The sequence below is a fragment of the Cyprinodon tularosa genome, unplaced genomic scaffold, assembly GCF_016077235.1.
Source record: "Cyprinodon tularosa strain WSP-4 unplaced genomic scaffold, ASM1607723v1 ctg50, whole genome shotgun sequence".
Classification (NCBI taxonomy): domain Eukaryota; kingdom Metazoa; phylum Chordata; class Actinopteri; order Cyprinodontiformes; family Cyprinodontidae; genus Cyprinodon; species Cyprinodon tularosa.
Window position 1 is genome coordinate 11,064 of NW_024039230.1, and position 144,179 is coordinate 155,242.

The window sequence follows — 144,179 nt, forward strand, 5'->3', positions numbered from 1 at the left end:
AAACAGGAGAAACAGCATGTTCTTACTGAAGCTAAATTCAAAGTCATCTGCATGCAAACATGAAGCTGGGCTTTGAGGTTTAAGTCTCTGCATGACTTCTTTTACACATGCAATTGATATTCTCTCTGTATCCATCATTGTTTCAAAGCTCAGTCTGGCTGGGGGAAAAAAAGCATCATAAAAGGCATGGTGGTAACATCATTCAACCAATCATGGAATCCTCTGATTTACTCTTAGCTGTGTTTTGAATGGAAGATAAGACATGTGCTCGAGGGGTTAACTTTGTAGAAAATGGCTGCTTTAAAATTATGCAGTTAGCTAATAGTGATATTTTTCTAGAATGCCCTCCTGCATGTTTTATTTCTGTTTGATACTCATCCTCTTTTTCCTCCTGCACTTTCTAAGGCAGTCTAAAATTATTTATCTTTGCATTATCTGTTTCATGTCGTCTGAGGTAAAAGATTGGTGTTACAATGACTAGGCTCTGCTTGTCATAATAGAAGCTAAAGAACCATGTATATGGTAGATATTTTTGCCTTGTCTTATAGGTAATCAGATTTATATTAATGCCAACTGAAAACAACTACCTTGTAAACTAACCCTGCCAGTGCACATTCAATCCTTTCACAGTCAGCAAGGTTGAGTAGGAACTTAAAGCGTGTCCTATGACACACTAGTTTCCTAAGGTAACTAAGGGAGCTCATAGTTAGAATGAATGAGATTTGAATAGAGCGTTCATTAGCACAAATTGCTTAAAGGCTTTTTCCCAGCAGGGGTGTGACACTTTGATAATATTTTTTCGACACATATTACTTAAACAAATGCAACACTCCACAAAACTTGTACTTTAAAGATCAGGAGCTCAAATCTGTTTGATAAGGATAATATATATACCCTTATATTTGGAAAAAGCTGTTTAAAGACATTTTTGTTAAAAAGTCCTTTTAATATCAACCTGTTTTAAACAGGATTCTACTCATTATTTCCTCTTGTCTTCTCACACTTGCTTTTTTGTGTATGTGTGTTGGTATTTCTCCTACAGGGAAGAAAAACTCCATTCTTCAACACAAGGTACAACATGATCTAAGCTCTGGGGTACTCAACTACCAAGAGAATGAGATCATCCAGCAGATTGTCCAACATGACAGGGACATGGCCCACTGCGCCCACCTTATGCAGAACGTACCTCCACAGACGCCCCCATCACCAACGCCTGTCATCTGGGCCCCTCTCATCCAGGCTCCCCTCCAGGCTGCTGCTGCCACCACCTCAGTAGCCATCGCACTGACACACCATCCTCACCTCCCTCCAACCCTTTTCAGACCTCCAGTCTCAGTTCTCAGTTCCCTAAAGGACCCCTCCAGACTAAGAAAGTTCCAACCATTTGTTTCTTCCTCCACAGCACCCGGGTCTTCTGGTGACTCTCTGTCTAGCACACCCTCTAAGCTACGCTCTGGGATGGACATGCCTTTGCTTGCATCCTTTCAGGCTCAGCATATGACAGCTGGTTCTGGGTCAATTGGTTCAACACGACAAGGCCCAGGCTTAGGAGGTCGACCTAATGCGGCTGGGTCTCAGTCCAGTGAACGGGGTACCACTGTCTTTCCTTTTGGTCTACAGTCATCCTCAGGTTCTCCCTCTTCTAGTATGGCACAACTTCATCCACAACCACAGTCTCAACAACCGTTTCGATCCACCACCCCACCCCTTTCAAATCTCTTTCACCAAACACCTGTAAGTGGAAGCACTGGATCAGGACTAGGTGGGGGTGCTGCTGGAGCATGTGAGGGTGCTACCGGATGGGCTTCAGGAGATGCAGCTGGAGGTTCTGTGGAAGGAGCCTCTGGTGGAGACACCTTTTGGGCTGGGGAGGACTTCACAACAGGGGTGACAGACATTACTTCTAGGGGCTACTTTGACTTAAAACAAGCAAATGACGGATTAATACATGGCAAGTCAGAGGACATAGTTGGTGGAAAATCAGAAGGCTTAATGGGAGCTGCTTGTCTTAGGTTCACAGGGGGAGCCTCTGGTGCATCAGGTCCAGGTGTCACATGTGGTTTAATACAGGACAAAACTAAGAGAACTCTTGGAGAGGCCTCCAAAGGGTCAGCTGAAAGAGCTTCCAGGGGATCAATAAGTGGGACTTCACAAGAATCACCTTTACTTATAAATTCAAGGCGATTATCAGGAAAGTTTGGTGAGGGATCATTGGGATCTGTTTTTGATGGGGCCTGTGGGGAAACATTTGGGGGACTTTCTGTCGAAATGGCAGTGGGGAATTCATCAGCATTGTTAGGGAGATCTTCCACTGGTACAGTGACCAGCCATATAGGACGAGCCTCAAATGAGCCAGGAGAAACTGCTACTCTAGGACAAACTGGGAAACGTATAGGAAGTTTAGTAGGAACTCAGGTGACAGAATCTACAACTTCATCTGGTTATTCTTCAAGTGGAATTACTGCAGGACTTGGAGGGTCCTCTTTTTGTCAGAGTCCTTTATCTAGCAGTCCATCCAACCTTATGTCTTGTCAGATTCTCCCAAATCAAGCACATCCCAAAACTTTGCAGCAGTTTGCTGGAGGAGGTAGGACTACCAGTGGAATAAACCTCTTCCAGTCACCCTCACAAGGGTCACCATCTTGTGTTAGAGGACAGAAAATTCAACAGCCTGCTGCTGGTTCCCCACCTTCCATGAGTCACTTTAGCTTGGCAGGCCTTCAGTCTGGTTGTTTGCCTCACCAGATGTCCCTGGAAAGGTCAGCATTAGCTTCCTTGGCTCAGTATGGGTCAGCGAACGCCTCTCCTTGCCTTACCCCAGTTGCACGCAGTCCAACAGTACAAAGTCCAGTGGCAGGCAGGACCTTTCAATATAGTGACCCTTCAAGTGTTGCAGGATCCCACAGTTCTTTGCTCATGCCTCAATCTCCTCTCCTTTCACAGCTTACCAGTCTGCCACAAACAACAGGGAGAGATTCTCCTCTAACTCAGTTTTCTGAGGACCTGAAATGTTTATCAAGCTCACACCCATCTTTACCACAGGAGGTGGCCCTCAGCCACCAAACTCCTTGCTCCTCCATGGAATTTTACCCCTCTCCATTTTCCTCACCAACTCTTGTACCCAAACCTTGTGGCTCAATACCAGGGCATATGACTCCTCCAAAACAGGAGTCTCCAGTAAACCTTCACCAGACTCAGTCACCTAGATCTTCTCCGGCACCTCCTTCACAGAGGGGCTCTGGTGCCTACTTGTCAGATCTAGAACCTCAAACTGCTATTTCTAAATTTCCTTCCAATTTGTGAGGATGGATCACACCCTCCTGTGCTCCCCTGAAATGAAACACACAACTATTGGTACTCATACAATTCTTTTATGTTGTCAGACTTCATTGTGTTCCACCTCTCATTTTACTAGGATTTTAAAACTTACTGTGAATCCAAAATATTTTACCAGGGAACTCAGAACTGTAAGGTACTACTTATTTGTTCAATACATTGTTGTTTTTATTTATATATGCTGTATATAGGAAGAAATATATTAAAATTAACAGGTTTTATTAAGGGACTGGGAGGGTGTGAAAGTGATCTCCGGACATTCAATTTATTTTGCTTTCTAAGACTATGCCAAATTTATCTCATTCTGTTTGGGAAGGGAATCAGTGGAATACATAAAATTGTTTTTATTGCAGGAACCTATGCACTACTACTGCATGTATTAAGGCTTTTGTGTGTTTTAAGATGACTATCAAAATCCTTTTTTAGCTTAAAAGACATAATCTGACACACATTGACTCTTGTATCTTTTGATTTAGGATCACATATTGTTGATCCTTTAATGTATTTATTAGATTGTACTTATTTATCCTCTGTATAAAGTTTTCAAAACCTTGAAAGATGAAAATGAGATTTTAGGATACCAAAAAGACTTTTACTGTGGAATAACTGTTCACCTCTCTAGCACCCAACAATTTCGCTTTTATACCATTTTATTGTAACCGTGCTGGTATTTGAGGCAAAGGGAGAGGGGTTTGTTGAGCGACCCTCTGTCTCAGTTTCTCTACATGAGTATGACATGGACAATTTTTTGCAGTCCTCAACCATATTCTTACAAGCTCACCTTGTCTTCCAAGCTCTTGACACTTAAGTGTATTAAGTTTGTATTGTTTCTCTTCCAGGCCGTTCTTAACTGTTAGCAGTTAAGTGTAGCAGCAAGTGTTATAACATTAAATGCAAGGGAAGAGTTTAGCCAGACAGATTAAAATTGAAATAGCCTTTTCTAAACAAAAACTAGGACTTCCAAATACCATTTTGTGTGATGCATTACATAGCCCTCAGATTATAAGGAAATACTTCTTTGTTTGATAGTAATAAAGCCTATTGGGAAAGTAATAAAGATTATAATGATTTTTTTTCTCTCCCTATGGGGATTCTGAGTTGCAATCCAACATATTGAAACAACACATACATTTTTACATACATACAACAGAAATGTTGGAAAAATGTTATCTACTTGAGACTATAGTTTATCTGTTTAAGCATTACTTCCTCTGTTGTAGCTGCTTAATGGTTAACATGACTGTGCCTCCTTAGTAAAGTCTAGTGCTGAGTTTGTGATATTGAATGTATGCATGATGATTTCAATGAGGGCTGTAGCTATGATTGGTGCACTGCAGGAGAACTAGCCCTCAAGAAGTTAAGAAACTGTTCTGAAACTATAAAAGTAACTGATTGCATATCTATATATTAACAGCAAGCATTTCGGTATCTGCGGTGTGTTTAAATAAGGCACACAAGCAATGGGTGAGTAGTTGATAAGATAAACTAAAAAAGTTACTTGTAAGATGCCTGAAACAACACTTTGTTTAGTCCCACACTGAACAATGGGTTGAAGAGATGTCCAATTTCAGTTATTCTTATGTCTCTTGACTATTTAATTAGGTTTTAAAGAAGTGTCCAATCATATTTACAATAGTGCAAACAAAGGAGCTGATAAATAGCTTCAGTAGTAAAACCATCCATTTTATTCAGCCCAACCCGTCCATTCTTTCAACATTTGCTTGATTGCTGCCAAGTCATTATCATGGTCAGTTATAATTGTCAGCTATCACAGACTTTTTAAGCAATGGCAAATTTGATGCAGGACAACAAATTATTGTCCCATCTGCCTAAAGTAAACTGTTGCTGCACATAATATTTCAAGTTCTTCCTCTCTAAAAAGGCGTTAAAATATAAAAACATGCACAGAAATCTGACAGAAATCAGATGAATACCAAAGTAGTGTAAATCATCTAAAATTGTACTTGATTTTTATGTGTACGGTACTGCTTATTAAAAAAAAAACAGGTTCAAAGAGTTCCCTGCAATATCAGGAATTGTTGGTTTTAATTGTTTTTTTTTTTTTAAGTCAGTTATGTTTGTCTTGTTTCTCATGATAGTTTTAGTTATTTTAGTGTCAGAATTCAAGAATTATATGAACAAAAAGAAACAATGAGTAGAAGGAAGCCATGAGTGAACTGAAATCTCCCAACAAGTCATTATGTAATATTTGAGAGGCCAAATTTGGATATTAGTAAAAAACAGAAGCAGTGATAGGAATGTCTGCATCAAAATTTGAGTTCAAAAAGGGAAGATGTATTAGAACATTTTCTGACTGGTTATTCCAGTGAGGAGTAAGAAATCAGCAAAGCCAGCAAAAAAAAAAAAAAAATGTAATTGGAACAGCAACTTGGAGACGTATTAAACCAGCGTCCTACGGAGGAGATTATAAGCACTAACTCAGTCTGCCTGTAATATTTCACAAAGGTAAACTACTGTTTCTGATGAAAAGACACTCTAATCACCATGAGGCCATCTGCAGTTAGTTTACATAAAACATATCTTTGCTCTAAGAAGTTTTTAGCTGGAAAGCAGGGTAACATTTGTACAGGATGCAAGCCTTTTGCAAGGCAATGTGGGGGAACACTGGACACACCACCATGCATGCATAGAGACACACAATAGCCTACACCTATTCTGATTAACCAGTTAGGTTTCTGGAGTGGGAGAAAGTCAGGGTACCTGGGAATAGGCCAGTCCTGCAAAGGCAGAACGTGAAAAATCCTAGATATCATTGGGCATATTTCCTTTAAAAAATGTTATCTTTCAAATAAAAACAAAAACAATTTTTTCGTTTACAGATGTAGGCATTATTAGAAGAATACAAACACTGTCTGAAAATAGAAGTTCTTAGATTACTCAAACAGCTGTTTTTATGCTAGATGTTTGCAGTTTAAAATCACTGATTCACTTTATAATATATATGAAAAGAAAGCTGATTTTGATTTGTTTTTGGTTCAAATTAAACATGACCAAATTATGATTATTAGAGTTTGAAAAATACAGTATAAAGTATCTCTTAGATGTTTGTAAAATTTTAAAAATCTGCACCATAATATTCCTACCTGGGCACTTATTGATGTTAAAAAGCTGTCAGATCTTTTTTGGTTAAGCCATATGGATTCGGAATGATGAATAAAGATAGCAGAAACTCAAGTAGGAAAAGAAATCCACCTTCTAAATACTTGATTTATCCCTTCTGAGCTATCAGGTCTGTTTCAAGGTTGAACAAGGATATATTTGGAAGCTCTGCTTCAATTTTAAAATTTTTAACCTGAACAAGGAGTGTCTTATTCCTTTAATTACTTCTTGAAAGGTAGTGCATTCTGTTAATTTTATCCTTAAGTGGTTTATATGAGCTACGTCAGCAGGCACATAGAGATGATCAAATAATTTCTTGATAGTATACTGTATGTCTGGTACAGTTTTCACACAACTTAACACACTTTTCCACTATACATGATTAAAGACAATCATACCATGAAGATGTTTTCCTTAAAACCTTTGGTAGTGTACAGTACAGCCCTTTAAATGTACGACCATAAAAAGTCTTTCAAGAAGCTTTTCATTGGTCAGGAAAGTGTGTACACAGCGGACGGAGGCATCACTAAAGTCCCAAAGGAGCCATGCCGTGATATGATCTTCATGTTTGACTGTAGCTCATCACAAAGACAGACACAGGTTCCACTTAGACAGCTGAGTCCCACTTTCAGTCACAGTACTCAGTCGCAGGAGCCTAATTTAACAAGACATATTTGTAATCCCTTGACCCCCACAAGCTATCACAGACTTCCACATAGAGGTGGCCATGCTGGCCTCTCATTACAACTCTGTGAAGTTCTTTTAATGAGGTGCTCCAATGCTTGAAATGACAGTTTGTTTGCAGACAGGCATATGGATGCCAGCTCTCAAACTGCTCACTTCCATACTAACTGTAGGAAAATAATAATAGAAAGAAAATATACATGTGATGTTCTCTAAACATGCATAAGTGCTTCTTTCACTGGCAAATCTATGGCCAACTGATTATCCACATTGCAAACCCAGTAATCCAACACCCAATTTTTTCTTGAAAAGGCTTCTTTTATTTAAAGCATTAAAAAAAAAAGTAACAGTTATAGGTAAACCATCAGCTCAAATTACTAAAAAGACAAGTTTCTATGAAATCTATCAGTAGTAACTGTGTCCCTTTTATCTGTATTTGCTATCAGTTGCTCAACATTTTCTCAGCAAAGCAGTAAAACAACCGTGTAACATCTCCATTCCTAGCTGCACCTGAAGTCTCTTTGTTCTGACCTTTTATAAGCCATTAATTGAAGTTTAGAATATCAGTGTCTGATGTATCACACAGGATCTAATCATGTAACATCTCATAGATTTAAAATTTAGCATTGTTTTATTCCCCTACACATATTCGATCGCTGAAAAAAGGTGTTTCACTAACAGCTCCTGAATGTAACACCTGTATATGTAAAAAGCAGCGCATGGCAGACTATTTCCTGAAAGCCACAAGAAGTGATAACACTCTGCATCAGAGAAGAAACAATCAAATAACTATGACATTCACAGCTCATATGACAGGCTCCAAAGCCTTAAATAGATTTATTCCGTCTTCTCATCAGATGATGATACTGACATGTTGAAGGAATAATGTAGCAGAACTTTTGGCAGCAGGAAGAGCGGCTACTCAGGAAGATATATTCCATGTAGTACTTGTACTGATAGGTGTCCTTCCACATGCTGTGTTGCTCTTTGTGATTGTCCCTGAGTGCATCCAAAGAGGTGGATATAGGTTGCTGCTGATTGGAACGATTTGAGGTTGGCCTATGTTCATCCGCATGTAGCAATTGGTCAGTGTTTGGGATGTTGCTGACTATTAGTCAAGCTCCTGGGTTCAGGTTATTTTAAAGTTGGACAGAAGAGCGGACAAGTGACAGCTTAACATTGAACCAGATAAATGAAGACAAGATATCCTGGATATAGTCTGGTGAATTCTTACAAACACTGGCTTGTAAAAGTATTCATATGCCTTGAATTTGCATCTTCTTTCCACATCACAACCACAAAATTTTGTGTGTTATTGTATAGATTTTATGTTAGAATCCAATATAATTAAATTAAATTAGTGAAGTAACTGTTTTTTTTTTTTTTTATAATAATATATGAATAGTGTAAGTAATTTGGATTCATCCCCTTCATAACAAGAAAGAAGCCCAGTAAAAGCAATGGCTTCACAAGTCACATTAATTGGAGGTGTAGTTAACCTGTGAGTACTATCATAACGAATGAAGCTGTTTGGCGAAGGCCTCAAAGCTTTTTAAACTGAGGACATGATTTTTGACTGATTTAGCCTCCATTTTTCAGTTAGGGAAAGGCTGTGTCAGTCTGTACTAGTTCAAGCCAGATAACGGTGGCACAGAAATAGATGGAATAAAGATAGGAGTCTGTATCCTATCTTTTTGAGAAGGAAAACAACCCACAATCATTTTCAGTCACATACAAATGTTTGCAAACACACTTTTCTCACATCAATTGAAAAATAGAAGCTGGGACATGACATTGACTGAGAGCTGTTTTGTTACTTCCTTAGAAACTATTTCTGCAGCTTTCGTATACAACATCAAAAAATAAGCAACCATAAATGCGAAACAGCCGTAGGTATAATGCAGGCCATCTACTAAATAATTGCTATGAAATGGTGATGAAAAACAAGAGGGTTATAATAAATTCACCGCATAATGAAGGACCTTACTAAAATGAACCAAAGCATTTTTACAAAAAAGGTTACAAAAATTAAATTATTTATATTTCTGATTATTTTACCTCAATGGGCATTTTATCATTGATTCTTAATTTTAATGCACCAGATCAACCCAAACATGTAAATGTCTGTTAAGATAGGAAAAAAAGGAAAATGTTTTGGACAAAACTTCATTCAAAAACTCACAAACATCCTCAAAAACTTTAATGTTCCAACCTCCTAATGAGACTTTGGCGAAAACATAAAAAAATAAATTCACTCAAGGTTAAACCTCCTATTTTAAATAGCTTTCTTTACAATTTAATGGGAAGTGGAAATAGATCAAACTAAATATTTTGTTGCCATCACTTGAAACTATGACTGTTCATTCAATCTGTTTCCCTTGTAAAAGTTTCCACATGACATGCTCATTTGGTTTTAGTTGCTTTGACCAGTCCGGCAATGTTTGATCCCTTAGCAGCTACCATTGCAAAGTATGTGAACGTCAATCTATCGAAAACTATTCTCATAATATCAATTTTTTATGAAAATCTTTTCATAGTCATGAAGATTAAGGAATACAGAAACCTTTTCTTGTTGCATCCACAAATCCTTTTAACTGAACAACTGAAGTTTTGTTTTAGACCTTTTTTACATAGTATGAGGGAGAATTATCCTTTTCTTAAGCAGGGTCAGAGAAGCAGATCAGGTAGAGTTTCTCCTTTCAGTGGGATGGCAACCCTAAACATGCACCCAGAATCATAACAGAGCATTTTAGATCGAAGCAGATTAAAGTGCCCCAAAGAAAATTCAGAACTTAGATAAAACAAGTCTATGGCAAACCCTAAAAAATATCTCCACCTATATACAGTACCCTCCAAACGACCATACTGACAAGACACCATTTTGTTTAGAAGAATCAATAGCAATAATATTAGTCTATAGATAGAGCTGTTGGAGATATACACTGTAAGACTCATAAATGTACTGAACGATACAACTGATTCAGAGAAGCTGAATATATTCTGTATGCACATCACATTTTTTTTAATAAAAAAAAAACAAACAATTGATTATTTCTCTTACAGTTAAATTTTATTACCAATTTTTAGTTTAGCTTTCACATAAAATACCAGTGAAATACATTAAAGTTTGTGGTTATAACAAATGTAAAGATTTTTAAAGTGGTCTGAATACTTTTGCAAGGCCCTGTTGATTCTCTTGTAAAAGGATGGATAAAACATGGTATCAGTTAAGTCTGTCATCATCAGAGAATTGATCCAAGCTGTATGATAGTCATTGGATTTCATTCCTGCTTGTTTGCAAACATCCCTGCCTTGGCATTTTGAAGAAATGTGGAAAAACTATTCTGATTGATAGCCATGAAATCCTTGATTTTCTTAACTGGAAATATAAAGGGGTTTTATTATCCTCAAGGTCACGGACTGCTTTCAACTCACAGTAGACCATGTAATCCTTTTCTACAAGTAAAGACTTGAAAATAGCTGAAATTGGAATAACAAGATTTTCACCTGACAGAAATGTTCACTCTTCAGGCAGATTCTCCTATCTCCATCCTCTCACATTTTTTCCCACAGCCGCATCTGTAGCATCATGTAGCATGGAGAAGGCACTTTTCCGGGGAATCAGTTGGGAATTAGATAAGCTTTGAAACTTTGTGTCTTTTGTGAACGGCGAATAAAAAAAATCTACGATGACTCACTTTCTCATGCGGAGAAGTATTTTCATTACATTTGCCTGTGACACCCAGACGAATATTGGAGGAAGACCGATGTTTGAGATCAGAAGGGAAGACAGCAGTGAAGGGTAGCTGAAAGATCATGCCTATCACCGTTCTGTCCAAATTCCTCCCAATGAAACAGTGCCTTAGAAGCTTGTTTTGAGCCTTTGAAAGATTTTTTAAAATGTTAATGCCATGCATTAATAAACATCTGTTACTCCTATTAAAGTATGTCCAATCTAGGTCAGGAATATCCATCCTTTAGAGCAGAAATAGCATAAATGAGTTCCATTTTAACCTAGTGAAGGCATTAAGGGTGCTGGTTTTGGTCTAACATAATAAAAAAAATTTCAGCAGAGTTAAGGACATAACTACTCTGCAGCATTTACTGGTGTTTAATGCAGAAGGTCCAAATTCAGCTTTTATTATTGTATACTGCTACGAGTTTGAAAAGGACAAAAAATATATATATATAACGCTAAATGTAACCCAGTTAAAAATTAAAATATTTTAACATGTTTCAAATGTAATTAGATTTCCAATGTCCTAGTTTTGTGATGCCCCACTTGCTCATAAATAGGTTAGTGAAAACAACAACTTGCATTAAAGAGGGTATTGTTGAGGCAGTAGATTCAAAACTGCAAAATTTAGGAACTTTCTTCCCTTCGTTATTATTTTGTCATCCTAGATTCCTCCAACTTTACCAAAAAAAAAAAATTTTTAACCAATTTCTTGAAGGTGGTGTTAACTGCAGGTGAGATGAAAAGTAATCTCCTCTGATTAAAGGTTTAACTGAACGCAGGATGTGTTGTAGGGCCATGTTCTTTTACCCAAATGAGTTTAAACAGGCATAATTTCTCTGTTTTCATCACATAAAAAACTATTAAATACGTTTCCAAATTTAACAAATACATGTATGATTACAATTTAGGTTGTAAATAATGAATCCAACAGTTGGGATTTTTTTCAGGAAATTAGAGTGAAGGGGAACATGTCTACTTTATGGACAAATAAAGGTTTAAATAAAAAGCAAAAAAAAAAAAAAAAACTTCCTCTCTGAGCTGTCTTTCGTTTGTTGAAGTACATAATATAATTCCACTTAATCTGATGTTGAGGGCATAATGACAAAAATCTTCTCACCTATACTGGTTTTTATTACAAAGGACCTATTTATGTTTATGTTAGACTATCTTGAGGACAAATATCTCCACCCCATTGCATAATGATAAGCAATGAACACCAAATTGTATGTATGTACAGAGTTTTATCTTAAAGAAATGAAGTAAAATACTGGAACTGAAAGGAAGAGGATCTCCTCCACAGACAGACTTTTTTTTCTATCTTGAAAGCATTGACTGGTTCAACACTTCTAATGAGGACTTGCACCTTTCTGAGGAGGACAGCATTTTGATCGCTTTGCTATTGATCATTGGATATCTATTTTTACCATTGAAACTATGGGGGAAAAAGCAATAAAGGCGCTATGCGGCTACAGTGTGATGTGATGGGACTTTGCACCGACCCACACGGCGTTTATGGATGCTCTGCATCAGTGGTTAGTCGTGCGTGTGGAGGTGAAAATGGGCTGAAATGTCCATAAGCACACATACTGGATAAAATAAAATGGTATAGAATAAAATATAAGGAACACCTGCCTGGGCTACTTTGTGTTTCTTTCACAAATACAACACATTTCCGACTGCAAGTCATGCTCTGTGTGAGAGCAACATACAATAACCCTTTGTGCTAAAACAACACCTATAGGAGTAAAGTGTTGCTTCTTTTGTTTCTAACAATTTAGAAAACTGTAGATTTTATATTTGCTCTTTTCTTTCACAGCTTGTGAGAGCTTATTTTTTGTCTATTTTCGAGAGTCAGGTCCGCACAAAGAGCTGTAGAGAGGCAGGTGAAGCTGAAAATGTTGGCAGACTGTAAAGAAGGAGGACAGTCTGTGTCTGCCCTTGTGAGCACTCAGCCATCTGCTTCATTAGAATTCCCCCTTGAGGTAACCTTCCCTTCTCCAAGAGGAACTCATTGTAAGTGAAGGGCTTTGTTTTAGATTGTCTATTGTAATTACACATTATTCTCTTCCACTGATGCCTCCCTGCTGAGAGAGGAGCTGGCTTTCAGCCGGCTGCTTGTCACCTGACGCTAACCGGGGGGGGGGGGTACAGGAGCCTCTTATTTTACCTATTTGTGGTTTTTGCTCTGCAACCTACATCAGAGAGGTTAGGTTAAAATCCCAACAGCTGAGGTGGCAGCAATAGAGGGACAAGCTCTAAAGCCCTTTCTGCAGCATCTGGGATAATCTGTTCTACTTCTTCTTGGGTCACACTCAGCAGTAATTAATCCAACCATTACCCTACAGGCATTAGGGTTAAAGCCCTGCATATGTCTGTGTCTTAGGGTTTGTTTTTTGCTAGATAACTTGACATTTATGCTAGAATATAGAAAAGGTGTGTGTTAACTTTTACATAAATAACAGCATTTTAATATTAACCATCTCAGAAGGACATGGAAATTAGGAGCATATATTTGTTTGTCAGAGGGAGCAAACTTAAATAAAAAGATCTGTAGGGCAGCAAACAACAACAACAAAAAAAAGTGAAATATCTTTGTCCCATAAACTTGTTTTGTATTTTCAATTATTTATATCAAAATCTTTAAATGCTTGTTGCATGTAGACATGCGTCAATATTTTTTGGCAGCCAAGACCCTAAAGCACTCAGAAACATTCAGTAACTACAACATATCCGCATTAGTTGTTTTTTTTTTTCTATCCTTCTAAAATCCTAGCATCAAAGCCCTTTGACATGTGCCAGTTTGGTCGCAAATATTGTGTGAATGCCAGATTTGCAATGTTTTATTTGTGTGTGTCAGTATGCATGTGTGTGCCTGTGACTATAAGTGACTTCGTATTACCATGCTGATGTGTGTTTCGAAGGGGATTAAGTTCATGAAAGCATACGCAGAACTGATGGCCGCAATTTGTTGATCGGATGTTAAATGTTTATGTAATCAGAAATATGCCCTGACTTTTGACCGACTGCAGGATGGAAATTATAGTATCTCATATAAAAAGGTGATAATATGGAGTCTGCAGCCAAGATAATGTGCTCTATCATCCGCTGGAGACGTGTGAAATGTGATGAGCACAGTGGATAATGAAAGTCTGTCAAAATGGATTTTCTTTTGTGTTATTAACTCTGCTGATGGGCAAAAAGATTTATAGAGGGTTCTAAAGTACTTCCGCATTTGTCTTTTTTTTTTACAAAAATGACTATTTCTGCTATATATTTTTAAGGATTTTATGTTATGACGAGAATGTTGGAAATTAAATTGTCATACTTAAGAGATCTGAGGTTAAATTGTAAGATCACAAGCTCATCCAGGTGGTCAAGGGCTAACAATGCTTTAATGCAGAAAAATCAATATGAGCTGAGCAAGGTTACTGATGTGGAAATGGAGAAGGGTTGCACGCAAAAACAATAAATTGAACTGTGAAACACAAAGTGTCGAGGTTCAATAGGGTGAAATGTTGTAACTGATCACCCACTTGTGCAAGGGAAGCAAAAACAGCAATAAACTGAGAGGAGAGTATGTAGATAATGTGTCCAATAGGAAACCAGATTCAAAAAAGGATTCAGAAAATAAAAATGACATTTTGTGAGATTAGCATAAAAGTCTGAGCAATAATATTACAATTTATAATGATCATATGTTGTGTCAATAAAATCTGAAAATTGTGGCTTCTATGTATTTAACCCTGAAGCCAATAATTTCAACAACCACCAATGCTGTAACGATGGTTACAGATACTAAACCTTTGGGTCTGTATATGCCAGCTTTGCACGGTGAGAGAATCAAAGGGCAAGACATTTTCCTATTTTGGTCTGCAAATTAACCCAGGTTCAGCCATGCTGGAGGGAAGATTTGAAAACGTGCCACATTTTTTAGAGTAAGGCCTGAACTTTTATGAAACCATTATGCTTTGTTCTAAACCTCCATTCATCCCCTCCTTCAACTTTGACCAGGCTTCCTGCCAGTGGTGAAGAACAACATCTCCACAGCATGACACTGTCACCACCATGTTTGGGGGAAGGTGTGTGAATTGACTATTTGTACAAAACTGAAATTCAAAAATCAATAAACTGAAGACTTGAAGAAAGGTGAATTTAACTCAAACAGTCACCCGATGCACCGTGGATTATGGTTTACGCAGTCCAAAATATCAAAAAAGGTCAAAATGCAGTTACTGCTACTGATCTTACTCTGATTCCTGCACCTCTTCTTTGACTGATTGACTGGCAGACTGACAAATGATGACTAATGACAAACTGGGTGACTGGGACTGTTAAAAAACAAAATGACCATCCACGTGAATAATGAGCTACCTAAAACCTTCCTATTTATATTGTAAGCCCTCTTCCCAAACTAAAATTAATTAACTAATTAAGTGAATCACTAACCAAAACCTCATCTAAAAATCAAACAAAAATTCCAATTAAAAATCAGCTAGAAGTTAAGCACACAAAAAAAACAAATAAACTAAATTATCTAAATTCGAAGATATTACAGAAAATGGAGAAATAAATCCTAAACAGTGTAAACTGTTTTAGTTTTTCACTGAAAATATTTTCCAGTGTATGTGAAACAAAATTATTTTCAGTCTAATCAGATCAGAGCAGCTTCTTCCATGTGTTGGTTTTGTCTATTAGAGTAAATACTTATAGCAAAATGTAAATGGTATTTTTATGTTAAACAACCATTTCTTTCTTACCACTTTTCCATAAAGTCCAGATTTGTGGAGAGCATAGCCAATAGTTGCCCTCTCCACAGATGTCTACTATTTTCTGCCATTTCTTTACTAGTATTCTACAATTAAAATGTACAGATATGGGGTAAATAACCCAATGATCAAAATAATAGAATGAAATAGAATAAGACAATAGCTTAACATACATTAAATTGATTGGCCAGAACATCAAAGCTTACATTTCTTAAATGAATTCATGTTATTTAGTCCTTTTTATTTGTTCTTGCATCAACTACAAATTAAGGATTAGTCCAGCAACACTAGCAAAAAGACTGATCTATAGCTGTTAACACAGTAATCAACATAATTCATAATTCTATTATTAAGTCATAATTACACTTCTATTTCTACAGAGGCCAGTTTTTTAAAATGTACAACTAAATGCATATTGTCTATATTATAATTTAAGTAGATTTTCATGGGATCTGGACATTTCCGGATCATTGGATGGGTGCTAATCAATACGCAGACAGACTTTGATGTGATGCCTTGAGCTGCGACCTCCCTCCTGCGATATGTCAACACAGGAATCAGCAGCTCAACTTGTCACCCTGCCATCTGCTAACAGTCCCTCCTAAATATCCGTCTCCAGTCATGACCTCTCTTACCCCATCTCTTCCCCTCTGCAAATTCTCAAAACCCGATTCCATCAGAAGCCATTTTTTATTTACTTTTGGAAAGGCTTAAAACTATCTTAAAATGATCACGAAATGTTTAAACACCATGCATTGAGTCAATGCTTCAAATTGAATTGCAGAGATTAATGCTAAATGTGATAACTCCCCTGCCCAAAATGTGACCCCTATTCTGTTTCACAGACTGGGTACAGGTCAGGAAATCATTTCAGAAAGTGTTTGTTGGGTTTATTATTTTTTTTTTTTTGTAAAAAGGGATCTTTGGTGCTGCTTTTTGGCAAAGGCAATCTATGAATAGAAAATTTTATCAAAACATGAAAAGTAACAGAAGATATCAGCGTGTTATACAGCTGAGAGGATTTCTTGTGTGTTTCATGAGATCCTTTCTCCTCTAAAAATAAATCAAATCCAAGGGAAACAACTAAAAGAGAGAATTTTCTTATATTTAGCAGCTGTAATTCTCCATTAGTGGTGATCCCTGTGGTAATCCCTACATTTCATCTGCTTCTTTCTCCCAGTAAAAACAGATAGAGAAAAATCCTTCTGGTCATTGTCTTTTTTGTTACCCTCCTGCTCTTCTCTCTAGATGGTGCATCCCTGTCCTTGCCACTGCTTGGCTCTGACAGGCTGAGGGTACGCTGTATTGAGTAAAAGCACCTCCTCCTTCTTCATTGTTTCCTCTTTATCGAGTTACCCCTTTGCCCTTGAGCATTTTGCTGCCAGATATGGCCTTTGAACTGAGGATAGAAAGCAGATCAGGGTGGACATACCATAAATCATGTGGCTGTATATCCTGAAGGCAACAAACCCTCGGAAGAGTTGTCAAAGAGAATAGTCTTGATAGACTCCCTTTGATGGCTTGAATTTCTGCTACGTCTTTTTTGCCAGCCTTGAGAAATATTGGGACAAGTCAGGCCTCTCTCTGGTATAGGCACTAAAATGAAACAACATTAGTGTGAGATTCAGGCAAGAACAGCTGTGGGAGCCATGATTAAATTATCGTTCCCCATAAGGGGTTAATTACTTCAGTATTACTCTATTGTTCAGAATGAATTGGGTAATTCAGGGTTTGGTTACTCAGTCTCATAATTATTATTTTCCTGAAGAATCACTCTGTTGAGCAGATTTACTCCTGGTAGGAAACCCATGAAAGGGGCAGGTTAGCCAGCCAAAGCTCTGTATGTCACTCAGACCCAAATGGCCTCCAAGCTCCACAGAACCAGCAAGTAAATTCCATTGCTGGGATCCTATTGTATGAAACTGATTGCAAAAAATAAAGACCCTTTCAGATAATTAAGTAAAACCAACCTGTTCAGATGTAACAACATGATGTACCTAGAAGCGAGGTAGAGAACAAAGGGTTTAAAGTTGTGGGCTTTGCAGGGTTTGATCGGCATCAGACCTGTTTAACAAAGGCATATATTTGGCCTGTCGGGATATAAGGTTGATGCTGACTGCGATTTCATATTTTAATTACAGCAAATTGAAATCGAAAGTTTCAACACCACTGTTTTAGACCACCCCTACCTTCTTTATAAGGAGTAATCAGGCTCTTTATACAGTATACCTTCCCTGTTTTTTACTCATTTTCTCTCCATTCTTTATTTCTAACCATGACTGGCTAGAAAAGTATTTATGCCCTTTGAACTTACCCATATTTTGTCCTCCTACGGTCTTTAAATGATTGTAGTTCATTTTAATTTCACTGTGTTAACAATCAAATTTAATTCAGTTCATTTATATGGCGCCAATTCACAATATGTCATCACAAAGCACTAACCCAGATCACACAGATTAGTTCAAAGTTTTCTAAGAAAAAACAGCTAATTCATAAACTGATTCACATGGACTCTGTCAGGTTTATTCAATGATGATTATAAAATTAACTCAACTCAACTCAACTTTATTGTCAAATGTGCTACATGTAAACATACAACACAGATGAAATTTCCATCCCCTCAACCCCACGGTGCATAATAAAATATAAATATATATATATATATATATATATATATATAAAACTATATATAATGTGTGCTTATGAAACATTTTTGCAAGGGGATTCTCCACTCCTGTCTTATGATTCAGTCAGGAGACCATCCTGCCTTGTCATTCTGATGGAGCATCTTGTCTTTATGAATTGATCAATTGTTCTGTCAGAACAAATACTGTTTTGTAACCATGTGTTATGTTCTGTTAATAAAACGCGGCTGCAGGGGGGGATTCGGAGAAGGAAAGCTTGAAGTTGGGTTGGGCTTTTCCTTCCGCTCCTGCAGAAGCTGCTTGAATCTCTTTCCTGTGTAGACTCAATTTCTATTTATTTGCAAACCTACATTTTCTGAATCCAACAGACTCATTGACTCGACAGCGATCCCTCACATCAAGAATGCTTGTAGCGAGAGTGGAGAGAAAATCTCACTTTTAACAGGAAGAAACCTCCAGCAGAACCAGGCTCAGCTCAAAGAGGATGCACATTTGTTTATTTATTTTTTTGGAAAAATTACAATATTAACAGTGTGGGCCCATGGTAATTCTGGAGGCATTGCAGAGAAACAATGTCAAAAAGTAATGTCTGTTGGCAAAAAGATAGTGTTATAAAAAGAAAGCCAAATGGAAGTAAAATTTGCAGTTTGCCTCATTAAAAATTTGCAGTTTGCCTTATTAAGGAAGCTCAAAAAACAAAAAATGTGGAAGGTGTTCTGGTAAGGCCAGACCAAATTAATAACGATATATTACCAAGAACAAATCATCTTTATGGGAATAAAATATCATGCTGCAATTTTCTTTAACAGTGAGAGAGTACAGCTACCTGAATTGAAGTATGAAGAGGTTGAAGAGTTGATTGTGTAAAATTTTAACTTCAGGGGGCTGAATAAAAGTGGAGACATCTCTCAGGTATTCAAAGGACAATAAAATGAAAATATGTTTATTTTTTAAATATTTCTTTAATGGAATATGGATAAAATCTGTCTTATTCATGGCGTGTTTGAAACAAAGGGCTTAAATATACTGGTTTAGTTTGGTTCTTCTTAAAGTTGCCTCATATTTGTTTAGACAACTCTGATTAACAGCTGAAATAAGAGTGTTAGTGCCAGACATATTCATAGTGTTAAGCGGCCAAAAAACCCTTTTAAAGAAAGAGAAGAATAAGTTCAAAATATGTAGGCAAAGTGAACATTTTAAGAAATTTAGAAAGAAACCAGATTACATACCAGATGATCGAGGATTTAAACTATTTTCTGACCTTTACATATGTATTTTTCTGATTTCCTAATATTTTTCTTTGGGTGCAACCATAGAAGAGATAGAAAGCAGATAATGAAGGTAAAATGGGTAAAATCTTTATGTCGAGTGGCCTATAATGTTAGGATGTTGATCCGGGGAAAGCTGTATGTGCAGCAATTCAAAGTGAAATCAGAATCAGTAATGACTGATAGACCTCTCTACAATGCAATCCTAAAAGGCAGCTTTATTTTTGCTTTTTTCATTATGTAACATAAAAAAATCCATCTATTTCTAGTGTGTTAAGGGTTACTGTAGAATAGGTTTTATCATAAGACAAGAGGACTCAATCAGCAGTACATTCAGAAAAGGATGCATCCAGAGAGGAAGAAAATACCCCGGGAGGAAGGAGCAAAGAGGAAATAATGAGCCCTGAGCCAAAAAGGAAACCTTGAGCAAAGTTAATTAAGCTGAACACAGTGTCTACATAGTGTAAAATGATAGAATAGCTACAGTATGTATGGACTGACATTCTGTATTGACTAGGTCTGGACTTTCTCTGACTGACATTTGTGGCAAGCTCTTTGAAATGATTTCTGGGCTTTTTCCAATACGGCTTTACAGAGAATAAAATCACCTGCTGCTTTGGGAGATGCCCAAATCATTCAGAAATTTGGTAATTCTTTTCCTTCTGCCTGTAAGCTTTGCAAAGTTGTACATTTTATGTCAGTCTCTTGTCTCCTTGCACTGCTGTAATAAATCAGCACTGCAAAGGTGATTTTTTTTGTCATCCCACACAGGTTTGTCCACTTAAAGCAGAAAAATTATTTGATTTACTTTACAGTAGGATGTTATACCTGTTATTCTGTCACTTGGGGGCAGTAGAAACAAACTACATTAACCAGTACAATAGCGTCACATATAGAGAACCTGCTTTGACAAAATTAAATTCAGTCTTTTTAATTTTTTTTTATAAAACCTAAATGAAAACCACCGTAAGCGGTTTGTGAGATGCAACAGAAGATGAAACACGAGGCGACAAAGTTGGGATCCCCTCCAACCATCTAAGCAGCAGGATTTAGAAAACCTGAGACAGAAAAATAGTCTCGGCAGAACATGAAGGAAGAAAATTGTACTTAAGTAAAGGGGAGTTTGTTTCCATTAGAATAGATCCTTCAGAGTATCTTTGATGTTTTTACCCAAGGTGATTCATAGTGAATTGTGTTGATGTGCAAAGTCAGCGAGACTCATATTGTATGCAAGTGTCTGTGTCAGCAAGTAGTCAGAGCTCATGGGGAGTTCAGCCTTTATGCCACACAGCCAACATCTCTGTATTTTGATCAGCTAAGCTCCCTGTCATATTTTCTTTTAATCATATTTTTTATTATATGTTTATTTTTGCTTGTTGCCTATGCTGCTCAAACAAATTGCCCATGGTGGGATTAATAAAGGGGTCTAAATCTAAAACAGGAAAAGATGGAGAGATGGATCATTTGAGCATTTATATAATGTAAATAACATCAAAAAGGACATTTTATTAATTAAAAATTGCTCAGTTGAAGATGAAATCTTGACTGTTATGGTTTCAGGAAAGCCATTCCAGCCTGACAAGATCTGTATTGATTTATTTCATTTTTTTTATTTTACCTTTATTTTACCAGGAACATTCCCATCAAGATTAAAAAGCTCATTTCAAGAGAGTCCTGGCCAATGCTCCATAGACTTGTTGGGGTTTAAAGCCAGTTACTTAGCCTATACTGTGGTCCTGCATGAGGTTAGATGGCTTCTGCCAGCAAGATCAGCTGGCAAGTCTCACTGAAAAATAAAACCACCTTCATCTACACAGAGCTTTTCACCAGAGGAAGTTGCTAATTGTGAAAACTTCAGAGCGGAATTCCAGCACTTTGAATCACGTGTTTCTCCACTATTTCTCCAGACTGTGAAATCTTGACCTAGATTTATATGTAAAATTTACACACTGTCCTTTTTATCTCAGGTTATCTTCTTATGGTTATCCATTTACTAAAATGAGAAGTTGGACCCCTTCAATATCCAGTTTCCATCTGTTTGCGGGCCCCTCTTTAGGCACCAACTCTAACATAGTGCATGTATGTTGATTCTCCACAGAGCTTTATAAATGTATTTTTTTTGACAATCCTAGAAAGTTTGTGGTCAAGCCTTCTTCTTTCCCTACCACTCATCTTTCTGTTACAAAGCTTTGATATTAAACTGATACTTAACTATGATATTTAACCCAGCTTGCAGTTACAATTTGTGGCCAGTTATCGATAACTGCCTCTGGACGACTATCAATACTTATGTAAAACCAGATCTGATGTAATAGGATTATTGGGGAAGCTGAGTTCGGTATTTTATTTAGCTATAAACTACATTCATTATTTATTTATTATTCAGTATTATGTTTTGTTATTGAAAAAAGATGTCAACAAAATTTTAGATTTTGATTATGCATCTGTCCTTTTGCCACAGGTCAGTGCTGTGTTTTTTTTTCAGCTTGAAGAGGTGAAACGGTGTGAACAGGGGGAGCCTGAACAGAGGTATATTAAGGAGAAGACAAGGATAAGTGGGGGAGTGATTAATGCAGTGTGTTTGTAAACTGGGTCTACATACTGTGTCTGTTTGTCTTAGAGATGAAGAGACAAAAAAGGAAAGTGTTTTTCTTATTATCCACTCATCTGGTCACTTAAGACTAGAAGAAACAGTCTAACATTGATTTTTCATTCTTTTACTCAAGTTAATCAAGTGTAATCAAATGTGCCTTTTATGTTATGTGATTAATAACTGTTTACTCACTGTGATAATATGTAATGCCTGATCAAACTTTACTTACTGCGGGGTCTTCTGTATGGATTAAATGGATATAGTTGTCTCTACCCCATTTACTTTATAAAGAGTTATCCCCATTATGTAGAATATCAACACTTGAGTATGCAGCAATGGCAATATCGGCAAACATAATTTGTCTTGCTTGTCACCTCTTAATGTTTAATGTAACATCAATACTCTATTTGAAAAAGGTTCTGGTTGCGCTGATTGTAGCACTTTATTTATTGTAGTGCCAGATATGGCAGTTATATTCTTCCTGGAAACAGCTTCAGCAGACGTGCACTTTGCTCCTCATTACAATGATAAAATTTATATGGTAAGCACATCCAGCCTTAGAAGGTCTTGTACAGGGCAGTTGGCTCATATGTTTTCTAGGGAAATCCCTTCTCTAGCTACTATGGTCATCTTTGGGGATGTATGTTATAATAATTTAGCTAAGAAATAATTTATGTCCTTTTAAAATTAAATGGTTGGAATTTTCCTTTAATTTTGCTTCCTATACAAATTTATATTGGGATAATATTTGGTGCCCAAATATGGTAGAACCAGGACATAACTGGCTATGTTATGTCCAAATATAGCTTAATGAAGTTTAAAGTGATGCAACATAAGATCTAAAGAACTAAGTTAAATAAAACCATAAAAATGGTGACATTGTATGCCATTAAAAATGCAGTCAGGCATATTTGAGATCAAGAGCAGATCATAATTTCATTTCCTGCTGTTTCACAACTTATAGCCTCTTTCTGCTTCATCAGCTGAATGGAGAAAATTAAATCCATCCACTGGATAAAATGCAGCTGCAGCAGACTCTGTAAATGATTGACTGGGTTTAAGCTACCTTGTTTGAAAGCACTGAGATTGTTAAAGGCATTCAGAAACACTCAAATCAGTTACAATTTGTGAATCCAAAGTATTTTTCCAGATCTATGCTTCCCCTTTGTGACTGTGACTAAATGGCCGATGACTATCCTGAATGACCAGAGTGAAGTGAGCTGCAAAGTGAAATTTATAATTCCCACATAAGACGGAGCTTGTGCTGAAAGAGAGATCCCAGCAAAGCGAAATCCACCTTCTAATCCCCTGCCAAAATCTCAGCTTGGAAAATAAGAGGGCAGTTCTTCCCCTGGGTTTTTGCTGGGGGGTAGTGAGAAAACCAAAACTTCAAAGATCCTCTATATCTCTCTGTGCCCCCAACTGGAAACTTCCGTCCTTCCCCAACTGCAAAAATCTTGAATACTGTAGATATGGTTGTTGAGAAGCACACATTAAATTAATCTAACATCCAACAGAGAAGTGTTTGCAAAGTAGTGTATTTGTAATGCAGCTCCATGTAACACAGAGTAGTCCATCACTGCAAAGCTTTAAGAAAGGATTTTTTAAATGTTTTACAAATTTGAAAAAGAAAGATAGATATTAAAAGGGCATTGAGCATATGCATCAAGCCCACTTTACTCATGACAAACTGATGATGACACATCAAAGTCACTCCATATTTAGCCATGGATATTGTGTGCCATGTTACGGCTGAAGGGATGGGTCATATAAATTGATATGCAGGTGCACTGAAGCACGGGTTTTCCTGCAGCATGTAGGCAGCTCTCTTGTCAGAGGTCTACTGAGGCATGACATGTAAACACACACACACATCCTCTTTTAGCTATATATAGTGAGGACCATCCATTGACTAGCATTGTTTTTGGATCATTTTCAACCCTTTCTACATCCTAACCCTGAAAACCTAACCGTTACCAACATAAACTTAACCCTAACCTGTGCCTAAACTTAATTCAAACATTGATACTAAAGCTAATTATAAGGAAAAAAAGAAAACAAGGAGTAGCAAAATGTCCTCACTTTGTTACAAACTGCTTTATAATTTGAAGGTGAAGACAGAAAAAAAGGTCCTGATTCTGATGCTAAGACAGCAGCATCAAGAGAAAACACTCACACTCAGCAGCACACACAGCATCTCCCTTCTCGGCAGCCAGCTACCACATGACGGCTGATAAAAATATCACAGGCCTATCAGGCAATTAAACAGGGAAACACAGCAGAGTGTGCTGGCTCTTTAATGGCTTCAACCTACCGTAGAGAAGTCACTGTGACTGGCCAATGAGGGGATTCAGGCCACTGATGGATTGGGAATTAAAAAGAGGGGAAAAGCCCTTGTATCAGCCACAGTGAACAATTTGTCTGTCATGCTAGAAAAGTCTCCTCCAGACAATTATTTAGAGGGAAAAAAATATCTAAGAATAAACTCAATTTGATTTTTTTTTTTTTTTATTTAAAGAAGGCTACTATTTCCTCAAATAGTCATGCATATTTTCATATGTATCAATTGATGGTAAATAATTTGAAATTAGCAGAATATAGAGTTGAGCAAGAGCTCAATCATTAAAATGCACATTAACTATTTGCAAATGGGTCTTTAAATCAGTGACATAGGAACCAATGTTTAAGAAAATGGCGCATTACCAAAGCAATTACCTCACAAACACATAAAGATCTGAAACAGGACATTACATACAATATGCCAATGGAATGAGTATTTTTACTCTTTATATAAGATAATTCAATAGAATGCGCTCAAAATAAGAAAGCACAATTGCATTCTCTTGTTTCAAGTGTAAATTGTCTTTTTCCATTGGCAAAGTGTCTCTTACCTCTTCAATCCAAGAACAAATGCACTTATTTTAAGAAAAAATTACTTATCTAGATTTGGATTTTTTCCCGTGAGTAACATACAATTTCTATGAAGAATGTCAAAATAATTGTACTATTTTAAAAAGGTTAAAAAGATACTACAACTTCTAAAACCTATATTCTACATGTATGTTGTAGTGTAAATACTCTATAAAAATGTTATCATTACGTAACTTTTTTTAATGTTCCTGATATCAAGGGAAATAGGTTCATTGCATGTTTATAACATACAGTATATTTCATTGGCTTTAAAATAAGAAAACTAAAGCAGAACAGTTACTGTTGATCCGATTTCAGACAATATCACCTTTGTTAAGACACTGTGTTGCTGATTCTGGGGCTCTTTAATCAACAACAATTTCAGTGTTGTGTCACAGTCACTACCAAACTTGGTTTCCCAGTAACAAACAAAGTTCTAATCGGATTCCACAGGGACTATCATTGTAGAGGTGACAGATCTACGGTCTATAATGGACATTCCTGGAGCCTAAATGGGCATTATCAGCCTGTTGATAGAAGTTGGTATCAGCTCCATGTCTAAGCCCCTGCCATGACCACCCCTCTCACCTCAGCGGGGGTCTTTGATGAACTCCATATCACCTCACACAATCATAGCGATACAAGGTGGCACCATTCTGGACATGAGCAGAGACATGACTGTGTGTTGGTTTTGTGTGCTGCAGATATTGTTGTAAACCTGCGAGATACAAAAATAGAGGCGGAAAATAAATCAAAGAGATGGAGAAAAATAAAAAAGTGAACGTTTGTGTGTTTGTTCAATGTCCCCTCGGTTAAGGCTGCAGCTAATGGACTAAGATAGTACCTTCTCCATTACAGTAGCTGTGCTGATGACCCAAATGGACATAAACATTCTCCATGGAGGTAGAGAGCATATTGTGGAGTCAGTTATTTGCTAGATGGAAAACCCTTCCTCAAAAGACATATGAGCATTAGAAAGAAAAGAGAGATGTTGTTCATGTTTAATCATGAATTCTGACCTCTCAAATAAAATAGTGTTGTTTAATTCTTGGACAGAATTCTGATTTATTAAAACAGTACAATGGTAAACTAATGCTCAGTTTAAATTATGTTATTATGTCGGGTAATCATAGAGCAGAAGAATTAGAAGATTGTATACGTGACACATTTTACAACAGAGTAACACTGTGAGGAAAATAAATTGGGGAGGAATTGTTCTCCCCTCCTCTTCACTAAGTCACTAAAGTTAAATTGTTGAGAATAAAGTGAAAATATAGCATTGAGAATAAAGTCTGTTAATACAAAGCTCGCTTTCAGAGGCTGTAGGCTTATAAACTTTGCTGAACAGCATGCGATTCAGCTTATGTCTGTCGTTATTAACACCCCCTGAAGTTTTTATCTCCTTTTTCTTGATACCATTTTGAAATTTTTATTTATTGAACGTTTGACTTTATTCTCAATACTATTTTTCAATTTTATTCTTAACATTCCAACTTTACTGACATAGGTGAAGAAATACTTCACCTATGTTTTTTTTTTTTCCCTCACTCTGACCCTAATAATGACATTATATTTGCATTTATATGCAGAAACATCTGTATATTAACTTTTTCTATTCCGTAAAAATTCTATGATTGTTAAGGGATGGTCGTTAAGGAGGTATTGTTCACCGGCAATCATAGACAGGTTTCAGGTATTACAGGAGACAATCCCCCCCTTAATGGCAATCCCCCCCTTTAACGACCGACCCCTAGAATCATAGACAGGTTCAGATATTACAGGCTAACGATGAAACTAAACGACCCATTCATCGGTTACCATTGCATGTTTCCAAGCAATACAAGGCCTTGTCCATATAAGACTCAAACTCACTGCGGATCCAGACATTTGAATTGAGAAAACTTCCTGGAGAGGTGGCGAAACGTCTTCAAATCTTGAAACCAAGTCCAGTGGATATTTTTTGAATTTTTACGGAATGACTATGACCTGGATGACTGAGAACCTTCATCAGCATATTTACTTTTTCTACATTTTTATTTGGATAGTTTGAAAAATATTAACAGATCTTAGCTGTTAACTGTGAAACAGGCTACTACCAAAATAGAGAACATGATTTGTAAGTTTGTCAAGGTGAAAAAAGTTTGCTATGTGATTTTCTTTAGTTGAATGTTATAATTCTCTAATCTTAAATATCCCATTGTATGTTTAGGATTGATGTCATACTGAAAAAATTAACCTTAGAGAAAAGTTTTTTTTTTTTTTTATTTATACGCATTTTTTTTTTTTTTGCAAGTCTAACAGCCTGTTGGCATTATTTGACCTGATCATGTACCGCCACATGTTTTGCTCCCTACATGCCATCCATCACTGTTTGAATGCACTACTTCTGTCTTTCTATCAGCTGTGGCTTTCCTCTAGACACACCTAATTAAAAGATAACATGACTGTGGTAAGCAGGACCAATACTCTCAAAACCTGAATTTTAGATCTCCACTGCTCTTCTGGAGTGACCACTGGGCTAAGGTTTAGGTAAACACCCAGGTCTTGGTAGTTCTGCAGGTCTGTCATAATCTCTCTATTTTTGGGGTAGTGGCTTTTACAGTGCCAACCTTATTTTGCATATCCACAACTGTTTGCCAGACCAGTTTCTTTCTTTGTTGCCTTCATAGAAGACCTGTTTTTTTAATTACCGGTAATTCTTTAGGCAACTGTTTGCACTTTATTTCATTTAAGGGTGGTGCAAAGGCTGAAAAAACATGCATAACATTTTTTTTAATAACACAATTCTGCAATACTTTGTAGAAAGCAAAATGTATATAGATCCAGCTGAGTGTGTTGAACTTGTCAGAGACATAATAAAAGAGGCTGTTTGTTAGTATAGATGTCAAATTGAGGGAATGAGAATTAAGGGAATTAAGGGAATGAGATAAAGCAGAAATTACACACAGAACTTGAACCCCAATGGAGAAAATTGTTTTTATGTAATAGTGTCTGTGTCTACACGCCTATTGGCACTAACATTGAGAGAAAGAGCTGCCAAAGTCAGTTTTGGTTCTGCCTGCTCTTCCCCCCACAGCTCAGCCTCCCAGTGTGTGCGTGCTGCAGACAAAGATATGGCTCTCAAAGGGGCCTGCACAGAGCAGCTCAAAGGCTCCCATTTCTGCTTGCTCCTCTCAGTTTCCCTCAATCACATTTTTGATGGGAAAAAAAATCTAGTGAACACATTTCAACATGGTGTGGCAGTGACAAAATGACTCATTACGCAATGCTTCACACTTCCCTCTCCCCCTCCGCAGGTTCTTCAAAATGGCTGGCACCTCCTTTTGCTGGTTTAGCCCATCACCCTGCCTTTGCAATGACCTTGAAACAGAAATGAAGGTTTAATGTTGCTTCCATTACCAGTGTCATATAATTTCTTTCCCCTTTTTAACAAACATCCACAGAGCAAAAAATGTATCCAATTTACAGTGACAGCTGGGGGAAGGGTGGAAATCACCCTCTACATAACTACAGTACAATCAATCACAATAGGATTAGGGTGCCTCTCTCTGGTTCTTTTTATTTCTCATTAACTTAAAGTTGTTAATGAAACACAGAGCTGATTCATGACAACAGGGCCTCTTTATAGCATCTACAGTCGTTATTCCAGCAAAGAACAGGTGTACAAGAAAAATAAAATGCAACTTCCCAATTGTTAACTGAGCATCTCCCTGCTTTGTAGAAAATACAATTCTTCATTGTGAGAATGATAAATGGTTATTGCCAGTGACAAAGAATGTTTCTGGCAGCAAGATGCTCAGATTAAATGATGTGACAATGTGTGACACAAAACTGTCTGTTGTGATCAACCACTTCCGAAGGCAAGAGACCCACTGCACCCCCATGTAAGGAAACTTTTGATTGTCCATGTGCTCCAAGGAATGCCATTTTCTCAAGTCTTGGGAGAATGACTAATGCAGAAGCCAATTGTACATCCTGTCCTGACTGAAACAATGAGGTCATCCTCAGCATGTCCTCAGGCTTTTCAGAAAAGGAAATTTTTAATTAATAGACGCCTCCTTTTAACAAAATTAAATCTGAAAAGCTTAGATTGTCTTATTTCCAGTGGTCGGTTGTGGCATAATTGTTGATGATAGTGAAATCGGGGCATTGCAGGGCAGAGAGGTCCGACCCTCTTCAGATTCTGTCCCGCTTTGACCACCTGAGCCTCTGCTCTCTGTGTTCACTTTACTGGCAGCTGACTCAGGCAATACAGAACCAATTTGTAAGCTGACACCAGTTCAAACTGCACTTACCCTGCTTTGTTACACCTGTTCTCCTTTCACCTGTAGATACCCGCCCCCCCACAAAAACGCATACCAGAATCAAATTACACTAAAGTTAAGAAAAATAATCTTTACTATTTGTTCAGCTTAAATAAAGTGACATATTACATATGAGGTAATTGGCATTCCATATGGCTAACAGGACTTGGGGTATAGGCAGCATTATCAAGACAGGCCCAATGCCATTTGCATACAAATTGTCCAGCTGGTACCTTGTTGTTATGACAACGGCACACAGCACAGAATTCACTGGGAAGTGAACTATAAAAGGGGAATGGGCACCAAAAATCACTGTTATTGATTTAATTTCTACTACTTTCAAAATGGTGTTTCTGACCCTTTGCATACAGGTGAAGCATTTCAACACACAAGTCATCACATAGATGGTAGTAAACTGCACTCTGAATTTAACAGTAAACAAGCGTATGAGGAAAATTCCCTGCATACAATATCTGAAATACAAATAGTGATTTATAGTCTTTGACCTTATCCTGTCATAGCACTATCCTGCCTAGCACACTACTCTCATAAATCAGTAGTCATTTACATAAAAAATATAGTGTACCATCCTTTTTGAGGGTTCCTTTATTTTTTTTTTTAAATGTGTTAGCTCTTGCCATTAGTAATGTCAAATATTGACGTGGGGAGAGAAAGCTAACTCTGCTGTTGATACAGTGTCCTCTACTGGCAGAGTGTGGTAGGGACTGTACTCAACTGCCCGCCTGGATAAACAGATAATCTTCAGCTCAAGGGCAAGTAAGATAAAGCTTTTCCTAAGTCATTGTGGCTCAGCTTACTGCTCAGGTGAAATGTCATGCACTGGACTCCATGAGCAGTCTGTCAACCCAGCATATTTTCTTCATTTCAACAACCCTATGGTTTAATAATTGGCCACTATGCAGCGTTAATTTTTTATTTCTTTTTTTTGGGGGGGGGGGGGGCCAAACGAGAAAGCAAACGTCTGGTTTCAGTTGGGCTGCACCCCTTCAGTTGGTCCTCACATGGGATTTTTTTCTCCATTACATACAAGACCCCAATGACTGTCCTGTTACAGATTGTCAGATGCAACTGGTAAGAACTACCTTAGCCTGGACTGAAACACCTGTATCAGCAGCAATGCAAGACGAAAGAATGTGTTTGTATGTGCATGTGTGTATAACAACCTCACCCTGAGGGTGGGAGCTAAAGGAAGGTGACACAATGTGCCTCTCCAGCATATAAATGGAGCCTTCTACCCTCTGGTGCAGCAGCGTGACAGTTTAGTAAGTTTCTCCTCCACAAACGTGTGACACTTCCCAAGGTTACAATCTGCCTGCAGCGAGGATCCTTACCAAAGCAGCATCACACTCATTTGTCACTTACCATCCAATTCAACATGGCAACTCGATGGGGGCTTTGCGGAGCGGGAAAGATAAGCCATGACTTCAGTGTGGCCATGAAGACTCTACCGGCTGAAGATCATCAGGTATTGGATACAAGCACATTTTCCTAAATGTTAATGTAAAATTCAAACTTTTACCTGTATTTAGAACAGGAACAGAATTATGTATTTTACCTGTTGTACAGATAGCAGCCATTGCATCAAGGAGCATTGAGAGTGCAAAAGAATTTGCCAAGAGGCACCATATTCCTAAAGTTTATGGAAATTATGAGGAGCTTGCCAGAGACCCAGACATTGGTGAGTTAAGTACTCATAGCAAGAGAGCTGCACAGATGAATGGTGGTCTCTTGGTTTTAATTGTGGAAAGTAAGTATAACATTTCTGTGTCCACACAGACATCGTCTACCTGGGAGTGCTGCACACAGAGCACTGGAAAGTTGGCCTGCTGTTCCTCAAGGCTGGGAAGAATGTCCTATGTGAGAAACCCTTTGCAATGAACTCTAGGCAGGTCAAAGACCTAGTAGAGGCATCAAAGACAAACAATGTGTTCCTGATGGAGGTAAGGTAGATCTTTGCCCATCGGTAGTTGAATGTGTAGTTTAAACTTTTGCATTGAAACCTTTCATTTCAGCAGTGCTGGAAAAAAAAGCGATATGACATTAATGTTCAACCATTATCTTACTAAAACAATGTGACATGGCTTAAGATTCACTATCATATTAAAGGTAATACCCACTCTTTGATACACCCTTTTTGTAATGACATGATATCATGTATCATGGCATTACATTTGTGTAAGTTTTGACCCAAGTATTAGTTCATTTGAGATTTATACATTGACTTTTCTGCTAAATATGTAACACTTGGAGCATATCCATGCTCTGTGCAGGAATCTCTTCTAAAATATTGTACCATAAGAGGGTTGGATTTATCCCTGATTGGGTCGCATGACCCAGAGTGATGCTTTACGGCAGTGTGAGTCCTCCTAATTGTAACTAGCTAAGCTAAAAGTTGTTGTCAGGCAACAAAACTGACAGAATCAGAAATGTATGTTGATTTAATTTTAAATCTGCTTTACCAAAGTGGTCTGTTTTCAGATTCCAAAATACAGAGGGAGACTGTTTTATTTTGCAACAGTGCAATGTGGGCTTCAGGGCCCCTTAACCTGAAAGTCTAGGATTCAGCGCACTTAAGTTACACACTGTTGCTTTAGGAACAGTCTCAGCAATGCAGGTCATGTTAAGTAAAGATTAATAGTGACGATTTGTGATTTTAGCAAAAGTTTGAAAAATTTGTAGCAATGCAAGATTGATTGTGTCCTCTTCCAGGCTATCTGGTCCCGCTGTTTTCCGGTGCATGCTGAAGTTCGCAAGCTGTTGGCTGAAGAGACAGTAGGAGAGGTGAAGCTGGTGAAGGCCTACTTTGGCTCCCCTCAGCTCCATATTCCCCGCTCAGTGGAGAAGGAGCTGGGAGGAGGAGCTCTGCTGGATATAGGAGTGTACTGCCTACAGTTTGTATTGATGGTGTTTAACGGCGAGCGGCCAGAGTCTATCCAAGCCACGGGTGTGCTGCTTGACTCGGGTAATTTTTTTGCATGCAGAACTTGCAGGGCATGGGGGCTGTACTTTAGTATTATTAACCGAAGAGCATGAATCAGTTAATCACAAAGCTTAAGTGTAGGATTGAAAAATCCCTGAGTGGCACATGGAAGTAAATTAAGCATAAACTTTAGAGTAAAACCCTCAGGGGATAATTGTTTTAACAGAAAATCCCAAAAATAATAATCGTTATTAAAATGTCAGACTAATCCAAATGCCCCTCAGAGAACACAGTAATACTACTTAAAGGAATAGCACACCCAAAACATAATTAGCCTTCATTTTCTACTCACCCCCATGCTGAACAACACTCTGGAGTACTTTTTTGATATCTCAAATGCATCTGGAGATCTGGGAGGCTTCTTGCTGTCTGCTGACATTCAAATAATGGAGGTCTATGGTGCCCGAGGCAGAAAGGTTCATAAAAGTCCACAAAAAACGTTTCAATATTCCTCCATACTGCTCGTCCAATGTATTCCAAGTTTCCTGAGTGGGTAGCATCCAGAATTTACTCGAAAAGAAGTCATTTAGAATGTTTTTAGAGCATAAACAGTAGTGTATAGGATTTCCTGAAACCACTCAGGACACTTGGAATACACTGGACGACCAGTATGGAGGAATATTGACACGTTTTTTGTGGACTTTTATGGACCTTTCTGTCTCGGGCACCATAGACCTCCATTATTTGAATGTCAGCAGACAGCAAGAAGCCTCCCAGATCTCCAGATGCATTTGAGATATCAAAAAAGTACTCCAGGGCGTTGTTCAGCATGGGGGTGAGTAGAAAATGAAGGCTAATCATGTTTTGGGTGTACTATTCCTTTAACTTCGGGGGATGACTTTACAGCTTTTTCAATAATAAAACAAAAAATATATAAAATAGCTAAAGCTTCAAACTACTTAAACTTAATTTTATTCTCATCTGTTTTAAATCGTTTTTTAGGAGTGGATGAGACTGTGGTTGTGGTGATGAAATTCTCCAGGAAGAGGATGGCACTCTGTGCATTTTCAATAGCTGCCCCCTTCCCAAATGATGCAGTTATTAGCGGCACCAAGGGATCTATCAAGGTATGCTTCACCAACACTGTGCTTTCTCTCGTCACATTTATGCACATGCAAGGGCCAATTAAAGGTAACGTTCTTGAAAAAGTAACCTTAAAGTATTAAGACAAAGAAGTGTTTCACAGTTTACAAGTTTAGAGTCTGGATTATTAAAAAAAAAGCTTCTTCTCTTTTCCTTTTAGGTGCTTGGGCCAATGCACTGCCCTACAACGCTGGTGGTGAATGACAATAAGAGAGAGTACCCACTGCCTGAACCTTGCCTTCCTCTGAACTTCACCAACAGCACTGGGCTTCGTTACGAGGCCGAGGAAGTGAGGCAGTGCTTGTTAAAAGGTAGGTCAGGATAAAAGGGAAGGTGTGCTTTTGTCTTCAAAAGATTACAAGGTTTTAATGGCTCAAACCACTGTTTCAAAGGCCTGTGCAACTCATTGAAATAGTTGCATTACTGGTGGCTCCTGGAAAAACTTTAGATGAAGAATTTTACACAATAGAGCCCATCTTTTTGGATCAGAATGTGGTATTTTCTGTCTTCAGATGCTCTCTGCTTTTTTATTAGAGGTCCCTTCTTCCAATGTGCATCATATTTTTAGCTTTGTTTTGCAAGACTTTATGATTACATTATGTACATATATTTAGCTTCATTTCTGTCGCACTATCTGATCTTTCTGCTTTGCTCATCTGCCTCTGCAGGACTTAAAGAGAGCCCACGGATGCCTCTGGCTGAGTCCATCTTACTGACAGAGTTAATGGATGAAATCAGGAAACAAGTGGGAGTCGTCTTCATCGACGACAGAAAGTGACACCAGTCCAAAGAAAAAAATATTACCTCCCCCTCCAGTAAACCTGCTCAGATGAGACAGAGGGAGTTGCTTGAGCTTTGGGTTGTTAGGATAAGCAGATCACACATAGACCAAAACACAATAATTGTTATTGAGATATACTATCAAATTCAGAATCAATGTATTATAAAAACACGTGAAATGATTCAACTATGAGTATTATTATGTTACATCTAAGTTGTTATATATCTTGTTCTGTAATGTACATATTTGGAAATGTGGGTGATTTGGAAAAAACAGAAAAAAACATGTATTTGATCAGAGAAACACCATCATAAACAAACAAATTAACTGTGTTGTGCTCCAGGTTTCTTGATCAGTTTGATTCTTAATCTTTAAAGACAAAGAGAGCTGTCATATGTGTGATAAAATAAAGATCAATAAGATCAAATAAAGAACTGATTGTAAAACTTTGCTTTCAAGTAGCATCATTTGTAGAGCAGAAAAGAATCAATCTGACACTTTCCACTGGAGAGGTTCTGTAATGTCTGACCCCTGCAGCATTACACAAAGAAAAGGTTTAAGTAGGAAAGGCTCCTTGCCATAATCTTTATCCTAAGCTCCCTCACAGATTTTCTGTTGGGTTTTAGTTTATACTCTGGCACTGGAAAACCAATTTCATGTGTTTTAGCAGTGTCTGCACTGGAAAAAATCTAAATCTAGATTAGCCATTTTTTCTTAAAATAGCTTCATTTGTTCTTGGATTGATGAGGTAAAAGAGACCAGACAATTTACACTTAAAGTAAGAAAACACATTTGCATTGTCTTATTTTAAGTGCATATTATCTAATTATCTTATTTAAGAGTAAAATACTCATTCCACTGGCAAAGTATCTGATTTACCTACTGAAATTAAGGATAAATACACTTAATTTAAGAATTGTTTACTTATTTCTAGATCATTTTTCCAGCGTGACAATACTCAGATCAGTTATCTCATTGTTTGCTGATATTACATATCCTGATTAAATGTTTTAATGTAGGCAGTGCTTGTAGTACAGTCATTTATTATCCACAAAGGCTACCTCAGGGTGTTGTTATTGTAGCTTTCTATTTAAAAGAAGCTTGAAAAGCAAGGGTACTATTGTTACTAAAATCTGATCCAACATTTAGCAAATCTTTAAAGAAACAATTAGTTTTAGATGTATGGAATTATGTTCAGGCCAATTTACAGCACTTGGTGGGTATCAATGCTGCAGAGGTTCTCTGATGTAACATTTAATCTAGAGGAGCAAATGTGGCTTTTGTTTTTTGACAAGAAACACAATGACTTCCACACACCTGACTTGAATAGAAAGGTGAGCAGGAGCTTTTGCAGCAAATGGTGTCTGGTAATGAAATAATTTCAGTCATGTTTGAGTAGAGATGCATCTAAAACATAAAGGACAGTGGACCATGAGGACCAGGTTTAAGAAACCATGAGAGTGGATCTTGTGAAATTTATAAAGCATTAGGTTCACTGAGAAAGTCCAAACATGTTAGGACTGTCTCCTCAAGAACACTCATGGGTTGTCCTTGTTCTTTAAGAACACCAGGGTGGGGTATAAAGAGCATTTTCAATGCTTGTAAATATGGAAAAATGTTAAGGAGCCAGTTAATCAACAGTAAAACCTCAAGGCCTACAGTTGTACAGGATGTACTCTAATCAGAACATAGATGACTAGAAATTTGAATTTTCTTGGACATTATCCGAGACAGATAAAGTCAATTCTTTTTCCAGACTGTTAGGGACATCTAAATAAAAACAGTCACATAATGTCACTTCCTATAAGCACTCATGGGGATTCCTATTTTTGCCTCAGATCTCTGTCATCGATAAGGAATGGGAGCAGAACTTCCTCCAGAAGAAACTTTGACCAGTTATTCATGGTCAAATTGTTGTATAGTAATTATTTCTATAATTTTGTGTAAACTTAAAATAAATCTGAATAAAACTTTGAAAAACCAAAGTGCATTTTATTGATATTAGAATATGAATATCAAGCAAAACTAAGGCCATAAAGTTTCTATCAATGTCATACTTCTATTAGTTTCAGAACAGCTGGTTAAGCCTGTGTTTTCACTGATACTAAGGACACATTTCATAAAGGACTCTTTATAAATCATATCTGTAATCTGTAAAGTGATCTCTGATAAAAGGCTAAATCTCTGTGGAAGAAAAAAAGACTGAGTGGTTGTGTCCATTAAATTTGCTGACACACAATCAAATTTCATGAAACAGTTTAGAAATGGGAAAATGTTTTAGTTCTTTGCTGAAACTGAAAAAATATATACTGAATCCTCTTTAAAAAAAACTGCTAACAACATGCTTATAACATGATTGTCATAAGACAATGAATGTTGGGAGTGCATGTCTTGTGATTAGAGCAGAGCGCGTTTGCGATCCCCACAGCCTGCACTCTGGCTCTCTGAGCAAGACCCTAAACCCTGCACTGCTCCCCAGGCGCAAGACAATGGCAGCCCTCTGCTCCCAAAGGGCATTGGATAAATGCTGACATATATTTCTCCAATGTGAGATCAATAAAGTTCAATTATTATTATGTACATTTATTTTTAACATACTTTCCATATCAAAATTCCAGACTTTTCTGGGTAATATATTATGATAATATCTATACCAATAAATTATATTCTTCAGATGTGTAAAGGGTCATTCATGTACTAGATGTATGTAGACATCTCAAAAATGTAAAACAGCAGTAGATAATTAAAACCAACTTATTTGAAAGACTTTATGGTTAAGGGCTGAAGTTAATTATGCAACTCTTAACACAAGAGCATTAAACTATCCCCAGGTTGGAGTATTACACAAAAAATTTATATGAAACCATGAACAGATGCAAAATATCTATTCTCACAAAGCATTCCGTTATTATATCTGCTTATCTGGTGATCATGGGTGATCACTACTTTTCAAGGTCCATTGTTGGAAAATTGCTTTTCCATCCACTGGACCAGAGGTCACGGATTAGCGGATCAGGGTCCGGATCCGGACCCCAACCTGATTTAGAACAAAGGCCTTTAAAAAGAAGAAGCAGAAATTTGTTTTTTTTTATACATATGTTAATTACAATAATTATAAAAAATTCCAGATTATTGTAAAAATTCTCAGATCCCTAAGTCATTTTAAATCAAAATTGAAAACCCGTTAGTTTAGAGCTCTGTTGCCTTTTTTCAATAATATGACCTGTTTTTACAGATCTTTACTGTCCGCTTTAAAACTTTAACAATCTTTTTCTAATGTTTCTTTTTGCATATAAATTGCATGGCCAATGAAAATTGCTGCTCAAATAAACTTGCCTTAATTGGCCTTAAAGGAATAGTACACCCAAAACATGATTAGCCTTCATTTTCTACTCACCCCCATGCTAAACAACACTCTGGAGTACTTTTTTGATATATCAAATGCATCTGGAGATCTGGGAGGCTTCTTGCTGTCTGCTGACATTCAAATAATGGAGGTCCATGGTGCCCGAGGCAGAAAGGTCCATAAAAGTCCACAAAAAACGTTTCAATATTCCTCCATACTGCTCGTCCAATGTATTCCAAGTGTCCTGAGTGGGTAGCGTCCAGAATTTACTCGAAACGAAGTCATTTAGAATGTTTTTAGAGCATAAACAGTGGTGTATAGGATTTCCTGAAAGCGCGCACCTGCGCGTTCATGACGCTACGGAAGCCGGCAGACCAAACCAGATGAAAGTGCGCATTCAGCGTCTGCTCTGCCAATAATGCAAGCGTAGAAGAAGAAATGTGCTGTTTACCTGTGCAAAGAAAGCACTTTCATCTGGTTTGGTCTGCCGCGGTTTCCGTAGCGCCGTGAACGCGCTTTCAGGAAATCCTATACACTACTGTTTATGCTCTAAAAACATTCTAAATGACTTCGTTTCGAGTAAATTCTGGACGCTACCCACTCAGGACACTTGGAATACATTGGACGAGCAGTATGGAGGAATATTGAAACGTTTTTTGTGGACTTTTATGGACCTTTCTGCCTCGGGCACCATGGACCTCCATTATTTGAATGTCAGCAGACAGCAAGAAGCCTCCCAGATCTCCAGATGCATTTGAGATATCAAAAAAGTACTCCAGTGTGTTGTTCAGCATGGGGGTGAGTAGAAAATGAAGGCTAATCATGTTTTGGGTGTACTATTCCTTTAAGGTTAGTTTCCAGATGAAAAGTTAAGCTCTCTCGCCATCTAGTGGTAGGAAGCAGCTACTACTGCAGCCTTGAAAGAGGCGCTGAGTTTTTCTGACAGACAGGGGGAGGACATTTGGTTCAACATGGCAACCAGGTGGGGGATCTGCAGCGCGGGGAAGATCAGCCATGACTTCACTGTTGCTCTGAAAACTCTTCCTTCTGAAGACCATCAGGTACACTGAGCTGCAGCGAATAGTCACACATAAGTTCATTGCTGGAAGGTTTTAGTGCGCTTTATGCACAGGAGTTGAATTTGCAGATTTGCAGGGCAGTCCGTGGTGGACATGTTTTAGGGCGACTACTGTGAGCTCAAACACTTTTACCGTAAATCATGTAAAATATGGAGCATCTCGATTTTTCTCCTTTTAATTTAGTTGCATTGCAGAAATCTTCATTGATGATTGGCTGGAATGCAGTTGATTTCAGGTTTGCAGCGGGGTATTTAGGAGGAAGTTAATGTGGGGAAAAAGCATGCTAAAGGTTTGTTGGCAGCATCATTAGGGGAAAATCTTCAGCAAGGATAAGTATGGTGCTTAGAGTTGATGGGAAGATCTTTGAGAGGCTGCAGAAAATTTTAATTGTTGGTCAAGATCAAAAGTGATTTTTTTTTTTCCAAACTTGAAAATCATTAAAGGAACAAACATTCTCCATCCAAATTGAGTGAGTTACATTACAAAAAGTGATGTTCTGGTAGAGACATCAGCCTCAAGATTTACAGTTGGAAAGTGAAGGAGTCTCTTGAATTACTTGAATCAAATGTTTCTTTTTTAGTTTTCTAAGATGTGTGTTCAATGTATTTTCCTTCCACATCATTATTATGCTTAATCCCATCTTAAGTCCTATAAAGTGAATACATTTTAATGCAGAAAGGAGTATAAGAAGATGTATTACAGCCCTTGAAATATTTTTTTCTAAAGTATAATTTTGTAAATGTAAACAGAGTTGTAGTTTAACACACATCTCTGCAGCTTCTCTACTGTTACCCACTCTTTACTCCATCCAGACAGTGTCTTGCCCACGACCAAAATCTAATAAATTAGCAAAGATTCCCAAAGGAGTAAATCATGATAATCTAATTAAAATCAAAATAACTCCAATTGGGGAAAAAGTTAAAACAATTAAATGCGGTCTGTTTAATACGGAGCCCCCTAGGGGACATGGGGAATTTTTTTTCTTTTGCGTTCCCTCGCAATACTTTTGCGTTCCCTCGCAATACTTTTGCGTTACCTCGCAATACTTTTGCGTTCCCTCGCAAAAACTTTTGCGTTCCCTCGCAAAACCTTTTGCGTTACCTCGCAATAGGGCTTGGTCGTCCTCTTATACAGCAGTAAACCATTTTTCCAGACTAGGAAGGACTCTCGCAGGCCTGTGGAGCGATATTTTCTCTCCAGTTTCCTAGCATTTTGCTTCAAAGTACGCAGCTCTGCATTAAACCAAGGAGCAAGCTTTCTATTTTTAACAGTTTTCATTTTCAAAGGAGCTGCGTTGTCTAAGGCAATACGCAGAGAACTAGCAACCCCCTCAACAAAATCATCAACCTGTGAAGGGGAATAAGCTAAGCTTTTGCACTCTGCAGCACTGCTCAGTGACACAGAGCAGAGAGAAAGTGAAGCAGATTCTTTAAAATTTATAACTGCACTATCTGATAAAGATCTACTAAAATTGAACCTTCTTTTGGGGGAGGAGAACTCTGTTAAAGTAATCCTGAAGGTTATTAGAAAGTGGTCAGAGAGGACAGGGTTGTGAGGAAATACTGTTATTTCTTCACATTCTATGCCGTATGTCAGCACAAGATCCAAAGTATGAAGATGAGAATGCGTGGGACCACTCACACTCTGAACAAAGCCAATAGTGTCTAAGATAGCATTAAAGGCTGCTCTTAAGCTATCGCCTTCAATGTCAGCATGGATGTTAAAATCTCCCACTATGATGACCCTGTCAGTATTTAATACCAAATCAGAAAGGAACTCTGAAAACTCATCTAAAAATTCAGAGTAAGGACCTGGTGGACGATACAAAGTTACAAAAAGAAGAGGTTTTCTTGCCTTGAAATTTGGATCAGGGAAATTAAGGGTTAAATGTTCAAAAGAGTTGTAGGAATTAATTGTTTTGGGAGTAATCAGTAAGTCAGACTCGAAGATTGTTGCTACTCCTCCTCCTCGCCCAGAACTTCTGGGGATGTGAAAATTTAAATAGCTTGAAGGAGTTGCCTCATTTATGCTCACATAATCCTCTTGCTGCAGCCAGGTTTCTGTAAGGCAAAACAAGTCAATGTGATTATCACAAATCAAGTCATTAACTAGTAGACTTTTAGAGGAAAGCGATCTTATGTTAAACTACGGAGCCCCCTAGGGGACATGGGGAATTTTTTTTCTTTTGCGTTCCCTCGCAATACTTTTGCGTTACCTCGCAATACTTTTGCGTTACCTCGCAATACTTTTGCGTTCCCTCGCAAAATCTTTTGCGTTACCTCGCAATAGGGCTTGGTCGTCGTGACCATGTTGACGGCGCACTTTACGGCTTCCTTAGACTATTGCCTGTGTTCTCCCTCTCAGCCGTGTTTTATTTCGTTTAATTTCACCGTAACTTGATTTCAACCATGGTAAACCGTTGCTGTATTGTGGGCTGTAACAGCGCATCACATGATCGCCGAGGGAAAAACCTACAAAATGGGATAACTTTCCACCGCTGTCCTGCCTGGAGGCGCAAACACGGAGACCAAGTTTCACAGATAACAAAGAGTCGTCGGCTAGCTTGGATCGCGGCTGTAAGACGAGAGAACAGAACTTTCCACAGTATCCTGATGTCAATGCGAGTGTGTTCCCTGCATTTTCATTCTGGTAAGTTAAAGATGCACGGTTTTATTTTATAGCCTACAGTGTTTCCTTCCTTCATCCGTGGCACCACATGCAAGCATGAACGCGCGCCCAGAGACTGTTGATATAGCATTTTCATCCTCGTTGGTTGATATAGCATTTTATCCTCTTTGGTAGAACACACTGCCAGTTCCTACAAGGACAGGGACATCCCTCTCCATTTTCAAAAAAAACCCTGAGGTTGACAGCTGTCATAGCACCACTTATAAATTTTGCTGATCCTAGCGCTTACCAGCCGTCTTGTAATGTAATGTAATCATATAATACAATTTAATAATGTGTATATTGAGGATCATTGATAACATTATGGTTCTATATGTGTTCAACACTGCTGCTGTGGATAATAATTTTAAATTGTGTCACCAGGAAAACCAGCAAATGAAATGTACACCTCGCATCCGGATTGGGCACCATCACTACACTTGGGCCACACTGAGATAAAGGCCACACAGACTGCACGCTATGAGAGACAGGAAAAGAGAAAACGGCAAAGGACTGACAGTACACCTGCGAGGATGAGACAGCTATTGATGACCTTGTTCCACCCGGTAAGCCTTACAGAGCCAGAAGATTCAACACCGTATGTTGCTTTTGTGGCTTTTTCAGCTGCATGATGCACATTTAGCTAAAAGATGTCCTTATTTTATCCATAGTGGAGACACCAGCACCAGCTGAGGATGGAGCTGAGCAGACACCGCCGGCGTGCTGAAATCAACCGGCTGCTGGAGGAGAACAAAATTTATAAGTGGTGCTATGACAGCTGTCAACCTCAGGGTTTTTTTTGAAAATGGAGAGGGATGTCCCTGTCCTTGTAGGAACTGGCAGTGTGTTCTACCAAAGAGGATAAAATGCTATATCAACCAACGAGGATGAAAATGCTATATCAACAGTCTCTGGGCGCGCGTTCATGCTTGCATGTGGTGCCACGGATGAAGGAAGGAAACACTGTAGGCTATAAAATAAAACCGTGCATCTTTAACTTACCAGAATGAAAATGCAGGGAACACACTCGCATTGACATCAGGATACTGTGGAAAGTTCTGTTCTCTCGTCTTACAGCCGCGATCCAAGCTAGCCGACGACTCTATGTTATCTGTGAAACTTGGTCTCCGTGTTTGCGCCTCCAGGCAGGACAGCGGTGGAAAGTTATCCCATTTTGTAGGTTTTTCCCTCGGCGATCATGTGATGCGCTGTTACAGCCCACAATACAGCAACGGTTTACCATGGTTGAAATCAAGTTACGGTGAAATTAAACGAAATAAAACACGGCTGAGAGGGAGAACACAGGCAATAGTCTAAGGAAGCCGTAAAGTGCGCCGTCAACATGGTCACGACGACCAAGCCCTATTGCGAGGTAACGCAAAAGGTTTTGCGAGGGAACGCAAAAGTATTGCGAGGTAACGCAAAAGTATTGCGAGGTAACGCAAAAGTATTGCGAGGGAACGCAAAAGAAAAAAAATTCCCCATGTCCCCTAGGGGGCTCCGTAGTTTAACATAAGATCGCTTTCCTCTAAAAGTCTACTAGTTAATGACTTGATTTGTGATAATCACATTGACTTGTTTTGCCTTACAGAAACCTGGCTGCAGCAAGAGGATTATGTGAGCATAAATGAGGCAACTCCTTCAAGCTATTTAAATTTTCACATCCCCAGAAGTTCTGGGCGAGGAGGAGGAGTAGCAACAATCTTCGAGTCTGACTTACTGATTACTCCCAAAACAATTAATTCCTACAACTCTTTTGAACATTTAACCCTTAATTTCCCTGATCCAAATTTCAAGGCAAGAAAACCTCTTCTTTTTGTAACTTTGTATCGTCCACCAGGTCCTTACTCTGAATTTTTAGATGAGTTTTCAGAGTTCCTTTCTGATTTGGTATTAAATACTGACAGGGTCATCATAGTGGGAGATTTTAACATCCATGCTGACATTGAAGGCGATAGCTTAAGAGCAGCCTTTAATGCTATCTTAGACACTATTGGCTTTGTTCAGAGTGTGAGTGGTCCCACGCATTCTCATCTTCATACTTTGGATCTTGTGCTGACATACGGCATAGAATGTGAAGAAATAACAGTATTTCCTCACAACCCTGTCCTCTCTGACCACTTTCTAATAACCTTCAGGATTACTTTAACAGAGTTCTCCTCCCCCAAAAGAAGGTTCAATTTTAGTAGATCTTTATCAGATAGTGCAGTTATAAATTTTAAAGAATCTGCTTCACTTTCTCTCTGCTCTGTGTCACTGAGCAGTGCTGCAGAGTGCAAAAGCTTAGCTTATTCCCCTTCACAGGTTGATGATTTTGTTGAGGGGGTTGCTAGTTCTCTGCGTATTGCCTTAGACAACGCAGCTCCTTTGAAAATGAAAACCGTTAAAAATAGAAAGCTTGCTCCTTGGTTTAATGCAGAGCTGCGTACTTTGAAGCAAAATGCTAGGAAACTGGAGAGAAAATATCGCTCCACAGGCCTGCGAGAGTCCTTCCTAGTCTGGAAAAATGGTTTACTGCTGTATAAGAGGACCCTTTGTAAAGCAAGAGCAGCATACTTCTCCTCATTAATAGAGGAGAATAAGAATAATCCTAGATTTCTTTTTAATACAGTTGCCAAACTCACCCAGAGCCATAGCTCTGTTGAACCGTCCATTCCACCTGCTCTTAGCAGCAATGATTTTATGGGATTCTTTATAAATAAGATTGATCTTATTAAAAATAAGATCATAAGCATTCCTCTATCCGCGATTGTACCTGAGGTAGTCATGGAATCTGAACCGGGTTTAGACTGCTTTGATCCAGTTGAACTCTCTGAATTAGCAAAATTATTGTCTTCATCTAAGCCTTCAACTTGTATGTTAGATCCAGTTCCAACCAGGTTATTTAAGGAGGTATTCCCTTTGATCTCCTCCTCCATTTTAGATGTGATTAATCTATCTCTGTTACAGGGATATGTACCTAAAGCTTTTAAGATTGCTGTAATTAAACCTCTGCTTAAGAAACCGTCTCTTGACCCAGATGACTTGGTCAATTATAGACCTATATCCAATCTTCCTTTCTTATCCAAAATTCTTGAGAAAGTAGTTGCCAAACAAGTTTGCGATCACTTCCACCATAATGAACTTTTTGAAGAGTTTCAGTCTGGCTTTAGAGCTCATCATAGCACTGAAACAGCTCTGGTGAAAGTCACTAATGATATTCTCATGGCCTCAGATAATGGACTTGTATCTGTGCTCGTCCTGTTGGATCTTAGTGCTGCATTTGATACAGTTGACCATAATATTCTTTTAGAAAGACTTGAATATTTTGTTGGAATTAAAGGAACAGCACTAGACTGGTTTAAATCTTATCTATCTGATCGAATTCAGTTTGTTCATGTTAATGATAGATCTTCAACACGCTCAAAGGTTACCTGTGGAGTACCACAGGGATCAGTGCTAGGACCAATTCTCTTTACTTTATACATGCTCCCAATTGGTAGAATTATTAGACAGCATGGGATTAATTTCCACTGTTACGCTGATGATACCCAGCTATATCTGTCTATAAATCCAGATGAAGCTCACCCATTACATAGATTACAGGCATGTCTTGAAGACATAAAAACCTGGATGACTCTTAATTTTCTGCTTCTGAATGCAGACAAAACAGAAGTTATAGTCTTTGGACCAGAGTCTCTGAAAAAGAAACTGATTAGCCAGTCACTTCATTTGGACGGGATTAAACTGATTTCAGATAATAAAGTAAAAAATCTTGGTGTTATTTTTGATCAGGACCTGTCATTTAAATCCCATATCAAAGAGGTTTCTAGAATTTCCTTCTTTCATCTGAGGAACATTGCAAAAATTAGAAATATCCTGTCCAGGGGTGATGCTGAGAAACTAGTCCATGCATTTGTTACTTCAAGGCTGGACTATTGTAATTCTTTACTATCAGGAAGTACACAAACTGTAGTTAAAAGCCTTCAGCTGATCCAAAATGCTGCAGCCAGAGTTCTAATGAAAATGAAAAAGAGAGATCATATCTCTCCTATCCTGGCTTCTCTTCATTGGCTTCCTGTTAAATCCAGAATAGAATTTAAAATCCTCCTTCTCACATATAAAGCCTTAAATGGCCAAGCTCCATCTTATATCAGAGATCTGATTGTTCCTTATGTTCCTAACAGAGCACTTCGCTCTCAATCTGCAGGTTTACTAGTGGTTCCTAGAATTTCTAAAAGTAGAATGGGAGGCAGATCTTTTAGTTATCAGGCTCCTCTCCTGTGGAACCAACTACCAGTTTTAGTCCGTGAGGCAGACACCCTGTCTACTTTTAAGGCTAGGCTTAAAACTTTCATTTTTGATAAAGCTTATAGTTAGGGTGGCTCAGGTTATCCTGAGCTATCTCTATAGTTATGCTGCTATAGGCTTAGACTTTTGGAGGACATAGGGACCCCCATTTCATCATTCTGCTTCATTCTCTCTCTGTTCTCCTATTCTGCAGAATCTGTTAGTTCAATCTCTAACCTTCTGCTCTCTCTGCTTTTCCTCAGAGTAGCTTTGCCTCGTCTGTTCCTGTTTGGCTGTGACGTCATCCTGGAAAAAAACATCAGCTGTGCTGCTTCTATCAACACCCTTGTTAATAGATGTTGGAGATCGGCCTGTTTTCCAGTGTGGTCCTGTTTCTCTGACCGTGACTGAGTGGATGTGCTCTCTTCGTCCTCTGGCATGGGAGCTGCCTTGGAGCTCGTCTGCCTGGCTGTGTGTTTCCTGGACGGGGCCGCCTTTTACAGCTGCTTTTTGTGTCTCTGCTTCTGTCTCCTTGAACCCCAGTCGGCCTCGACAGATGGCCGCTCACACTGAGCCTGGTTCTGCTGGAGGTTTCTTCCTGTTAAAAGGGAGTTTTTCCTCTCCACTGTCGCTACAAGCATGCTTAGTGTGGGGGATTGTATTTGAGTCAATGAGTCAATGCAATCAACTGGTTTTCCTTAGATAGAAAACTTTGTATCAATTTGACTGTATGATCTGGTTGAACTGTAAAGTGCCTTGAGATGACATGTGTTGTGAATTTGGCGCTATATAAATAAACTGAATTGAATTGAATTAAATTGGTTTTAATAATGAAATAAGTCCAGAGGTCTTCAGTACTGTGTTTTTATTTACAGGTTGTGGCTGTTGCAGCCCGTAAGTTAGAGGATGCTCAGGAATTTGCCAAGAAACACAGCATCCCGCAGGCTTATGGCAGCTATGAAGAGCTGGCCAGAGATCCCAACATAGGTAGGTTCTTCCTGGTCAATGTCTGCTCTATACCAAATAATGAGTTATAATGTATGCAAATAGTGTGTGTGTGTGTGTTTTTTTACCCATATTTTCACATCCTCATCATGTATATGGAGGTTTTATTCTTTTAAACAGACTGATGGGTTTTGTCTGAATTGAATCCTCCTGTTTGCAGATGTGGTGTATGTTGGAGTTATCCATCCCTACCATCTGAAGACCTGTCTGCTCTTCACTAATGCGAAAAAGAATATTCTGTGTGAGAAGCCACTGGCCATGAACACCAAGGAAGTGAAAGAGATCCTGGCTTCAGCCAAAAAGAATAACGTTTTCCTAATGGAGGTAAATATGTTGCTCTAAAGGAAGAGTGAAAATAATTTGGCTTTGTAGATTTTACGAGAAAATCGTCAAAAGGTAAATAGTTCAAAAAGCCTTCTGTCTGCAGGCTGTGTGGACCCGCTTCTTCCCAGCGTCTGTGGAGATCAGAAAGCTTCTGGCTCAAGGGGAGATGGGGGAGGTTAAGATGGTCCGTGCAGATTTTGGCGTGCCGCTGTTGCATGTTCCCAGAGCTGTGCAGAAGGACCTGGGTGGAGGAGCGTTACTAGATCTCGGTATCTACTGCCTGCAGTTCATAACTATGGTGTTCAATGGAGAGAAACCAGAGGCTGTCCAAGCCAGCGGAGTCTGCCTAGAGACGGGTAACAAGTTTACAGGATGGATTTATCTTATAACTTTTGAAGGAGAAAATACACCAGATGCGCTGCAGTGCGTGAGCGCAGCAAAGCAGTATGCGCTACTCATAGGTTATGTGTGTGACATTTAGTTTTGAAAGGTTATTTACAGGTGTCGCATAATACGCTTCGCTTGATTTAGATAGAGGTTCTAATTTCCGAGCTTATACACTCCTGTTAGGCAAGGAAAAATCTGGAAAATAAGCATCCTTGTTCTGTCACGTATTTCTTTGAGATCTGTTCACCGTATAACTTCCCCGTATATCACTGATAGCATTGCTTACCCATTCAGCATACGTTCCCCCCTGCCCAGAAACCCGTTTCTGCTGATCCTACTTTGCAAAATCTAGTGTAAAATTTGTTTTCATAAACACGGATGTAAGCTGTGCCGCTTGCACCACGTGCTGTGCACGCGTCTGGTGTATTTCCCCCTTTATGAGGGGCCGTACAAGGCATAAATAACACTGCCACTCTCACATACATATATTTGAACTCTTGGATACTCACAGTGGTTAAAATTATTATTGAACATGGCACCAATTTTCCTAGTATATATATTTTAAGAGGTGCTTTTGACACTTTTTGACGCTTTTACCAATTGCCGATAACAAACCATGCAATCCAAAGAAATCAAACCATCCAGAAATTATGTTGTGTAATAATTTGGAATTACACAGGGAAAAGTATTGAATAGGTGAAGAAAGGAAGGTACAAAAAGGCATGGAAAGCCAAGACAGCAGCCGTAATGTCCCGGTAATTAGAAAGCAATCCTGCCCCTTGTCAGTGCAAATTAATACCACCTGGTTCAGTCCCAAATGAGGGCCTATAAAATGGTGTCTCTGGTTTCCCATCTCAGGATGGGAAAATGAAATGAAATTAGTTTTCTCAAGACCTTCGACTCCTTATTGTTGCAGATAATAATTGCATTTTTTACAGAAGGATTTCTTAAAGGAATAGTACACCCAAAACATGATTAGCCTTCATTTTCTACTCACCCCCATGCTGAACAACACTCTGGAGTACTTTTTTGATATCTCAAATGCCTCTGGAGATCTGGGAGGCTTCTTGCTGTCTGCTGACATTCAAATAATGCAGGTCTATGGTGACCGAGACAGAAAGGTCCATAAAAGTCCACAAAAAACGTGTCAATATTCCTCCATACTGCTCGTCCAATGTATTCCAAGTGTCCTGAGTGGGTAGCATCCAGAATTTACTCGAAACAAAGTCATTTAGAATGTTTTTAGAGCATAAACAGTAGTGTATAGTATTTCCTAAAAGCGCATTCACGAGTCTACGGAAACCGCGGCAGACCAAACCAGACAAAAGTGCGCATTCAGCGTCTGCTCTGCTGATAATGCAAGCGTAGAAGAAGAAATGTGCTGTTTACCTGTGCAAAGAAAGAAAAAACGAAAGAAAAATGTCTGAGGACTTCAGTGTTGAGGAAGAGCATGAGTTCTTTGCCGAGCTGAATGCGCTGGTTTGGTCTGCCGGCTTCCGTAGCGTCGTGAACGCACATGTGCGCGCTTTCAGGAAATCCTATACACTACTGTTTATGCTCTAAAAACATTCTAAATGACTTCGTTTCGAGTAAATTCTGGATGCTACCCACTCAGGACACTTAGAATACATTGGACGAGCAGTATGGAGGAATATTGACACGTTTTTTGTGGACTTTTATGGACCTTTCTGCCTCGGGCACCATAGACCTCCATTATTTGAATGTCAGCAGACAGCAAGAAGCCTCCCAGATCTCCAGATGCATTTGAGATATCAAAAAAGTACTCCAGAGTGTTGTTCAGCATGGGGGTGAGTAGAAAATGAAGGCTAATTAAGTTTTGGGTGTACTATTCCTTTAACTTCTGAATGTTCCAGTGAGCACTGCTGGGATCATAATCTGGAAATGGAAAGAACATCATGCCACCATAAACTGACTACGACCAGGTGCTCCTCGCCAGATTTCTGAAAGAGCAGTGAAAAGAATTATCAGAAGATTTGTCCAAGAACCAAAGACCACTTGTTGAGAGCTTCAGAAAGACCTGGAATTAGCCAGCACAATATTTTCATAGAAAACAATAAGTAATGCACTCAACCGCCATGGCCTGTATGCACACTCACCACACAAGACTACATTGCTGAAGAAAAGGCATGGTGAAGCTTGTTTAAAGTTTGCTGCACAACTTTTAGACAAGCCTGTGAAATACTTGGAGAAAATAGCTGGTCAGATGAGACCAAAATGGAACTCGTTAGATGCCATAATACCCATCATGTTTGGAGGTCAAATGGAACTGCACATCACCCCAAGAAACACCATACCAACAGGAAGTTTGGAGGTGGGAACATCATGGTGTGGGGCTGTTTTTCAGCATATGGTACTGGCAAACTTCTAATAAATGAAGGATGAATGAGAAAAAAATACAGAGACATTCTTGATAAAAATCTGCTACCATCGATTAGGATGATGAAGATGAAATGTGGGGGGACGTTTCAGCTAGACAATGACCCCAAACACACAACCAAGGAAATTTAATTTGTTTCAAAGAAAGAAAATAAAGCTGATAGAATGGCCCAGCCAATCACCTGACCTGAATCCATTAGAAAATCTATGGAAGGAAATAACAATCAGAGTTCATAGAAGATGACAATGGAACTTTTAAGATTTTAAGACCATGTGGAAGAATGGGCCAAACTCACACCTGAACAATGCATGCAGTTAATTTCTCCATACAGGAGGTGGATGAAAGCAGTTATTACCAACAAAGCCATTTGTACAAAGAATTTACAAAATTTCAATAAGTGTGTTCAGTACTTCTTCCCTGTGCCATTTCACATTATAACACATAACTTCATTTCTGGACATCTATGGTTTGATTTATTTGTATCAGTAAATTGCATGGATCGTTACATCTGGTGTAAGTGTCATATGTATAGTACTTCCAGAAATATATTTACTGAGAAAAATGGTGCTATGTTCAGTAATTATTTCACCCGTTGTACATTTAATCTCTCACATGGGCATTCTCCTTTACATATATTCTTCCACAAATAAATATACATTCTATTCTTATAACCCACATATAGTTCTTGCATATAGAGATTCTCAAGACTTGGCATTCATGCAACCCTAACTTCAGTTCTCCTTGAAGCGTCATGTGAACAAAAGCATCTGCAGAATTCTGTTGCATTTGTTCCAAACATCCCATTATACTTTGAAAAAACATTCATTTTCCATGCTCCTCAACCAAACATTACAAAAGGACAAAAAATGAGAAATCGGGATAAATTTGAATAGTTTCATAATGCACTTTTTTCAAATAAATATTGTTAAAATATGCCATGGAATTGGCAGTTTGTTTCCTGATTTAAGAATTACTTCCTGTTTGAGTAAGAAATTCCTGTGTCACCCATTACGTGGATTGTTTTAATAGAAATACTGTATATGTGTCTCAGAGAACAATGTATGCATGCTTTCAGATCTACTATGTAGATAATGTGATAAGAGCATTATGCTCTATGATGCATTTCGTTACCATTTTTCTGGAAAAGCAGAAATCTATATCTATCTATCTATCTATCTATCTATCTATCTATCTATCTATCTATCTATCTATCTATCTATCTATCTATCTATCTATCTATCTATCTATCTATCTATCTATCTATCTATCTATCTATCTATCTATCTATCTATCTATCTATCTATCTATCTATCTATCTATCTATCTATCTATCTATCTATCTATCGCCTTTCACTATATACAGTAAAGTTTAAAAAGTTTTGTTTTTTAAAGCTGAATTAAACCAACTGTCACTAGATATCTAATATGTCATTTTGTTCCCCTGTAGAAGTGGATGAGACCGTAGCTGTCGTTTTGAAGTTTTCTCGTAACAGAATGGCTATGTTTTCTTGCTCTGCTGGTGTGGAGCTGCCCAATGATGCTATTATTGCTGGAACAAAGGGCACAATCCAGGTAGGTCATCGGAATGGGATGTCATCAGTTTAAAACTTTGCATAAGTCACATGTTTTATTTAGAAGACTTCACAAATGAATTCAGACCTTGTTTTGAAATGAGTTTGTTGCGCATGCTTCAGATCCCCTGTCCTATGTGGTGCCCGACATCCCTGATTGTTAAAGGGAAGGAGAGCCAGTACCCTCTGCCTGAGCCCTACTTGCCTCTCAACTTTATCAACAGCACAGGGATGCGTTATGAAGCAGAGGAAGTCCGCCAGTGTCTGCTCAAAGGTGATGAGACGTCAGCATTTTCAAGTCTCTAGGTTCAACATCATTAACTTCAGAACCTCCAGAATTCCCGCTTGCCCCAGTTAGACCCTCTATAAGAAGAAGTCTAACAACAACAAGCATTTACAACGGCTGCTTTGCTTTATAAAAATCACCATTTTTAATTTATAAAATATTTTTTATTAGCTACTAATAAATCAGTACCTAATTGTACAGATTTTTCTAATTTCTGTAAAATTTGTAAAATGATTTAGACTGTAGACTGATTTAGACTGACATTATAATAACATTGTGATTAAACAATTAAACTGATACTGATTTGTTGTAGATAGTGAGAAGTCTATGCAGCTACTGGAAAAGGAAAAAAAAGTAATTTCAGTTCAAATTTCATGATTTTATTGAGAAAAAAACTGCTTTTGGACAAAGTCTGCTGTTTGGAAACAGAAACAATGTGGTTGTAGTTTTTGAATGACTTTTTCACCTTAAAGCTTTATCTTCTAAGACAGTTTTATGCTGTTTTAAACTAAAACAATGTCTCTGCAAATATGGAGGCATGAATAGCCTGAACGCATTTGCATATCTAACAATTTTAAAACGAAGGCTATTGTTGATATTCATATTTTGTGCAATCATACTGCAATAATGATCAGTTTATATTATACCAGGCTGCACTCCATATAATTTGCAAGTATTAATGGGTAATGGTGTTGTATTATGAAGGCACACACTGATCAGGTATATCCAAAATAGTTTTTCTGATGGAGAACTAAGCCTGGGCAGGTCACATTATAAAGGCTCACTGATTTAAGACAGCAGTGAACAAGAGAAGCTCTTTTTTTGGTGAGAATTACTATAAAGGTTATATTGATTAGGACTTTTTAAACTGAGATTTGTTAGATTCCTAGATTTTCCCAAAAAATCTTCATTAACAGAAACTTTAAATGATTAAATCAATGAGATCCCCAAACCTCTGCATAAATTTCTCATGCAGATCTATTGCATGAAGTAAGTTTAAAATTTAGATTACAGGTTGGAATGAAATAAAAAAGAAAAAAAGTCAAGTCACTATAACTAGTGAACAATTAACCCCTTGTAAAGTGGGGCTTAAAAGTCGGCTGTTTTATTGAAGTGAACCGTGGTTGTTCAAGGTGACTCATCAGCATGTCTCTACTTGCAGGCCTGAAGGAGAGTTCAGTCATGTCTCACGCTGACTCTCTGCTGCTGGCTGAACTGGAGGATGAGATTCGCCGGCAGGTCGGGGTGGTATACAGCCAGGACTGCCATTAAATGTTTAACTTGGTCAGGCTGTGATTAAAGAGATCCAGTTTACAATGAAGATTAGCTTATTCTTGTTGATTCACTAATGGTGAGACGAGGCCTTGTGAGGCATTGAACACCTTGAGCATTTTGCTTCAGCAAATAGTTCATTTCCTGGAGCTTCATTTGCACGTAAAACCACCTACTGGCCGAGTCCATAATCAGTCAGCAATATAATATGATGCGTAGATATATTTGTTTCCCTTTAGAAACCTTGGAATGTAATTTCATTAATGATTAATGACTATTAATTGATCTTTTATCGCATTTGTAATAAAATTTTTAACATTTTTGGAGCATATTCTTTGTGTTCATGTTCTGATAAAAGTTCCATCTGATATGGCCGGCTGTGTTTGACCTCGGGGCGCGTCAAGCATAAACCAAGCTTAAGTGAATAAAAGGACAGGAGCTTAAATAGTGAAGTGAAAGTGCTGGTTGAACTTTGTAAGAGGTCACTGGATATGCTTACGCAGCTTGGACAATGACATGAGAAACAGGATATTTTATTCATTTTTATTTAGAAAAGAGTTTTCAACACCTCTTGCTTTTAATTGGTTCTTTTTTTTCTTCTTCTTTTAACTACACTCACCGGCCACTTTATTAGGTACACTTGTCCAACTGCTCGTTAACACTTAATTTCTAAGCAGCCAATCACATGGCGCAACTCAGTGCATTTAGGCATGTAGACATGGTCAAGACAATCTCCTGCAGTTCAAACCGAGCATCAGTATGGGGAAGAAAGGTGATTTGAGTGACTTTGAACGTGGCATGTTTGCCTGTACCAGAAGGGCTGGTCTGAGTATTTCAGAAACTGCTGATCTACTGGGATTTTCACGCACAACCATCTCTAGGGTTTACAGAGAATGGTCCGAAAAAGAAAAAAACATCCAGTGAGCGGCAGTTCTGTGGGCGGAAATGCCTTGTTGATGCCAGAGGTCAGAGGAGAATGGCCAGACTGGTTCGAGCTGATAGAAGGGCAACAGTGACTCAAATAACCACCCGTTACAACCAAGGTGGGCAGAAGAGCATCTCTGAACGCACAGTACGTCGAACTTTGAGGCAGATGGGCTACAGCAACAGAAGACCACATCGGGTGCCACTCCTTTCAGCTAAGAACAGGAAACTGAGGCTACAATTTGCACAAGCTCATCGAAATTGGACAATAGAAGATTGGAAAAATGTTGCCTGGTCTGATGAGTCTTGATTTCTGCTGCGACATTCGGATGGTAGGGTCAGAATTTGGCGTCTGCAACATGAAAGCATGGATCCATCCTGCCTTGTATCAACGGTTCAGGCTAGTGGTGGTGGTGTCATGGTGTGGGGAATATTTTCTTGGCACTCTTTGGGCCCCTTGGTACCAATTGAGCATCGTTGCAACGCCACAGCCTACCTGAGTATTGTTGCTGACCATGTCCATCCCTTTATGACCACAATGTACCCAACTTGATGGCTACTTTCAGCAGGATAATGCACCATGTCATAAAGCTGGAATCATCTCAGACTGGTTTCTTGAACATGACAATGAGTTCACTGTACTCAAATGGCCTCCACAGTCACCAGATCTCAATCCAATAGAGCATCTTTGGGATGTGGTGGAACGGGAGATTCGCATCATGGATGTGCAGCCGACAAATCTGCGGCAACTGTGTGATGCCATCATGTCAATATGGACCAAACTCCCTGAGGAATGCTTCCAGCACCTTGTTGAATCTATGCCACGAAGAATTGAGGCAGTTCTGAAGGCAAAAGGGGGTCCAACTCGTTACTAGCATGGGGTACCTAATAAAGTGGCCGGTGAGTGTATGTAAGCCTTTAAAAACCCTGATTCACAAGGCCCTAAAGATGGCGCCGATAAGTCCTAAGCATGGATGAGATGATGTAACTGTGACCTAACTCCTTGGAACATAATGAACACAACACCTAAAATAAACTTAAAAAAATACAGTTCTTAAACTAAATCAAATTAATATTAAAGCTACAGTGTGTAATAATTACAGGGATATACAGTCAGAAATGTAATTATACATAACTATGTTATTTATCATCATCTACGAGCTCAGCCTCTTAACCTTAATATTTGCGTTGCCTTAGAATTCGTTATTTATAATTACATAGGAGCGGGTCTTGCAGCCATGGAGGCTGACATCTTTGCGCTACGGCAGCGCAGAGCCAACAAACTAGCGATTGCGAGATCTCCCATTACGCTCGAAAGTAACTACGGCAAGTTGCGAGAGATGAACTGAGACGGTACTGAACAATAGATGGCAGTATTAAAATTATCTATGTAAACAAACCTCATCACTTGAGAAGGTAGGTGATGCGGACGTCGTGGAAGACATTTTGTCCCGTAACGCTCGCCGTACTGTTGGGGGGGAGAAGCGGTGGGGGGGAGATGTTCATGTTGCTGCGGTCTGCAGTCTGGACGTTAGATGTCGCTGAAAATTACACACTGTAGCTTTAAATAAGTTAGATTAATTTTATTTGGAGAAATCAAAGATATTCCCATTAAAAAAAAGAAATCCTAATTTTTCTTAATCTCCAAACTATTCCTCCTCCTTCCTAAACCTGAGCTGAAGGAGACTCTTTGACAAACATCCACATTTTCACTGAATACTGAAGCGGTTTAAATGCCGGTCAAACTAGTGAGCAATCTAAAACATTTATTATTCATATCTCCAAAGTGTGGTTTCATATTCTGACTCAAAAATGATCATATTTTTTGCAGTGGTGGAAAGTAACAAAGTACAGTTACTGTACTAAGTATGTTTTTTTGAGTATCTTTACTCAAGTACTTTTTTTTGGTACTTTTTACTCCACTACATTTCTAGGAAGCTGCTAGTTACTTGTTACTTTTGGCTCAGTTTAGCTTTGTAATCCACTCTGGCTGTTTTTATTTCTTGAAATGCTATTTCAACATGTTAGACAGCAGCCATTATGAATGAATTTGGTTTGGACGCCACTGTTTTAGAGATTGACATGACATTCCACAAATGTGAGAAATTTTGCTCAGATATTATTTGTAGTTAAAAAATAAATTTTATCAAGCCTTGAGTTGTTACCATGTGGCCGAGTTGTTCAGTAGGATGAGTTCTCAAATCAGTTGTTGGAGTTTCTTTGTGGTACTAGATAAAACCACAACCCTCTATTCCACAGTGAAAGTGTGAGAAGAGTCCAAACTTTCCTGCTTTCTTTTTGGTTTGTTTTTAAATAGTAAATGATTAAAATAGCTTTCCTGATTTTTGTGGCATTTTTATGCTGAAGTTGTTTACAGGTGGTTTATAATATGTAGCAGAATAGTTGAATGAAAAGTGAGGACTTCTATACTTTAACTTGAGTAGATGTTTGACCGGGTAACTTTTACTTGTAGTTGAGTAAGATTTGACTGAGTCAATACTTCAATACTATTCTACTTTACTATCAATACTTTGAAGTATTTCCCCTGCATTTTTGTAGGAAACAGCTCTTTAACTCCAGCTTCTTTTTAGCCTGTCTCTTTTCTTTAATTATACTTCTGTATTCCTTCCTTTATCCACTTGTTAAGAAGATATTCTTTTGTTTTGTACTTTTTATTTAATAAACCTAAAGTTACATACTAGGTTTGCATATAAATATATTCAAACTTGATCAGCACTTTCAACAGTGCAATAAAATTTAAAATCTTCGGCCATATGTTATATTGTCTCAAAATTGCTGTGTTTTTTTTTCTCCTTTCCTGTGTATGAATTTAGTTTACAAATTAAGATCATAAAAAAATCTGGTAGGAGTCCATCTCCTTTTATGTAAATTACTGTGAAAATAACATCTTCCTTTTAAAAAACTGCATTTTGCTATTTTCTAGCTCAACATGTTTCATATTAGTAAATATTTGGGGAATAAAGATTCCTTGGTGAATTTTGCCTAGTTTTAAAAAAATACTAACTAAAGGTAAAAGGTTCAAACCCACTGGTCCAATGTGAAACTATAATGGCCTTGAAACCAGATTACTTGTGCCACAGGAAATGACGGCCATCAAGTTTATGCAATTACTGAAAATGAGGCTTTACATGGCTGTTTGCAGAATTGTTCCTAAAAGTAACAGTGAATGATTTAAAAAAAAAAAAAAAAAAAAAGAATTATTAAACGGCCGGTTTAAGGTTAACGTACCGGGTGTAAACTGATTTAACTCTGGACTTTGACCATACAGAATCAGCTTTATTTAACATGTTTGAAATTGACTTTGGTTCTTTATTTTTTGTCGGTGTGTATATACACTATATTGCCAAAAGTATTTGCTCACCTGCCTTGACTCACATATGAGCTTAAGTGACATCCCGTTCCTAATCCATAGGGTTCAATATGACGTCGGTCCACCCTTTGCAGCTAGAACAGCTTCAACTCTTCTGGGAAGGCTGTCCACAAGGTTTAGGAGTGTGTTTATGGGAATTTTTGACCATTCTTCCAGAAGCGCATTTGTGAGGTCGCACACTGATGTTGGACGAGAAGGCCTGGCTCTCAGTCTCCGCTCTAATTCATCCCAAAGGTGTTCTATCGGGTTGAGGTCAGGACTCTGTGCAGGCCAGTCAAGTTCATCCACACCAGACTCTGTCATCCATGTCTTTATGGACCTTGCTTTGTGCACTGGTGCACAGTCATGTTGGAAGAGGAAGGGGCCAGCTCCAAACTGTTCCCACAAAGTTGGGAGCATGGAATTGTCCAAAATGTCTTGGTATGCTGAAGCATTCAGAGTTCCTTTCACTGGAACTAAGGGGCCAAGCCCAGCTCCTGAAAAACAACCCCACACCATAATCCCCCCTCCACCAAACTTTACACTTGGCACAATGCAGTCAGACAAGTACCGTTCTCCTGGCAACCGCCAAACCCAGACCCGTCCATCAGATTGCCAGATGGAGAAGCGCGATTCGTCACTCCAGAGAACGCGTCTCCACTGCTCTAGAGTCCAGTGGCGGCGTGCTTTACACCACCGCATCCGACGCTTTGCATTGCACTTGGTGATGTATGGCTTGGATGCAGCTGCTCGACCATGGAAACCCATTCCATGAAGCTCTCTGCGCACTGTTCTTGAGCTAATCTGAAGGCCACATGAAGTTTGGAGGTCTGTAGTGATTGACTCTGCAGAAAGTTGGCGACCTCTTCGCACTATGCGCGTCAGCATCCGCTGACCCCGCTCCGTCAGTTTACGTGGCCTACCACTTCGTGGCTGAGTTGCTGTCGTTCCCAAACACTTCCATTTTCTTATAATACAGCTGACAGTTGACTGTGGAATATTTAGGAGCGAGGAAATTTCACGACTGGATTTGTTGCACAGGTGGCATCCTATCACAGTTCCACGCTGGAATTCACTGAGCTCCTGAGAGCGACCCATTCTTTCACAAATGTTTGTAAAAACAGTCTGCATGCCTAGGTGCTTGAATTTATACACCTGTGGCCATGGAAGTGATTGGAACACCTGATTCCAATAATTTGGATGGGTGAGCAAATACTTTTGGCAATATAGTGTATATTTTATGGGTAGTCAAAAAAACTGTTAAACTGATAAGATTTCTTGAAGAGGTGAAGACTTTGAACTCGCATTTTAATGATTACACACATCTATCTCTGTCTTTTAAATGGGGGTCACCTATCCCATCACAGGGAAGAACAGAGTAAGCAGCCATCTCTATTTAGATTAATTATTTTCTATTTTTTTAGCCATTTATTGGTGGACTTGCAGGTTTGCTTTTAGGTTAAAGTCTTAGAAAAAGAGTTAGAGTTCATTTCTGGTCAACGTGTAGAATAGATGGTTCCATTGCAGTCAGGCAGGGCAGCTACATCTGGAGAGGTTCAACACCAGAGGTTCCTTCAGCAGGGTATGTACTGTTTAATGAATCTCACTGGGATTTACTGGAAACCCAAACCCAAAGCCTGTAATCATTTCTAAGAGTTCGATGTCATTGACTTTATATTTAATCTGTTTTTGAGTTTCATTAAATCAGGGCATGATGTTACTTTATGAGACATGTTGGCCTACTTTCTGAAATTGATTTGTGTGACTTGTTATTTAAATTTGCTTAGATTTCTGAAAAATATGGTATTTTAACAGGCAGGACAATTTCCATTAAGGTTTTAAGTTTGGAAAACGTTTCATGTTTTTAAGAAAATTGATTTACAAATAGTTTTGAGTTAACCCATGTTAATTTATTTTTTTAATTACATGAAGATACAGCATAGCGTTCACTCATGTCAGTCAACTTTAATGAACTAAATTACTTGAATGTTCCACCTCAGAAATTATCCAAATAAATGGAAATTTAAAAAGTATTCAACTTCAGTAACAACTATCTTTTCATTTAAATAAATAAATAAATAAAGAATATGCAAAGGCAATTAAGTGAAGAATCATACTAAAAATGCAGGTATTTAAAGCACAAATTTAATATTGAAAAAAAAGAATTTGTATTTGTATTGAAAATATTTCATTATCTTTATATGGAACAGTCTTTATAGGTATTTTTTTATTTGTTTATTTCAAAGTTAAATTTGCTTTCACCTCATATTTTAAGAGAAATCTTCATCTACTTCATTACAAATTTAAACCAAGCGGCATTTTTAATGTCTCGTGAATAGCTTTGTGTAACAATCTGTAGAAACTTCAGATTACAAAATCAATTCTTAAATCGGTGTTTTGTCGCCCCCTTCCGGCAGGAAGCGGTGAATGATTCTAACAATCACCGTTGAGCAACATGGCAACCAGGTGGGGAATCTGCAGCGCAGGGAAGATCAGTCATGACTTTACTGTGGCTCTGAACACGCTTCAAGCTGAAGAGCATCAGGTTGGTATTTCTGCTGCAATGGTGACATGAATCCAACATTACTCACCAGCTTCTGTTATACTGGAAGCTCTGGCTTTAGTTTCCCAACTGTAAACTGCCTTTACTTGTACCGTAGACCACAGAAGAAGAAGTATGTTATTGCGTTTGGAAACTCAGGACGAATGAATGGAAACAAAAGAATGAATCAAAGAATCTAATTTATATATCTTACAAAAACCAATAAGGCTGTAAAGTTAAGTTAGCTTTCTGTTTTTGAGTGATGACCTCTGCTGGATGAAGAATGAAAGTGCACAAAAAAAAAATCCATGGCAGAATTTTTGATGCATTCTGTTTAAAACTAATATTTTGTATTATGCAATAAAAGGTTATGGGAATTATCTGTTTGTATTTACAGGTTGTGGCTGTTGCAGCCCGTAAGTTAGAGGATGCTCAGGAATTTGCCAAGAAACACAGCATCCCACAGGCATATGGCAGCTATGAAGAGCTGGCCAGAGATCCAAACATTGGTCCGTATCTGTGTGACAGATGTTGTAAAGTATGCTTCTCCTGTATACAGAGGCGTAGCCAAAAAAAAAAAAATTTAATAAGGGTGGCCAGACAATAACCAATGTACACTGAGGGGTGGCCAAAAGCGGATAGGCAGCATGACCTCAGGGTCAATCTACACTGTTCCAACAGGAAAATTAACAAGCAAATCATCCATATTTTCTAAATAAAGACTGACCATACTTTCCTACAGCCTTTGCTAACAAATAGACGCATATATTTAAACATCTGTAACTTCTCGATAAAAGGTATAATGGATCAAACTCAGTTTTGAGTTCTGAGGTGTAAATCAATCATCATGGTCATTACTTACCTACTTGTATCAATAAACATTCTGCATAAAATTAATATTTACAAGCACTAATATCTACATAAATTGATTATTTGCTAAGTTTTTTATTAGAATTGTTATTTATCTTTTATTTCACTGAAGACTCCTAGATGACTTGCAGAGACACACCATTTTCTCTTTACCCCATAAAACACAAAATCTAGTTCTGAAAAGAGCAGGAATTATGTGCTTATCATCTTTGATGTTAGTATATTCATGTGTTTAACCACAAAAAAATAAAATGTTTTGAATATTCCACTTATTACTGTTGCCACCATCTGTATGAGAGGGAAAAAATGGTAGGGGTGGCCACAAGGGAGGCCAATGTTTGGCTTAGGGTGGCCATGGACACCCCTGGCCCCCCATCTAGCTTTTCCATTGCCTGTATAGTCTCTACTTTTAGGTAAATGTTATGAAAACCTGAGTAGTAAATCTTTAGGTGTTCTCTCAGGCCTTTATTTTTCTGTTTGCTTAGATGTGGTGTATGTTGGGAACATCCACGCTTTCCATCTGAAGACCTGTCTGCTCTTTCTAAATGCCAAGAAGCATGTTCTGTGTGAGAAGCCACTGGCCATGAACACCAAGGAAGTAAAAGAGATCCTGGACTCAGCCAAAAGAAACCAAGTCTTCCTCATGGAGGTAAACAAGCACTAGATGTTCTATTATCTGCAGATATGGGATTGGAATCTGCAAACTATAATTTAGCCAGCTGATCCGGTGCCAAACAGTTACTTGTTTTTTTTCCAGTTTGTCCATAAATGCATCAACTAACAGAATGCACTTTATCCTTTTTTTTTTGAGTTTACAAATCTGATCATGCTTTGGGACTTCTGCCTTGGAATATAAATGGCAATGATTCTGCAATTCCTTGATTTTTGGCTTGTATTTGGAGAAACTTTGGTTAGTGCATCGTTAAAAATTATTTTATTCTTATGTTCTTTGTATTTTGAAGTTACGCAACTAATCCTGAAAGTGATCCTTGAAAACGATTGAGAAAATACAGGTGCTGGTCATAAAATTAGAATATCATGAAAAAGTAGATTGATTTCAGTAATTCCATTTAAAAAGTGAAACTTGTATATTATATTCATACATTACATACAAACTCATATATTTCAGATGTTTATTTTGTTTAATTTTGATGATTACAAATGACAACAAATGAAAATCTCAAATTCATCATATCAGAAAATTAGAATATTGTGAAAAGGTTCAAAATTGATGGCCCCTGGTGCCACACTCTAATCAGCTAATTAACTCAAACCACCTGCAAAAGCCTTTAAATGGTCTTTCAGTCTAGTTCTATAGGCTACACAATCATGGGGAAGACTGCTGACTTGACAGTTGTCCAAAAGACGACCATCGACACCTTGCACAAGGAGGGCAAGACACAAAAGGTCATCGCTAAAGAGGCTGGCTGTTCACAGAGCTCAGTGTCCAAGCACATTAATAGAGAGGCGAAGGGAAGGAAAAGATGTGGTCGAAAAAAGTGTACAAGCAAGAGAGATAACCGCACCCTGGAGAGGATTGTGAAACAAAACCCATTCAAAAATGTGGGGGAGATTCACAAAGAGTGGACTGCAGCTGGAGTGAGTGCTTCAAGAACCACCACACACAGACGTATGAAAGACATGGGTTTCTGCTGTCGCATTCCTTGTGTCAAGCCACTCTTGAACCACAGACAGCGTCAGAAGCGTCTTGCCTGGGCTAAAGAGAAACAGGACTGGACTGCTGGTGAGTGGTCCAAAGTCATGTTCTCTGATGAAAGTAAATTTTGCATTTCCTTTGGAAATCAAAGTCCCAGAGTCTGGAGGAAAAGAAGAGAGGCACTTCATCCACGTTGCTTGAAGTCCAGTGTAAAGTTTCCACAGTCAGTGATGGTTTGGGGTGCCATGTCATCTGCTGGTGTTGGTCCATTGTGTTTTCTGAGGTCCAGGGTCAACGCAGCCACATACCAGGAAGTTTTAGAGCACTTCATGCTTCCTGCAGCTGACCAACTTTTTGGAGATGCAGATTTCATTTTCCAACAGGACTTGGCACCTGCACACAGTGCCAAAGCTACCAGTACCTGGTTGAAGGACCATGGTATCCCTGTTCTTAATTGGCCAGCAAACTCTCCTGACCTTAACCCCATAGAAAATCTATGGGGTATTGTGAAGAAGAAGATGCAATACACCAGACCCAACAATTCAGAAGAGCTAAAAGCCACTATTAGAGCAACCTGGGCTATCATAACACCTGAGCAGTGCCACAGACTGATCGACTCCATGCCACGCCGCATTGCTGCAGTAATACAGGCCAAAGGAGGCCCAACTAAATACTGAGTGCTGTACATGCTCATACTTTTCATGTTCATACTTTTCAGTTGGCCAACATTTCTATAAATCCTTTGTTTTTATTGGTCTTCAGTAATATTCTAATTTTCTGATATGATGAATTTGAGATTTTCATTTGTTGTCATTTGTAATCATCAAAATTAAACAAAATAAACATCTGAAATATATGAGTTTGTATGTAATGTATGAATATAATATACAAGTTTCACTTTTTAAATGGAATTACTGAAATCAATCTACTTTTTCATGATATTCTAATTTTATGACCAGCACCTGTACATAAAAAAATGCATGGAAATGTTTTTAATATCAGCTGGTGTAACAGAGCGATGTTTGCAAAAATAAAAAATAGTCTCCAGGGACAGTTTCCTCCCCCTCTCTGAAGAAATTAACCTTACAGCTGTGGTAATCGGCTTTTAGTGATATAAAATTGCATACCGTATTTGCACTTTTTTAACTTGCAAATATGCAAGAGGCATGGATATTTTTCAAATTGTTTTATCTCCTTCAAAATTGTAATTAATGAGACATTTTTGAATACGCTAGCTTTGCAGAGAAAGCTAATTTTAGTTGTTTTTTTCTTTTAGGCTGTGTGGAGTCGTTTTTTCCCGGCTTATGCGGAGATCAGAAACCGGCTGGCGTGTGAGGAGATAGGCAAGGTGAAAATGGTCCGGTCAGAGTTTGGCATCGCTGTGTTACACAACCCAAGATTAGTACAGAAGGAGCTGGGTGGAGGAGCGCTGTTGAGTATAGGAATGTACTGCCTGCAGCTGGTGTGCATGGTGTACAATGGAGAGAGGCCAGAGAGCATCCAAGCTACCGGGGTCTGTCTAGAGACAGGTAATGAGTTAAACACAAGGGTGAGTTTCCTTAACCTTATTTTTGGTCACACCTTCCATGTTTTCTCTTATTTCGTTAACCGTGGTTTGATCATAATTGCAGGGGTGGATGAAACTGTGATAGTAAGTCTAAAGTACTCGGAGAAGAAAATGGCGGTGTGTACCTTCTCTTCAAGCATGCAGCTTCCCAATGAGGCCATTATTGTTGGAACCAAGGGCACGATCCAGGTAGATCACCAAGTCAGATACGTTAACTGATGAATACAGTAGGGATTGGACATCATTTGTAATCTTGTGGTCTTTTTTTAGATTCCTGTCCGGATGTGGTGCCCTACATCATTAGTTGTAAATGGTAAGGAGACCCAGTACCCCTTGCCAGAACCAAGTTTACCTTTGAACTTTCCCAACAGCACAGGAATGCGTTATGAAGCGGAAGAGGTTCGAAAGTGTTTGCTTGCAGGTAATATAAAGGTCTGTTTTGTACATTCCTATTATTCATACAACAAAAGGTAATTATGCATCAATTTCTTCTCCTAGGCCTGAAGGAGAGTGCAGTCATGTCCCACTCTGACTCACTCCTGCTGGTAGAACTGCAGGATGAGATCCGCCGACAGCTGGGCGTGGTGTACAGCCAGGACTGTTAAACAGTGTATTCATACAGTTTACAAAGAAATTAATAAATATAGATATGGAGATCCAGTTGTTTTTTTAAATACTTGTTTTATTCGTTTGCTTTTTGGTTAAGAGGACAAACGTACCCCGAAATGCCACATCCTCCGTAAACGGCCCACTCCAGACCACCCATGCGGTTCCTCAGAGCTCGAGGAGAGCATGCACGATATTATAAATGCAAACGAGGTAATGAACGCTTATTTTAATATAAGGGAAAAAAAATAAGAATCAGCCTCAGTATCTGTGCAGTTTCTGCCCAAACATTTTGTCATTGTGGATCTTGGTAGGGGGGATAACTAGGACCAAACAAAATTGATTTGTTCTCCAATTCCAAAATCAGCATCTTTTCATCCATAGCTGTGATAGGGTTTCTTTTGAAGTTGTGAGATGTGCTCTTAGTTGTGACTGGATTGGATGAAACTTAAAGCTACAGTGTGTAATAATTACAGGGATATACAGTCAGAAATGTAATATATTATACATAACTGTTATTTATGATCATCTACGAGCTCAGCCTCTTAACCTTAATATTTGCGTTGCCTTAGAATTCGTTATTTATAATTACATAGGAGCGGGTCTCGCAGCCATGGAGGCTGACATCTTTGCGCTACGGCAGCGCAGAGACAACAAACTAGCGATTGCGAGATCGCCCATTACGCTCGAAAGTAACTACGGCAAGTTGAGAGAGATGAACTGAGACGGTACTGAACAATAGATGGCAGTATTAAAATTATCTATGTAAACAAACCTCATCACTTGAGAAGGTAGGTGATGCGGACGTCGTGGAAGACATTTTGTCCCATAACGCTCGCCGTACTGTTGGGGGGGAGAAACGGTGGGGGGGAGATGTTCATGTTGCTGCGGTCTGCAGTCTGGACGTTAGATGTCGCTGAAAATTACACACTGTAGCTTTAAGTCTTTCAGCATAGAATATTTTGATCGAGGTGACAAATCAGCTTCCCTGTATGATAAGGTGCCACTAGTTTGCAACCAATCAAACTCTTTTGGAAAATGTAAAAATATGCTGTAATTAGTTACTATTCAAATTAATTACCAATTTGTCATTACCCTATTTTACAAAAAAAAAAAAAAAAAAAACAGATATTAAAGTTTTTCCTGACTGGTGCCATTGCAATTTAGGATCTTTACCTGACTGGCTTCCAACCGGGCAAAAAAAATAATAAATAGCTTGGCTCCGTATCTTCACGATGACATTAGGAGTAGCGGTGTATGTGGAACAGTTCTCATTGATTAACATGACTGCGTAAGTGCACTGCTGGAGGTACGCAAGCAGGGCAGAGCGCTGCAGTGATGGAGGATGTGGAATCTGTGGGTTAGGAGTTGATTCTGAGCTCAATTAAAAAAAAAATTAGTCTACATATAAAAACTGATTTTAGATAGTTGCAAATGTAGTGTATGTAAACTCCCTGAAATAGAGTTCAAACATTCTTTATTCCAAAAGGGAAATTTAATGTTGCCATAACTCAGAGTTTTTTTTTTTTTTGCATTGTCTAAAGCTGTAGCTGTAGTCTCGCACCAGATCTGGAGAAACATATTTCTAGAGACATTTGGTTTAAAAAAGTTCTAAAGAGGATGCTTGTCTATAATCTTAAACTCAAGCAATTTGAGGCCAAAAAAAAAAAAAAAAAAAAAATTTTAGATAGGTGCTCACTTTATTTGATGGAAATTCAGTCTTGAGATCAGCTAAACATCATAACCCTCCTTTACAGTTAGTTCTTAGACTCTATTACAATCAAAGCATGTTAAAGGAGCAGGATAGCTACAGTGGATCACCAGAGCAGACAAGGAGAGGGGCTCCAAACACAAGTCCTTGTGTTCAGTCAAAATCTCATATGTTACAAACCACAAGGTTTATAATTCCCTCTCAGATTTTATCCAAATGCAAAGAAATGTAAAGGCGTTATGTCACATCCAACATCACAAAAACAGTAACTCATTCTGATACCTCTGGATTGGTCACCACAAGCTCTCCTCTAAAGTTTAACATAAGCAGAATCTAATGCCCCCCTCAAAATAAAAACAACTTTACCAATCACTTAAGTCAAGTAGGATTTAGAATGTAACAGTGTCTGGAAAAAATAAGGAGTGCAACACTAGCAGATACACTGAAACACAAGGAAAGCTGGTTATTAGAGGACACTTCAGACAGACAGCAATACACAAACTTCTCTTCATGGGGCGATGTGGAGTCGAGCTGTTCTGTAGGAGAGACCTCCGTCAATATTTTGTTCGTTACAATACAACAAGGTGCTCTTTAAGAGCAGCCGGCTCCTTTTCCATCAACACCTGAACAGGAGCCAAATAAACATGCACACAGATGTAGATTCTACTCACTGGCTTTCATTTTAGTATTACAAGTTTGGAGTGAATAAATACAGCAGTTTCTGTTCAGGATTTAATAAACTGAAGTCCCGACAACTGGTTTGATTGTTAAAGAAATCCCAAAACACTATGTTGAAGGAATGATATTATTTCTTGGAATTATCTGGAAGGAAACTGCTACCAAACAAGCAGCTCCATTACAGCCACCTTCTGATTGTTTGCATGAGAACTTAAAAACTAAACAGGTGAGTTTTCACATGGGGGAGGGTGGGGGTGGCGGGAGACAGATGAATGTGAAGGGTTGAAGCTGGGCAGCTGGGTTGGCCGTTTAAGCCACCTGAACCACACGCATGGTGTTGGTGTATCCAGAGCCAGGACGCCAGCCAGTCAGGATGATGACAACGTCACCCTCTTTGAAGAAGCCTCTGGCCTTGCCTAAAAACATTTCAAAAGAAAAATCAGTTACCAATACATTAGATAGCACAAAATCAGAATAAGGCTACCTTCACACTGCAGCCTGAAGTGACCCAATTTTGTCCCGTATCCGACCTGTATCTGATCTTTTCATGACAGTCTGAACAACACAGATCTGATCTTTTCCAGTGCGACCCAGGCCACTTGGCTATGTGGTCCTGAATCCGATACGAATCGGATCTTTTCAAATGCGACCTGTGTCTGAACTGCCAGGTCGCTTTCATCTGACCTGAACGCCATTAATACCCAACAAACGTCACTAGTCTGGGTCTTGCTATAAAGAAGCAGCAACAAAACAACTATGGCGGACGATGATGCGGAGAGCAGTATTTATGTTTAACCATCTTGAAAAGATTGAGTTTTTACAGCTGGGAAAGATCACTAGACGGCGACGCGCTCCGGCACTACCATCCATGTTTACTTCCATAAACTCAGAGCACGCTGGCCTGTGATGTCATTGCGTCCTCTACTGCGCATGCAGGACACTTGCGTTGTATGAATGCAGTTCACACAGGAGATCACATACAAGTCAAGTATATTTGGAAATGTGAACGGCAACATAAAAAAAATTGGATTTCACAAAAAAATTGGAATTGAGCATCAAGGCCTGCAATGTGAACGTAGACCAATACTGGTACGTAAGACATTGGCCAAAGTCCCTGCAGAAGCCTTCATTCCTCTCAACACATTTACATTTTATAAGAGATTATAAACGAGTGCAGCTACATCAGGGAGTGGCTAAAATATAAAATCAATAAAAAGTGTGTAGACCATCTTCATTCAGCTACAGCATCACAACCTTGTATAAGTTTTTTTTTTGCATTGGTTGTTGTATGCTTGAAATCTTTGTGCATCTATAGATTAACATCTCATCCAAATTTTTACTTGCAAGAGAAATTAAGCTTATATTGGTTGGAGCTTTTTTTCAATAAAAAAATGTAAATATGATTTGCTTTCGTTTTGAATTTCAACAGGTCATTATAATATGAATCCATTCAGTTGCTGCTGCAGCTCCATATTTAGGAGTGTTCTCCAGCAGAAATGGGGGATCTTTTCCAAATTTCAGCAGCCCTTCTTCTTAATTTGATGTACACAAACTGGGACTTTCTATTTGCTGCTCTTTCATAAATTCCAAACCTGTGGAGTGCATGACCAAAGTGGTCATAACATATTCTACCATCCAAGAGGTTGTTGCAGCTTCTTCAGACATATGTCTGCTCCTTTCATTAAAGTCTCCTCCTCTACCCTCAAATTTTAAAAAGATGAAAACTTTTTTTTTTTATTCCCTTAACGTACCTCTTCTATTGTTTGACATAAATCAATTTTCCTCCGTTTCCGCGGTTGTTTTAGGCCCCATTAGTCAGTTCATAAGGGGAGTTTTTTGGGCTAAATTCTCTAAGCATGCATGCGTGTAACATGCTGCAAATTCTTGTTCATCTGGCTACATATTCTCAGCCTGGAGTGACAGAACAGGAGCAACGGTTTATACAGATGGATTAGAAAAGTCCAACCAAAAGTAAACCTTACCCCCATCACAGACTTTTGATTGGGGCAAAACTAAAGTCTTATTGGAGATGGAATAATATGTATAATTATTGGGGAAGCTAAACAAGAGCTTAGATCTGCCCTGGGAAAGACAACAGACCCACAGTTGGACCTTTTATTGCTAAAGAGGTAAGACGCTCCCTTCAAAACAACTTGGATATTTACAACTTTCTCATCGCAAAGGCCTAAAAAACACACACAATTCAGTGATGGCAGCAGAATTCTGTGCTTTTCCCCTTTCACAACTTTGATTTCATTTCAGCTTGTTGACAGAGTGGCCAATTGCTCCTTTAAGGAACTATCCTATGTTGGTAGGTTTTCAGCAGAATGCAGCTTTCATTTTCAATTATTAAAATAGAATATTCATTTATAATCCAGTGTTTGCGTATTATTGACCCCCTTCTCCCTACCTAGATGTTTCCAAGTTACCTTTTCTCTTACGAACAGCTTAATGCATGAACTGCTTTTCTTTTATTTTTAAACAATCCTGTCATTTCAGTCTCTATTTTTATGCTCTTTTACTTGCAGCAGGGTTCCACCCAAAATGCAGACAGATGGACACACTTCCTCCACATGAAAAGATTTTGCAATAAACTGCAAAACAAGCTGAAATATCTTAGCAGCACTCATTCTGCTGCAAGTAGCTGCCATATATGTCACCTTGTGTTCAACTTCAGAAAGTAGCCAAAGCTCAGCCTCAGGCCCTGCTCCTAGCAAACAAAACTAGATTTTTATCTGTGTGAAAGGTTGCATCCTGGCAAAAAAAATAAATAAAATAGGGGTGGGGGTTGAATACTTTCACTAGACTCAGAAGTTCCTTTTCAATCGGGACAGACCGTAGCTACTTACCCATTTCCTGTGCAAAGTTAACACGCATGTCAACATCCTCTGCCCAGACATCATGAGGGGGCTTGGTGTACAGAACAGGGAAGATCCCGCGGTACAGGTGGGCCTGGCGAGCCGTCTGGGCATTACGGGTCACGGCAATGATGGGCGCACGGGGCCTGTACCTGGACAGCAGGTGGGCAGACCTGCAGATGGGACAGGCAGAAGGCTGAGAACTAAAGAACATTTACACTGTAGTGTTAAAAGGTCCGCAGAATGACTGGTCTGATTATAAATGCATTGAGAATATCTGAGCAAACTAAAGAAAGTTGACCTCTCACCTAAAGAACCTCTGGGATTGTGATTATAATCTGAAACTTCAAGCCTACCTGCTAAAACCAACATTATGAGAATAAGAATCTAAATTACATCTATTATTTGACATAATTTAGGGCCGTTTGAACTATTCCCTCTGGCAGAAAGATCAGGGATAGAAGAATGTGTAATAAGCTCAGTAAATCCTTCCACTGTTCATCAACTGTAAGGATTTTTGCTCTGATAATTACATCATTTGAACAGATATCAGTGGCTGTGTCCAAATTTTCACTCTAATCACTATATAGTTATTACACCATTTTAGATGTGTCTGAACGTGTAGTGGATGAAAAAGTAGTGGACTCGAAATTTCCCACAATGCACCTTGGAAGTAGTGATCATCCACGGTCACTAGACAAGCAGATATATCCCAGAATGCCTTGAGGGGAGCGCAAAGGGCAGATGTTTGGACACAGACAGTGAAGTCTATTAATGATGGCAGCAGCTGGAGATTGAGATGGATTGTTTGCTATATGAAATTTTTCTTTTTCTTAAAACAGAGATTATCAGAGCTGCTCTTCATTCATAGACCATGTAGCTTAGACTCAATTCTTCAACCAAGATTGTTAAATTAAATATTTTCCTAGTACGAATGCACCTTTTGTAAAATGTAGTTGATCCAAATTGTGGACCTTTGTAACCAAATATACACTCTGCTAATATGTAAAAAGAGAATACGTTAAAACCCAAATGAGTAAAATGGGAGTCGTCACCTATTGTGGTGTATTCTGACTCACACAGATCTGTCAGCTCCTTTAAATATTATAAAGACTTAATAAATAAAAAATAAAGAGTCTCTAGAATAAACCAATTTCCAAACATTAGTGACTAAAAGCATCTAATGTGAACACGGATTAAATATTCAAGGCCAACAAAAGCGGCATACGCTATGAGGCTTCAGCAGGATAGATTTTATTACAGGGTTACAGTTTTTTTTTTTTTTTATATTTTTAATCACACTGCCCGTGTTTGCTACAAATCTAACCATCTCAGACTTGCAACCAAAGAGAAAACTAGTGCACAGCCTAGTTTTCTTTTATTGGTTCTATGCTCTGTTATTACTTCCTATGTAGAGCGAAAAATAGGAACTGACATTGTTCTATTGAAAGAGGTCTAAATGAAATAAGCCTATTCCTTATAAAAACTTTAATTCTAAAAAAATAACATAATTGATCTCACATTGGAGAAATTTGCCTCTGCATTTAATCCATCCCCTTGGGGAGCTGTAGGCTGCCATTGTGCGGCACCCAGGGAGCAGTGTGGGGCATTCTGTGAGAGTTGGGCTCGAACTAAGAACCTCAGGATTGCAAGCTTTATGCCCTAACCACTAGGTCACCACTCCCCACATGCAGCTTATTTTTTAAGATGCATCAGAATGTAATAATTTTTAACAAGCTGCACTTTAAGAAGATCTTCTATAGAAGAACAGAGTCTTCACCATGAGGTGGTAGACTTCGGATCATGATTCTGGCATTAAGGAACAATCCTGTCAGTTTTTAGGCTCCTTTTGTTCAAAGAAATTGGTCACATTTGCTTTTCAATATGACAGATCTCACATATTAGACATACATTTTCCAAACAAATGTATATATCATATACAGAACAGTATTTATCAGATTTGCTATCAAATGAGTCTTCAATAAAATTTGGAGAGTTGATTCATTTACATTCAGAGTAAGTTCACCCATTTGTTAATGATAAACAGGCGGACACCTTGATTTAGCTAATGCCATTCCCCACTCTCACTCTCTCCCCTTAGCCTCGACACCCACACACTCCGCGTACACACAGAATTAAAGGACAGATTAAATGTTGGAGAATGAGGAGCTGTGGTATTCATGCCTTACCTTCAGGTTTAACAATGCAGCCCCCCCTCTTTCTTACCTCCCAGTCTTAGTGAGAATAATGATGGCACTAGCACAGCATTTGAAGGATGCTTCAACAGCTCCCACTGCTACAGCCTCTGAGGGGTCTCTGGTCAGGTGGGAACTTTTCCTTAGCTCCTCGAACAGCTGTCTGTGGAAGGTGGCTGCTTCTGCCTCTCGTGCTATCTAAGCCCCGAATGGAAGGTTACTTTCAAACACACTCCACTACAAACGCATACAGGCACTCACACCACTGAGAAAGACTGGCAAAAACAAGAGCTAGACTATGCTGCACAAGGATACTTCTGGAAGGGACGTTTATAAAGGGTAAAAATTTAGGCTCTGATCTTAGAAAAGGTCAAATAGTTGGATTATATGTGAAAATATGTGGATTAAATATACCAGACAAATAATCTAGCTGAGTTTTGGCCAGCTTGCCCAGATATTTCATCTATCAAACCCTGCCTGGCCCTACTCTCCCTCTCCGTCTCTTCAAGTTTCCATCAGACATCTGTAGGACGTCCATGCCACATAACCTGCCTACCTTCCAGAGCCTGTGAGCACAATGATGGCAGAGGCCAAGCTTTTAAAGGAGGCCTCGACAGCACCGATTGCAATAGCCTCAGCCGGGTCTTTGCAGTGCGGCGTAGAGCGACGCAGGTCCTCAAACACCTGTCGGTGGAACATGGCCGCCTCGGCTTCACGAGCAATCTGGCACAAGGGCAAGATGCATCGAGCAAAGGCATCCCCACATCAGGAGTGCACACAGATGGAAAAGGAAATTATAAGAAAAAGGGAGAAAAGACATGGGGAGACAGAATGACAAAGTTAAGAACACAAAAAAAAATGTGGAGGAATGACAGAATAGATAAAATTTTAGGAAAGTTTAGGTATGCAATTAGTGGGAGGGAGACAGAAAAATATAGTTAAAAATGTGTTGGATTATATTAAATGTGATGTTCAAGATTCTGACACACTGCTAAAAATGCAACATCAATCATATAACTGAGACTACAAATGTGACATTAGTGATTCGTTAAAACTTGTTTGTACATTTTAACAGGACCTCCTGAGTTCAATCTTATCATGCATAGACATATACAACATAAAGCTCTTAAAGCGATGGGAAATAAAAATAAAAGGAGAGAAAGGAAAATCAGCCAGGGAAAAAAAACACCCAAAGACCCAGACATTAAGAAGTTAGTCTAGATTAGTTTTTCAGGGTTCTTGCCTAATCTGCAGCTACTGTTAAATGTGTGTTTTACTCCGGATATCAATAGACATAGTCTACAACAAGAGCGCTGCATCTGCTGAGTCACAGAGACATCTGCATAGTGGCTAAGAATAGCAGCGGTTAGCCAAGAAGGCCCCAGGACTGAAGGACTTGTGGAAGTCAATACATCATCCATCCATGCAACTGATAAACTATAACACAAAACCCTTTATGGTTTTCAAACATTTGTCTGTCCCTAACTGATTAACACAAAAATTGAAAGCAGCAAACTTTGACAAATTCAAAGAGGCCCAATATTGATACTGATATAAAATTAAATTAATACAAAAAGAGAAATAAAAAGAGTCAGTAAATTTAGCATTATTCTGCAATGTGTCAATTGCAGAAGAATATAAATGGAAAATAAAAACAAACAAGTGGTACGGACCATGAGGTGCAGAGAATGTGTTAGATTAAGGAGGTGCAGCAGCTGCCATGTATTGTAGCTTTGAGAAAAAGCTACCAGGATGCTGTTTAAGTCATTAAAAGCTACATGCAAATCTTCAACATCATGCAGCAGTCCAAGTACATATAGCTACTACACAATCGGAATTATTGTATTGATTTATTCATCAATTCATACATTTCAAAGAGGAACTAAATCTGAAGAACTAAGAATGTAAGAATGTAAGCATGTGCACTGCCTGTCTGGAAAAAAAAAACAATACCCACCACTGATTCTTTGACATTCTTTAGCCTATTTTATGGTAACAAACTGCAGTATTGTTTTCAATGTTCTCAGATTATAGATACATTCATACTAGGCATTTATAGCTGCATAGACTTTTTACTAAGATTGTGTAAAAATGACCATCTGCTGCCTGATTCTCAATGGACTTTGGACAGTCCAGGGGAGAAAACGCTGTCACATCAAGTCTGATAAATCCTGGAAAATGCCCAAGGGGAATCAGAGAAGCATTAATTGATTGACAGAATCACCTGGTTATTTTATATTTAATACATTTTAAGGTGATGAGGCGACTCCATTTTAAGGGCACAAAATGTTGCTGAATCTACTGTATACCTGACAAACTGCAGCAACACTGCCCCCCAGAGGCTTGTACGGAGGGAGCCATGTTGGATTCATTTAGGCACCTCTAACACCGATGCACTCATCCATCAGGGCAAAAGCAGAGTCAAATCTGGAACCTTTGTTACCAAATTGAATCCTTTAATTCTGACCATTTAATCAGTGCTCTATTAGGGCATCTCTGCTGTTTAGTTAATCACATCAGTTCCCTTTGAATTGTGCAATTATGATGCACATTATAGTCACTATTCAACACCAAAGACTCCTGCTGCAGTTTCTTTGTACGATTTGATTTTTTAAACTTTTAAATGATCTTGATTAACCCCACAATACATTTCTTCTATGATGATAAACTTCCATATCATCCTAACAGCTGAACAGTTAAAGAAAAAAAGCATCCAAAGCCAGCAGTGGCATCTCCCAACATGTTCTACAAATGAGAACCTTTTCACCACCTCGTTTATGTTTTAAGAAGTTATGGCCGTAAGCTAATCTTTAAAGCAATAATAATGCAAAGGGTGGATTTTACAGATGTGCTTTGTTAAATTTCAGGTAATCCTTTTTTTTTTATAGATCAGGCAGTGCATATACTGACAGTAGCTGCAACAAAAATGAGGCAATACATAAAAGGCAAAGGTTGATTGTTGGAAAGGCAGCCGATTCTTAGCTTAATTTTTTAAAATTTAATTTCATAGTATATCATGAATACACTTCCGACAACATTGGTTACGTCGATTTGATCAATTTATTTTCAATAATATTTAGCAGTTTGCGTAGTGTTTAGATGGACTCACCATGTGCTGCGTGCGAACGGCCTCCAGGGGGTAGTCTCCCTTTGCAGTCTCCCCGCTCAACATGATACAGTCAGCTCCATCCAGGACAGCGTTTGCAACGTCACTGCCTTCGGCACGGGTTGGTCTGGGCTTCTTGATCATGCTCTCCAACATCTGGATAGTTTAAGAAGATTTCGTTTAGATAGTGTCACATTTATAACCCAAACGTTATCGTTGTAGTGAATCTGGCTTAAGCTACTGGACCAGACCTTTCTCTAAATAAAACTGCTCTATGAGAGATTTGAATCCCCCCCCTTTTTTTGTAGGTTCTTCAACAAATCCTTAATCTCTAGCTGGGTAATTATGTTCTGTATAGAAGAGTCGTACAAGGGAAAACTGCATGGATTTTTAGGAACAGTTTGTCATCTGTGACAAACAAGGCTGATTGGAATAAAAGCTAAATTCTAGATAAAAAGGCCAAAATAATTTTAAAAGATTCAAAGCTACTCCTACCATCTCACCCAACCACACTAATGTAAAAAATAAAGAAGCACCACTCAACAGCGATAAGGTATTAGTTTTTAAAACAACATTTGGCAAATGAACCAGATTGAACAAATTGCTGATGCCGAAAAAAAAAAAAAAAAAAAAAAAAAACCTCCACAATTTAGCTCCAACTAATCATATAGTGATATAAATGAGAGCAGGTTGATCATGTTAGAGGCTTATTTTAGGAAATATATTTGTGTAAACCACAGAAACTTTTATTTAATGTTGGAAGATGAAAGTCTCAAACTGCCTTATGCTTCACACTGTTGAGCAGGAGATTTTAAGAAACTACATTCTAGATAATTAAGGTTTAAATATCTGGATTGTTTCATCACCCCAATAAGTTATATTCGGGAAACTCTCCATTGGAAATCTACGCTCCTTTTAACCATCAACGTACCTTTATATGTTAATGAAATCCACTATTTACAATATTTTTAAATGGGAAACATCACTGTTCCAGCCACCAACCTGAGTTGCACATGTGATCGGCTTGCCAGCTCTGTTGCAGCGCCCAATCATCATCTTCTGAGCAAGAAAGACCTTTTCTGTAGGGATCTCAATACCCAGGTCACCACGGGCAACCATGATGCCATCGCTAGCCTCCATGATCTCATCGAATCTGAAAAATGAATACAAACATGATTAAAGCTCTCAAAGAACATGTTAGTTACACAATCTGCAGTCAGCTTGTCACCCTCATACACACCTGCGTACACCTTCATGGTTCTCCAGTTTGCTGATGATCTTGATGTTTTTGCCCTTCTCTCCAAGCACGGCTCTGACAGCATGTACATCATCTGCTTTACGAATGAAAGAGGCAAAGACCATGTCCACTCCCTGCTCCACACCAAACTGCAGGTCCATAATGTCCTTCTCTGAAACAGCAGGCAGGTCCACAGCAGCACCAGGGAGATTCACTCCCTTCTTACTGCCCAGAGTGCCACCGTTGTCAATCTTACACATGAGGTAATCAGAGCCTGGAGAACAAAAATAAATACAAGATAAACAATAGCAGCTTAATCATCTAAAAGATTCATGAGATTACCTTTAATCCATTCTACTCACCAATCTCCTGGACTTGCAGAGAGATGAGTCCATCATCAATGTAGACCTTACTGCCAACTTCCACCACTTTGGTTATGTTCTTGTAGTCGAGCCAGAGGACCTCCTCACTGCAGTTATCTTGATAAGCATCGTCCAGGGTAACCTTGATCATGTGGCCTTTCTTCAGTTCTACCTCTGCTGTGCCACTCTGTCACACCATAAAAACCCATAAAAAAATGTTTGTATTTTCTATTCATTATTGGCTAAAATATAGGTTAAGGAACGGGGATTAACTCTAAACTTACCCCTTTGATAAGGCCAGTCCTGATCTCTGGGCCCTTGGTATCCAGAGCAATACCAATGGGTCTGTAGTGGATACTGCCAGGCTCGAAGCTCTCACATGCTTCCCGTACATTCTTGATGGTCTCTGCGTGGTACTGCAGAAAGGTAGATTTGTTAGATACATGCAACACAGGAGCACTTTATTTTCATATCCACAAAACACCTACTTTAGATCAAAAAGTGAAACTCGAGCAGATTTAATTTATTAATTTGGATGTACATCATGAAAGCCCAAAATTTACAAGGCGTTAAGTGGGATTAAATGGAGAGTGTGGCAGGCGGACCCGTGATTTTGGCACAGATATACCAAAAGTGTCCAAAAAGGTTCCAAATTTATTTTTTCCCTGAATAAAAAGGAATCTGGTGTAATAAAAGTGCCGGTTTCCATTGTTTTTTTTATAAGGACGTGCCATAGAGACTCGTAGAGCAGGTCTCTATGGCACCCTTCCTCATCTTCCACACCAAAATGCAAGCCATTATCTGAACATTTTTGTCAAACAGTTTGAGTCTGTATAGCCAGAAAAATGAAATAGATCTATTTTGTTCTGCTCCAACTGTAAGATGCAGCTAGTGAGATGTTGGGTAAAAAAAAGCGTTTATTTAATCCTTTTGAGACAAGAATTGTGTAAAGGTCACATGAACTAGCACAGAATTGATACTAAAATAGACGGGACAAAAATTAACTGAAGTAAATGTTTGAAACAAATTCTCTAACACATTACAAAATATTCAACACAATGGATCCATAATATTTTAAAATGTAACTCATAAGTTCTGATTTACCAAGACACACCTGTACTGTTACAAGCCTTCATTTTAGCAGCTACAAAAATCAGGTCAGGGCAATTAAAATACAAGGTGTGTTTAACAGCTGACACCACCATAAAGCAATTAAGTAATCTCACCATTACAACGGTCAACGGGTTTTTTCCCTCCTTTGACCATTTTGGAGTAAAAATCTTTGATTTTTTTTTTTTTTCATATTTTGCAACATATTGATGGACGTGTAAATACCAGTGGGACTACATTCATAAAGTGCAAGTCAGGATGATAAATGGATGGTTGTTAGAACTTAAACTAACACATCTCCTGTACTGATGGCTTCGTCAGCAGCTGTCCTTTACTACAACTATATTTTATGACATAATTATCAGTTTCACAGATAAGGCTGCTGGCTTGTGTCTAATTTTAGTAATGGCATTTGAAGTTGTATGGCATTTTATAAAATAATATCCAGCCTGTTTTTTCCAAAATTCTACTAACTGATAAACCAATCAACTGTTGCAATAATTAGCCAGTCTATAATTTTAAAGAACATCAAACTGTCAATCCAAGGTCACACTGGTCTATAAAACGTTCTTGCAGTTATGCAAACAATCGTGGCTCATGGTCAAGCTGTGGGAAAGTTGGAAGGAGACTGACTCAGTATGGTTTTGTTTTACAACCTTTAGTGAGGCTAATTAACAGGTAGTGTAGTCTTTATGGCTTTGAACATAGCTGTCTACTGTCTGAAAGATGCACCGTCACTGAAAGCTCAGGATACTGGGGAGTGGTTGCCTAGTGGTTAGAGCACTGCGCTTGTGTCCCAGAGGTTTTAGAGTTCAAATCCCGCTCATTCCCACTGACTGCCACTCTGGGTCCCTTAACCCCAGCCTGCTACCCGGGTGCCACACAATGGCAGCCCACTGCTCCCAGAGGGGATGGGTTAAATGCAGAGAGTGAATTTCCCCATTGTGGGACAATAAAGGATTTATATTTACTGAGGTAGTGTATTAAATTTGCAGTTTTTCTTTGCTCCAGCATCTGGTTATTACAAATCATTTGGATGGCTACTTGAAATCAGTTTGCTGCTTGACAGTTTTATTTAGCTTTACTGGAACCGTTTCTGATCCTTTTCTGATATATTTTACACTGTAATACAGCTAGTAACCATTCTTTGTAGTTGTAGCATAATATTAGACATGGATCATCTAACTTTAGAATCATATGTGAACTGGCATTTCCCCCTTTGAAGCAAACAAAAGTTTGAGACTTTGGTTGTCACTCAAGAACTACAACCTTATGAAATCAGTGATTCAACGCTGGAACAAATATTAGCAACACTTTATATTAACTAGACCAAATGTTTATTTGCTTTGTATCAGCATTTCTGTTCTTGGTTAAAGATTAGAAAAGCTAAATTGTTCTCTGTGGGGAACAATTCATAATGCGACATGTGCTTTCTTCAGTCAATTTGTTGACCATATGTCTTAACTTTAGCCTGAAACTACAGATGATAGCAAATATTGCCACAAGGCTCAACATACCAGCTGAGATAAAGCACAGAGCCAAGTTTGATAAGATTTGACAGGTGAATGAAACCAGATTTGAAAAAAAAAAACCAACCTCATGTGTACCATGGGAAAAGTTCATCCGAGCAATGTTCATTCCAGACTTGATCATCTCCTTCAGCATTTCCACAGATCGAGATGCTGGTCCTGCAGGAAAGAGATGTTTGTTTTCCAAATAGTGCAAGATTAAAAACTTTAAACTTTATTGCAACTTTGTAACAGTACTCCAAATGTTATACTTCATTGAGCACACCAATAAGAAAATTTAACAAAATCCATCCAGCCTTTTTATATGAATTCCAACTAAACAGTAAAAATGCAACAAATAAAACCCCAATAACACTAGAAAGGAGATTCCTATAAAACAAACCCTCATTTAAAATAAAACCAACCAGAAAGCATCAACTAACCAATGGTGCAGATGATCCCAGTGTTGCGGGCAGTGGTAGGTTCAGAGTCGATGTCCAGCAGGCACATGTGTTCCAGGAAGGAGTCTGCCATGGCAGCGTTGAGCTGCTGTGTCTGGATGAAGGCAGAGCCCATGTCTTTTGGCAGAGGCATGGTGATCGCGTTTACGGTTGGACAAGTACTGTATAGAAAAAATAAATAAATAAAAGATTAGATTATAATTCAAACACAGCAGCTATAAGATGACAACAGTGTCAGGAATTCCTCTCACTGCACCAGGTTTCATCCCTTTATGGCTGCACAAGGTAAATAAGCAGTACGTTTCGACCAAGCCATTTAAGTTCCTATTAATGCCGCGTTTCTCAAAGTGTGTGGCGCGACCCACTGGTGGGGAATTGAGACGTGACAGGTGGGGCGCGCCAAGTTCCGGTGTGTGTGTGTGTGTGTGTGTGACTATAAATGTAGAACGTGTGAGAGCAAACTGTCCTTATAGCTGTATGTTGCCGCTTTTTAGACCAATCAAACCCACAAAGTAATCATTACTAGCCTACATGCAGTCTAATTGAAAGAACATTAGATATGAGAAAAATTTCACCTGGAACTGAAGTGCCAAAATAATGATTGACGTGACGTCGGCATATTATTTGTAACGGAATAAACTTTCGCGCCCCAGTGTTGCCAACTCAGCGACTTTGTCGCTATATTTCAGACCCCTCCAGCGACTCTTTATCAAAAAAGCGACTAGCGACAAATTGGCGACTTTTGGAGACTCTTACGTGAAAGCACGTATCGTTCCTTTTCTTGTCCTCCAGCGGCAGGTGCTGCCGTGGGGCGCCTCCCACATCCCAACCCCGTTCTCCCCCGCTATCGCAGGAGTCCCTCTCAGCGCTGCAGTCAGAGACACAGCATGTTTACCCTCAGCGTCCAGACTGCAAATAAAGCGCACATGCGCCGGGATTGGCGGCGCAGGTTGATCATAATTAACTGAATTTGAAATATTTTATCTTAAATAAATAGGACCAGTTTATTGAAATGACGTCTGACTCCACCCTGAGGCTCAGGTTTAATGCTCAGACTCATAGTGAATTCTGGTTTGGATTGGAGAGGGAGTATCCACTCATCGGGCAGAGAGCTGTGTGCATTCTTCTTCCCTTTGCCACATCATATCTCTGTGAGATGGGCTTTTCAACTGTTGCTTCACTGAAAACAAAATACAGATCTCAGCTGAACATTGAGCATGACTTGAGAGTGGCAGTATCAAGCCTGCAACCCCGTTTTGAGAAACTGTGCAATGCAAAACAGGCTCATTGCAGCCACTAATGCAGGGATAAATAGACCTGTATTGCCAGATGGATTTCACTTCTTTTCTTTTATTAACAGATTGCAGAGTGACACTTTAATTTTTTCTATCTTTGAGCTTGATACAAATTTTGACACAGCTGCATTTTTATTTTCTTTATTTTTGAGCTTGCTGTTATTTGATGTAGATAGTTTTTTATTTAGATACTACTTGTTACTTCAATAAAATTGGAACATTTTAAGATTGTTGCATATTTCATTAGCATTGCGTTGGGGCGATGGGGACAGGCGGGGCTTGAAAATTCCCCCTTGTCCAAAGTGGGGAATGACAGAAAAAGTTTGAGAACCACTGTATTAATGGGATGGTTTTATCTCAAAAGGTTCAGTTTTATGGAAGGTTCATACATTACCGGTAGGACATGAGAATACTGGATTTTCCTTTCCATTACACAAGTGTTCAACAAACAAAAAGATAACAATTGCAGGAAAAAAAAAAAAAAAGGAAAAAACAAACCTCAAATGTGAAATATCATGACCTACGACAGCTTTTTACACCAATATTGTGTTATCTCCTCCATAAAAGTAAAAAAGATGTAGGCTTATGAAATACACCATTTCTGGGTAAATACGTGTTGCTGTGAATAAAGGTTTTATGCAATGCTGCCTTTTTTTCTTAAGTTCCTCTTAGTTTTAGCGTTTCACAATCAGCTAACAAAATGAGTAGATCAACTCCCTACTTTTTCAGACAACCATAACCAGTTCTTTATATTGACCTTAAATTGAACATATTAAGACACTGTATATAGAAACAGAGCACTGAGCCTCTCCACAATGTTATAGAGCTTCTCCACACCCACCTGCCCTTTGAGTCATCCTTAGCAGTTAGCTGTGAACAATACAGTCATAAAGCTACAAATGTGGGATTTCCACAGATTTGAAAACGATACCTATTGTAGCACAAAACTTAGCTTGTATAGAAACCCAACAGTCTCCCACAACCAACCCCCCTTCCTTCAGTATGTCAATGGGGGCAAACATCCTGTGGTTAGATAACTACTAAAACAGCTCACCCATCAGATTAGCTTTTCCTAACCACTCAATGTGAGGATTTAATATGACTGGTGTTGAACTCATTTTAAGGTTAACGGCTTTGCCATGCATCACTGAATCCACCATGAGGAAGACTTTCCTTAACCAAAGGCATCTTCAAGAAGCTACCTGTGTATTGTCCCCAAAAACTATGTGAAGTCGGTGGAACGCTATATTTTAAGAAATAAGGTACCAGTAGTTTTAAATCTAACTCTATGGAAACTGTCAATTTAACAAAAACACTTGGGTAAGCATCTCTGACACCAGCTTCTCTTTCACCCTTTATAGCAGCTGGTGAAAAGATAAAGTTCCTCTCTATCTAAATTATGCATGTATTCCCTCAGTGGGTGAACTAAAGACAAACTGATGCCTTAGTTGGGTAACAATCCCTTTAGCTTGTTTTTGTGGGTTCATACATGCAGAGCAACAACCGGTCCCCTCAGCACCAAACAGGGTTTCTTAAATGGGTAAGTGAATTAAAACTTTTCAGAGAGAAAGAAAATTACTATTTTTTTTTTCTATGTCAACTGTAAACCTGTTTTATCCTGTGGCTTAGCTCCCCAAATAAAACTGGTATAATTGGAAGCACATGTTAAGGTTTGTACAGAAGCAAAGAAAGGCAGAGTAAGTCTGGAAAATCTTACACATTGATCAGGCACACTAGAGGTTTAACTTCCTCTTACTCATCACATCCTCACTACAGATGCATCAAGACAGGGGATTCCAGACAGAGCTGCAATACCAGCAGAGGCTACTGGCCTGTGATGTAACGTTTCCATCAATTGCTCAGATCAAATCTGTACGTGAGCACGGTCATATCCCACTACTACACCAGACCACCTCTGAATGAGCAAAACCACAAAGACTAGCATCCTTTAAAGAAAAGGCACCACTTCAACATGTATTTGTAGCCCAATTACTGATCGTGAAGAATTGCTTTAGCTAACAAAAATTTAATATTTCCATTTTGGTAATAAATTGTCTGCTTCACATTATATAGCCAGGGAAATACAAGCAGGAAATAAAAAATATTCCCATACTAGAACCCAAAAAAAATGTAAAATCTGACGCAACCCGTAACCAGTAGACTGCAATATTACAGAAACCACAACAATCTACAAATGTAGTTACATTTTTAAAGCCCTGCTTAGGTGGCAGCAATAATCAGAATATGTGAAAAGGTTAACTCATCCATTATAATCTACAGGTTTATGGATGCATTACTCAAATGATTGAAAGTTAATGAGCACATCAAGAAATAAGTATGCATTTTCTTTTTAGTTTAATAAAAGAACAAATAAAAATGACTTTTAAAGAACCTGCATCCCCCTCAGGTACCCCTCATGTTTTCTTGTAAAAAATGACTGTATTGATCCCCTCAAAATAATGCCAGCATGTCCTGTGTTTAAGGTTAGAAATGTCCTATATTTGTCACATACATGCAAAGGATCTTTCAGTCGTCAAAAGAACCAGAAGCATGGCTTTCAATGAGACGTGACAATTCCCATTATCCACTATGGATGTGATGTAACACCTGGCTAATCCAAGTTAGCTCACAAGGACAGTAGTGTCTTCAGTTGATCATACTCACTTAACCCAGCCTGCATCTACAGCTTTACATACCGCTGGTAGATCCTTAAGTTACTCCTGGAGACAACCACGGACCTCCAGAGCCACCCCAGTGTGCTGAAATGTCCAATGCCTGTGAGCAATCCACGCCTTGTCACAACAGAGCTGACCGCTGCACTGTGCTTGGATACGTGCGACACATCCAGGAGCTCAGACTTAAATCCATTCAGTGGGGATAAAGAACATGAGGAGCACCTGCAGAAACTCGACGTTCGCCATGACCTGATCCAGCGGACAGACATGAGGCTCCGAGCGTAGCACATCAGAACAGCGTTGCACTGATTTTACTGCTAGCATGGGCCAGACAGAGCCTGGGCTAAAAACAGAATCTGGGCTAATTTTAACACACAGCATAGAAAGCTGCTGGATAGAAATATCACACTCCATAATACATGCACCCTGTGGGGCTGGCAGGTCAAGCTGCTATACTCTCAGAGACCTCAGATCTGTCCCTTAGCTAGTTTTAAGAATCTAAACCAAACATGGAATATAAATGACACCGTTCTTTGAAACTTCAGAATGAGAACAACTCCAGTGGTACGGGCTACAGTGAAGTGTCAATGAAGAAAAATGCTTGCCTGCACATGGGAGCAGCACCAGCTGTGACAGGCCTGACCTATGCTGAACGTCAGCCAAAACCACTTCCCTACAATAACCACCCCATCCACCATATCTCCAATTTTTTGATGCAGATTGTGTTAAAGCAGGACAATGCTTACCTGTGCATCAACATTTCAACTTACCCATGTGAATGTTAGACCAATTTTAATTAAATTTAGAGAAGTACTGTACATACTTTGTCGTTTTGTTTTGTATACACAGTGTGTATACAAAACGTATACACACAGTGTATACAAAACGAAATTTCAACATACAGAACATCTCTGAAGGCATCAACTTCTGATCATGACTTTCTTTTAAAGGAATAGTACACCCAAAACATGATTAGCCTTCATTTTCTACTCACCCCCATGCTGAACAACACTCTGGAGTTTTTTGTGGACTTTTATGGACCTTTCTGTCTCTGTCACCATAGACCTCCATTATTTGAATGTCAGCAGACAGCAAGAAGCCTCCCAGATCTCCAGATGCATTTGAGATATCAAAAAAGTACTCCAGAGTGTTGTTCAGCATGGGGGTGAGTAGAAAATGAAGGCTAATCATGTTTTGGGTGTACTATTCCTTTAAGGATGAAAACCCAGGAGAGAAAGAAATGTGCTGCAGGTTCAGTGATAGAGTTAAGTTTTAAATTGTAAAAAATCTGAAGGAATTACAGGATGATCAGTAGACATGTATTAAGAATGTGCAAGTTTTATTAAACCAAAAAGTGTACTAAAGCAGATCTTGCCATTTAATACATTTAGATACAGAACATGTTGGAGTTTTTAACTTTGGTGCATTTAATCAAAAAGAAGGGGGGAAAAAAAAGGCTTTAAACCTTAGCGAGTGATCTTTGGATCACTAATCAGAGCCATTTAGAGGAAACAGATCTCTAAGCAATAAGAGCACTTTATTTTATTGCTGGGGTCATTATTTTCAAATGACTGATATTTAGACTGACCTTGAGCCTCTGTAAGTGAAGACATTTTGTCAACAGAGTTTTTAAGCCAGGACTAAATAAGCTTTTGTTTTGCATACAACATTATTTAGTGCAACATACCAAAACGCATGCAAGCTCTGCTGCAGCCTGGCTCTGTAAAAGCATCTGATATGTGGAATCAAATTAATTTCTGAATTATGTTTAATACAAAAAGACGTTTTTCTATTTGGTATGTTCAAGGTCTGTATGGAAAAATAACATACCATGGATGACAGCCCAGGCCTACACAGGCAAGGTGAGACCTGCATTCAATGTCAAAAATAGAAATTTTTCAGGGTTCACTGCAGTAGCTGCAGCAAAAGTACTGGGGCAAAAGTACACGTTTGGACCACACGTGTTTAACAGCGTTAGTCCTTTAGTCATATGGTTCTAAATATGGAAGAAAATCGTAAAACTCAAGATGTGAGGATAAATGAAAGGGAGGAGAGAGGAATTTTCCATCCACTATCAACTGAAACTGTAGGAATTAACAGACTAAAGTACAAGGGACTAGCCTAATTAAGCTTCATTAATTTTATTTAGTCTTTCAAAAAATATATGATTATCTTGAAGCTAAGCAGAGCTTCAAGTAAAATAGAGACGATGCGGCAAAGGTCACGTTCTCTCATCCTGCGTCACATTTTCCTGAACCGCAGACATCACTCCAACTGACCAATAGGAGGCCGAGAAAGCCGAGGGGCCACACCCACAGCAGGAGGCAACAGGAAGCACGTTTACAACCATTAAAACTACGCATCACACTAAAATGTCTGCAAATACTACAAGATTATAAAGTTTAGGTTTGATACGTAAATAAATTGATGTCTTTCAAATATGAAGAACTGTCTAGTGTACAAGAAAACTCCATCTTCAATTGGCAATTTTTCACCCAATGAATTTTAGTCCGACTTAAAACTAGCATTCGATGTGATATTACTATAATGGCCCCTTCAAAACTACTTTTGCATCGAGTTATAAGAGAAAAGCGAGTTAAAACACAGACATCAACCACTGACCAAGACGTGCTTAAATTTCACTGCCAGAATGATAAAGCTACATGAAAAATAAAAGGCTAAATATGTCGGAACAGCTCTACAATTATCAGAACTAATGACAAGAGGCAAACTGAAATCCCTGTTGAAGGTACCCACCTTTTCTATGAGGAGGAATGTTTGTGGCGCTGTGACTGCTGGCAGACTGGGACCAGCTTCAAGGTGATCTACCCTAGTATTTCCTCACTGGAGGGAACTACTTTCTAGGGATGCTGATATCCATCCGACAAATTACAAATGAAAAAAATAATACGGTGTGGCTAATATTCTCTTAATGTAACAACACTAACGATAATCATTCAACGAAGAGTAGTCGCTGATCATATATTTATGCAAATGCTGACTTTTTCGAAAGAAAGGAATATCTGTTATGTACTGATCGTCGCGGAAGGATATGTTAACCGTTGATGGGAGTGCTTTGGTAAATTAAGAGGGCCAATGGGTAAGCGCGAAAGCATCACAAGAGCAAGAAGTGGGGCATGTGACTGCATGCAGGAAGGTATTCAGTCTGTGGTTGAATTAGTATGCCTCCTGTTGTCCCACAGATTTTATGTCCCTTTTATTTTATTTATTAGTATTTAGGATACAGGCCCACAATCGGGACAAACTAGTAATATACATGCAACATGCTTCAATATCCTGTTGCTGATTATGAGTTTATCCATCATTTGTGTTTAAATTTAGTTTCTAAACCATACAAGTTATTTTATAATTGCTAGTTAAAAACAAAAAACTACAAAAAAAACTGAATAATAAAGAGAGATAAAAGGAGAAAATTAATAGTCTCGCAATATGGCACTTCGTCGCCATCTACTGATGAAGGGTTATATGACATCATTGGGATTTCATTGATGTGTTTGTGCTTAATTGTTTGTATGAATCACAATATTTTGCTCAGGTAAGTGCTTACATCAGAGGTCTTCAACAGGGGTCCATGACTCCTAGGGAGCCCTGGGTACTGCATGGGGGTCGCAAATGTTTTAGTTGATTAGACTTTTTTTTATATTCCCCCCTGCAAGTTTTTCCACTAATGATATGTCTTTACATAAAAGCGTTTCCAGGAACTACAACAAGAATTTGCCCTTGAAACTCAAGATCATTTTAGATATCTACAATTGAGGGAAGTCAGACAACGGAAGACAATTGGTCGAATATCTGGAGGACCCAAACTACGACATCCGCTTCCAGAATTTGGAGAGAACACTGTTGGAAAAATATAATCAGTTTTTTATAACACCTAAAATTATCAGTAAATTGAAATCTACTGTTCCACCAAGTTGGACGAATAGTGGAGCATCTAATGTTAACCATGCACATATTTTCTGGCTCTGTTCTAAAATCACTCAGTTCTGGAACGAAATTAACAGAAGGATTGTAACAATATTAGGTGACACAGTACCTAACAGAAGTTTGGTTCTATATCTAGGCCTTTTGGACAATGTTGTTCTTAATAATGACTGTTTTTTGTTTAAAATTCTGTCGGTGGCTACCAAAAATGTAATAACCAGGAAGTGGGGCCAATCTGATCCCCCCACCACAAAGGAATGGATACAGACTGTGAACACATTATATGAGGCGGAGAAAAATATCAAGCAAAATGGGAAAAATGGATTAGCTTCACATCAATGTTATTGGACTAACTTGGGTAATGAAGGATGCCCTTGATCTTTGGGATATTGGAATAAGAGTTTCCCCCTAGTATGTTAGAATTGTTTTGTTGGTTCTATATTTTCTTATCTTTTGTATTGTTTTGAATGCCTTTTTGTCTGTATTCTAAAAATGCTCAATAAAAATAAAGTTAGAAAAAAAAAGAAATGTCTTTAAATAAATAATTAAAGAAAAAAAATTCAACACACTGTAGTAAACAGATAAATGGAGGCAGAAGGTGTCTTACAGTCATCAATGCACACATTCAGTGACACACAGGAGCTCTTTCAAGCTGGGCACCGCTTCATTCACAACACCTGTCCCATCAACGAGGAATCAGAATCAGAAATACTTTATTAAACCCAAGGGTGAAATTACTTTCTTTACATTACTCCATATGTAATAGAGTGACTATAGGATCAGTGTGATACAACATAATTTCATACAATATATATATATAATTAGGGGGTCCCCGCTCCATCTCATCATCAGTTTGGGGGTCCTTGGCCTGGAAAACGTTGAAAATCCCTGGCTTAGTTCATTGACTAGCCATTTCAGTTCCTGAGGGCTGGTATCCTGTGACTTTTAGATGTTTTTACTCGGTCCAGCACACCGGAGTCAAGTAATTAGGTTATAAAGGAACTTCAGAGAATTTAGTGTATGCTGATGAGGTAATTCAGCCATTTAATTTAAGTATACTGGACCATGGAGGAATCTATAAGTTGTAGAATACTGCCCCTCAGAAACTGGAATTTCCCACCCCTGCCTTAGATAATAATATGTATTATTATTGTTATGCTATGCCACTGTAAAAACTGTTTATTTTTTGTTTTTTGTTTTCTGTTTCTTCTTTTTTTCCAGCTAGGCCAGTCTAGCTGTAAGAAGAAGAAAAAAAAAAAGACAGAAAAGCAGTCTTTGCAAAATGTTAAGCATTGATTTGCAATATTGTAAACATGCTAATTTTGTATCAGATTAAAAATTGCCAGAATTTGATTTCAAGTTTTTTATTTGGTAATTATTTATTACTTTATCCAAAGACAAAATAATAATCAAATAATGTCACTTTTTTACATTAACAGAATATTATCCAGTTTTACAACATACTGTTTTGTTAAAGTACATTTTTAAATATTTTAGCTAAAGTTCACTTCTTAATGCTCTCTAAAAAGGTAACACTTTAAGAGGCCAACTGTATACGAATATATATTACAGGACATTGTGATGGTATTTACCAGGATAATTAAATAGCTTCTCTCTTCATCAGGTTTGACAAAAAATCATTGGCTTAATAAAAGCAAATCTCTGCCACATATCTAAAAAAAATTTACTCCTTAATATAAATATAATATATAATATACTATAAATAGTTGAAGCAATTCCAAAGACTATTTTTTTCTAAGCTGTCAAAGTTTAGTTAAGGAGCCATGATGTCCCTCTCCATTTGTTTAGTTTAGTTCTTACCTGTTTGCAGATGCACTGGTAGAGCTGCTACTCCCACTGCCCATGTTGGGACCTGACTACCGGCTGACGGCCTCTGGGTGTATGTACACCACTCCAGTTTTGGAGGCGGTGGACACACATGTCCAGGTGAGGGGGGAAAAAGTCAGCGCTCCACTCTGTGTGTCCACTAGTGAAGCTCCTGCCTGTCAATCAGCATTTATGTGCACAGATAAATCTCAGATGAGCAATAGGGATACCTAATACCTATATCATATTAGAGTTGCACTGTGCCAATAAATACCAAGGATAAATAGATAAATATAATGAAGTCATAAAACTACCATTGTGGAAAAAGGAAACATTTAAACTGGCACTCACATACTTCACCCAAGAGAAAATGGTGACTTTAGTCAACCACTATTTGGTTTTATCCAACCATTTTGCATGTGTTTAGACCTTGGAGGGAATCTGGATTACCTGGTGAAAACACACCTGAAAGTCATAACACCATGAAAATCATACACTGACAGTCAAAATTTGAGCTGTAAAGTTTAATTCACTCCTATTAATCAAATGAATAGGAAAAAAGTAAATCATATTGTTCTGTTTCATTAGCACCTGCTCAATATATTTATACATTAAAATTTTCTGCTTTAGATTTCTGCAAAAAAATGTTATTTCATTATTTGCTTTTTATGTTTTTGGTCATTTCCATCCCAAATCAACAAATAAACCAAAGTTTTCTTTATGTAAACCAAGGCGAATGCTGTTTTTTTTTAAACCTTAACTAGAAAAAACAGGAATTTTCCAGCAGTAAATTAAACACCCTTGGTTATAATCATAATTGTCAAGCGTTTACTGTTGATTATACAGTACAACACAGAGTTGACCTAACACCTGTTCATTAATCTGTCAGTTCATAAATAGATACTCCCAGACAATGAGGGTAAAGACGGATTAGCTTAGAAGCTCAGTGACCATCATTTCACACTGGCACACGATGACACACTGTTTTATGGATCTCCCATAACAGATTTGTGGTTGTATTGTTGAATTAAGTATTTATTGGTTAAACATTTTTACCTTAAACAGCAGTTTCTCTCATTACTAGCCTCCAACTATGCCTTATCTGCAAATATTTATGGAAAAAAAATGTATGAGCTCTCTGCTTTATGCTGTACATCAGAGGTCTTCAACAGGGGGTCTGCGACCTCTAGGGGGTCCACAGAGGTACTGCATGGGGGTCACAAAAGTTTTGGTTGATTAGAATTTTTTTCTTTTATATTCCCCCCTGGAATCTTTTTCCACTAAATGAAATGTTTTTAAATACACATTAACATGAATTCAACACACTGATTTCATTGTCAATGTTACACTATCAGACGTGTTTGGTTTTGCTGGGCTACAAGGTTAAGAAGATTGACATTCTATTTGTTATTATATCTCAATTTTATAAATGAAACATTTTGCACAAGCTTTCCTTTTATGTGCACGGCTCTGAACTATTTGCCTTGTATTTAACGACATCTACAAACATTCAGTGACACACGGGAGCTCTTTCAAGATGGGCACCGTTTCATTCACAACACCTGTCCCATCAACGAAGAATCAGAATCAGAAATACTTTAATAATACCAGGGCAAAATTACTATCATTACATTACTCCATCTGTGGTAGAGTAACTATAGGACCAGTTTGATATAACACAATATATATAATTATTCGTCAATTTGGGGGTCCTATGCCTGGAAAACTTTGAAGACACCTTTCTTAGACATTTATATAACCTTTATTTCTGCTTAAAGAAAATATAAATAATGAATAAGACATAGATATTTAAAACATATATATTGATCTCAATATTTAAGAATATTTTAGTATCTGTTACAAAATGTCAAAAACTGTATAACAATTTGGCAGAAATAACAATATGGCACTACTGAGAAACATGAAGCTGGTCTTGGACTTCTATAATTCTTCCAGCATCAGCCTGTAGCTGATTCACTGAGAGCTTCAGTATCTCCTATAGGTCTGAGTCCCTGCCTAATAAAGGTTCATTATCACAGTAAGAGCCTGTTCCAAGCTATAAGTGCTACCAAACAAAGATACCATCACCACGTTTCCCAATCTCTGGGTATCAAGTTTGTAGAAATCTCTAAGATATAACATGTCTTATATTTTTATCCAAGTGTCACACTGAAACTCAGTTAGCTCCTCAATTGCTTTGGCTCATTTTGGAAATACTTAGACATTTTGGTGAAATACTTGATCTACACTTGAGAATGAAATTGTTAAATGTACCTGTCATTCCCACAAACTGATCTGCACTGAACATTGTCACTAGGGCTTCTTTTTCCTTTTGTAATCAGTGATAAATTCATCAGCCGTGCACTTTATCTATAAGACCAAACAATATGAGGGGAAAAAAATTCCATAACCACTTATAGGTAAGATGAATGTGTTATGATGGTATTTGTTTTGTAAACTGAACCTTGGTAGAATCCATGACATCATTGAAAAAATCGGTAAGCTTTGCTCATTAAGTTACTTTTTATTTTAAAAGAAATTAACCCAAAACATTTAGCCACATCAATGTAGCAATAGTTCATCAGACACATTTATTGCCATCACATCTGTGGACAGAAGAAAAAGTGAGCACAGGAGAGGACTCATTAGTCTGGATTTTGAGCTTAAAAGGAATGGACAAAACTGAAATTTCAGTTTGCACCAACCCTTTTGAAAGCTTGTTAAAGACTTAAACTGTTAAACTTAACTGTTAAAGTGCATTATGGGAGTTGTAAATATTGAATACAGTTGAGGGAGTAATGATAATAAAGGCTTTTCCACAAAGAAATGTGAAGAAAAAAAAAACCTAAAAGCTAGAATTAAGCGATGTTTTCAATGTGAGATTTTGCAAACTGCAACAAAAGATCAATTTTAAGGCTTTTTACTGACATTTACCATGAATTCTGATAAATGTGTGTATCCATATATATATATAGATACACACATTTATCAGAATTCATGGTATATATACACACACATATATATATAAATATATATATATATATATATATATATATATATATATATATATATATATATATATATATATATATATATATATATATATATATATATATATACACAGCATGTAGTGGAATCATCCAAATTCGGCTTTTAGAGCTCCTAGTAGCTCTACATGTAATGAATCCTGATAAATGTGTGCAGAATTATACATTTACATATATATATATATAGGCCTATATACAGGTAAAAGCCAGTAAATTAGAATATTTTGAAAAACTTGATTTATTTCAGTAATTGCATTCAAAAGGTGTAACTTGTACATTATATTTATTCATTGCACACAGACTGATGCATTCAAATGTTTATTTCATTTAATTTTGATGATTTAAAGTGGCAACAAATGAAAATCCAAAATTCTGTGTGTCACAAAATTAGAATATTGTGTAAGGGTTAAATTTTGAAGACACCTGGTGCCACAAACTAATCAGCTGATTAACTCAAAACACCTGCAAAGGGCTTTAAATGGTCTCTGAGTCCAGTTCTGAAGCCTACACAAACATGGGGAAGACTTCAGATTTGACAGCTGTCCAAAAGGCGACCATCGACACATTGCACAAGGAGGGAAAGACACAAAAGGTTATTGCTGAAGAGGCTGGCTGTTCTTAGAGCTCTGTGTCCAAACACATTAATAAAGAGGCAAAGGGAAGGAAAAACTGGGGTCAGAAAAAGTCAAGATTGTGAAAAAAAACCCATTCAAGAATGTGGGGGAGATTCACAAGGAGTGGACAGCTGCTGGAGTCAGTGCTTCAAGATCCACCACCAAGAGATGCTTGAAAGACATGGGTTTCAACTGCCGCATACCTCATGTCAAGCCACTGTTGACCAAGAAACAGCGCGAAAAGCGTCTCACCGGGGCTAAGGAAAAAAAGAGCTGGACTGCTGCTGAGTGGTCCAAAGTCATGTTTTCTGAAAAAAGCTAATTTTGCATTTCCTTTGGAAATTGAGGTCCCAGAGTCTGGAGGAAGACAGGATAGGCACAGGATCAACGTTGCCTGAAGTCTAGTGTAAAGTTTTCCACCATCAGTGATGGTTTGGGGTGCCATGTCATCTGCTGGTGTCGGTCCACTCTGTTTCCTGAGATCCAGAGTCAACGCAGCCGTCTACCAGCAAGTTTTAGAGCACTTCATGCTTCCTGCTGCTGACCTGCTCTATGGAGATGGAGATTTCAGGTTCCGACAGGACTTGGCGCCTGCACACAGCGCAAAATCTACCTGTGCCTGCTTTACGGACCATGGTATTTCTGTTCTAAATTGACCAGCCAACTCCCCTGACCTTAGTCCCATAGAAAACCTGTGGGGTATTGTAAAAAGGAAGATGCAGAATGCCAGACCCAAAAACGCAGAAGAGTTGAAGGCTACTATCAGAGCAACCTGGGCTCTCATAACACCTGAGCAGTGCCAGAAACTCATCGACTCTTAGCCTTAAGTAATATTCTAATTTTGTGACACACAGAATTTTGGATTTTCATTTGTTGCCACTTCAAATCATCAAAATTAAATGAAATAAACATTTGAATGTATCAGTCTGTGTGCACTGAATAAATATAATGTACAAGTTACACCTTTTGAATGCAATTACTGAAATAAATTAAGTTTTTCATAATATTCTAATTTACTGGCTTTTACCTGTGTGTGTGTGTAGATGTGTATATATATATGTATATATATATATATATATATATATATATATATATATATATACAAAAACAACATGAAAAGCCCATTCAGATTAGACACCTTTTTCTCTCCAATTTCTCACCAGTAGTGAAGTCAGCTGCGAGTCACATGACTGACTTGCTGATCTCACTGAGCATGCCCAGACGCCCTCAGTGTTGTCAGGCAAAATATAAGAGATCTGCGCTAGATAAACACTCAGACTCACACGCGCGCACCAGCTGGCGCGCTTGCAGGCGCGCACAACACGCATCTGTAAACAGACAGCAGCGATCGTTATATTTCCGCTGCGGTATATTTTAATGTTTTTTTTTTTTTATCTGTCATTTTAGTGGAAAAGCCAGCTTCTGACAGAGGAATAGAAGGAGAGAGAGAGAGAGGAGCAGGTGTGCCCTTTAAGAGGGAAGGAGCAGCTGAAGCAAGGGCAGCATCCCTTTCTACATCCTCTGTGGAGGTAAGTGTTGATGGATGAAAAGGGGTAAAGCCGACTGAGCGCATCTATGTTTGGGTTAAACCTTTTTCTAAAAAGAAAGATGGCAGTGAATGTATGCATGTGTATGTTTGTTTATGTAGGTGCGCACTGTCATAGGGTGGGTGGGCTCATTTTGTCACTATTGGTATGTGAGACGACAGAGGCCAAGGAAATGGCAGGGAGTGTGGGGGTGAGTGGGAGTGAGATGTAAATGCGAGGAGCAAGCTTCGGGACATGGGAGCTGAGAATGGAGCCTGGCAGGGTTAGACTGCATGGAAAGAAAGGATCAGATGAGCGCACTCTACCAAAACAAGATTATTTTAGCTCTTTTTTTGGTGATCAGTAGAATGTAAGAAAATTGGAAAAATACTCCCTTTTGTTATTGTTACTGACCTAAATACAACATGACATCACTGCTTTTCCCTTATGTTAGTATCCTGATCTGCAGTGCCAGTCTGTGTTTTTGTTCAGTCTTTCTTCACACACTTTTTGTTCCTATACTGTAGACAGTTTATTCTGCAATCTTATTATGCCTTCCATATAACAAGAAAACATCTTCATTTTGATGCTCAGGAACAGATTTAGGAAGATGTGGGCTCTTAGATGGACTCAGTTTGGGTACCCTGTCCACAGAAGCATCTTTTATGAATACAAATTAGAGTAAACTGGTGGTTAGGTACATCACCTTCAAGTCCCACAGAAGCATTTATAGCCTCCTTTGCATACTTGGACCTGGCAGTAAAGCATGTTCTACCTGCTTTTATAATAAACACTTGAAGGTATTTTCCATATGCTATTCATAGTCCAATTTAAATAAATGTGGTTGTATGACTTTAGGGGATACTATCCACCAGCATGGAGCTAATCAGAGTCATTTTGGTTTGATCAGTGGTCATAAGTCATGGATCAGACCTAAAATAAAAAGGATAGCTGAGTGATACAGAGTTTTCAGAAAATACAATTTAGATTAAATAATGTATAAGAATAAGCATTTTAACGACTTATCTTCAGATTTCATGATAATGCTTCATGACACAGAGAAAATGTTTGATTCTACAGTTCGTTTTAGGCTACCTAATGGAAGAGGAAATAGAGACAAAATATCAGCATGTAGGTTAATGAATTGACAGTAAGTTGCTAGGATTTTGCCCAGGCTTGAGGGTTTGATCATCGATGGAAATGTGATCCCATCAAATAGTTAGAATAGTTTGGTGTTAACACAGAAATCCTACCATCCATTATGGGCTTAGAGTTGTTATTGTTTTCTTTTTTCATGCCGTCATAAAATAGCTTTGGGGAAATATCCATCAATTAAAAGTACAAGTACACAAGAAAGCCCTAAATGTCAGGGTTCCCAGTTACTGCCCCACTAACATCTCCTGGATGATGCAGTTTCCAGCATTAAAGTCAACAATCATTTATATCTGTTGCATGAATAAATGATTATTCTCCCATTTTAATAGAATATGGCAACTTGAGCTTGAATGTTGTCGCATTAAGGCAATGATAATAAAAGTGTCAAAAATCGCTACATGTAGTCAGAGGTCCCTAAAAGCAATTGCTTTTCTGGAGAAAAAATGTAAACATTTTTTAAATACAGCAGTTAAATTATGATTGGTTTCGGGAAGATAGTCATTAAAATTAAGAACATATTTGAGTTATTAAGACAGAACATAGGTTAAAACTTTATTTCTAAACAATGCATAAAAAATGTCCATTCCCATACAGTGTTTTTTTTTTTTTTTAGCATTTAACTTGTCTTAAATGTAATATATGCAATTTTTGTCCTTGTATAGGCCTACTAAAAACCGAGTAAAAATATAAATATTTGATCAATATTATACTATACCAACAAGCTCTAGAAACAATTAGTTATTTGAATGTCAGAGTCGTTTTTATTTATCATTCTTGTCGTGATATTAGTGTACATGCTTATAAAAATATAAGCAAACCTATTGTTTTTTGGTATTAATAGACTAGAATCCTGGAAATGATCTAAACAAAGAAGTGGAAACATCCAGGGTACTGAACGTACAGCACATATCTCCCACACACTTTCTCTCAACGGTGATTAATGCTACTCTGAAAGAAGGCAGAGATGGCTGTTGCTAGGATACATGGCAAGGTGAAGTGCAGGCGATTTAAACAAAAAGAGGAGGAGGGCATCATTGACTGTGCATGGCATCACTTGCAGTAGACTCTGTTGCATGTTTTCTTTCTCAATTGATTATCTGTTTTTGCTGTCTAATTTTTCCAGGGTTGTGTCATTCAGAGAAGTGAGAGAAAGGACAGGCGGTCAGACAAAGCCCTGCTTTTTCTTTTCCATTCCTACTTCTTTCATCAGGAGATAGGCTGCAATGGTCGGCAGCAATCAGTATCCCAAACCTGTCTGAGAGAGCCCTATGAACTGCCGATCCAATGGTAAGTCAGCTGGGATCCTATTGGTGTGTGTAAACAATGAGTCTAATAAAACCATGTCACACAGTCCTCACTTTATCCAACATTAAGATAACTTAACTAAAAAAAGCTATGATGTTGCAACAGAATATCTGACATTTTTTGACATTAAGATTATTTTAGATTTATTTCAAGATGAAAATATTGCTGTTTTTAGCTGAAACTGTCATATTTGACTCTTATCTTTTCATATTTGTCATTCTCAGCTAGGTATTCTTATAAGGGTAGATGTCATTGGATGTTCTGTTTTTTCTTTCTTAGATGCTTTATAAAAGCTGTGTTTTGAAGCCCGAAAAGAAGGCTAAATAGGGAGATCAAAGGATGTTACATAGAGGCTGTATTTTCTTTTCTCTCTAATGGTGTTTTCACAATGCGTGGGCCCACAGGACATCAAAGGCCAGTGTTGGACAGACGAGGAGTCAGATGGGGAGAACGAATCTGAACAGTTCCTATATGGAATCCAGGTAGAGAAGGTTAAAGTATCTTCTTAGGATGTTTTATTTTTTATTTTTTTATGTCCTTGCCACTGGTTTATCTTTAAAGGAGATAGCAGAAAGTGTCACTCCTCCCTGCCAGTAGATGGTGCACTAGCATTTGTCTGCTCTCATTCCTGTATTCAATTGTACTTTTTTCCAGGCAGTTGCCAGGTGTTGCTGAAACTAATAGTTAGCATTAGAATTTAACTTACCTGTCAAGGAGGACATTGTTTTATGAGCTCCTTTGCTTCTTTAATTTGGAATCTACTCCCAAAGACGTTACTTATATTCATCCTTATTTTGCTTCTTTTATAGTCTGCTTAAATTTGAGAAATATAACAGCAAGAAGAAGCAATTTCTCAGCTTGATCACCGAGCTGATACGATCTGGCAACCCCTAAGCCCCGTTTTGCACGACTTGTTGTTCATGTAAAAGTTATAGGACCTTTAAAGCATTTTTTGCAGAGGTCATTATAATAAAAAATGAAATCACATCTTATCTTAGCTTTTTTTTTTTTTTTTTGCTTTGCTTTATTTATTAGACATACAGATCTACCTATCATTCATACTTTACTTCAGTTTCTACTCAATGGCTGTGGAATATTACAAAAATATAAAAATGCTACAAAATACAAACTAAGAATAGGATTCATATGTATTGTAGGGAGGCACTCTTATAATCAGCGACCCAGCAGTCCACAGAGGAAGGATCATTGTGGTGCTACCTTACTTTATGCCCCATATAACCAGATAAATCTTTGGTATCTCACCAGTTGACTTTAAGAAGAAAGTTAACAGTTTAAAATATTTTATAGATTCTTTGTTTACATGATACCCATAACTGGCTCATGCTGCATGCCTTGTGTGCTGAAACAGATTCAGAATGAGTTGAACAGAAGATCAAATAACTATAAATAAACGATAAAGGAAAAATATTGCATTTAATTTACCTTGATTGTTATAAATCAGGCCTTTGAATGTTTCTGCATCAACCCCAACAGTGTTCTCACTGCCATTTAGACAATAAGGAGGATTTGGTTATTGCTGCTCTTCCTTTTACTAATAAAAAGTACATTTATGTAGTTCAGAATGCTCTTTGATTAACAGGTGCAAGTAACAAACTGCGTAAAGACCCTAAATGTATTGAGTTCCTTGCTAGTTTAATATGTGCAGGTACTATGCTGGTTCATAACTTTTTTAATGGCTGAATTATATTTTTAAGAGTAGAAAAAATTCTTTAAATAATTGCAGAAAAATACAATAAAAAGCAGTTATTATCCAAAATAAAGGCTTGACTCCTAGACTACAGGAAAAGATTAGAATAAAAATCTGATTTATACTTTAAACAAAACCAGAAATGGTTTAGTTCTGTTTTTCCAGGTCATAGATCTAGCTTTGCTTAGAAATGTCAGTCCATTTAATTACTGTTGCAGTTCTGTTCATTAAAATATCAACTCAATTCAGTCTATTTATATAGCACCAATTTCCAACACATCTCAAGGCACTTTACAGTGACAATTCAACCTGACCATTCCGTCAGATTCAAAGTTTTCTGTCTAAAGAAACCCAGCTCCATCGACTCTTTGACTCTTTGACAGCAATCCCTCACACAGAGCATGCATACACTCAGAGGTAGATTTATTTCAGCACTTCTCTTCAAAGGTGAAGCTTCCTTCATTCATTACAAAGAGTCATATGTCAGTCATGCTAACGTTTTTAATGATTACAGCTTGAGGCTAATGGAAACATCCAATTGTGTATTTATCTAACACATCCATCTTAACATCACTCTGAAACAGGCAAATACTTTTAAATTCTTCTGATGGAAAAAAAATATAAGGCGTTTAATCTGGATATCAACAAATACTAAATTTCAATTTTAAGTGACCTCCCACTAAAGATCACCTTTCTTCTTCACATCATATTTTGTAGTGCAGACATTACTGAATACATTTCCAGTGTCATCATAGTTACATCATCTTTATCTTGTTAAGTTTTTTTCTCTACTTTGATATGAGATCCTTATCTGAGAGTTTTCTATTTTACTGTTATCTTTCAAGTCTTTTGGTTGAAAGTTTAATCCAGTAAAGCTCCTTTCAGCAAAGTCTAAGTACATGAAAGCAGTGCAGCTTAGATAAGGATGATACTGTACTGCACACCCTGAGCTATGACAGCGAGAGTTTGACTTTATGACACCAGAAACAAGCTTAAAAGACTTTTGATCATTATCCAAAAAAACATTTATTAAAAAATCAATAACCTAATATTCCAGTGGAAACCAAAATTTCCTGACTACACACTTTAAAAGCAATGCAGGGAGTAGTTTATTTTCTTTTTTGTCCTGTTCAGTAACACAAATTAAGAAATGCATTTGAAGTAATGGCAACTGTTGCGTTTAGTTGTATAATTCTCATAATATTCAGTTTTATGCTAAATAAACAATCTGGATCTTGTGTTTGAATCTATATTGTATTGTAAATCTAATAGTAGGTCTTGAAACTTTTACAAGTTTGTCACCTTATAATTGTGTACATCAATGGGTTTCAATATGTATTACTGGGATCTTTAATGATAGAGCAACTCAAAGTAACATACTTTTGTTATTTGAATGGACAGTGATGTCTGGTTTGATACAAATAAACAGATGTATGCAGTGCATTTGCTTTCAGCCACAAGAGTTCATATTAATGCAGCCATCTTGTTGTGCAGTCATAGCTGCAAATTTCTCTGCAAATGTTTCAAGAAAAAACAACTGAGGGGCCAATCAGCACTTAATAATCAGAACACAAGCATTCAATAACAATGAGAACAAAGAAGTACCCAACACTAAGAAAGAAGAGGATGAAAAGCACAAAACAAAAAAGTAGAATTATACAAACACAAAGTTAAATGCATTAGGATATACATTTTTATTACCTTGACTAGATTTGTGTAACTTTTGAAGAAAACATGCCCACAGCATATAATTCTGCCCATAAGGTGTTATTCAGTGTTGGTGGATTTTGTTGTTTTGGATTTTGTGTTGGTTGGTGTTTTGAGTTGAGGCAGTTTTAGTCTCATTTGACCAAAAATGTTTGCTTTGTCCCCTATGTGGCTTGAGGAAAAAACTGCAAACAGTATAATATTTAGCTTTCTTCTTGTCACTCTTCTAAATGCTTGATTTATTTACTTTATAATGACTTGCTGCAATCACAACGGATTGTCTTACCTGATATGTGGCTCTCTGCAGTTCCTCCAGATTTCCACATGATCTTTTGTTTCTTTTTCCGATTATACTTCTCCCTTTGCATAGCTTGTCTTATCAGGTAGACATCCATGTTGGGGTAGAGTTGCAGCTATGCCCTGCTCTTTTTATTTTCAAGTGATAGATTAATCTGTACTCTGCAAGATATCGAGGATTTTAGATAATGATTCTTAACTTACTTATAGCTGGTTTTCAGGATGCAGACTGTTCTCTGACCATCCTCAGAGGCCTTTACAAAACAGCTGCATACATGTTAAAATTAAATTACATATATAGTTGCACTGATTTTTTTAGGGTTTTTAGTTTAAAAGGCTCTGAATACATATTCGCGCAATAGTTTTCTGATTTTAGTTGCAAGAAATTTTGCAATTTCACAAGCATGCACTTTGAGTTGGTCTATCACAAATAATATATATTTGATTTCAGGTTGTAGTTCGACAAAATATGAAAGAGATGTAGTTGTGGGAATATTTTCTTGAAATGAAAGATATGTGCTTGTATAGTGTTTGATATCTGTGTGTGTGTGTGAAAAAAGTCTGTAACCACTGAGCATTCATTCACTGCTATAACTGTGACCAGTGCTGCTTGTTGCAGGGGAGCTGTGCTGCTGATCTGTACCGCCATCCTCAACTAGATGCAGATATTGAGGCTGTGAAAGACATCTACACTGACAGTGCAATCTCAGTCAGGTACAGCACAGATATGCAGAATCATTTGCCTCTTATCTTATAAGCTTAATAAGATTGCAGAAATTCATCTCCCACTATTCAGAAGAAATGGTGGAAGGTTTGACATTAGTTATGACAGATAAACTGTATCTGTTGCTGCATCTCTCTCTGCACAGGGAGTATGGAACTATTGATGACGTGGACATCGATCTTCATATTAACATCAGCTTCTTAGATGTGAGTCAGCAATCTCCTGTAACTGCAAACACCTCCTCTGACTTTTCCCATTACTGTTATATCGTTGACATTTTGTGAAGTAACATATCATTTATAATGCATCTGGTGCTCATAAGATATTTATGCAATGAGAAATGGCCCTAAATAGGCTGCTAACTGTGTGTATTTGTGTGTGTGTCTGATTCAGGAGGAGGTTGCAACAGCCTGGAAAGTTATCAGAACAGAGCCCATTATTTTGAGACTGCGTTTTTCTCTTTCTCAGTACCTTGATGGACCAGGTGAGTAAAGATGCCAGTGTGAATGTTGGTTTTCTAGCAGATACATTAGGTCATCATGCTCCTTACTGAGTGTAGGAAGTGAGAACAATATGTGTCATACATGTAGGAGATTAAAAAAAAGAGCTTGAATGTCTTTCTGTGGACCTCTTAATGATGTTAGTCATTTTTAATTATTCAGAGCCGTCAGTAGAAGTGTTTCAGCCTTCAAATAAAGAAGGCTTCAGCCTTGGCCTGCAACTTAAAAAGTAAGTGATAAGACTCTATAACCGCCACTGTTCCCAGCAACCTCAATAAGTTTTAAAATAATGCTAATTTGCAAAGTTTCTCCCTTAGTTAAATAACATGCTGCTGTCATTTTGCACATCTCTGATGTTGCTGCTATTTTCAAATATCCATTACTGTAGAAATGTCCTGTATATTGGTTATTTATTCTTCCAGGTGCACGGTTTTATATTGTTAAAACACTTTACAGTACAGCATTTTATTTTATCTTCACTAGTATGTTATTCTTATACATTTTTTCTGTAATCTTTTTGCCACGATAAACACCAGAATTTCCCCATTGTGTGACAATAAAGGGATTTTCTATTCTATTCTATTCTATTTTATTCTATTCTATTCTATTCTAATCTAATCTATTCTACTCTATTTTATAATTTATTCATTTTAGCAGAAAACCTTTCAAAGTATTCATACCTCTTATGCACATTTTGTCATATTACAACCACAAACTACAATGGATTTATCTGAGCGACCAAAAAAATTACAGCCTATTTGTGAAGTGAAAAAAAGAAAATGTATTTTTACACAGAAAAATTGAAAAAGGCTAGCATGAAATTGTATTCCCTAACCAGTTATTACCTCAGTAAGTATATTTAGGGATTGTCAAACAGACTTGCAGCTCTAGACACACATTTTGCACATTCTTATTTATTTTTAGTTCAAGCTCTCTTGAATTCAAAGCTATAGCCATTTTGCAGCTCTAGGCAAGATAATTATTTTTAGCTGTCATGGTTGAATTGTGTGGATCATCTATTCCAGATTTAGTATATCCTAAAGAAAACCTTGATGGCTATTGTTAGTTGCAATCTGTGTGAAAAATGCAAATTGTATTTGTCATTTAAAAGCATTTACCATGACAACATGAATGTTTAAAATAGCTTTTTTACCTTATGTTTCTGGCCCTCTTAAATCTATTAATTTAAAAAGTCTGACATGTGGCAAAAAGGGGTGAGTATTGGCATGGGTGTTGAGATACGATGCATGTCACGATTCTTGGGTCACAATATGATATTATAATGATATTGCAATATCACTATATATTGCAAATATTTTTCCCAACTATCAAAATTAAGTGCATAGATAAAAAAGCAAGTTCTGTAAATATGGGAGTATCAGGAGATATTGATCCTTCAGTTATTTTGGTATCCATGTTGTTTGGGGTTTCCACTGTGACTCCCTCAACTACATGGTCCACATAAAAATGTTTTATTTTTCTAAAATTTATATTAGGAACTGAAAGATCAATACTATATCAGCTGAAAATCACAATATATCACCAAATTGTTTGTTTTCCACACCCATGGTGGCAAAACTGTATCAGGGTAGCATGACTGTATTTAGTATTGCCTTGGGCGTTAAAATGGAAATTCTATGCATTAGCAATAAGTAACCCAGATAGGAAATTAGGTGGTTTTAGCAGACATTTAGAGCAGCTTTGTTCTCTGCCGGATATAAAACAGTGATACAATTATTTAATCTGCCACACTATGTTCATTGGAATATTTAAATGAGGTCAAAAGATAATGCTCCTTGTTTATAAATTAAGATGAAAAGCTTTAAACAGATTTTTTAAAACCATTTAAGCAGGTATATAGTGCTTATATTTCCAGAAGTGGCAAATATTTACATGTGAAATAAATAAAAACTCAGCAGAGACTCACAATCTGATGACTATTAACAAGTTATGATGGATTAAAGGTATAATTACTAATGTTTTTTTGGTCTGGACATTAATAGGATGCAAATATAAATAAGCTTGCTATGGGAAAAAAAAAATATTTCAATCATTTTTTGTAGCCTGGAATGACTTGTCCTTAGGCTATTGAAGAAGAAAACACAGTCTAAAAGCTATTTCACTCCAATAAATCTGATTTAATTTATATTTCCAGTTTTTTCAACTGAAAAACAAAGAACAAACACTAATTTAAAAAATAAAAACTTGTTAAACTGAAAGGTTATTTTCTCAAGGCTAGCATTCACTTAAAGACACTTTCAAAAATAGAATTAAGATACTCTTAAGAAAGAGCCATAAAAGTAATCTCAATTAAACATCTCTTTATCTACTTACCCTGCATCAGCTGACTGTGGCACATCGATTGGAAGCTTCAGTTTTCTGCATAACTGATTGATATACATGGAAGGTCCATCAAATGGTCAGAAACAGAAGAGTCACAGGGGGTGGTTTTTGTTACCAATTTATTATGTTCAACAAAGAACATGAGCAAAGTGCTCCATTATATCATAGGAAATGTAATTAGATTTAATTGAGATTATTTCTTCTTTTTAGGTCATGGCACCAGCTGCTCAAGTTCTGCTCTCTAGCAGTTGGTGCCTCAGCCAAACACCTTTATAGCCTATCTGGGCATTGACCATATTAGTGTTAGCTGTGCTATAGCCCATGCCATGCAGGAGATTGCTCTGGGTGAAAAATGTCTGTGAACAGCAGGTCATACTACATATTCATGAGACCATTCAAATAAATTATTATATTATTATCTGACTATTCTATCATAATCTCAACTGTACTTTTATGGTTGTTTTACTGTTGCTATTCTTTCAGGATTTCCACACTTGTCCCTCTCCATCCTTCAATGGCTTACATGTCTGTACTAAAGAAAAGCTTTCTGATTGCATGTTGCTAATGCAACCATGTTTCACCACAACGACAGGGTTTCCAGGTCGATACCATGTATCGACCTGCAATTTTGCATGTAGGCCAAAAAGTTGTAATTTTGTCTCATTCGCCAGAGCACTTTCTTTCAAATGCCATTTTCTAAACAGTCCTGAAAACAAAACTTCTTATTTATTTCTTTCAATAACTTTCACCTGGTAATTTTTCATATATTTCCAGTAGAGCAGTGGATCTCTGCAGTCCCTGTAGAAGGACTATGCACCAGACTGTTCCTGTGACTGTGTCTGAAAAGTAGACTTTTCAAAGTAACTAAGTATAGAAGGATAGCTGTGTCTCAGTAGATTTGCAGATGGAACATATCCCTCAGTTATAGATTAGACATTATCTAAGATGCTCAAAGCTAAGAATTGACCATATCCTGCTTTAAACTTCCACACACCTTTATACCTGACCTGTTTGGTGTGTTTATTTGTTTTTAATATGCTTTTTTGTTCACTAATGCTCTATAACATATCTCTGTCAGATTTATAGAGCTGCTTTATATTATATGTTACATTCTGTTGACATACAACTGAAATTCCTAATGGAATGCATGTCAGTTTAAGGTTGTAATGTTACAAAATGAAGAGAAAAAAAAATAAATGAGTGTGAAATGAGTATAAAAAAGATAAATGAGTATGAATACTTTCAAAGCCAAATAGATAGTCAAGAATGATTTTCTTGGGTATGATTCTCCTTTGTAGTGTATAGTAAATCAGAATTATAATTCAGCACTGACCAGAAGGACTCACACTGTTTCCTACTGTGACAGGATCCTGAGCACATTCACCTCACAGCAGTGGAAGCACCTCAGCAATGAGTTCCTCAAGGCCCAGCAGGAAAAGAGGCATAGCTGGTTCAAAGCTGGAGGGACCATCAAGAAGTTCCGTGCTGGGCTCAGCATTTTCTCTCCAATTCCCAAGTAGGTGTAATTTCCTGTGTCTAAAGAGCTAATGCCAGATAGAGCAATGAACAATTAAATTGGCTCCAAAACTTTTCAATTTCAGCCACCCATAAGCAACAACCGCATAAGATCTTCCACAAGCAATGTTATTTCCAACAATGGATGGTGATGTTATAATAATTTTCCAAAACTTGTCTGAAAAAAGTTAAATGCAACAAGAAAGACAACAGAAGAAAGAAAAAGCCAAAGCAGTGTATTGAGCCCTGACTTGAATTTGAAACCAGTCAAAAGTTCCCATAGGAAGGAAACACTCTTCAACCTCTCTCTAGGTCTAATTTTGTTTTGACAGGTATGGATGCACAGGGAATGAAGACTGGACACTTGGTGGTGGCCAGCTTCACTAACTAGCCTGTTCTGACATCATAATGACAGTCGTTGACAGCAGTCGAATGTCAAGGGGCTGTATGGATAATGTACTGTGTCTAATAGCAGAAGTGAACACCGGCTGTTGTCGCCTAACAGTACCATTCTGTTGTCAGTCCTGTGTCCACTTTTTGTGTAGACTGAAAGACAGAAGCACAATGCAAGCAGAAAATCCTTCAGGTAGAGGAAATATAGCTGATATAGTTGTTTTTTAACTCCATGAACTAAAATCCTTAAAATTAACACCTTAAGCTGGTACTTCTCTGTGAAATATGGTGTATTTAACAAGTGAATGTAATCCAGTAAATCAATTCAAAAAGTTACATTTGTGCATTTTATCGATTTGGTCTGCACAAGGCAATGTATACGCCCTAAAAAGTTCCTAAACACTTAGAAAAAATAACCCCTAAAATAATTTCAATTGGAAAATGGATCCTGCTTGATATCCTTGCTAATATGTAATCCACCCAGAGCAGGTTAATTTGTGTTCACAAAGAAATAAAACTGAAACACTGATTTGGCATGTGAATCTAATTAGAAGCAAAAGCATTTAGGTAACTCAAAGTAATAGTAGTCCATCTGAGGTAGGGGCATGTTCCCTCTAAATCTGAGATAGTGGATGGTTTAATGAGGAACTCAACACAGATCCTGACAAGGGCATCCATGAGCTCCTGGAAAATCTTGAGTGCAATCCGGTGGTGTTGGAACAGATTTAAACATGATGTATCAAAGATATACTATTTGATTCCCAGGTAAGATGAGCTTGATAGACCAGTGAAGGGTGAAAATACCTCCATTCTTCAAGATATGCAAGAATGGGTCCAGCAATAGGTCTAGATTCTGACTTAGACAAACTTTATTGTCATGTTGTATACACAGAGCATATACAAAATGAAATTTCAATGCATACAGCTTTTCAACAGTGAATGAGTAGCTCATAGCAGTAAAATGGACGATTTCATCTTAATGACAGGATTTCATGACTAAAGATTTCACCTTAATGACACCAAGAGTGTCAATGTTTATTCTGAACAAATGTGTGCCTTCCTCCATTGATATACATCTCCAGACCAACACTCCTCTAAACCGATCATGCACTACAATGTTCCATACGACATGACATTCACTGCAGTTTCTCCACATCCTTTAAAGTCACATCAATCCAGCACTTGAGTAAACCTTCTCACATATGTGAAGGGAACAGGACCCATTGCAGAACCTGCCTATTCTCTGTGCCAAGCAGTAAGAACACAGCCTGCAAGAGGATATAAAGCCCTCTGGCCACCCTCATGAATTCTGTTTCAAATGGTTTCATTGAGATATTCACACCAGTTGCCAGCTTGAAGTCAGTTTTTATGGGTCCTCACAGTTCTCACCCTGTTCTTCCTTGCTCAGATGAGCAGATGGCAGCCCTGCTTATGAGTTAAGGACCTCCCACAGTTCTACCCAGCACTCCTAGTGTAACTGTGTGTCTCTTAGTATTTCCTCTATGTTCGTACTAGGAGATACAGAAAGCCTTCTAGCAATGGTAACTACTGATGTGCTATCAAGTTGGACTTAGACTGACTGTACAATCTCTGTAGAGTCCAGGTATCGTCTAATTCTATGGAAAATTAGTCAAATGTCAAACTGCTGAAAAACAGTAAAGAGAAGTAAGTAAAAAAATCTATCTGCTGATCAATGTTTCAAGAACCTCAAACCATGGCGTACGGTATAACACTTTCAGATTAGAGAAGCCAGTGGGCTTGTCACCAAATCCTTCCATTGCTTTGAACGAACGACTCAGCAGAAGTCTAGCCCTTTCTTCTGTAGTCCAGGTAAGATATTCCTAATATATGTGGTTCAGGACTGGCCAAAAAAACAAGTAATCACCCGGGCTATGGCTGGACACATCTACAGTATAGATTTTAGTGTTGACTTCAAAAAAGGTAAAAGAACAAGCTTCCATGACTTATTAGATTTATGAATGTTTTCTAATTAATATGCTTCATTTTGTTTTATTTTATTTGAATGCTTTGTTGAAAAAAATTTGAGTTCCTCATTTAGTAAAAAACTTAAGCAAATGCCAAATTTGTGATAGCTTTGGAAAATTTTTTAACTAATAAAACAGATAATAATCCAACTTGTTTTGTTACTTAGGTAGTTGGTAACAGAAACTTAAAGACCATGTCGCTTAAAGAAATATTGACAAAGTCAAGATTTTTCCATGCAAGTTCCACTTTGGCACCTAATTGAAACACCTAAAATCAGCAATTTTGTCTTTTGGTTTTGATGCTTTACCCCATAAGCTACTATTGACAACCATTTCTGGAGGCATTACTGGCACAAAATCCTTTTCAGATGGTATAAACTTTTATTCAGGAATAGCATTGTCATGTACCCAACTTTTGAGAGCACTAATGGTTTCCTCTGCTGAGAGGCTTTATGTACATGCTGGTATCACAGGACTTGGTGCCTGTTCACACAGCCAAACATATCGTTTCCTGGTTTAATCAAAGTAGTATCAATTTTCTTGACCGACCAGCAAACCTTCCCAGCTTATACTTGATAAAGAATGTATAGTGTGTGTATATAATGTATGTCTAAGTTCTGATAAAATATAGCACCTTTTAATATTCTTTTTTATTAATATCTACTCTTATATGTGCTACAGTTACCCTGGAAATAAATGTCTTACAAGAAAGGTTTAATCTAAAGGATGCTGTTGATCTTTATAGATCCCCAAGTTTTCCTCTGATACAAGACACGGTTCTGAAAGGGAAGCTGAGTGTGCCTGAGCTGAGAGTGACCCGCCTGATGAACCGCTCTATCTCCTGTACAATGAAGAACCCTAAAGGGGAGCTCTTTAGCTATCCACCAAACAGCCAGGTTAGAGTCATTTTCTATCTTTCACTACCTGGAATGGGAATTTTGAAATGTTCTTTGAAGCTCATTGAAGTTTTACTGCGTAGGTTTATTGCTGCATTTATTCTTTTCTGTTTCAATGCACTGTGATCCACTCCCACCCTTATCCCCGTCCACCTGTCTACTGCATTGTTTCACCCGAGCCTTCTCCCTACCCTCACCAAAACATTGCTGGTGTGCTCTTTCCCATAATGCTTTGTCTTCACTTGACCCATCAGACTGTAGCTGTCCCGGCGGCCAGGGCCCCAGCGCAGATTACCACGAGGCAGCTGATTGAATTGTTTTTTTCATCCCAGGCGGGCGGCCACTGCAAGAACATCCCTACGCTGGAGTATGGCTTCTTAGTGCAGGTTAGATTTGAGCAAATATAGTTCCACTACTAAAAAAACACCTGTTTTATTAGTGGGTATTATAGTCTTTGAATCTTGGAAAGTCAGTAACTCCAGTTTTAAATCTTTCAAAGCCTCTAGGAAATTTCCTGCCTGAATTTTACTGTCTTTGATTCTCTCCTCCAACCAACTCCAACCAGTTTCTCTCTCAGGCAAAGATGTATTATGACTCACAGTATGCTTTTTCAATATGAAAAATTCTTCCACATGCTGTGGATTTCTGAGGTTCCTCAGAGTTACAATAAGTCTCTTGATTGTTTTACCTAATAATCTTTGGTATATACATTTATGTTCAATTTTAAATGCCACACAGATTTTATTTGCAATTATACAATTTAACATTATCCAGTATTACAAATGCTCCAATGATGTGTTGATCTTCCAGAGAAGACCAAAAATTACTCATTCCAAATTTTTTTCTTAAGACTTGTTGCAGATTAACCCACTAAAGTTGGTTCTCTGTATCGACTTTCTGTTTTTGCAGCACTTGTTCATGTAAACACGAGAGCAGCGAGTGAAAGCTATAACTTGCAAATACACTGTGCTTTTTCTCATAACAGATAATGAAGTACTCAGAGCAGAGGATTCCCACACTAAATGAATACTGCGTGGTCTGTGACGAACAACATGTTTTTCAGAATGGGTCAATGCTGAAGGTATTAAAGAAAGAACACACAATATTGATATAAAATTTGTATTCCTATACTTTTAAAAATATTTTTAAACTATATAATAAATGATTTAACAAGGACGGTATGCATTTCTGTGCATCTCTATGCTGGAGTAGAGCTGCATACAGCTCCATTTAGGATCTGTATGTATCTCTATGCATACTGTCCTAAATGGATTTCTCAGCCTTAGTTAGTAAAAAAAAAGTGTTCAATGCTAACTGTTTATTCCTGTTTTTACTGTCTATGCAGCCTGCTGTTTGTACCAGGGAACTGTGTGTATTCTCCTTTTACACTCTGGGTGTGATGTCTGGAGCTGCCGAAGAAGTGGCCACAGGAGCAGAGGTTATAAGGATTTTTCTTTATTTCTATAAAAAAAAATTTAAAACGTCTAACGAAAAACAAGCAAAAAATGTATTTTCCCCCCAATCACAAAAATAATAATAATTTTATTTTTATTCATGCATATAAGCATTAAATCGACTGGTAAAAACTTTCCCTAAACCTTTCCAGGTCGTGGATTTACTTGTGGCTATGTGTCGAGCTGCACTTGAGTCCCCACGTAAGAGCATCATTTTTGAGCCCTACCCATCAGTTGTTGATCCAAATGACCCCAAGACCCTTGCATTCAACCCAAAGGTTTGCTTAACTAAAAGCAACTTTGTGCATACATTTTTATTCCATATGACTCTGTATTTAATTTAGTCCAACAGTTATTTTTTTCTTTTAATTACCTCTAGGTTTTTATGTTATGTTAAATTCTGTTAATGATGTTCCTAAAAATACTGTTCTTTCTGTCTCACTGGATTTGTTTGCTTTCGCCTGGACACAGAAGAAAAATTATGAAAGACTGCAGAAAGCACTGGACAGCGTCATGTCCATTCGGGAAATGACCCAGGTACAAAAAGTAGGCAGGAGGAACAGAACTATGTCAAAAAGAAAGAGTCCATCTATTTGTATTTTTTTTTTCACAGTACTTATTAGCTATTTGGCAGACAACCTAAAAACAACAGATGCCTCTTTTGTTTTCAGGGTTCTTATCTAGAGATCAAGAAACAGATGGACAAACTGGACCCTTTGGCCCATCCTCTGTTGCAGTGGTGAGTAGGACATGAGAAAGATGAAATCTACTCCAAAAACATTTTTATTCTAATTCTTTTACCAAATACATCCACATCTCTACTACTACACTACCACTATTAATGAACACATTAAAAATTACAATACCACTACACAGTTACTGTTGATTCTCTGTTTCTTTGCAGGATCATTTCCAGTAATAGGTCTCATATTGTCAAGCTGCCTCTCAGCAGGGTATGCATTGAGAAAAACATTCCCTTTTGTCTTGAGAAACAAATTAGGTTTTGTTATTCTCTTTCACTATGTTTTTTAACCATTCTCTCACTCTCTTTGGCCTCTGATTACATCATTATAGCAACTCAAATTCATGCACACCTCCCACCAGTTCCTGCTGCTCAGCAGCCCCCCAGCCAAGGAGGCTCGCTTTCGCACTGCCAAGAAGCTCTATGGTAGCACCTTTGCCTTCCAGTGAGTTACCCCGACCATTAGCTGATGGAATTTCCTACTATTATCTCTACACCTTTGTATGAAGCTTTAAAAACATATGTCTTGTAAAAAAAAAAAAAAAAAATATATATATATATAAAAATATGCTTTTTTGTTTTAAACCAAACTTTTTCTCCGAGAAATCATGATCTTTGGCTGTAATGCATTTTAGAAAACATAACAGTATAATTTCGAAGAAGCTGCCATAATTTCTTATTAGAGCATTACGACCTGATTGTAATTAACATGCCTCTGTGCTGTTTTAATGAAACCATTACAAACCAAAGGACAAAGCAATGGCTTCTCTCTTGGACTGCGGAGACCCGTTCCTCCGCCAGCACATGGAGCCAGTGATATTTGTGTGAGGGAAATAGAGATTTGTAGTGCAGCAGATGGGGCTCTGCTGAATATTTTAGATACACTCGTCCCATCTGGGCTTTAGCAGTGTGAAACTAAAGCACACACAGTGCTAACACCCTCCTTTTTTCTGTGGGTTAATGCTTTTGATTCCAAATAAACATGCTGAATCTTTAATTTAATCTGGGTGTCATTGCTCTATTTTTAACTTTACAAGAAATATGTAAAACATAAACATCATTGCCTAGTCACCGTCTTGCTTCTACAAATTAGAAGGCATGGCAAACATAGGTGGCAATGACAAAAGTATTTCATCATGAATGTGCATGGAAGAAAAAACTTCTCCCTTTCTGCAGCCGTGAAATGATTTTGGCTCTTGTGTTTTATTAGGACAGTTTAAATATCTCTACTGGAAGATCCAGTTAGCAGTCATACATATTTTAAAATCTTATGTATGAATAATAAATGACAGCTGAAGATTATCCTGCTTAACAGCCCTGCTTATTTTGCATAGTATATTTAAGACTTAGATTAAATCAAAGATCCAACAAACAAACAAAAACATTTTACAGCTCTTTATTGCGAAACTGCCTGGTGGAGAAACACATTCTTAACACAGTTTATAAAATAGGCAGGCTTGGAAAATAGATTTAGAAGACAGAAAAATAAATTGCATTGGCTCTAACACACAATCAATCCAGTATCATTCAGTTTCATACACAGAATCAAAAAGGACAAAGTTAGCTGATAAAACTAAGCTTTTCTTTGAGTTACACTAAACTTCTACAAACTGCATTTCTGTTTGTCTTTATGCTCATAATTTGCTGTATATTTTATTTCTAATTTGTCTTTTTGCTCTAGTGGATCCCATATAGAGAATTGGCACTCTGTCCTTAGAAATGGACTGGTCAACGCTTCTTATACCAAGCTGCAGGTACGTTACCCTGGCTAACTACAGCTCAGATTCATTATACTTCCTCCTTCAAACAACAAACCTCCTTTTTACAGAGCAGGCTTTCAATCAGCCTGATCTATCTTTGCAAAAAATGGATGCACCTCACTTTTTTTTTTTTTAGAACAAGGCACAGTAAAAGGTTTTTCTGGTCAATATTGTCTGCTTTCAGCTGACACAATTTTCCAATCTATGTGGGAATGTAGGGATTTAGAAAGTGGTGTCAACTGACATGTTGGGACACTGCCTGTATGCCCTGTTGGCTTCACAGGCAACACTATAATAATTATCTTCTCAAAACTAAAATAAAATTTAATGACAATGTAAGAAAACCTAGTTTATAGCAATTAACTTAAATAAGATTTCTCTATAAATATCAATATTGTAATCCAGCAACAGAATTGGCTCATTTGTGGAATGCTGTAATGACTGCATGGAAATTCGTGCACATCCTGAAAATAGATTAAACACAATTAAATCAGAAATCTCAAGGCTCGCTGAACCGTTCTTGTCGGCTACGATTGCTTTGTCACGCTGATATGTCTAATTTATGCTGCCTTTGTTCCCCTGAGTTTTTGAACTCTTCTTTTTGGATCTGGGCTCGCTGCTTTTCCCCTCCTCTTTGTTTTAGCCGAAGCATCCACACCCTCGCTCTGTCACTGTGTTTCACAGAACAAAGGAAAACTGAGTCTCTCCATCTCCTCTTACCACACAAACCTTAAGTTCTTGTTTCTAATTCATTCTTTTAAATATGTCATATCCTCATCTTCTTTTTTCTCCTGTTACCAAACCATCTAGATGCACCTTTTGTCACAATTTCCTTAAAATCTTTTCATAAGTTTCTAAATGAGGCTCAGGGTGTTTCTGCAGCCTCTGGTGTTTGCTCTGCTCTTACCTTCATTCACTCAGCTTCCTTGTTTGATCAGCAGATTGAGACTTCGAGCCCAGTCTTGCTCACCTTTCCTGTGTTTTTGTTTCCAATATAACACTTCTGGACTTTTTTTAGATCGATGCTTAAGTTGTTAGTTGTCACTGTTGCTACTCTCTTGTTTCGGGGGGGGAGATTTGTTCTGCCAAATAATGTTAAAGAATCCAAAAAAATTCCTGCATCTGGATTTATATGAGGATCATCACCAAAATGTAATGGATTGTTTCTTGGACTGAGGTGCACCTTATGTAAAAGTATCATTAAAAGCAATTTATAAATTTTTAAGTTATCCTGTATATAGAACACACCCCGCCCACACATACAAACTCAACTAAAAACATGACCTCCTTGGCGGAGGTAATAAATAGATAGATTCAATGCTAACTGTGGTCTTCTCTACCCACTTCACAATTGTGGCATGTTTTGTGTCATTTTGGTAATTTATATTGAATTAAAACAAAACAAACTTTATGGTTGCAGTGTGATACGGGTTTAGATAGTTTAGGGGGTAATAATAAATCACAATTTTCTTCTAACATTACCTGAATACAAGAACATTGTACATCTTTGCTGAATTTCTCTGAAAAAAAGAATGAATAACATCCCATTATCTCCTCTTTGTTGTCTACTTTCCATCATTTTGGATTTTGTGGTGTGAAAGCTGATATACGTAAACCTTTCCTTTGATATCACTAAAACTGTTTAGGAATAAATTGGGCTGTATTTTTTATACATATTTTTGCCTTATGCTCTTTTCAATCCCAAGCTGCATGGAGCAGCGTATGGAAAGGGCATCTATCTGAGCCCCATCTCCAGCATATCTTTTGGATACTCAGGTAGGATCACCTTATATCCGCCACTGAGACCCCACTCCCACCGCTTTCTTCCAGATGTGGCCTGATTATCATCTTGGAGCATACCATTTTTTTGGCAGCTGTGTTTTGTCATGTGATGTTCTTTAATTTGTGAATGCTGAGCCCATTCCATACTCTTATGTTGTGGTTGTCTTAAATGGGATTTTTTTGTGAGGGGTTGTGCAACAGGATTTTTCCCCCTATGTATATTGTTTATGTTCTCTTTCAATTATGGTGTGATGGTCTGCTCTTTTTCACGTACACAGTAATTTTTAACAGCTTGTAACTGCGGTCTTGAGGCTAGTTTTTAGGGTTTATATGTCAGACAAATATTCTGTCTTTAAGGAGTTTTAGGCTGCTTTTTTCAGGTGGTGCAAATTATTAGAACTTGCACTTAATGTTGCAACATGCTATAACACTGCAAAAAGAGCAATTTCCAATTGCTTTGAATGCATGATTATACAGTAAGCACACATCAAAGCAAAACACCACACAGAGTGTTGCTCTTTTGTCACTTTGCATATAATTAATATATTTTCAGATATAGGTTTCTAACTTAAACATTCACAATAAACATCTTGAACAATAACAAAATGGCATTGGTTCGACAAGTCGAAGTAAGATTTTTCAGAAAACTTTTTGAATGCTTTGCTGCGTCTCTTGTAGGAATGGGGAAAGGACAACATCGCATGCCCACTAAAGATGAGTTGGTACAGCGTTACAACCGTATGAACACCATCCCACAGGTGATGGGAACGTTCCCCTTTTTATATTGAAATTAAAAACTGTAAATAAAACACTTTTCTAACATCATTAAATATAACTCATAACAGGTTTCCTTAAAAATTTGTATTTGTTGTTAATATGATACACACTTTAAGTGACTTTAAGGATTTCATAACTTGTGTTTCACAACAGAGTCGTCCAATACAATCAAGGTTTCTGCAAAGTCGAAACTTGAACTGCATTGCACTTTGTGAAGGTAACAAATGTACTTATGGTGAAGTTTTTATTTAATTATTATATATTTGCACATCTTTTTTGTGAGAAATGTGATATTGATTTAAAACTACTCTCCATGTTTAAACCATACAGTGTATATTCTGAAATGGCACAGTCTTAAAAGGCCAGGTGCTGTAACAAAAGGGAAAATAATTTACTGAGAATTAAAAAAAACTAGATAACAATCAATTATTTTCAAAAGCATTAAAGTTTTATTATAATTACAAATGATGTCTTACAGTACAATGGTTTTTGCTTTAATAAAGGTTAAATGGAAAATAAACAACTAATACAATGAGAAAGAAACACTTTTAATTTGTAATAATGTAAATAATGTAAAAATTTTATTGAACACAAACTATATTTTTTCCTCTTTCCTAGTGATCACATCTAAAGATCTGCAAAAACACGGCAACATATGGGTGTGCCCGGTCTCTGACCATGTCTGTACCCGCTTCTTTTTTGTGTGAGTAATTCCAGCAGTTTATTCTGCTTGAAAATGTGCAAATGAGGCATCATTGCCCTGTAATAAAGAAACAATGTGGTATTGTCAGTCATCAAATAGAACATCAGTACAAAAAAATATTAATAGTTTTATGGCCCAAGTGGCCTTTATTTAAAACTGGCCTAACAGGAAAAGGGAGAAGAGATAGGGAAAAGAAATGCAGCAAAGTTCTCAGGGTCGGGATTTTTAGCCACTCTATTAATAGGATTTCTCTGCATGCCATCAATTAAACTCATTATATTATGGATTATAGTTGAACATTCAAAACTAAATTTATACCTATATTAAATACATTTGTTCATGTTTGGTTATTTTCTGAGAATTGTACTGAATAGACCAACATGCTTTTTAGCAAAACCACAAAATCAAAACCTTGTAGAACCACCTTTGTAGTCAATAACAGCTGCAACTGCTTTCCTACTTAGTTCATCAATAGATTTCTGTCATTTATTCTTTGCAAAATATGACAAGCTAAGGCAGATATGATGGACAGCTTCTTTGAAAAAAGCTTTTTTTTTTTTTTTAGTAACACAAATCTAAATGGTCCCATTGTAGTTCTGGATGTATATTTAGAAGGGTTGATCTCAGGGAAGGTGTTCATCAAACTTGGTCTAAAGTTTTGTGACAAACCTCCCCTACAGTGATCAGCTTTCCAGTCTGTGTTAAACAGAGGCAATATAACCACACGGATGCTCCTGTAACTTTGGAGGGTGTGTTCAAGGTCACATGCAGTGTCAGTATTTTAAAACCTTACCCCTGACCTGTATGCTATGCCCTGTCTCTATTAAGTTTGTTCACCACATATCTCATACAGTCATCTGAGGCCATCATAAAGCAGTTTCATTTGTACTGAGACTGAATTTCACAGAAGGACTTTTTAAACATTAAACAAAAAATTGGTAGAATTTGCATAGTGGACTGAGAAATCTTTACTCTGATAGAATTTCAAAAGTAGAATTTACCTTTAATTTTAGATACAAACTCTACTTTTTTTGTCTGTCCCTCAAAGTCAAGAAGTATATCTATGCATCTTGGTTGTAAAATGCAATATTTAGAAAACCTTTTTGAGGTGTAATTGCTTTTACAAAGGATTGTTCATGAGAGGTTTTCCATCTACGTTTACAGGTACGAGGATGGCCAAGTAGGAGACGCTAACATCAACACTCAGGAGCCTAAGGTGCAAAAGGAGATCATGCGTGTGATTGGGACCCAGATCTACTCAAGCTAATGGAGGTTCAGCAGCAGATCTATCCCTGTCTTAGCTGGGGGCAGGCAGACCGACAGGCAATTGAAGCTAATGCTTCGATGAGCTGTCCTAAGACCGGATTCTGAGGAATGAAAAGCTCCTGAAAACATTACTAACGTCATGGCTTTACCCATGATTTTCTCCTTTTTTCTCCTGTTTTCTATCTTCCCTGCATTGTTACGAATTTCCCGTTCACCAGACCCTCAATTAGTTTGCACCTGGTTTACCCCCCTTTGTGCATTGGTCTACACTAATGCAGACAAATTTGTAGAACTGCTGAGGTTAGACTGCTGTGGCTGCGGGTTTGCTTTCACTGATTCTTTGGACTCGTTATTTCAGTTTTTATTCCTCTTTGTGAATATGTAGTCAAACAAATATTCATTCCAATTAACCTTTTATATTACAATTACAAGAGGGAATCCCTCACACAAAGATGTTCTGTTTTTTAGAGTGTTTGGGACAAAAAATGTTGTCAATTTATTCAGAACTTTTTGTTTGAAGGTATGAACTGAGGCTGTTATTTTATGGAGGGGTTAGCATCACTATGGAGGGTTCTATATGGTATAATCTTACTTCCAGACTGAAAATTCAAGTTGCTTGTTAATGTAATAGCAAGACAAAAAGGAAATTGGCCAGGAAAAGCCAATTACAACATCCATATTATTGTGACTCACCTGTTGTGATGACAGATTTTTTTTTTTTGCTTTATTTATTTATTTGTTTGCTTTATTTATTTATTTAAAGGGACTGAACCCATAAAATATAACATATGCTTGTTCTCTGATAACAATGATGGCTTTAAATTCGATAGATAAGCAACAAATATTAATATCACCCCAATATATGAATCATCTGATTCTTATTGAACATAAAACAAAAGGGATCAACATGTTTTGGTGATGTGTTTATTGAATCAAAATGATGGAAACTCTTTGCTTTGTTATATTGTATGAAAATGTTTAAATTTCCTGTTTTTTCCTGTCAATTAATAATCAGAACCATTTACACATGAGGCCTTTATGGGTAAGAAATAGTTAAAAAAAAAACGCTAGATTTGTCTGCGGACCACAAAAAGTGTTAAGGGGAAATACATTATACAACAATACTTTTAATGATTATTTTAGCCTAATTTTTTATATTATAATAGTCTAGAGCATAAAATTTGTTGTCTAGCTTTATTTTTTATTTATTTGAGTTTAAGGGTCTATAAGTACTCACAGAAAAAGTATTATAAGAGAGAATTATGATGGTTGATGAGTTAGGATAAAACTGGAGCTGTCAGATCCATAACAATGACACAAACATGCACAGTTGAGACCCCATATTTGCATACACTGTTAAAAAAACATGTCTGAAACCAAAAGACTGTTTTTTTTTTAATGAACAACATGCCTATACAAAAATAGGAGAATATTTCATATTTTTTTTTACCTCAGAATTAACACATTTCCTTACAGACTTAATTTTTAAACTAAATGAGATTTGCTTAACATTTTAGCTTTCCTCCCAGAATTGTCTCACAGTAATCTGACACATTTTTGCCCTATTAACATGAAATGGTTTGCTTAAATGTTTGGGTCATTGTCAATTTTTTAGCCCCTTTCGTGTTCAAACTTTTATCTTGTGATGTTGCTTCAGTATTTATTTATTTTTTTTCCAGTGTGCATTTAAAACTCTCCAATTTGTCTTTTTTTTAATGTCTTGGTTTAACAGTACCAGCTTTTTCATTTTGTTTGGTTTGATTTCATCTAACTAAGAAAATTACAGATGTGTCATTTTTATACAGTGTATGTAAACCTCTGGTTTCAATTGCATGTAGGAGTAATGGGATTATCATGTGACTTAATTCATCTGTGATCATGTAGGTGTGGTAACCTTTCAGGTATCATCTTTTTTTAAGGTATTCATTCTTATGTAAAATGAGTTGTTTGTGTTTTTGTTCTGTTTGTATAGGCTTCACTTTCCACCCAAAAACTAATATCGAAAGCTGTTGATTATTGTCCCAAACTCCAAACAATTTTCCAGCAGCCTTCAGTCCAAGTGAGCTCAGTTTGTTCTTAAAAAGATACGAGACATTGCACTCATCCAGCAATTGCTTCAACTGCCGACGGTGACTGTCCTCGGATCAGCAGTAGATGGCTAGTGCTGGACAATAAGTGATAGTAAAAAAAATACATATATACCCAACCTCTTAACTATGCTATGTCTCCACAAAAAATACAAATGCATCTGGAACTGGAACTCTAACAACTTACTGGACATACATATGCTGCAAAGAAAGCAAACTGTATATAAAGACACTGGAAAACTTGGGTAAAATGATAAGGATGATGGACATGTGACAGTAACCCAGAGCAGTGCCAGACTCTGCCAACAGCTGATAACTGTTTCTGCCAAGATGTGTGAGTGCCCAGCCTCTTTAGAGGTCTATTTTCTCACCGTCTGTCTCTGCTTTGTGATGCTTCAAAGATTGTGATGATTATGGCGCTGATGAAAAGCAGCAGTGTTGGAGAAAAAAGAATAAAGCCTGATTTGCACAGTTTTACAAACCGACCAATTCGCTTTGATGTCTGTTGAAAATAAGTCACAATCAACGATGGACGTCGTCTATTGTTGTTGAGCTTTTAGGCTGATGCTTCAGACAGAAGGTGGCAGTATTACTCCACAGCTGTTCAAGCTGAACCACAGCTCAGTTTGCAGATGCATCTAAAGACAAAATCACACCTTTTTTTTCTTGTCATAATTCATGGTTATTTTCTTTAAATGGGTATACTTGATTGTGAAGAAGAGAAATAATTTTTGATCAGCCAATTTATTTACAAAGCCATCATGTGTGAGAAAACTCAAATGTTTCAGCTGTTATTAGAAGGCTTTGTTATCAGTTCTCTGGGTGTTGATGAAAACAAAATAAGGTTTTCTACTGAACTGTTGCATTATAGAAGGAATTGAAACAAGGCTAATAACACAACAACATGTACTATATCTTTATTCTTTTTTTAAATTGTTTTTCATTAATGTTTGACTGATTCCCTGACTGACTTACAGCTTTAAGAGGACATCAGTTGCTGTTGTTGAACAGCCAAAGCTGTGTTGCCCTCTGGGCTCCTGTTTCTCTCTCTGACCACAGAAAGCTCTCATATTTCAAACCTCCACAGCAGTCCGGTCAGATTGTTGTTTTGGCACCTTTTATGGGTACAAGCGCTGTCTGTGTTGAGAGCAGGCCTGATCATTGGGGAGCACAAACAGGCTCTTGAGTGGCACTTTATCTGTGTGTGTGTGTACATGCCCGTGAAATTGAACGCCTTCCTTTTATAGGCTGACCCATTTGAAAGGAGCACGCAGTTAGGCCTTTGTGCTTAGAAATGTATAGATGCTTGTGACTACCAGCAGATGATCTGTATGATTCACAAATTACTATGATCTCTGTTACCAGGACCTCATTTTGGACATGGTCCCCTGGTTTGCGTTTGTCCCCCAGTATCACAGCCAGCTGGCTGGTTGCTTGGAAATTTAAACCGCTTCGACCCAAATGGTGTTACTTTATGCACAGTAGCAACTCCTACCACAGAGGGGAGCTCTTGTGTTACTCTGCTGTTCTTTGTTTCAGTAGCTTTCTTTGCATATAGTTAACATATGCACTCCTCCAGACTCACACACACATGCTGGTAAACAAACACACACACCAAAACACTCCACTGTGGTTGTTTGGTCAGATAAAGGAGTTGTGACGGCAGGGCACAGGGTCACTGAGGGTTGTCTGGCCCTCACTGGATGCGGCTGCTCCCAGCCTCGCGGTCTCCAGCTTTTGTAATAAGTGTGACCATTTGATTCCTGCACAAAAGGAGCAATTACTGGGAGTTGTTTAATCACCCACATTTTTATTGAGCACGGGGTCTTTTAGCTTGCAGCTCAGGCCCTCGTCTGTGGCGGCAGTCGGTGACAGGAGTGACAGAGAAGGTCAGTGGTTTAACCAGGCACGAAGAGGTTTTATTTGAATTAAGACTTTGCGGACCACTCTGCACACTGCAAAGCCCCCTGAGACAGAAACAAAGAGGTACCCAAGACCAGGGGCAGGTTTACTGGCCAAGGCGGAGAGACAGATGAACTTAAGAGAGAGAATAGAGTAGAATTAAGGGCTTGGTAGACACGTCATGCTTTTATTTCTGCAGTCACATCAAACTGGTACTTGGCGTTTTGATTCTATCTTTAGGAGGTCTGGATATACAGAAGCAAAGCCTCATAAGGTCTGAAAATGAATACTTAAAAAAAGCTGCAAAAAAAGTTTCATTCTTAAGTCCTAATACGTTGTTAATCTACAAAAGAAATTAAATGAAAGAGATGGTAATTTTTGTACAGATTCCTTCTTTATATTTCTCATAAACTGGATACTATATTTTAACTGCTTATCTTTGGTAATACAGCTAAAAAGTACCAAATATTATGTTCTTCAAGAGATTTCATCTGTAATATGTCACAAAACCTATTTAAGAAAGTAATTTCAGATGAAGAAATACCTTCTTTATGGAAAGGGTGCCATTGGACTGGAGATTATATGCACTTGGCAAATGGCTTGGGCTATTTTTACATGAATTAGAAATTAAAATTCAATTTAAAAATATTTTATTGATGCCAAAGTGAAGGAAGTGTGATATGGCTTGGAGTCTTTTTAGGCTGTTGTGAATAGTGGCCTTTAGATAGTCTACATTCTTCACCTTATTTCTCTCAAATAGGGTTTAAATCACGCAGGTTTGGCGGCCAATCAAGTGCAGTAAGGCTATAGTTATAAAAACTATATTCCTTAAACCAAAATTACTTGGTAGACAGTTACACTGACTTTGGACAGGATAAAACACAAGATCTTCAGATAAACTTGGATTATTTGTCTCACCATTCCTTGTTGATATCAAAACAATTGAAAGAAAACTTTCATTTGAAATGAGAAACTAATTTCAGCAGGATACAACCGGCTAAAATTAGCTTCCTCCACACGTTGGGAACTTCCTTAGAGATGAGGGCAGGACCTTGATCATCTGAAAGAGGATCAGAGTAGAGCCCCTTCTCCTTCACATCGAGAGGTGGCTGAGTCAGTTCAGACATCTGTTTGAGATGCCCCCTTGAACGCTTCCCTTGGGAGGAGGCTAAGGCAGGACTATGTCTCAGCGCTGAAACGCCTTAGGCTTTCCTCCATTTCCTCTGAGGTAAGCCTAGAGGTGTCTGGAAAGAAAGGAGCCTGGAGGTGTTTGCTGATACCGCTACCCTGGGATGAAAAAGAGGAAGATGACGACAAAAAAAATTTGAACGTCGGATGATGGGCATATGGTATATAAGTTAGTTCTTTTTTGTTGTTGCTGTTTGGTAAGTGGCTCAACAGTTTTTTTTAATGAATAGTGCTTAAAACACTGACCCTGGATGCAGTAACTTTGTTAGGCTCCCCCCATTTTTTCTACCACACTTTTTCTTCCACTAAACTTCCAATTAAAATGCTTTCAGCGATATTCTTCCCCAGCCTTCGCTGTTTAATATACTTGTAAAAATCTTTATGACTGGCTGTTCAACAACTGCCCGCAGGTTCCTTCATGACTTAGTAAGGTGTCAAATAAATTTCTATATCACATTTTTCGGTTTAACTATCAAAGAAACTGAATTTAGAATTTTTTATTAGCTGTGAGACATAATCATCACATTTTACTGAAATAAAAACATACAATATATCAACCTGTATTTATTTAGATAGTATAGGTCTCACTTTTAACAAGGATGCAAAAATGTGTTGTTTTTTTGCAAAAAGAAAAAGCTTAGAAAACCAAATAAGCTATATGCTACTTTTCAACTAACAATTCAGCTTTTTATTGAATTGTGTTATTCTCCTGTTTCAGTGTGCATGCACAGCCTCTCCCATACCTCCTTTACTCTTCGCCAGGTTATGAATGATGGAGTGCAAGTGGTCCTCTCTTCCCTCAGAGATAACAAGAGTGACGTTGGGAGGTGAAGAAGGTGAATGGGATAGTGAAGAACTGAATAGCAAATGTTGATGGTGGTGGGATGGCACAAAATGGCAAAGAATCACACTCCAAGGAAAGGTCTGTGCATGGTGCTGGTAGAAAGAGATAAAGCACTGATGAGGATGAGAGAGAGAAGGAGGAAGGAAGGAAAAGAGTACACCAATGCTTGCTCATAAAGCCAACAGCTGTGTGGGTAATGTTTTGTGACACCGAGCCTCTCCGAGCCCTTCTGTTTCCCAGGGAGCAGGGGGAGGGAGACGCCATATTCCGTCGTCACAAATGGCTCTGTCATTCACCCCCTAAGTCTTAATTATCACTCGCAGTTTTTCTTGGCCCCATCTCGCTTTGGCGTATGGATCCATCTGCATGTTGTATAATTCCACTCCGCAATTTACAAGTGGCATTTATTACAATGGCCTCTTCGGCATCTCCTCTTAAGCACCAGCAGTCCTTCCCGGGGAGATGGGGGGGGACAAAAGAGCAGTAGCCTCCAATCTGGCAGCAACAGCACCCATCCTCAGTTCGTTTTTTGTTTTCATCTGTACTGATGCTCTCTGCTCAACTATCTCCCTTCCCCCGTATTACTAAACATTTCAGCTTTTATTTGTGTGTGTGTGTGGTATTTTTTTCTTTGTTATTAATATAATTTTTATGGGATACACTGTATGCACACCAACCGCCCCTATCTGCCTTGAAGCAGAGGAAAAGGAAATAGCTGATGTTGATTTTTTTTTTCTTCCCTCCTCTCCACCCTTCATAATTCATTTTGGATTAATTCCCCTGTCTTCAGAGACAATCCTAATTCTTTATTATTTCCACTTCACAGGCTTGATGACATGCCCGTATCCTCATATCATATCCAGGGGAAACTTTACACCCAGCACACCTTATTGTTTTCTCTCCTCTTTTCCTCCCTCTCTCGTCCTTTTGTCACTTCCAGTTTCTCCTAATTTTCTCTCCCCAGTCCCCTATGGTGCTTTCACTTTCCTTTTTCTTTCATAGTATCCATTTTCTTCACACCCTCTCCTATTCTATAATTCTCACTGATGTAAAGATGTTTTTTTTTTCAGTTTCCAGAGACCAGGCTATACTTTCAATAGAAAGAAGCTGGTGGTAACTTCTAGAGGGATCCTTTCACATAGCCTTTTTTTGCCCCATTCATTCAATATCACAATGTGTGTTTTGTGCCTGTTATGTCTACTTCCCCCTTCCAGCTGATGTGGGAATAAACCAATGCTTACTGTTTATTGCCATTCAAGTGCCACAAGGGGGACAATAACCTACATTCATCTGTCACCTGTCCTCTCTTTAAAAACATGATACATGCACTTATCTCTAACTTCTCCAACAATCATGTCATTTTTTTCAGTTAAAGGTGGTCAAAGCTATGTTAATGTCCATAATTTTTTAAATCCTAATTATTGTTTGTATTCCTTCCTCATTATCATTTACAATAGAGAATTAGGGCCAGGCTGGAGATTATTTTTTCTTCTATTTCGTGAAAAAATTTGTAACATTACAAGAGTAAAGTCGTAAAATTATGAGAATAGAGTAATAAAATTACGAGAATAAAGTTGCAAAATTATTAGAATAAAGTCATAAAATTACCAGAATAAAGTCATAGTATTAAGAGAATAAAGTCCTATAATTACAAGAAATAAGTTGTACTATATGACAACTCTTAGAAGAAGCCCCTCCTTTCCTAAAATGAGGAATGTTGAGCATCATGTAAAGTTAAACTTTGGCTCTGTTTTGAAAAATGAAGAAATCTTTTAGCACAGTGGTATCAAACTGGACAGTATGACAGTACTCAGGTTGCTGTTTGGTGGAGCTGGTCGGCCGTCTTAAGCTAGTCTGAGCTCAACCAGCTTTCTTTCTGAAACAGGTTGTTGTATGATCACTTCATTCTCGTAATATTACAACTTCATTCTCATAATATTACGACTTTATTCTCGTAATAGTACAACTTTTTTCTCGTAATGTTACAACTTTATTCTAAAAAAAATAAAAAATAAATAAATCCCTAGCCTGACCCTTATACTCCCTCGTAATGTGTGAATCCTCATCTCTACATAATATTCATATCTTTGTCAACTTAGAGGCACACCGCGGACTTTGTGACGTAAAGAGTTGACCAGTGGCGGCTGGTGAAAAATATTTTTGGTGGGGCTGATATAGCCTAGTGTATGTCTCCAACTAATCCGGAATAAGAATTCAAATAAACATTTGGACAATACATACAATTTAACAGTAATGATTTAATTTACTATATAATAATAGTAACAGGAATGATTTGGGTCACTGTGACGGGGTTCTTTGGCCTCCAAGAATCCAGGCTCAGTCGGGTTACCGGTGTTGGTGATTTATTGTGCTCAAAAACTCAAAACAGGGTGCAAAAGAAACTAAACATGTACAAGATACTCTGGGCCTCAGCCTCCCTCCAGTTACCAGCAATGTAACAAAGAAACAGAAAACAAAAATTGCCGCTTTTCTTCCCACAGCCCTCATTAAATAGTTTAAGCCCCTACAGGCTCTCTTATTTCTGATTTCTTCTCATAAATCAGTTTTGTCCATATATTACCTCCACAAACAATTGATGTACAAAAACAAATAATTTTTACAACTTAATTCTTTTACACAGATTCATTGACTTATTCAATTACACCAAACTGGGTTTGAACCCAGCAAAGACGCAGCCAGACTGAAGATGACAAGTCCCCGTAGCATAAACACGTACACACACACACACAAACACACACACACACACACACACACACACACACACACGGCTAACCCCACTGAAATATTAAGTGTGCACCCTCAATACGCCAGCAGGTAACCAGGAACAGCTTGTGTGTTTTAAGTTAATGGAGCTACTGGTCTCAGCGCGAGTGTATTGGTCCTCACAAACACAGTATAACAGGAATGTGTGTGTGGCGCGCAAAGTTAGAGAGGTTGTTTTAAGCGACGAGGTGGATTCGTCACTGTCACAATAACCATGACATGAAATGTTCATATCCTACAACAGGGATGTTCTTCTGGCAAACGGGTAGATAAATAAGGATCTCACCGAATTTGGTGGAAGCTGCATCTCGTTCGTTACATTCGCCATCTTCCCTCTAACTGTCTGCACCTGCGCTTGGGTTCAGAAGCCTGTTAAAGCGCAGTATTTTCAGAGCCCCAAGACCATAAAGTTCCGAGACGCTGATTGGCCATTAAATTCACCTAGCAATAGTACATGATTGACAGATTCTCTGCAAATGTGGGGCTGTCTGATCACAGCCCCCAGAACAGAGACGGTAGGAGTCTGTCTGCGGAAATCCACAAATTAATGACAGTAGATAGGGAAATGTAGTTTATATAATTTGTTTTGCTTATAGGTACACACTCTAGAGAGTAAAACTGACATTTATGAGTTAATTTCTAAAAATATATTTTACGTTTCTCTCTTCTTATCAGGGAGGGCGGTGCCCCAGCGCCCCCTATGGGCCGGCCGCCACTGGAGTTGACGCATATGAGTTATTTTAAATGATCCCTTAGGCCAATATTTCTTAGGCTCCCTTTTTGAAATACTGACTATATAAGTTTGGAGATGACGCACCGTCATTGGCAAGAACATATTACTATATGGCAACTGGCTGTTATATAGTCATGGAGCTAAGGCTGTTGCTCTGCTATTTTTCTGCCTGCTCGACTACTGGTCATGGCTGAGGCAAGGAAAAACCATCCGAGGAGGCTAAAAAGAGAAAACGTTAAATGGATTGTGCGCGAGGGAAAATAAGGGACGATCATGGTACGGAGTTTGTTCGTTGGCGCAGGCCGATGTTGTCAGGGTGCTGCGGTGGTTTCTGTGATGGTGCAGTCTTTGTTTTTCTCCTATTAGCCATACATGGCTAGCCGTGGCTAACCTTACCCTAACTAGCCTCTTCCCACTTAGCGGCCACCTTGCACGCTGCAAGCTCCTGCATTTCCTGTCTATGGATCATTCTCAGCCCCTGTGGATCGTTCACGTCTCATGTGGTAAGCCTTTCAGTGCTGTCGTTCTCATTTCACACATACTTCCATTAACTCTCGCTCTCTGTTTCAGTGTGCCTGACACTCCCTTTGTTTCCAAACGCCCTGAAGAAACTCCTCTTTTCGTCCTTGTTTTTTTATATAAACTATCTTAAATCAGCCCTGCCTGTCTCCTCGGTGTGTTCTGAATGTGAGTCAGAAAACTAGGGACCATGAAGGATGTTTAGTAGAAGCAAAATACGGGCAGTTACTGGTCTAGCGCCCCTAGTGGCCAAGAGTTACAAAGTGTGCCTTTAAAGTTTTGCAGCTTCTGAACTTCTACCTTTTTTTTCTCCTTATTTTTCTTCATTTCACAATGTACATTCATTTACACTGTTGTGAAAAGGGATTTGTATCACACAAAAATAGTTTAGATCATCATTCAAAAAAACTCATAAAGATTGAAACAAGTCAAGATTTAAAAACAAAAAAACAAAAATGATTTTCATGTAAGAATGTCATCTATCAAGAAAAGAGAAAATCATAACATGGTGCTATGTGAAAAACAAATGGCCTTCTTTGTTTAGTCATGAAGAACCTGTGATTAATAACACTTTTTGGTTTGATTTCAGTAATCCAAAGCCTGATTACTGCCTGATCAGTAAAATCTAAATATAATCGGATTATGAAGACAAATCTAAGGAAAATAGAGAAAACATTCCACAATGATAACCTTAGAGCTGTCAACAAAACATCCATGTCTTCATAAAGTATCCCCCAAATTAATTTGGAGCACTAAAGTTCCTCTTTGTTCGAATTAATGTCATTTTTTCACAATTCAATGATAACAAAGAGACTAGGCAAAAATTGTTTTAATGGGAGTCTTCCTTTTTATTGCAGACAAAAAGAAGATCAAAGACTGTTTGCCTAAAACATTTTAATGATCCACTAGATTTAACAACTGGCAGAAATGGATCTGGAAGTTTCTTTGTGGCTGTTTTGCTTCAAGTGGATATGAGGGAACTTGGAATACCACTTTTATAAAAAAAAAAAAGTTTTCAATAAAAATGTCAAGGAGATCAAGCAGTTTAGGATTATTCATGATCCAGAGCCCACCAGTTAGTCCGTCTCTGAATGCTTCTCTAATTTTCTAAATGTCTGTGCAGATTCTCATTTATCTGGGTCATGGTAACCACAAACTGGCTTAGATTGCAGGCAACAAGACTTTTGCACAGTTTTACTCAAATGCTTTCTATTGAGGAGTCTTTGTGTGCTACTGAGGTATCGACCTACTATAAGAGTCTTTGTTGCAGGTTCTGAAAGAGTAGAGCAAGCTGAAAATTGAGGATGGCCCCTATGTTTAAAGGTATAGAGGAGGATCTTTTATTTCCAGGTGGATCATGTAAATAAGTTGTCCTCGTTATTGTCAATCATTCTGGTGATATGTTTACGTAAGGCCGTCCTATGTGCCTGTCCCGTTAGCTATCTTTTTGTGCACATGTACACTTTTAGGTGTAAATCTGTGGAGAGCTACAGTTTCAGACAGTCACTGAAGCTCACTTTTCTCACTGTGGTTCGTTGAAAATGGCCGAGGGTCATAGGACAAAAAGTGTCTATGAAGTGTATAGGAAGAAAAGAAAGGCCTCAGAAGAGGTAGATATATCCGGGAATGCTTTGTGTGGAGAGCTGTCCACACAAAACATTATGAGATTTGCTGTAATTTCCTGTAACCATAAGCTTTCACAATCCGACAGCGACGACAAATAAGGCACCTCACAGTTGAAGAGGAGTTACATGCCCAACAGGTAGCAAAAAGCAGTGATCATCTGTCTGAACGGTGAGTAAACTCAGTTCTCTATAATGTCTACTATATAGTCCCTGCTCTATATAGTGATTGAGGATTTTAGGGGTGAGGGCGAACGTTCGGACACAGTAATATTGTATGAGCTATGAGAACAGCAACTTTTAGTCAGAGCGAGCAAGAGGAGAAGTGGGCTTGTGCATGCTCTCCCATGGGTTCCCTCTCGGGAGTGGGTACAGGGTGGTGCATGCACATTTTTTTTTAAAGTGGAGAGGGCGTTTTTTTTTTCCTTTTCTATTTTAATCTTGAAAATGCTCCATAATACCTTTAAAAACTGTATAAAAATGTTACAATAGAATATTAAACAAGAGCTTTTTTGGTTCCACTAAATAATACAGTACAGTGTGGCTGGTGGAGTTTTATCCAGAGGTTGCTAAAATTTCGAAATAGCCTTAAACCACAATCAAATGTATACAAAGGTATCTAAACAGTATATTTACATGAATACCAGCAACAAAAAACAATATAATATTTATTTCTGATAAGTGGTTTAAATAAGTAATACCCATTTTAATCTATGCTGGGTTGGATCCTGGTGATTGAAAAGGAGACAGAGAAAGCAGAATAAAGTGATAGCCTTGCCGCATGCAGTTAGCCAAGCCATGTTGCTAAATAATTATATAAACTTGTTGATCATCCGCACTTTATAACAGATGACTGTGATGGGAGGTGATGTACAAATGAAGCTGCTTTCAGCTCTGGGCGCAGGAGACCTGTGCCCCAGAGAGGTCCCATCTTTTGCATTGAAGAGCTAGGGCGCATCTACAACTTTTAACAAGAGTCAATGGGCATAGATTATTGCTCCCCAGGTCAAAAATACGCCAGCAATCCTATGAGGAACACAAGTTTTATTTGTCCTTAAATATACATCTTGCACATCTAATTATATATATATTAATATTTTTCGAAATATTTACATTTTATAATTTAAATTACATTTTTTCATGTCTTAATCGAGGTCATTTGGGTGGTGCGCTTGCATCCTCTGTTGACCAGCTGCCACTGATACAGTAAATGCTTAACCAGGCAGCAGGAACGCTACAGCTATTCTTAATCATAAATATGATCTAGACTTCCAGGATGTGCAGCTTAGTAGCACAAAGCCAAACCCATTTGTTATCTAGTTAAATTTGATTACTGTAACACAACCCTGACCAGTCGGCCGAGTGGAAAGATTTTCCAATCAAATCTCACACTTTTAAATTGAATAATTCATCAAATGTAGATTTTTGCTTTATATCTTTAAACATACCTTAAGAAAGAAGAACTGGTGTTTTGTGAGCTGTGTACTTGTCCATCTGAATCATGATGAGACTGCTTATGTAATTTCTTTGGAATGAGTCTCAAGACAGGGTTTAATATGCTCGAGAGCTGAAAGCTCAATCCTCCCCCTCGATTCATAGGTGACTTTTCTCTTTGGCCTCCCTCACCCCTCTTTCAGAGCTTCTACCTCCTTTGTCCAAGATCTGGACATCATCATCATCAAAACACATCTATTACCATTGTATTGCATCATTATTTAAATCACCAGGTACACAAATTATATCAAAATACAGGCTCATAGAGCCAAGGAGGATCATGTCTGGGTTAGGGCTGAAACATTTAATCAGATTAATCATGATTAATTAATTATTTAAATAGTCCTCAACTAATTAAGTAATCGATTAATCATTAACTGGAGTGTAGAGACTCTAAAACATGACTTTAGCTGAAAAAGCAACCCACCATGAGCACTAATTATACCAAAATTGTAAAAAAAAGGAAAAATTTTGCATTTAAGATAATTTTTTTTCATCTATCAACATATTTAATTAGAACTCTTCAAAAGTAGACAAAGTCTGGGTTAGTTATTTGCATCTGACTTAGAATGTGTCTTGCAGGATGGGTGTCTTTGTGCTTAAAAGCGGCAATATTCCAGCTGCAGGTTGCTTTATTGCAAGCTGCTAGAAATAAGAAGTCTGGTTGCCTCACATTTAGCCAAATTTGTAATAATCTGATTGATTAAATAATTGTTTTTGTAAATACTTGTAGGTCATATTTAAGAATAGCACAGCCAGTTATTAGGACTAGGGACACCTTTTTAGAGAAATCCTGATATGTATTTGGTTTGATATTCTTAGATTAAAAAATCATGTTGCCTTGTTTTTGTTACAGGATATTTACATTAGGAATTTTAAACAACGAAAAATATATTAATTTTGAGTCATTTTCTTCTCTTCAGCTGTCCAGTGTGGTTCCTACCTTTTGCCAAATGACTGCCATAGATGAGTACCCTTTCCTTGTCAAAGTGTATAGACAAGTGGGTATAGAAAGTGAACAGAAGTTTATTTTTTGTGCTAGAACCCTCCAATAACTGTTTGCTTACCCAGGATGAAACGGTTACAGAGGGGAAATTCAAACAGCCCTTTAAGCACATTTTGGGATACAAAATCCCTTCAACAAGTTCAGAGTTTTTCATCATGAGCACATTTTGGTAGGACATAAAAAAAAAAAAGAAATCTAAAGAAATTCATGCTAGACTTCCGAATCAGATGCCAGAAACACCTAAACTCTTTCTGCTTGATTTTCAACTGCAACAGCTCTGCTGCAGGTGAGAGAACTCACCCCCAAGCTCAAGCAGTAGCCCAAGCCACTGTGGAATCTCATTTTAGCTGATTGTATGAGGGATCCTCCAAATCATTGACATTTTGGTTTTCAACTTTTTATGTTTTCTATTTGGAGAGGGTTCAGCTATATTTTATTACATAGAAAAAAAACTTTAATAACTATGGTAATAATAATTAATAATATTTTAACTTTATAGATCTCAAATAGGAAGATTTTACCATCAAGGGGTGCCCGGGTAGCAGTGTGGGGTTAAGGGTCTTGCTCTGAGACCCAGAGTGGCTGTCTGTGGCAGTGGGGTTCGAACTAAGAACCTCAGGATTCCATTCTCTATGGTTGCGGTCATATGCAATTCAGAATATATTATAGGTCAGTTTGGAACTGATTGCAAGTTGCAAATTCATAATCAAAAAGTTTGTTATGCAGAAAATCCTTGTTAGTTGGAACTGTTCCCGAATAAACTTAATCGCGTTAAGCGTTTATCCATTTTGTTATTTTTGATTAAGAGTTTATTGAATTGATTTTATTTTCACTTTTGTTAATTTCCCTTTATCCACAAACAGCACCTGTCTCCTCCACACATGACTAACATACAGTATGCAATGCCCCAGCTGAGTAGACACTGCATTATCAATGAATCAGTATGCCCCTTTCCAGTATGCTTGCATGTGTTTCTGCTCTCTAGCAGTCAGTGAATGTTTTTCTGCTGTATTTCATGAATGTTCTTTCTGTGGTCTGCATCGTACCTCTGACTATAAGTAGCCTTTCGATCTCTGATATGAAGTCACTGGACATCTTGCTGAACCCAAAGAAAAACACAGAGATGGAATAAAGGAACTTTAGTTCTGACCCTGGCCCAAACTAAAAAGAAAAATATCTAGTTTTGTTTCATTCCCCCTCTTGCCTTTTTTCTGCTTAGCATGTTTCATCCTGTTCTTTTTTCTTGTTTTTCCTCCAAATCTTAATCTGGCTGTTGCTCCCTGCATCACTTTATCATGCTTTTCTAATCACTGCTCTTGTTTTATGTCTTTTTTATCTTCATTTTCCCTCTACAGCCCCCCCATACACCCCCACCCCTTTTGTGTCTGTATGCGGCGGGCTGGCTCTTCGTGTTGACCTGAGAAGGACTGACATTCAGAGGCCGGTCCCCTGCCTGCAGCACTGACATTTCTGCCAGACTTTGATGGCGCCTTTGAACAGAGATGTGTGGAGGGAAGAGCTGCCTATCTCTCCGCCTTCCAGCAGCTCCAGCTATGCCTCTCCACCACTCCAAGTGAGATGTACCATAACTGGCTGCTCTGTCATCATGGATGAACCCACGGGTGTGTATATATACATACAAACACAATAAATAAATTCAATTACTGAGCAAATATATCTAAATTCATGTTCTTACTTTGAAATGTTTCTTCCTTTAGATTTAGGGCAGTCTTTACATTTATGTGGGTGAAGCTTTGCATATGCATCTAACCATACAGGCACACAGAATCACACAGATCCTGCTGGAATGCCTTCAAAGACCCTCATTGCCCCCCTTGGACAAAATTGGCACGGAGAGAGAGAGGGAAAGGCAAAAGAGGAGGGTTTTGGATGGAGCAGTTATCTCTTCCACCTCTCCCCTATCTACCCAGGCCCTCCAGTCACTCTTCAGCACTCAACCCAAGCACCAACATCCCGCCCCCACCAACACCCCCCCTCCCCGTCTTCTTCTTTCGATCTTCTTTAACCTCTCATCACTAAAGCATTATTCCCTCATTTAGTATTCTTACCCATTAAATCTTTTCACACTTTTAGTGCTTTTAAAAAAAAATAATTCTAAAATCTAAAAGTAGCTCTTAATTAATTTTAGGAAAATCTTAACATTTGCTGAATTCTTAGATTTCACTAAGAATCTTACCTTTTATTCTTTAAGCTCTTTTTTTTAATCATCAAGGCATCTTAAGCCTTATAAAAGAGCTCCTTAAGTATAGCAATATTAGGAGTATTGAGGACTTTGAATGCTGATTCACCACCTAAAAAGTGGAATAATTGAGCACATAAAGCATATAAACAATCATACAAATATTGATATGCAGATAAGGTAAAATTTTAGAATCCAAATAGCCTCAATTTACTTATCTTCAGTAATTTTTATTGAAGATACGTAAATATTGAATAATCATAAATAAAAACCTTTAAAAATACAAACAGTATAGTGAGAGAAATTTCAGTAATATTTACAGATTGTGAAATTATTTCAGTGATGAATATTTTAAAGGAATAGGGAAAGTCACAGGAAAACAAGCATAAATACACATGCTACAAAATAAAGTACAATAAATCACACTCTATAGAAACTGTAAAAGAGGCAAGCTCGTATTTGCTGTAAGATAAGCCATAACCTAAATAGTCATCCAGAAAATAACTTGTGTGATGCCCTCCTCTCTCTGACTTTATATTTCTGCACATAGTGCTTCTTACATTCCATGGTGGTAGATAAAAGCTGAGAAAAAGACGTGTACAGGAAAAGCCTGTTTAATTACTCGGGACCAGCACTCGGTTGTCAGGATTAGTGTATACTATTTTAGGACCCTGATGCAGAGATGGAGAGCAAGAGATGATTTCTTGCAAAATTTAATTAATCCAGAACTGATCGAAGAAATCCGGGAACCAAAAACTAGGAGAAGCTGAGCGAGAACAAACCTATGGAATGAAGAAATTAAGTAGTGAAGAGAATCCAGTAATGAGGAATTGCACAGGAGGTGTGTATATATATATATATATATATATATATATATATATATATATATATATATATATATATATATATATATATATATATATATATATATGAGATAGAGCAAAGAATGGACTAATCAGCTGATAGCAGCCATGGATGGAAGCAACTAGAAGGGAGCTAAAGCCTGGCATACACATTGCAATTTTTTTCAATCGTTGCAAGCAGCTACAGCTCACATTGTAAGACGAAACCAGCTGCAGTATGCATTCACAGCTCACGACGTATGTTCTCACACTGTGTGACCCAACGCTCTGATGCGATCTACCTGCTCACGCTGTACGTCTACTCTCAGCTCCGCACTGAGATGGCGCTACTCGAACTCATCTCTCAAGAAGGCAAGTGAGTAGAAGAGGAATATTAAGCTCACAAGGTCGAAAAATGCAGCCTTGGCGATTTGTGCAATTTTGTGTGCTGAAAACCCTAAAAAGTAAAGGAAACAGAGTATTTGGACAAGGACATAGCTGAGCAAACATGGCTAATACGGTCTTTCAATTTTACAGAAAGAACTCCATTTCACTTGCACCCTCGCTATGCTTCTGTGTTTTCATCTGAGAGGAAGAAGAATAATCCTTGTTCGCACATGCCCACTGAGCAACAATCGGCTGAAAATCAAACATGTTTGCTTTTCTCCCGACCTCACGATTCCTGATTGGGAGGTGGTCGTGAGAGGCTGATCGCCCCTCGTTACCCCATATACACTACACGATGCACGATGTACGATGAGGCTGAAAGCTGGTCCTATTTAAAAATGTTCGAACGACTGGAAAGTCGGCCAGAAAAGGGCAAAAAAATCGCACAGTGTATGCCCGGCTTATAGGAGAGGAGACAGGCACAAAGGGGCAACAGAGAATAGCTCAAAAAATACAACACTGCTTGAATATAACTAGAAAACAACTAGAATGACACAAAATGGAAAAGAAACAAATGACCAAGAAAACACAAAATGACAATTCAAAATGTAACTGAAAAACTCCAAAAGAAAACTTGAACAGAACTAAAAAGTCCAGAAAGGGCAGAAACATGACACTGGTGTTGAATTATAATGAAGAAAATACATTTTTCACAAGTACATACAATAAAACAGGTGTGGGTTTCACTTTTATTACCTCCGCCAAGGAAGTTATATTATAGTTCAAGATTGTGTTTTTGTTTGTTTGTCTGTCTGTTTACAGGATAAAAAGTTTTGAACAGATCTTAATGACATTTTTTACCATAGGTGTACCTCTGACCAAGGAACAATCCACTAAATTTTGGTGATGATCCACATCACAATCCGGATGAATGAATTTTTTAAAGGTTCCTTTAACATTATTTGGCAGAACAAGCTGTTCCCCCCTAAACCAGAGGGTGGCAGCTGTGACTGTTGTCAGCTGCAGCATTGGACTCAAAAAGTTAAAAACATTATACTGAATACAAAAACACAGGAAAAGTGAGGCTTGCTGCGCTTGAATTCTTGATCTACTGATTGACTGCAGAGTGAAAAGACACTATGCCTTATTCGTAAACTTAAGAAAGGATTTTAAGGAAAATGTCACCAAAAGTGCACCTCATGCCAAGCAACAATTTGTTTCTTGGCATGAGTGTTGACAGCTGGGCTGCTGACTGGACCGTCCTCAGCTGCAGGAGGGGGGCTAGGGACCGGTAGGGCAGGCGGGAGGAAGCACAGTTAGCTGACAGGTTCGGTTGCTCCGTCACCACCTGGCTCCCAATTTCGACTACATGCTGCACTGTCAACCCAAATCCCGCACAATTTTGAAATTCCCCCCGGACATTTTTTGAGGTTTTAACTCAACTTTTGAGTTATAGACCTGTATTATATATTGGTCTTCATCAAAATCTAATGTTTTAAAGTGCAACAGGGGCTTAACAATCTGTATGAGCCAGGTTACTGTTTACATAGTAGGCTCAGGATGTACTGTAGGGTATTTTTCCCCCTGTAACCATTAGGGTGACAGTTTAAGCCACAGCTGGACTTTTGCTTTTTTCACTGAGCAAAAAACTTTGCTTGCCTTGCTTGTTGTTGGTGGTCAGAGGTTTCTTTAAACCAATGTGTGGTGGCCTCTCTTCTGTCAATAAGCCTAGTGCAGATGTGGCAATATTGTAGCTCACAATTATTTTTTGTCACTTCTTCACATTTACACCAACTTTTACATCAATTCGGCTGATTTAGCATCTTTGGATCCCAATAATCATCCTAATAATTGGTTGTGATTAGCTATTATGACACCCACGGAATGGCTTCAGATTGTGCCTTCTACCTTACAGTAGGCTCAGTAGGCTGTTATCACTGAATTAATCCTAACCCTAACCCTAAGATAACTCCTTTTTTGCATGCAGAATTAACTGATGTATATATATGTAATCTTAAAAAAATTATAGTGTTTATTCATCTATTGTTTATAAATTGATCTGCAAGTCTCAAAAAAATCTCATATCCTGTAAACTGAGTTCTTCTTAAACACCACATAAAATCCATGTGACTAAAACATATGGAATTGATTCAAAGTAAATCTTTTGACACGATTTTGAAAAAAAAATGGTAGTACATCCTGCTTTAGATGCACCCGAAGCAGACATCATCCATAATGAGCTGCATGTTATCAGTCATAAGAAATTAACTTGAGTGTAGAGGAGCCACAGTCTAAATCTATTTTATGGAATTGAAAACCGCTAATAACGGCCATGTAATGGTTGATCACACCTGAAATGGGTGGCTGATTCATGTCCTTTTTGCCTAAATTCATTTAGTAGTAACTAAATAAGACACAAAAAGGTGTCTTATTTTAGACCTTCAATTTTGAGACTTACACAAAGAAAAGCAGCAATTAGAAAGTTTTATTGACATGAAAACATGGATAGGTCTTTGATGCTTAGACTCCACCAGAAGATATCGATGTTGAATGCAGTTGATCTTTGTAAGCAGATAGATCTACGTTAGAGACATATTTCCTACACCAGAGTCTGACACTGGTGGTGCAATAGAGGCTGGAGAACGAGGAGTGAGGCTAATGAAATGGAGGTGGTTAAAAGGTAGATGGACGCTGATAAGTGTTGAGCTGCACTGATAGGCTCATAATGTGGAAATTGGTTGCCGGTGAAAGGTTTCTAGTTTGGATTTGCACCTAGGTTTCATTAGTCTTGTTTTGTATACCTGGAGAAGGCATTGGACCATATCCCTCGTGGTGACATATGGGCGGCATTGCAGTCCAATCCTAATCTGGTTGCTACAAAACCTTTTCCACGTTGCTGGCATTAAGGTAGACCTCTTCCCAGGCCATTGTGGACTCCGGAAGGGCTGCCCTCTGTTACTTGTCCTGACAATAACTTTTATGAACCAGAGCTCTAGGCCCAGCAACGGATCAGAAGAGGGCTAGTTTGGAGATGTAGATCAGCTCATACATAAATGTAAATATTATATGCCTAACTAAAATGAAGTTTGTTTTAGCCTTGTAAACAAAATTCCAAACAACTCAGCATTGGATACCATGCCATCAGCTGTTTTTTAGTGGCCTTATACCACAAAAATAAATATGGAAAACACATTTGAAGTTAAACAATTAAGATATTAATTGGGCTAAATAGTACAGTTTCACGATGATTTTTTTTACACTTTCAAATCAGTTTTTTCACTTGCAGATTTTGACCCAAATCTGATGGGATTGGGCGATGAAACGTGATTGACAGCTTGGGGAAGTGCTGGAGAGATTTCCTGTTCCATGTTGCATTCATGGACGGTGAGAACGCCAGCTGCTTGGTGAACACATTCTCAGCAGCATTTATTTGCCTTTGTGGCAAAATCCTGTAAAAAAAATATTACGCTAAAGACATTTACACTGGAACTGAAAAAGGAATTTGAAAAAGAAAATAGAACCTGAAAGAAAGGTTCTATTTCTTTCAGAAAGCTGAAACTGCAATAAAGAAAAGAAATAAAAAGTGGAATAAGTGTAATTAAAATACTAAAGTAAATTTAAATTAAATTCTTATTATTTTATGCTTGCTTTTTCAGTTTCTTACATTACATCTTAAAAACAAACAAAAAATTCTCTCAACATCATCTCGGTTGCTACTTCACACAGAGATTGAGCAGTCAAACACCGCTTTGATTTTCAGGAAAAGCTGTTGCTCTTTTCTGTACGAATATCAGTGTGAGAATAATAAGAGACTAAATCTTTTTTTCAACCTTGCAGTTATATGGCATCAGAATAATCACTGGGCACATCAAGTACCTTGTGTCAATTTTTTATATTAAACAAGCAAACAAACAGCCTCATTTAGTTTGAACTGGTTCTTTTGTTATATATACATATATATAACTCTATATATATATGTATATAGCTTGGGTGAGCTTGGGTATTGTTACAGAAAACTCTTCTGTAACAATACCCAAGGCTTCTGGAAAGAAGTTAGAGGTATGACATCCTACAAAACATCCCTCCCATGTTCGGTTGATGGCATATCAGGCACTGCTAACATTGTGGAGCTGTGGCGCCAACATTACAGCAGATTATTTAATTGCATCCATAGTGAACCATGCACTGCAAACAATGTTGACCATATAGATGAAATCCTGCCTTATGAGGTTCATAAAGCTATTTCCAAATTATCTAACAATAAAGCCACTGGGCTGGATGGAGTCTCAGCTGAACATTTAAAGTATGCAAATGCAAGGCTAGCTCCTCTACTTTCCATTTGTTTCACATCGTTTTTTATTCATGGGCTTTTACCTGACTCTATTTTAAGTGTCCAGTTAGTACCCGTCATTAAAGACAAAACTGGAAACATTGGCAATTCTGATAATTACCGTCCGATAGCGCTGGCCAGCATAGTTTCAAAAATTATTGAATCAATCCTGCTGGACAGGATTTTAGAGGTTATCAAGTCTACAGATAACCAGTTTGGTTTTAAGGCTAGGCTGGGCACAGATATGTGTATATATGCTCTAAAAGAGATTACTTATAAATATAATAAGCAGAACTCTTCAGTGTTTATGTGTTTCCTGGATGCATCAAAAGCATTTGATAGGGTAAACCACAGAAAACTATTCACAAAACTGACACAAAAAGGAGTACCAGAGTATATTGTTCGTATTTTGAAGTACTGGTATACTCAGCAAACACTGCAGATTAAATGGGGGGAATGTGTCTCTGCTCCATTCAAAGTTAGTAATGGGGTGAGGCAGGGCGGGATTTTGTCCCCAGTTCTCTTTAACTTGTATCTGGATGAACTGTCACACAAGTTGAGAGCTTGTCACACTGGTTGTGTGGCTGGTGACTCGGTACTTAATCACCTGATGTATGCAGATGATTTAGTAATATTTAGCCCTAGTACTGCTGGGTTACAGCAACTACTAAACATCTGCTCTGAGTATGGTCTGGAACACGACATAAAGTACAATCCATCTAAAAGTGTGATCATGATCTGTAGGAGTAAGGAAGATAAATCTACTGAGTTTCCAGATTTTTTGCTGTCAAATACTGTGCTGGGCGTAACAAATAAAACCAAGTATCTTGGGCACATCATCACAGAAAATCTGTCAGACGATGAAGATATTTGCAGACAGCGTAGATTGTTGTATGCTCAAGCTAATACCCTTGCACGTAAATTCGGTTCATGTACTGATAAAGTCAAAGTGGAACTGTTTAATGCATATTGTACCTCTCTGTACACTGCTCACCTGTGGACTACCTATAGAAAAGTCAACCTGCAAAGGCTGCAGGTGGCCTATAATGATGCTATGCGGTTACTTTTGAAACGTCCAAGATGGTCCAGTGCAAGTGAGATGTTTGTCACAGCAAGAGTTAATACCCTACAAGCTGTTCTACGAAAGTTAATGTATAAGTTTATTTGTAGGTTAAATGCATCTGAAAACGATATTATTTTGTCACTCACTGATACCACACGTAGTGCAATCCGATATCAGTCTAAGCTGTGGAGACACTGGTATTCCTGTCTTCTTAAAGATCCTATTTAATCGATAATGGTACTTGTATTGTGTTTTTATCATTAACTATTTTTATTTTATTTTTATGTATGTATTTATTGGACCATGAGTCCGGAATAAAGTTTATCTATCTATCTATCTATCTATCTATCTATCTATCTATATATATATATATATATATATATATATATATATATATATATATATATATATATATATATATATATATATATATATATATATATATATATATATATATATATATATAAAACTGGACTTACTGAAAAAGAGACTACAGATCTGCATCTGAAAGTGCAGATGCTGGTCTATAAAAGATTGAGTAAGGAAGCCTTAATATGAAAGCAAATAACTCTTTACCACATATCCTTTTTGGTGATGTAGTTATTTGCAATATTACTCTGCAAAAAAAACAAAAAAAAACAAAAACAAACATTTGGTCTCTCTAAATTTGCCTTAAGTTAAAGTGTGTACCTAGGTAGTTGTTTTTGCTCGGTGTCTCTGTGTCCCTAGTGTGGTGTACGCTTGACAAACAGCAGTCCCCAGTCCTCTGTGGCTCTACAGTGAAGAACTGGTATAGACAATGAATGGATGCAGTAAATTGATCAAAATATCTGTTTAAAGATAAAGTTTCCTTCCTTGTGAATATTTTCAAATGAAAACTCTGCCTTGAAAAAGCCAACATGATCTATCTACTGTACATATTGTTTTGACCAAAGCATACTTTTAATTTTAAACAATTTATATATCTTAACAGTTCTAAATTGAAATTGGATTCAAATAGTTATTTAAAACGTTTATGTTCCCAGTTCTAGTAAAGGGCAGTTCTGTTATTTTCATGGTCAACAAGGGGAAAATCAACATTTAAACATTGCAGTTTCAGCAGAAATGCTCCTCCATACATTTTTTGCTCTGCGTGTGTTTTTTTGAGTAGGCAATCAGAAAGAGAGGAAGTGACAGGTCCAACCCTTTCAAACCTCTGGCCAAGCAGCATGGCACAATTCCATAAAGCCTTCCTTGCCAGCTCCTCTCTCTTCCAGACTCTCCTCCTTCTCCTCCTCATTCCTCCCTCCAAGCTGGGGCCCCAGGGTGCATGCAGCTTTGCTGTGCTGGGGTATTGATTGGGAACAGGGCTGCAGCTCACCTGCTAATTGAAAGCCGATTGGGGCCCTGGGGCAGAGCTGTAAAACAGGCCCCGCGTGGCATTAAAAGCTGAAGGCTGATGACCCCCTCCTCATCTGCCTCATTCTGACTCTTTCCTCCTCAAGTTTTCTCCTTTTTCTCTGTCACACCTGTGATTCTCCTCTGAGAAATCAGCACTTGAGTTAAGATTTTTTTCTTTGTTTTTAATATTTTTGCCACTCTTTAGAAATCTTTTCTTTACCCTTCATTTTACGGCTATTGTGCGTATTGAAAGTAAAACTGCATGTATGCTTCAGTTTATTCCCATTTTTGTTGTATGGAGCTGATAAGCAGATATGCTTCCCTAAACTGCTGCTATCACATCCAAACCATTATTAAATGATGCAGGATCCTCCCCAGAATGGAGCTACCTCAGCCTTTAAAACAGCTCCTGTCCAACAGTTCACGGTTGAGCAGGTCAGCCCTCATAGCTCATTCATTCGTCTTTCTTACTTTCTTCTACATTTTACTCTTCCTCCATTAAATCTCACTTTACTTCCCACTCTCCCTCTCTCTTTGGCTCTCTGAGCAAAGTGATTGAGTAGAGGAGGTGCTGGTCATCCTGCAGTGTGGAGCATGGAAACAGAGGTTAATTGGATTGTAATTAGAGTGGAGCTGATTAATTGATAGCATCTGTAAATTTGGATGTTTCCATTGTAAATGTGACAAATGAGAGTATAGCCTGCTGGAAGAGGAAGAACAGTTTAGAAGAAAGACAGGAGTGTAGAAAAAAGATAAACAAGAATTAAAATGAAAGAGGAAGAACAATAGGAAAATAAAGAAATGTTTATTTGTAGTTTTTTTGTTGGATTATACACTGATTTGGATCGTAAAACAGGTGAGTACCAATGATTGGGAGAGCAATTAAGAGGTAATTATGTAGCACCTACAAAAAAACTTCTTAAGGCTTTCATCTGGAAAATTAGCTTGAAGTTTTTTCCTGCCAAACAATTTTGGAGCAAGTTCAAATTCTAGTTAAAGCAGACTCCTGTGTTACAAAAATCAAGTCTATGACCAGGCGTTCTATTTGAAACCATAAAATGCCTGATCTATTACTTGAAAACTTACACGCCATCATGGTGTCATATTTTGTCCAGTTGCTATGTTGTGTTTGTGAAAGTATATTGGCTGAATGCCTATGCCTATGAATGACAAGCCCCTCAGCCAATATGCTGAGGGGCTTGTCATTCATTATCTTGGTGTTTATGACTGGTTGGATTACTATTTTTACTCATCTGCCTTACTCCGCCCATTTTTTTTTTATTACCGTTCATCTTATACCCTTTCTCCTGCCTCCATTTTACGAGCCCTCAAACCAGCCATCATGGCGTGATTTTTCTCTAGCCAGTTGTCAGAGTGTGTCAGTATTACCTGAGTGTTTCTGGTTACCTGATCCTGACCTGTTCTACCTCTCAGCCAATGAGCCTGCCTGTTCCTGTCTGATCTGTTTGCTTGACCCGGCTTTTGACTCCTGCTGGATTCTACCTGTTTACTGAACTTGTAATTGCTTCCTGTCACCAACCTGGATTTCCCTTCGGACCATCTTCGGAATTCTGATCTGCTGGTTTTGAATCGGATTTGGGCTTTTCCCTCTGGATTATCCTGCCTTACTTTGTCTGCTCTGATCTCATCTCCTGCTTGTTCTCCATTCACTGGGGCTATGGTGTCTGGGACTCTCTTGGCGGCATTCACCTTGTCTTGTTGGCAGCCGATCGGCTGGAATCAACCTTGTTCTCAGGACTATAAAACCAGGTTAGTGAATCACATGTTCATAATCAGTGATGAGAGTAATGCCGTTGAAAGTAATGGCGTTACCAACGACGTTGAATGTTACCTTTTTTTAGTAACGAGTACTCTAACTAATTACTTTGACTGTAACTATAACGCAGTTACCATTGCCGACACCCCGTTACTGCACGTTACCCAGGTCGCACAATTAACCCTTTTGTTATGATAGGACACGTGCGCACCTTGTCATGAGAGAGGGGAGAATGAGATTGGCTGATGTATAGAGAGATGGAGAGTGAGGAGGACTTCAGCAGCAAAACAGCGTTTTCCAGATGGAAATACCGGTGTTGAGTCGAGCTGCGTTTCCCCATCAGATACGGTTTCCCCTGCATCTCCGCACAGCGCAGGCGGCACGAATCACCGTGCAAGTGACAGGAAATGCATGCTCGCTTAAGGCACGTAACAGCCGTCCTGTGCTCGCTCCACAGGGGAACTACGGAGAGCGTGAACAATCA

The 144,179-nt window shown here is 38.0% G+C and overlaps 6 protein-coding genes and 1 long non-coding RNA gene across 16 annotated transcripts in view; 6 read left to right on the forward strand and 1 right to left on the reverse strand.

Moving 5' to 3' along the window:
* The window catches only part of LOC119795133 (potassium/sodium hyperpolarization-activated cyclic nucleotide-gated channel 4-like), a gene marked incomplete at its 5' end in the record, with an annotated part of 4,737 nt that extends 284 nt beyond the window's left edge, over positions 1 to 4,453 (forward strand). Inside the window, one exon of the mRNA XM_038302963.1 lies at positions 1,043 to 4,453. Within this exon, the coding sequence (XP_038158891.1) occupies positions 1,043 to 3,303 (2,261 nt within the window). The remainder of the gene's footprint in view (positions 1 to 1,042) is intronic.
* Positions 4,454 to 30,609: 26,156 nt separating this feature from the next.
* On the forward strand, positions 30,610 to 34,394 carry dhdh.1 (dihydrodiol dehydrogenase, tandem duplicate 1). The gene is made up of 7 exons (XM_038302978.1): positions 30,610 to 30,851; positions 30,953 to 31,064; positions 31,163 to 31,326; positions 32,096 to 32,348; positions 33,309 to 33,433; positions 33,610 to 33,760; positions 34,118 to 34,394. The coding sequence occupies exons 1-7, from the start codon at positions 30,762 to 30,764 to the stop codon at positions 34,225 to 34,227; spliced, it is 1,005 nt and encodes a 334-aa protein (XP_038158906.1). The 5' UTR covers positions 30,610 to 30,761; the 3' UTR covers positions 34,228 to 34,394.
* A 4,115-nt stretch (positions 34,395 to 38,509) lies between these two features.
* LOC119795117 (trans-1,2-dihydrobenzene-1,2-diol dehydrogenase-like) lies at positions 38,510 to 53,127 on the forward strand. Its single transcript, XM_038302939.1, has 7 exons — positions 38,510 to 38,637; positions 46,467 to 46,578; positions 46,757 to 46,920; positions 47,024 to 47,276; positions 51,153 to 51,277; positions 51,400 to 51,550; positions 52,725 to 53,127. The coding sequence occupies exons 1-7, from the start codon at positions 38,548 to 38,550 to the stop codon at positions 52,832 to 52,834; spliced, it is 1,005 nt and encodes a 334-aa protein (XP_038158867.1). The 5' UTR covers positions 38,510 to 38,547; the 3' UTR covers positions 52,835 to 53,127.
* LOC119795118 lies at positions 41,244 to 42,040 on the forward strand. The gene is made up of 3 exons (XR_005282287.1): positions 41,244 to 41,304; positions 41,707 to 41,888; positions 41,994 to 42,040. It is a non-coding gene; the product is annotated as an uncharacterized LOC119795118 (long non-coding RNA).
* A 6,413-nt stretch (positions 53,128 to 59,540) lies between the features above and the next one.
* On the forward strand, positions 59,541 to 64,424 carry LOC119795140 (trans-1,2-dihydrobenzene-1,2-diol dehydrogenase-like). The gene is made up of 7 exons (XM_038302976.1): positions 59,541 to 59,673; positions 60,068 to 60,179; positions 61,026 to 61,189; positions 63,474 to 63,726; positions 63,829 to 63,953; positions 64,035 to 64,185; positions 64,263 to 64,424. The coding sequence occupies exons 1-7, from the start codon at positions 59,584 to 59,586 to the stop codon at positions 64,367 to 64,369; spliced, it is 1,002 nt and encodes a 333-aa protein (XP_038158904.1). The 5' UTR covers positions 59,541 to 59,583; the 3' UTR covers positions 64,370 to 64,424.
* A 1,627-nt stretch (positions 64,425 to 66,051) lies between these two features.
* On the reverse strand, positions 66,052 to 89,391 carry pkma (pyruvate kinase M1/2a). 4 transcript variants are annotated; one of them, XM_038302949.1, is made up of 11 exons: positions 89,333 to 89,391; positions 79,579 to 79,757; positions 79,224 to 79,315; positions 76,802 to 76,933; positions 76,518 to 76,704; positions 76,159 to 76,429; positions 75,921 to 76,071; positions 74,922 to 75,074; positions 72,369 to 72,535; positions 69,609 to 69,790; positions 66,052 to 67,175 (listed from the first exon to the last, which is right to left on the reverse strand). In XM_038302949.1, exons 1-11 carry the CDS (start codon positions 89,374 to 89,376, stop codon positions 67,069 to 67,071), a joined length of 1,665 nt encoding a protein of 554 aa, XP_038158877.1. In that variant the 5' UTR covers positions 89,377 to 89,391; the 3' UTR covers positions 66,052 to 67,068. The 4 variants fall into 4 exon arrangements, with proteins under 4 accessions (XP_038158877.1, XP_038158878.1, XP_038158876.1 ...); XM_038302950.1 differs by lacking the exon at positions 89,333 to 89,391 and adding an exon at positions 86,324 to 86,479; XM_038302948.1 differs by lacking the exons at positions 72,369 to 72,535; positions 89,333 to 89,391 and adding exons at positions 71,844 to 72,010; positions 83,588 to 83,850.
* A 4,865-nt stretch (positions 89,392 to 94,256) lies between these two features.
* Positions 94,257 to 119,258, forward strand: LOC119795138 (protein mono-ADP-ribosyltransferase PARP6). 7 transcript variants are annotated; one of them, XM_038302973.1, is made up of 23 exons: positions 94,257 to 94,528; positions 96,804 to 96,967; positions 97,390 to 97,467; positions 101,302 to 101,411; positions 101,567 to 101,627; positions 101,815 to 101,905; positions 102,084 to 102,150; positions 105,631 to 105,780; positions 108,903 to 109,053; positions 109,386 to 109,439; positions 110,039 to 110,134; positions 110,399 to 110,491; positions 110,660 to 110,785; positions 110,979 to 111,044; positions 111,179 to 111,246; positions 111,412 to 111,460; positions 111,582 to 111,694; positions 112,931 to 113,003; positions 114,716 to 114,785; positions 115,470 to 115,549; positions 115,722 to 115,785; positions 116,187 to 116,271; positions 117,436 to 119,258. In XM_038302973.1, exons 2-23 carry the CDS (start codon positions 96,965 to 96,967, stop codon positions 117,536 to 117,538), a joined length of 1,851 nt encoding a protein of 616 aa, XP_038158901.1. In that variant the 5' UTR covers positions 94,257 to 94,528; positions 96,804 to 96,964; the 3' UTR covers positions 117,539 to 119,258. The 7 variants fall into 7 exon arrangements, with proteins under 7 accessions (XP_038158901.1, XP_038158902.1, XP_038158899.1 ...); XM_038302974.1 differs by having other exon boundaries at positions 101,317 to 101,411; XM_038302971.1 differs by having other exon boundaries at positions 94,258 to 94,528; positions 109,308 to 109,439; positions 110,982 to 111,044.
* Positions 119,259 to 144,179: the final 24,921 nt, after the last annotated feature.

What these genes read in the sequence shown, in the direction of transcription:
- LOC119795117 (XM_038302939.1), top strand. Translation starts at nt 38,548, where the DNA reads ATGGCAACCAGGTGGGGGATCTGCAGCGCGGGGAAGATCAGCCATGAC. An exon ending in ATAACGTTTTCCTAATGGAG is followed by an intron (nt 46,921 to 47,023) that starts GTAAATATGTTG and finishes TTCTGTCTGCAG; the next exon opens with GCTGTGTGGACCCGCTTCTT. An exon ending in GAACAAAGGGCACAATCCAG is followed by an intron (nt 51,278 to 51,399) that starts GTAGGTCATCGG and finishes CGCATGCTTCAG; the next exon opens with ATCCCCTGTCCTATGTGGTG.
- dhdh.1 (XM_038302978.1), top strand. Translation starts at nt 30,762, where the DNA reads ATGGCAACTCGATGGGGGCTTTGCGGAGCGGGAAAGATAAGCCATGAC. An exon ending in TACCGGCTGAAGATCATCAG is followed by an intron (nt 30,852 to 30,952) that starts GTATTGGATACA and finishes CCTGTTGTACAG; the next exon opens with ATAGCAGCCATTGCATCAAG. An exon ending in GGGTGTGCTGCTTGACTCGG is followed by an intron (nt 32,349 to 33,308) that starts GTAATTTTTTTG and finishes ATCGTTTTTTAG; the next exon opens with GAGTGGATGAGACTGTGGTT.
- pkma (XM_038302948.1), bottom strand. Translation starts at nt 83,835, where the DNA reads ATGTCTGTCCGCTGGATCAGGTCATGGCGAACGTCGAGTTTCTGCAGG. An exon ending in GGACTGGCCTTATCAAAGGG is followed by an intron (nt 76,705 to 76,801) that starts GTAAGTTTAGAG and finishes ATGGTGTGACAG; the next exon opens with AGTGGCACAGCAGAGGTAGA. An exon ending in CGATCACATGTGCAACTCAG is followed by an intron (nt 75,075 to 75,920) that starts GTTGGTGGCTGG and finishes TAAACTATCCAG; the next exon opens with ATGTTGGAGAGCATGATCAA.
- LOC119795138 (XM_038302968.1), top strand. Translation starts at nt 97,360, where the DNA reads ATGGTGTTTTCACAATGCGTGGGCCCACAGGACATCAAAGGCCAGTGT. An exon ending in CCCTTGCATTCAACCCAAAG is followed by an intron (nt 110,786 to 110,978) that starts GTTTGCTTAACT and finishes GCCTGGACACAG; the next exon opens with AAGAAAAATTATGAAAGACT. An exon ending in TCAAGCTGCCTCTCAGCAGG is followed by an intron (nt 111,461 to 111,581) that starts GTATGCATTGAG and finishes ACATCATTATAG; the next exon opens with CAACTCAAATTCATGCACAC.
- LOC119795140 (XM_038302976.1), top strand. Translation starts at nt 59,584, where the DNA reads ATGGCAACCAGGTGGGGAATCTGCAGCGCAGGGAAGATCAGTCATGAC. An exon ending in TTCAAGCTGAAGAGCATCAG is followed by an intron (nt 59,674 to 60,067) that starts GTTGGTATTTCT and finishes TTGTATTTACAG; the next exon opens with GTTGTGGCTGTTGCAGCCCG. An exon ending in TCGAAAGTGTTTGCTTGCAG is followed by an intron (nt 64,186 to 64,262) that starts GTAATATAAAGG and finishes TTCTTCTCCTAG; the next exon opens with GCCTGAAGGAGAGTGCAGTC.